Source organism: Pseudopipra pipra, chromosome 13 (assembly GCF_036250125.1).
Source record: "Pseudopipra pipra isolate bDixPip1 chromosome 13, bDixPip1.hap1, whole genome shotgun sequence".
Lineage (NCBI taxonomy): Eukaryota > Metazoa > Chordata > Aves > Passeriformes > Pipridae > Pseudopipra > Pseudopipra pipra.
In genome coordinates this window covers 14,971,332-15,115,510 of record NC_087561.1, presented here as the reverse complement: position 1 = coordinate 15,115,510, position 144,179 = coordinate 14,971,332, and the positions used below count along the sequence as shown (strand labels likewise).

Here is a 144,179-nt window from a genome sequence, read left to right as displayed (position 1 = left end):
TCGCAATCACTATTGTAGTAAAAACAAAAAGGGATCAATCCACACCACAAGGCAACACAGAGGGTTAAGCCTCTTTCAAAAATAAATGCACAACAAAGACTTTTCTATTTTTATTTCATATAGCATTCAGGAAGGCCAGATTCTGAGCTGGATTGTGTAAGGCAGGCAGTGCTCTACCCTTCTGTATGTGAGATAGAAGCAATTTCCATCCACTCTCTCCCTGAAAATAGGCAAAGATAGAGCAGCAAGAGCCAGAGAATGGCTGATATATTTGATATGTCTCAGTCAGTTAGGCTGGACCAACTCCCAAAGGTGACAACTGCATCTCTCAACAAAGTTTTAGCAGAAAGAAAAGACAAGACAGAAACTTTGACAGCTCCCACTTCAGTGAGAACTCCCAACAAACTTTAGCTCAGACAAAAAGGAAGCATACACTTGAATGTAGGTTTAGATGTGGCATCTGCTGGTTTTACAAGTTAAGCCTGTCCTGCAATTGTCCAACACATTAAACAACCAGACACTAGTTTGGGAAGCTCTTTTATTTCTGTTTTGTCTGAAGTATTCCACACCATCCTGATATGAATGACAGTCAGAAATATCCAGATGTATTTCCCTGTTTTTAAGGAGTCCCTACAAACCAGTGGATTCAGGCTCTAAATGTGGAATGTATTTACTCTTTTGCAGGTGAATGAAAATACAGCCAATAGGCTTTCCTTACTTTTCAGTAAAGAATGGAAATACACATTATTTTGGAGATGTTCATTAGGGAGCATTAAATTTAGATTTGGGCCATAATTTTATTAATCCTAAAAGATTTGGAAATATCTCTGATGTTCTGAGTGTGGATAGTTCAGCCATTGCACAATTACATACAGTTAGACAGCTTCTAAAACACATTCCTTAAACTCATTTGCAGCATATGTCTTATCAAAATAAAACTCCTTTTCACTACAAGTTCATAAAAGCACATAAAGACTTTCCCTATCACATAATAATACATCCATTCCAAATGGTAATTCTACAAAGACAAGAAAGTAAATTATAAAAATACTGCCCATCTATTGACTGGAAACGATGCAAAAAAATGTTGTTTAAATTAATGTGTCTAAAGAAACTGCATCCATGAATCAGTAACCATTTAACTCCCTATAAATTTTCCATTATAACATTTTGAAGAGCAGACAAACAAAGGAAGATTTAGACAAATGGTGTCCAAGTCACAATTTTTTAATAAAACAAAAGTGTTTTATTTTTAAGAATCATTGCAGAATATATGAATTGGCAGTCACATAGAGAGTTTTAGCTAAGATAATCATTCTCTTGACTGATTAAAATTTGATGCATTTCATATATTCTAACTCATATATATTCTAACTCATATAAGGATGTTATTTGCTGCTGATTTTCTAACCCTAAACAAGAAAAAGAGCCAAATCACGTGATCTCTGTTTCTAGCAAAATAGATTTGGGTCAATATCTATGACTTTCTAAAAATTTAGGACGTACAGATCTCAAAAAATCCTGCAGACAGGATGTAGAAAGAAATCTCTATTTCCATTAGACATTTAAGTTCACCTGACAAAAAGAGACAACAGAAGTAACACAACTGCAGCACTAATGGTCTTTACAATGGGAGGATCAAGAGGGAAATATTCCATATACATAAACTCTCTACAAAGCTTGAATTACTAAAAACTGCTTGTAAATGGTAACTAGAAATGTGAAATACAGATATTTCCTTACTGAACAACTTTTATGTGATGTAAAACTCAATTCCTGCTTTACCAATAGCAAAAAAAAATATTTTTCAGGGCTAGAAGAGAAACTGGAAAACTGTCACACATCAGGTCTGCCAGTAACAATGTTGATTCAATATTTCCCCAACACAGCTCTTTGTCTCTCACAAGGGACAGCAGAGCACTGTGCAACACTTTTATTCCTGACAGTTTTTCTTGCAGGTGCATATAGTCAATCTATTTGCCATTTCCTCTCTTGCAATCCCAAAAGAATCCACCTTTATTGGCTCTAAAAGCAAGTGACATATTTCCCCCTAACTGAACAGTCTTGGGTGCTTTCTTTATAAATAAGTTATTCTGGAAATGTTTCTGTATGTGATAAACTGGAAAAGGCTATCTAACCTGTGGCAAGCCAAGAACTATTGTCTCCAGCAATTTTCCTTGAGGAAGCACTTGGGACCTGTATATTTTCATATGAAATGAAAAGCTTTGTGTATGTTGTTACAGGAAGGAGCAGGATGCGTGAAGGCTTGTAAAAGTTACAGTAGAGGTGAGACGTTTCCAGAAATAATCCAAAAGAGTAAACACCAATGAAAACAGAAATGTCTTCCTGCCCACTGTTAGAAAACATATTGACTTTCTAACCGATTCCATATATGATCTAATTTTATGTAATTTAGAATAATAGATACTGTATTCCCTGAATCCAGTTTCTGGAATGTACTGAATGCAATAGGTACTGGTTCCAAATCTGAAGATAATGCCAAGTTTCTGCAAATGTTTCAAAACCTGACACAGGAAAAGCTATTCAAGTTGCTGCTGCTTCATCATAAGCTTTTTGAGTGTAAAGACAAAATTACAGCACCAGAGCCTCCATTGGTATAAACGAAGGACTAAACTGCACAACCATAATGTGGTAAAATAGAGCGAGCAAAAAAATAAAGACATCACCAGCTGGAATCAAAAGTAATATTACAACTGCTGCAACTAGATAAAAATTACAGATTATCAGTCCATGCTGTTAAAAAATCAAGTTAACACCCTTTACTACTGCTCCTCCCTAGAACAAGCTCCTAGTTGCCTTGTGACTGCATGAGCAAAACAAGATTTCCTATGAGTGTTTTACTGCTAATTCTTCATTCAACAGAAAACCAAGTCCTGAAACAAAGCCACCCACCACAAAATATTTTTTAGAGAATAAATATTGTGCTAAGAATTAACAATTAAACTTCTCACTTTATTTGCTAAACATTTGTACATGCAAAATGTGCTCTAAAATGCTGCTACTCCGGGTAAGATTAAATCAAACAAGGAAAAGATAACCTACCATTCTTTGATCTGAAACATGCAGAACCAGAAAATGTTTGGACATGATAAAAATTTGACATTGTGGATAAGCTTCACATCTTTTATTCTTTTTCATAAAGAAGTGTCATCACAACTACATAAAAATAATAGATCAAATAAACATAGACACTGTTGTACACAGAGCATAAAACCTTAAAAAACACTGAATTATTCAAGGAACTCCAGCAACACTTGTAATTTACAACACTTGCGATTTTTCATAAAGCAATACTTTTCTTAATTCTCATCTCTTTTCTCTAAGGTGCCTCAGGAAAGGGAAAGGCAAAAATGGAAACCATAACTACAAATATTAAAGTGTTTGCTTTTAGTATCAGTGTAGTAAATATGCCATTACTCTTAGATGGTAATGCAATATGCAAACACTATTTGTCCCAGATCGCTACAGTAAACAAAATTTTCTGAGACTGTAATATTTTTCTCTCCTGCTATTTGCAAGATTATGCTGCCAAAAAAGAATGGTAATTTTTGAATACCTTCCCAATACAAGGTACTTCTCCTTTCTGGAAAAACAGCATCACACACAGATTGAGGATTTTTTTCTGTTCTTGGGAAAGTAGTCAGATTTTCAGCAAAGTCTTTTGGTGAAGCTGGCTTCGTTAATTCTGCTGTCTGCACTAACTTGATTATCTCCTCATTGCACAGCATGACATTTATCACAAGAAAACCAAAGAACCAGTCCTAGTTTTACCTGTGATCTGCTCCTTGCCTCTGCTGTGCCACAATAAAATTAATAAAAAAATTTCTGTATCTTGCCCTCTAATTAATATTCCTGTGCCTGGGAGTTTGTGCACAAAGAACAGCTCACCAGGAAAATCACAAACACTCTAACAGTGGCTAAATTGGGAGTTATAACATATAACTTGATTTGGAGAAATTAACACCACATCTCCATTTCACTTTTATCTCCTCTATGTATGTTTTGTGTAATAATACTTGCACTTCTGTTTGTTCTTCAGATTTTTTTTCCAAATTTCTCAATTTGAGTAATAGCATCCAAAAGCGTTTTCCTCCCACGCAACCTTGAAAAGAATTTCCTTCTCTCTACACCTTCTAGACATGCTGCCACCATAACCAGACAGTCCTAACTAATCAAAGTGAATTTTCTTGGGCTTACACATTTCCAGTAGAGCTTTCCAGTTTGATACTCTGATACTCAACGCTTTAAAGTATTGAGACTCAATAGGAATTGAGTGGGTACACTCAATTTCCTATTATTATATTGTTATTTTCTGACCTGAGAGTACTGACACAATTTAAAGCACGTATTAGCTGCAGTGGTTTTGTCAGCTCATACTTAAAATATAATTAATTCCTTTAGTAACTGAACTCTCAACAAACTGAAAAGAGTGAATTAGATAGATAGATAGACAGATAGATAGATAATGCATTATGGTATATGAGTCACCTTGATCTCCTTTGGGATGGAACTCTAATTAACACTGGAACATATATTGCCTATAAAAACTCCTATAGATTGCCCAAGAGGTGACAGGAGCTCATTTTGCCAGATGATGTTAACTTTTTTGAGGAAGGTGATGAGTTATCAGGAGCTGCAGCTTTGTGGTTTATGCTCAGGGAACTTTTTAAGACACTCAGTATTTTAGGAATCATGACATTCACATCTAATGTAAGAGGAATTAACAAAAGGAAGAGAAATTATAAATCATTATGTATTAAAATATTAGAACTGAGAAAAGAACAAATAATACTCTGACATATCACTTATGCATGTCTTATATATAATAAGTTCAGATAATTAGAATTACTACAAAGAAATTAAGTTATTGACATGGGTTAAGTATTAAAGTGATGCCATGGCCTCTGCAATTGAGATTTTCTAACTTTTTTTTAACATGTTTCAACATGTTAAAAATATGCCATGAGTTAACAGAGCGATTACACCATTCTACACCAGCTTAACTACTCAGTCTGAAGTACAGAATACACAGAATAGTCATAATTTTTGGTTGGTAATAGTCGGTAAACTACCAAAAGACAAGACAAATAGTAGAACTGCAGATCTACAAAACAAACCACACTATTAGGTCAAAAAACTCAAATACATCCCATAAGTGAAAGACTCAACTGAAGCAGCTCTTTTTCTTTCCAATTTACCTCTTTTGTCAAAGGAAGCACCAAATTCTTTGACAGAATTTTAAAACCTTTGAAGCATTTCCAGCCATTTTCACACTACTATTTGTGTGGACAATATTAAATGTCAAGAAAATAAAAGTCAGGTTAATCTTTGCATGTTCAATAAATAATTTCTCTCAATAAAAGTGTGATTAATGACACCAGTTTCTCCAATGTGCACGTAGTTTTTCTGGAAGGGGTGTGTTTCATGTAACATACAACCTTAATTCTTATGAGAAATTCCTTAGAGAAATTAAAGTTGGGGGAATCTTTCAATAGCTGTTGACACTTCTGTTTGAATTGTGCCTGTTCCTAGAACTGAGATATACAGTTCAGTAAAACCTCTTCCCATTTCCTACATGTCACACCTGTGTTGCTTTCTTCTTATTAACTACTTCCCCTGGAATGATGAATTTTTGTATCAGTTGATATACATTGAGCTACTCAAGGTCTGCAGAACAAAGACAGATATTGAAGAGCTCTGAGCTACATATTAAAAAAACCTGATAAAAAACGCTCCCTGTCCTCTTAGTGAAACCAGCTTTCACATTAATAACCCATTTTACACATTCATTTCCCTGCAATCAGCCTGGAACATCCCTCTCAGCACGCAATTATCGTGTTTGTTGCATTTGCAGTGATTTTTCAGGAGTCTGCCAGAGGACTGTTAGTGTTTCACATGTCCGTGACACCTGGCACCCACTGTGACTCTGCAAAATTTAATGGCAGCAAGGGAATTGTTATTGTCTGTTGCTCCACTGGTCCATGAACCGAGGATTCCTGAGCAAGGCTTGGCACAGAGCAGCAAAGCAGCTGTTGGGCCCCATTGTTGTCGAGAATCCTCATTTTGACAACTACTAATCATGTATTTACTCTGAACAGTGAATAATCTCATACGTTTATTATTCTCAGAATATATTTACCCAACAAGTAATGGCAACTCTAAATGAGTTTCTTATGTCCTAGCAAGAGAACACAAACAGTAATTAATTGGTTTATTGTTATTTAGCTACAATTTATTTATTCATTTCCCCGAGCCATTCATTGGATACACCGAATGAATAATGGCAGGTAGCTTTTTGTGGCATTTATGGTTAGCAAGTTTCTGGCAAAATTCCTTATGAACTATTCTAGGGAACCTCAATTGTGTTTAAGATGAGATATCTAATTCTGTCCTGAATTGGGAACAATTAAAAGGCAAGAAAATGCTTCATATGTTGAACAGGTTCAAGTTGTCTATTCTGTGTTAAAATTCAAAGCAAAACAGCACAAAAAGGAAAGAAAACAGAACAAAGCAAAAAAAAGCCCCAAACCCTGAGACAGAGTTACTAAGCTGTTTAAATTGCACAACATTATTTAGGTTTGTCTGACAGGCAATAAATGTAATCCATTCCCCAGGAAGCTAAAAACCAAAATCCTCAGTGATGGTGTGAAGGCAAATGAAACTGAGCTCTGACCTCTACATGCAAAGACAGAAAGAGAGGAGTCACTTACCTTTTTCAGATTCTTAGGACAATGATTCAGGAAAATGGCAATGGATGTCATATAATTTCAGAAAGTTTAGGGTCAAGTGCACAAAAACTGAAGCAGGTTATAGGGAAGGTTATGCATGGGGAGTGCATGGCAATGATAACAACATGTTACTCAAACTCCTGATACTTGCATCACATTTTAGAATAATGTGGTTCTTTGTCCTTAACTCGAATTGTCAACCAGCTCATCTGACCAAGGATTTGTAAGCTCTCATTTCTAAAGTCGCAAAACACATAATTATTACTTTTCCAGAAGAGACACTCAGCATGGAAACTGGTAGTGGGTCAAAACTCAAGACAGGTTTAATCTACAACAGAAAGTATTACCAATTTTATACTTGGGAACTCTTATCTAGGATAAGTGTCTGACTAATAAGTTGGACCTATGTAGCTATATCAGTTTATACTCACAAATTACTCAACTCTCAGAAATATCTTTCCTATATGAACTGGGCAATGGGCAGACAAATGGTGATCAGTTTACTAAAAATATCACCTCTAGGGATGGCTAAATATTACACATTCAAAATGCACAAAAATATTACAAAGAATATCATGATTGAATAAGTCATCTGTATGTGTTTTTTGTTGCACTATGAAAATACTGCAATAATGCCTTAGTATGAGATTGCTGAATGCATTGCACCATTTTCTTCTGTTTGCTTCTCTCTGAAGTAAAATAAATCATAATTAATGATAAACACGTGAGAAAGGAGTGCTACAATTGCAGTTATTTGGAAGAGATGATAATTAAAAACTGGATTCACCTGCACCACATTAACTGTCTTGAAGCAAGTCCAGCAGCAAACAGAAGTACAACACATCACACAGTTTGGAGATCATGGCCACTGTCCTTCTGTCCTCAGAGCCCAGGTTTAGCAATTTTGAAATATTTTATAGCAATTAATTTGACTTTTAAAAATGAAAAACTACGAGAATGCCTTTAGATGGCAAGAACAGCAGGCTCTGTGGCTGCAGGGCTGCCTCCTTCCCCTGGGAGAGGAGCTCCCAGGCAGTGCTGCAGGATCCAGGACTGAGTCCCTGCCCCTGGGAAGTGCTCTCAGATCAGGTTCTTGCCCTTGGCACAGCCATGGACCCCATTAATCCATATCCCAACCAACGGGCTGGTGTCCCAGCCTGATCCCAGCCCTGTCCCACCCCTATGGATTTGGCTGGCAGGGATGGGGGCTGTTTTACTCTGGTCATGGTCACCAAGCTCCTGATCCTCTTTCCAGCCCTGTCCCTCCCTCACAGGTCTGATGACCGGGAGTGTCTGATAGCTGGGGGGTGCCCTTAAGTGGAAAATCCATTAAAATGGAAAATTTTTGTCCAACAGTGAGAAGATTCTTCCCTGGCTTGTGACTAGATCATTCCCAAACAGCACTAGTGCAGGTGATCAGGATATATCATTGGACAGACATTAATCTTAAACCTATTGCCTGAAAACCAATCATTCTTTTTGCTACAGAAACCTACTTTTGTACAAAGTACAAGGTTCAAGGATGGTTTCTATGAGAAGCACAAAAAACTGCAACTGCACTGATGATGGTAATACAGCATGGGTGATCATTAATTATGAAAGTAATTCATTAGAAGCACATGGGGTACAGTCCTGGTGTTCATTTAAACCCTGAATGGAGCATAAGGACATGCAGGCCATATTATCACCCCCACAGAGAACCACTGGTAAGTTCTTGGAGGGAAAGTGTGTAAATATTTAGTTGGGGCTACTGGTCTGACAGCAGGGCTGCTGATAGTGGCAGTGGGAAGTTATTTTAACAAGCTCTTAGTATGAATCATTCCATAGTCAAATGAGAGAAGCAGTGAGGTACAACACCTACCTGCCTTAGGATAAGCCTGGGGAGAAAGGAGTTAAAGGCAAGAGGGAGAGAATCTTTGAGCAGCTAAACACAGTTAAAATGAAAAGGTACATACAAACTACTGCAGTCCCAGACTGGTACTGGAACACAAGCAAATGTTATATTAAAACATAGGATGCAAGAATGCTGATGTTTATGAACTATTTAAAAATCTACTATTTTAAAATGTTGTGAAGTAGCATCAAAATAATTCATTTTGTTTGGGTTTTTTTTGCCCCAAATCCTTTCTGTTTTCAGTCACTGATCTCACCTTCTGTCTTTAGCTGGAATGCTGCCCTCCCCCGTAATCTAAACACTTAATCTTCTTTCGGAAATAAAAACATTCAAGGTCTGGTTTTCTTGAAAAGACTATAATGATTTGTGTTGAAATATGGGATTTAACTCATCATCAAAACACTCGGATTTGTGACTCCTACTGAATTTTATGTTTCCTTTTAATGCCCACCTCTCGGGAGCACACTAATATTGTGAGGGCAAGCTGTGTGAATTCAGAATACTTCTTATTTCTCTTATAATTTTCTATGATGTTTACTGTTATTTTTCCCCCTTCTCCTGCTTCTCCAGCCTCCAATTAAAGGCTGGAACAATTTATTGAATTGTAAGTTCACTAAATGAATAGATATATATAGACAGTTGAAAGCATCAGGATTCTCTACAGGGTTTGTTTATCATTGTCTAAATCTTGGTTAACAGCTTATTACCCTTCTAAATATACAACTATTTATTTCAGTATTTATGTACAATGTTTGTTTTCCATGGTAACTGCTAGATCAACTTGACATACACAGAAGTAATTCTATTCAGATGCATTTACCTCTTTGTTAGAATTCATCCATATTTTATGGTACTTAAAGAGAAATAACAAATTCTCAATATATGTTTCAACTTATTTCATGTATAAAAGGTACTTGACTGTTTTCTAGCATAATGCATATGACTAAAAGTGTCAAACAGCCAATTAAATCAGCTGGAGGGGAAATCACGGTAACTTTTCAATATTACTTGACTTGTGGGTATTTCATCAAGAGCTACTTTTTGAATTTATACCCTGATGCAGTTTTAAAAAAGGAAAACATATACATCTCAGCAAAAATACAGTTTCTCTAATTATCTTTTTCTACCATCTTTTCTTACACTTCAGACTCCATAATCAGTTGATTAGAGGGATGGAGCACCCCTCCTATGAGGAAAGGCTGAGAAAATTGGGATTGTTAGCCCTGGACAAGAGAAGGCTTTGGGGTGACCTAATTGCAGCCTTCCAGTACCTGAAGGGAGCCCACAGGAAAGATGGAGAGAAACTGTTTACAAGGCCCTGGAGTGACAGGACAAGGAGGAATAGGCTCTCACTGACAGACAGTAGGTTTAAATTGGATATTAGGAAAAATTTCTTCCCTGTGAGGGTGGTGAGGCCCTGGCACAGGTTGCCCAGAGAAGCTGTGGCTGCCCCATCCCTGGAAGTGTCCAAGGCCAGGTTGGATTGTGCTTGGAGCAACCTGGGATAGTGGAAAGTTTCCCTGCCCATGGCAGGGCGTGGAACTGGATGATCTTTGAGGTCCCTTCCAACCCAAACTGTTCTGTGATTCTGTGATTCTATATTCTAACATCCCTCAAAAAAGAACCCTGCTCAGTTCCAAACCTCCGGAAAAAACCAGTCCACATGTGAAGACAATTTGACAAGAGCAATATACTGCTAACAGCAGAGTTGCAGGGAACTGAATACACAAAATACCTCCTGATCTTTGTCTTAGGATCCATGGAAGAAAAGAGGTCAAACAACCGATTGGTTAAACTGTTGTACATTCAGAGGATGGTACCAGACTGAACCACATCCTTGGTTCACTGAAGAGACCAGACACACATTCTTCCTCATCTGCATCCATGGAATAGCCTGACTTGTTAATTCACATGCCATGTTTGGATTTATAGACCATGGGCAAAGCAAAGAGCAGAACTACATATGAATAGTTCAGAGAAATATAAACCCACTGCTCAGAAACACCAAGGGCAACTGGTGAGCTACCTCTGCTCGACCTGTTCCACTGAATGTCATTGATACCTGATTTATCAGTGAAATCAGAATATACAGCCCTAGAACTACCAAAATTAAGGCAGACCCCAAAGGGAGTGTAGGGGGTTAAAGAGAATAATAACTACAGCACAACTGGAAAGGAAACTGGATATAATAGGATCTGTAATTACACAAGGCAAGAAATAATTCAAGACTGCAACATAGGAGAGTACAGTACCAGGAGAGATTAGAGGGAGAAAGAAATCAGACTGGTCATGAAGTATTGTATACACTGTTGAGTTTCCAACAGGGAATAATTCACTTATGTGATTCAACTCTTTCTCCCTCTTCACAGCCAGAAACCGCCCTGAAGTTAAACAGAGGACACAATTAAGAGATTCTGTGAATTCTTCAATATCTTCTGTACCAGCAGCCATACTCCAGTCCCTCCTGCAGTAAATGAGTAATAATAATAGTCATAATTAATATTAAACTCTTAGTGAAGGCTTATTATCTTCGAGTTCCATTAAGTAATTAGCCCATTCATTAAGATTGCTTGTGTAAAAGCAAGCAAGTTACACAGAGACACACCCTGCAGGTCCAACATTTATTAATCTTTTTTAACAGTAAAAAATATTAACATTTATTTCTTACTATAGTAATGATCTAGTCCTAGAGTTATGCAAAACAAAACTGAAGAACACTTTTTTTGGAGTTCTTATCTTTTCAGAACTTTCTGCTGGTTGTACAATATCAGCTGGGAAAGACTGCACAGGAATATGTATGAGCTTGTTTGAGATAAAAGTCTACCCTGCAAAGCCTAAGAAAAAATGCTAAACCCACAAATTTTATAAGACAAAGCAGAGATGAACACAGATCTGTTTATTATACATAGCTCCAGAAATCCCAATCAACATTTTGAACTCAGTAGACCAAATCCTGCAACCACACAGATATAAATCCAGAGCAATTACACGGTTATTGAGAGATGTTGAGTAAGAAGGAAAGTCAGAAAATGAGTAGCACAGTATCCACACATCCCAACTGGAACTGAAACTGGTCTTCAGTGCCTAAAATTTCATGTCAACATTCTCCTGTGTTCTTAAATTCACTTTCCTTCTGCAAGGGGACCCAGATGGGTCACCTTTAGCCAGTAAAATAGCTGGATATATTATTGATTTTATTTTCATTTAGGCAGTTGGCCCAGTGGAAAATAAAATTATCTTTCTTTAAATGTATCTTTCTGGGAAAACTGAAATGTATGTGAAGTTCAGAGTTCATGGAGACTTTTTTTGCGTAACACTAAACTGTGATTATTCTAATGAGCCAGACTATAGTCTGCCTGAAAACACTGCTCATCATGAGCCAGACTATAGTCTGCCTGAAAACACTGCTCATCTTTTGATTGGCAAGAACAAATGCTTCAGATCAGATCTGAGAACTTTCACTTGCATTTTTTTACGTTCTGGTTTCAAATGCATCTGTTTCTTTCATTTTATACCTTGATTTCTGATGACAGTAAAAAACTAAGAGCTGTGCTTGCTCTTATTTTGCCTTTAATGTTGTTTGCAAGGTCACAAGTTTCTCTTCTTCACGCAAGTGAAATGCAAAACTATCTTAACTTACTTCTGAATAAAACAACTACTGAAAAAGAGAGAGAAGTAAAGGCATCTTCTTCTACAGCAAAACAAAATTTGGTGCGGTATTTTCTGAAAGTTACAATCTTATTTCCTGCTTTCACTTATTCAGTTTCCAAAACAAGATATAAAGAAAGTTTTGCCTTACTCACGTCTTGTTTCTTTGCCTGAGAACCCCATCTCTGGAGAGACACAGAGCTTGGAGCAGGCCGTGTTTTAAGAACGTGTTTCTAATTAAGTGAACAGGTGGCTCCAGCCAGCAGGAACTACTGAGCAAACAAACCCAGGGAGAGCTGGGACTGCTTGTAGCAGATGGTGTGGTCTTTGTACCACTTTAATGAAGACTGTGCCTGAGCTCTCTGTTGGGTTTAATAGAACACTTTCCTTATCATTTGTGCAACTACATTTGCACCAAAATAAAAAGAAATGATTTCTAGATTAGAAAAGCAATACATTCTCTGCACCCTTCAAACATGTTCAAGCACAGCCTTATCTGCTAAGTATGTATTATACATAACAAAATTCAGATAGAAAGTCAATTCACACCTAACACTGTTATCTATACCCATCCACCACAATATATACTGTTGTAATATTTGTATCATGCCAGAAATCCTCCTGTGAACCTTTGCACAGGCATTAAGTATTTAAAGAGCAGGTAGACATTTATAGATTTTTGGCATTCTCTTGCTAACCCCTGTTTCAAAATTAATCTAATAATTATTAAGAATAGATTTATTAAATTATAAGCTTCCCTTTATAGATTTACGTGACCATACTCCAAATCAGAGTTCATATTAGGAATGGGAAAATATGTTCAAATGTTCTTAATGAGGATCATGGTTCTATTTTGCATCCTTACATTTACTTAGGAGAGGGTGATCTAAAAGAAGAACAGTTTTACAAAGGGAATTCCTATAGAAAAATGACCATTCCAACATGAGTAAGGATTAAAAAGAAAAATAAGGACCAGAACAGGAGAAATTCCCCATAGAAATTCAGTAATCAAATCCAGAAATTCCAGTAAATTACCCTGTTGTACAGTCCAGTATTATCACAGAGGGCTCATGAATTTATATTCATACATACAGTCTTCCATTCAAACACTTCCTAAAATGCATCCATCTGGACGACAGCTCAAATACCTTCCAAGAGAGTCCTGCAAAGTGGTTGTCCCAAATTAGGAACAAATTCTTCATCCCTGAGGTTCACTGGAGGAAGGAAACCTTCCTTTTGCCACATGGCTGTTTCAGGGAAGCACTGTCAGGCATCCAGAGGAAATGTCTGGGGGGCTGCTGGGAAGTTACACAACAGGGATGCAGGAAAAGTAACTCAGTGAGCAGGAAGGGAAAGAGATGCACAGAAATGTTATAAGAACACATTTGAACCTGATCTATAAACCTCCACACTGTCAGAAAAGAGATGCTGCAGTGATTTCAAAGTAATGTAGCTGTCTGGTCATTTTTTATTGTCAAATTTCATTCTATCATTAGGGCAATTAATATCCATAGTGGCCAGCATATATGGCAACTGAAGGCCAGGACAGTTGTCATTTATCTCTAAATGCAGAAAAAAATGATTTTGGCTTTATCAAATAGAAAAGGTATTTAAAAGGATGAGAGATTAATATATAACAGCTAAGGGTGCCATATATTTTACTGAAATCTTTGTTTCTATTATTGTATTTCTTAACATGCTACAGTGTAGCCTGACTATATGTGTTAGATTTAAATTCACATGTTCAAAATGCATTTTAAAAATTAAGCAAAACATTTACAATAATTAAAGCATTCACAAAAAAGAATATATCTACTTCAAATTGTCACAAAATATATAATTTTTTTTTAGAAGAGAAGGGTTAGAAATGTTACTGATGTGGAAAAGATGGACACTCACAGAAGTAGATCAGACGGTTGGATCAGAAAATGAAAGCAGGAAAAGCATCCTTTTAACTCTAGCACTTTTATCAAGACTGCTGCACAATTGTTATAATATCACTTGTTAATTCATTGCAAACCATATTCTACCCTATCTTTGTGCCCAAATTCAACTGTTAAGGAAAAATAAAGATACAACATGACCCCTTCTGAAGATAAATATTCCAATATGTAATAATTTGGCTGGAATACTGCGAGAATCACAGCATACACAACTCATTATTCTTACTACTCATATCACTGAACTTGTCTTCCCAGTTCTATTTATTTTTCACTGGCGTAATTCTATGGAGAACTTCAAAGCAATTAGTTCAGGAGCACATGTTAAAGGGTGAAGGGTTTCAATGTTGCAGCAATGTAAGATAACTATAGATCACAAAATCTGTCATGGAATAATGCAAGAAAGAACAAAGCAAATTGAAGCTTTGTTTTCAAAAGATAAGAATGCAATGGAATGCATCACCAGCTCCCCTCACTTCTTGTGCTGTCTCCCTAAATGAGACTCCCTGCCTGCATAATTCAAAGTCATTGGTTAATTATCCTGTAGCAAAACCACATTTTGGGTGCTGTGATTTGAACATAATGATGTGACTATAATTTGAACAAATTAGAAATATGCAAAGTTGAATACTTGATTTCAGATATAATCCAGTAATTAAAGACATAACAAATCATTTAGCAGGAATGTTGCCATTGTTGCTGAGAGAAGCTGCTAATTGCAGTGCCCATATCTCCCCCTATATCTGCAGTGTTTAACTTCCACCACAAATCAAGATCCAATGGTAAAAATAATGAATTAAAAGGTATATTTCCCAGGTTTTTATACCATGCAGACAATACTGAATAAGAAAGGAACAAGATGGACTAAACAGACATCATTTGAAGTGTCAATTCAATGTTTACTATACACTCCCTGTACAACAGAAAATATTAATGTACCTGTGTGTGAAGTTACAGAGATAATATGCAATTATAGTAAATATAAGGAGATAACCAAACACAAAATGAATGCTAAGGAATATTTCTTTTAAAAATATGCTGGCAGTGTCACCCTGATAATTTTATATATATTTTTTTGCTATCCATTCACCCAATTCAGGTATATTTCTGATACTGCTTATGAATGATATTTTTCCTTAATAGAGTACCACGATTCTGGATGCGTTTTAGGCATCAGCATTTACAAACATTCCTAGGAGCTCTCCCTGTGGCAGCTGCTCTCAGGTACTCCAGGTTAATGTCACTGAGTGTTCTTTCACTGGGAGACCTGTGAAAAAAGCCTGCTCCAAACTCAGCAATACAAAGGGAAATAGCAAGAGCTATTCCACAGCCACCTGAATTTACAGGCAGACTTTTATTCCCTGTCATCAATGTGATTTCAAATCCTACAGAGACATTGGCTCTGCCATTCTGATGAAAAAGTATAAGCATGTTTCAAGTGGATTGAAAATGCACGTTCAGCAGTCCTGCTCAGCCAGGAATATTGTTCAACAGTGACCAAAAAGAGAGGATGAATGATACGAATGTTTTACAGGTCAAATCTGCGATGTGAGAACTCAAATGAAAACCTCCTTTCCTCATTCCTTGTTCCCTTAGCAGTCTGTTTGATCACAGAGGTAAACCTCTGCTTTCACACATGTCAATTTGCCTCCAGGAATTGTTCCAGTGTTGTCTATTTTTTCACCCCTCCTGCTATAGGGAAAGGATAAAATCCTTTGAAATGCAATCTTGTGCTTCTATAGGAAAAATATTTTTTTCTATTGACAGTGATCACCACATCTGTGAGTGTTTTTGTGTCTCAGCAGTCAATTCAAAATCTGCTCTGGTGAGATGAGACTTAACATTCAAATAACAAACACAGGCATCTGCTCAGGTTTTAAGCACAGACTTTAAGTTACTTTAGAGGGATGAGTTGTTTTTATGGATAATGATTCACAGACTTTGAGCAAACCTACTACTGGTGACTGACCTATGTCCATTTTCCTTCTTAAAAAATCTCGGTGTTTATTTCATGTACAGACCAAACATCTCCTTAAAGTCCCCAGGAATTCTGTTTAATTGGCAAGTTACATAAAAGCACTAAATAATATTATATTCTGCTTGTCATATTTGATGAGATAAATTCATCAGCCTCTGTCTTACTTTATTTCTGTTACTGTGACACAATTTTGCAAATCAGTGAAATGCCCATGATAATACCTTTCCTCAGGATAGTTAAACATGCCAATTGGTAATTAGCTATTAACATCTGTGTTTTGTTCAAACAATTGTCTCCTGTAAATACTCCTTAAGAACTAAACCTCTGACTCTGTTAGAGAAGAGAGCAGGAGAAGGGATTATGAACCAGAGAATCTTAGATTTGGCCGGGAATTGAATCCTGTATTGCCCATCAGTTCTCTTTTCTTTTCTTCAAACAAGAAAAGCAATGTTGTAACACAATAGTTCAGGGCTAAAGCATTCCTGAAAAGGCAGCACTTGAAAATGGCATAAATAATGCAAACAATATCAGTGCTAGGAAAAAAAAAAGTCTGAAGAAACCCAGATATATTATCAAGAGAAGAAATATTCTCAGTGACTTCATACGCTGTCAGTAAGTGCAGTAGTAAGTAATACCCATAACCTGGATGCCAGGATAATAACCAGGAAATTCAGAAGCCGTGTTCCACAGTCAGCCACTCTGAAATGATCTAAATTTGCTAATCTTCAGGGACATGGAAGAACTCAGTTCAGGGCCCAGGCTTGGAGAAGGAAGTATAAATGGAGGGCTGACACAGCTGATTGCACAGACAGCATTGGATTTACCTCTGTTATTCTACTTCACATTACTTGGATCTTCAGAATGATAGACTGAAGTGCTTGGAGAAAGTCTACATGCATCAGGAACTGAAGAAAATAATAGTTCTAGCACATGAATCTCTCAATTATTTAGTACCCTCAGGCATTAGTCATTTCATTTATTCCAGATTAAATACTGCTCATTTGACTTTACTACTGTTCATATAAAAAAAGTGAATTTCCACAGAGTGGTGAAGAATTTTTAAAAGGTCAATATCATGGCAAGATAAGCTAGAATAAGTACTGGACACAAAGAAATGGAAAACCCACCCAAGCGAGATATCTGAAAAGAATTATATCAATACGAATCAGTCACAAGAACACCAATCAAAAACAAAATCTGACATTAAATTATTGAATACATTTCATATAAAAAAAAGCTATTTGTGGCCAGGAACTGGCTCAAAAATAAGAATGCTGACTGTTCAAAAGAATTTTTTGATTTTCAGACTCTCTTATTTTTTTGAGAGAGGGGAAAAAAATGAAAGCATCTCGGCCTAAGGATTTATGATATTTTGTTTGAGAGGATTCAGGATAAATCTTTCTGAAATCTGTAGTAAGATTTTTTTCCTATTATATCACTTCAATTACAGGAGCACACAGAAGTTTGACAAGGATTGGTATGGAAGAGAACTTTCCTTGTGCAACAGCTACCTAGAACTTCTGGAACCAAGACAGACTAAAACTAGGACCAGCTTTCAGTGTCACTTGCAAGGGCTTTAACACATCTGTGTAGAAAAAATGACCTATAATGTAGTTTAATTGGATTTACATGGAATTCAATGCAATCACTCTGGCAACGTTCCTAAGATGTAGCTGCTCTTACCACTGTCCTTTTACCTCACTTCAGTGTTTCTTTTCACTTGAGCTGACTCAGAAGCTAAAATTGAAAGATGGTTACACAGGGGACTTTAGTAGCCTGTGAAGGCAGAGGTGACAACATCCAAGCACTGACAGCCCTCAAGTGCTGTCCTACACTACTTTCTTATATTTGGAGTGGACACAAAAAATCTCCCTCAGTTGCCTGGAAAGCACCAGTGGCGTATCCTGCTGAGGAACAAATAACCTTGTGGCACACCCACTGAAATTCCTACATCTTATGTACATCAGTGCCAGTCAAACCTGGCTTCAGTAACTCAAGAGTGGCTTTTCATGCAGCTGCAAATACACAACAGAGACAGAGTAATCAACAGTCAGATTTAAGCTACTCACTCAAATTACTACTTATTTTTTGGTTTTATTGTTAAGGTAGTTGTACTGAACTGCTAAACTCATATCCACTCTACTAAAAGGTCAGAATCCTGCTATTCTTAACACATCATGCAACCTAGTAGTTCATTTTCTTTCTCTTTCTTCAAGCTGCACTTCAGCATGATGCCACTCTGGAGGTTATTGAAATTATTGTTCATGTCCTGAATATCTGGTTAAACAGAAATGTGTGAATCAAATTATTAACTAAAACGAAAGGAGAAAAGATGACAACATAAAGGGTCTTATTTTTAATTCTTTTTGCAAATCTCAGCAGTTAACAGCCACATGAATAGAAATCAGTTAAGGTTCATTACTGTCACAATTCATCCAGAGAAAGAGAAAGATAGAAGTTCTGGTAAGTTAATTTTTACGCTTGTGACCCGGTAAATAATGTTCTAGTTAGAGCTATGACTTCTTGCAACCCAAAGCTCATATAATTTCTATAATAATATATTAATTTTTTTTGCATTGCTAAGTGCTGTTAAATGCAGATCTGAAGGTTATAAAATTGAGAACAAAAATGAGAGCATTTCTTTAAAAGTCACAGATGTATATTCAAAATTTTTAGCCACGATGAGACTATTTAAATAAATGAGAAACAAGGCCGTCTGTCAAACCTACAGCAATCCAAACGAAAAATCAAATTTATAATGAGCCTACCACAGATGACATGCTTCCATTTTCTCTTCACACATGGGAGAGGGTAGATTTTCAGTTAGCTTGGATCATTTAACCAATGCCCCTGTAATTCAGATGCAAGTGCTGAGCATGTTACCTGAACAGACAGCAGAGGCAGGTGGAGGGGGGCAATTTGACATTGGATTTGTCCCCACAAAAGGACTTTTATCATATCATAATTCTGTTTCACTTGCAAAGAAGAATGAAGAAATTAATTCAAATATATCTAGATCACATCTAGAAAATGGGGCCACATTATATTATTATATTTATTGAATAATATTCTAATGATTAAAAATTCATTCACTGTGGAAGTTGCATTAAGAGGATTCTCCTTTGACGAATGTGCAGGTTGGTTTAGGAGAGGTTTAAAGTGCTGAAACGAGGCAACTTGTTAAAAACACAGGGGGCCTATTAATCTTGTTTCACCAGTAGCATCTAAATTGCACAGTGGGCAAGCCAGTAACTGTGATCATGAATTAAAAAGGTGATTAATGAATTACAGATTAGCATTGTAACGTTGGATTCAGATGTTAAAAAAACACTGTACATCATCTCATCTGCTAAATGTAGGTCTCTGATGGGGACAAAAACTAATTTCCATTGATATCAATATCTGGCAAACTTCTCCATTGCAGGACTTTAGATATTTTCAGTACATACAGTCAAGAACAGAATGATGGGGTTTTGTCTCCAGTTCAACATACACTACTTCAAGTTCTGCAATGCTCTGTGATAAATTCAGGTTATAATTTATGCTCACTTTTTCACTACTCTACAGGTAGTTTCTAAAGAAGGCTTTCAGCAATGGCTAGCATCTGTATGAATTAATTTTTCAACTAATAATAGAGAATGAAAATTCATAATAAGCAGTACCTTCTTCAAGTTTATAGTAACACCATACGACAAAGAAATTACAACCTCGACAACTTAGGAAATATCTTACCACGTTCTTTTCCCACCCAAGATGAAAATAGAGATGAGAATGGAAGGAAGGAAGTAAACCTAGACACATGGTATCATCCCACTTGTAACATTTTTACTTTCTGATATTTTTTCTGTCTTACACCACCACCACTAAGAGGAGTCTTTGTCTACCACAACTTCTCTTGTGTAAAAATTAAACAATCGAGATAATACAATGAATATTAATAATGTGTTCTAGCTTTATCTTTTTCCTCTCATTTTAGAATTTTAACAATATGAGTTATAATTATGGAATCATAGAAACACTGGTTGGAAGGAACCTCCAGGTGAAGCAGTACTAGACCAGATCAGCCTTGTAAGGCTCAGCTTTTAAAACCTCTGGACTCTTCCAGGGACCCACTACGATGCTCTCCTTCTCTCCTACTGAGGGAGGTGTCTCCAGCATGCACTATGAATCTCTGATCCTGTAGCTCCTGGTCCTTATTTTACTCTCTGCCCCATCCCCTGTAAGTCTCATCTTTGCCAGACCAAACAAGCCCCAGGCCCTCAGCCTCCCCTCACAGGCCCTGTGCTCTGGGCTCCATATTTGTGGCCTCTTCAGTTTTTAATATCTTCACTATCTAAGGGGCCCAAATTTGAATGTAACATTCCAGATACAACAGCAACATATTGCCCAGTTGGGAATGATTATCAGGCCCAGCTGGTTTAATGCAGGGTATCAGATGACTTGATGATCACTGCAGGTCCCTTCCAACTCGACACGTTCAGTGATTCTGTGATAACTGATACCTTTACTGGAGTGTAAAGTCCTTGCTTACATACTTTATTCAGACCCAAAGTGTAACCCAGGTAAGCCTGCTCATGGATTTTGTGCTTTCATAGGAAAAACATGAGCCTTTCTGCATTCCTGAGGTGCTTTCTGTGCCTCCCTCTGAATCGTTGAGACCAAAGCCTGAGAAACTTCTTTCCCGTTACAAATGTCCAAAAGAGAAACATGTCAGAACAAAGACAGACTGCACCTAATCCTATTAATGCTGCGCAAAATCAATCTCCTAAAGCTTTCTAGTGCTTGCAAACATGCAGTCAAGATGCCTCTGGTGATGGACAGAAATTGCAGGTTTTCCTCCCCATTTTGTTGCTATTTCTTATTTTCATTCTCTTTGCTGTTGCTGCAAACTGATTGACTGTAAAAGATCTACTTCAATGTCAGTCTCCTGTTAACAGCTGGGAGGTCACTTTGTCTTACTTGCAGCCACAAAGAAACACAAGATAATCACACTGTGACAGCCATACCCAGCAAGACAGCAAGGGAAGCAAATCTCTTTGCCTTATTTTGCTCTGCCCATTTCAGCCCTTACTGAATTTCCAAACACTGAAAGGAGAACATTTCTTTTCAATTCCATTAATGTGGATAGCCAATAGGAAAGCTTATTTTCAGCTCATAAAGCATATTTTTAGGATAAAGGTAGAGTTTTTCCCTTCTCTGCTACTAAAAGTATAATCTACAGTTTTCATTAATCTATCCCATTTTAGGGAAAATAGCCTCTTAATTTTCTTAACTGTGTTTCTCAAAGTCCTGTTGAGCTAGACAACAATACTCCAGACAGAGGAATTCAACGGGAAAAACTATAGAAAGAGATAATCCTGTGACACAAAAACCTGGAGCTGAACAGCATTAATGTCATGTAATTTAGTTGCTAGTTTCTATAAGCACTTGAATATAAATCACAATTTCTACTGAAACTGAATTTAGTAATTAGAAACACAGGGAAGGAAGCATAAAGAAGACCATCTCTTTCTCTTCATTGCCTCTGAACTGTTCCTTGTTTCCATAGGTGCTGCTTCTCATTTAACAGAGACATTAGCATAGAAATAATCTGCACCAAGTCTGCTGCAAAGCTTGGCTCAGTCCCAGGAGTTTTGTCTGCCTAACTATATTAGGATCAAAAATAATTTGAGTCATTATATTTTACATCCAGATTAGCTATAGAAAAGACAACTTTATTTCTATTAACAGATAAACATTACAAAATTATTATTCCTCTTATATTCACATAACATTAGCGAGATTGTCACAGTAGTTCATTCAAAGAGCTAGAAAAAAAATTTAAAAAAAAAATCACCAACACCAGCAGTTTTCTAATAAAACCATCATGTTCAAGTCAGATCAACTACCTACACTTTCACATTCTACATGGCATGTTACCTGTAAAGAAACAGCTAAATTTTTTTTTATCATGTATGCCAATAAATCACAGGTAATTACTCCAAACTCTATTTATAAAACAAAAGAAAACAAAAGGCTCAGCACTAGAAGCACTGTGTTGCACCAGCCAACTCCCAGGGTCTCAGAATCTATCATTAGTAGTTTTATCTACTAAAAAATTAAGCTTGGCCGAGATCATCATGAAATTGGCAATAAATCTGAGGTTCTATATAAAGAAAGAGCAAGTTAAGGATACTTTGCTATTCACTTCTCTGTACTGGTAGCTATTTGTTGAAGCATTCAACGTTTATGAATTTCTGCAAACCTAAAAGTAATAACTCAGTCAGCCAGACACAGTGTCCCAGAGTCATGAGCCAGTCAGCAGGAAAAAATAAAATAACCAGTAATGAGTATGATGTATTGGTTAGAGCAGATACTCCTGGATTCTTTATTTAGCTCTGCCAGCAATTAGTATGTGACCTTGAGCAAATTACTTGGCTAAAAAAATAGTTTAAAGCACCAGGTTTATACTGGGCATAGATATGAATGTATTGTAAATCTCACAGATTTTTCAAGTGCAAATAGGAAATTCAGGTTCCCTTACACTTGTACATTACTTTTAAAGAGAGCTGCAAGAAAATAAGAACTGTAAGTTCTACACCTACTTCCACTGAATGTTGCCTCTAAATCCTTTGAAAAAATGTTAAACACAAACTTTTAATGCTACAGTATCTATTTATATTGTGTATACTATCACAGTGCTCTTACAGTGCTGTGTAATGACGAGGCTTTGTTATGTAGTGTTATTACAGAGCTGTTTAACAACGAGTGTAGGATAGAGATATGGAACCTGAGTACCTCAAACTTCTCCACCGTTGCCTAATGTCCTCTGTTTGGACAACTAATGGCAGGGAAATGAAGCCAGATTCATCCCACCCAACATCAGGCATGTCAGGGAGCAGCGAGGGGCAGTTGGTCCATGAAGGGAGCTGAGCCTGGAGCAGAGCGCAGGAATAAGGCAGAGAACTTACCAACATGTAGCCAGGATGCAGAGCTGCAGGTCCAGGTCGGGATCAGGGCCAGAGGCAATGGTCAGGACTGTACACAATCCAGTGATTACCCAGAAAGTCCACAGCAGCAGGGCAGGGTGAGGGCAAACAGGGAAACTGAGCCAGCAGGTTGGGGGCAGGGGCAGGATGAGACCAGGTACAGACCTACCTTCTGCACAGCTCCTGTCAGCAAAGGGGCTGCCCTTGGACTCCACCAGCTAAATTCTGATTTAGCCAGCTAAACTCCAAGAAGGAGGATGCCCTCAGGTCCTGCCCAGTGCACTGAGGGGCGGAAACAAGAGAGCTCGATGCTCCTCCATCAGAAGAGATGTTCATGCAGAGTGTTCCTACACCTGATATCTTACACACCTTCTGGAGCTGCTTCTCAGTCTTGTGAGTTCATCAACTTCTGTGCTGCCTCACATAAGTGCTGAAGTGGAATGATAGAACCTGGGTCAAGCATTCCTTCCTAAGACTGCAACCTGTGAAGAGCAGGAGACTGAACCCAAACCACCAGAATCCCGTGGCTATCAGCAAAGCCATTGGAATCTGCTCCTTCCTTTCTGATAGGATCTGAGCTCCATAGCTTTGGATTTCAGTTATATTTTATTCAGCTTTGGAAGGATTATAAATCCCAGTCATGCTGGGTAGATTCCTTAAGACATGTTCCCCATGACATTCAAAACTCTCGATGAAGAGCCCCATATAGGCACTGAGTAGCATGTCTAAACTAGTACTTTTAAGATGTATTTTTATATTTACACGTTTATCAGAGCTTCAGATATCTCCTTGTGGCATGCAACTAGAAGCCAGTAAGGTTGCCAAGTGCATATAAAATTAGTTAGCATCACTGGTATAATTAGTCCAGAGACAGCCCTCTCAGAGGGATAAAACAGTCTCTTTTCCAAGATCTGCTCCTGATTTTTCCTTAAGCCCTTTATGACAACAGGCACATCTATTAGGCTTTCTATGAGTACATTTTACCCTCTATTAAATAAATTAAGCAAAAAAAAAAAAAAAAAAAAAAAAGAGAGAGAACCACACCAGATTTCTCAAAACACCACCTCAATGAAGAGTTTTGGGATCATAATATACAGAGCATCAATAACTGATCCTGCCTGCAAACCACAGGGAGCCTGGAACAGCTGTAACTATTGGAACAGCTCTGCTCATTTCACAGGATTTTTGCCTGAGAACAGAGTGCACTGTTGGTTTACTGATTATCTCACATATTCCAAGGGTATCTCTGCCACTGGATGCAGCTGAGTCATGAGTTATGAAATAGTGATTTGCATGACCACAAATAAATACCTTGTAAACAGATCTAGTGGGGTGGAGTGTTATTGTGTCTGTGCTTGCATAACACTTTTTTTCAGCAAAGCTCTATGAGGTTGTATTAAACTGACATTGATTAAAAGTTACAGAATTCAGTTATATTTAGAACTTAATTTAAAATCTTAAAAACACCCCGAGGCCAGCTGTAGGAAGACAAAGCATCATTTTCTAATTAATTTTAATGGAAACACTTTCAAATTTTATTTTATTGAAGAGAAACTGAATTTGGAATATTTGCGCAGCCTTTTAGAATGAAAAATCACTTTGTCAGATACAGTTAATCTGAACAAGTTTCCTACAGCATCATCTTTTTTTATACTATCCTCTCTCATAATATTGGTAACTCCCTGGTAATCCTTAGGTAAAATACATTTCCTCAAGATTTTAGCTTAAAAAACATTTCAAATTCCGAGGAAAAAAAGATGTGAAATCAAAGATAAATATCAGATTTTTTTCTTTGCTTTAAAACAATTAGAGAAAACCCCAAATTTCTGTTAGAGAAACAGAGAAAATAGAATTTTTCTAACAGCCAATCCGCCCCATCAGTGAAAGGGACAAGAATGCTGAAAAGAAAAAAAAAACAGATTAAAGAGCTACTTGAGAGGTGGTGGTCACTGAAGAGATAAAACAGTTAAATTAAAATGACTAATATCCGTTTCAAGATGCTACTTTCTTTTCAAGCCATTTTAATCTATTTGTTGTGATATTCTTTTTGTCCAGACTTCACAAAAAAGACCATGTTTTGAGATGCACCCAGCGCCCAGTCTGTGTGTCAGTGAACTTGTACACAGTATGTCAAACAACTGGGTAAAACATTTGCTTATTACCTACATCATTTATTTACTTACTTTGTTTCTGAAATTAGATATCTAAATACTTAGATAATTTTAGAGATGAAAGGAATTTGCACAAGAATTAGGACTCACAGAGTTGAGGCCTTGGTGTATTTTTATGTTTTGTTTCCTACTATCCGAGGTCAACTTTGATTACTTATCAAAGACAAGAGAAAGAAGAAGAGAACCTCATTCATGTTCCTCCAGCCTTGACACTGTTGAAACAGCTACAGACTCTGCCTCAAGTTTTAATAACATTAGAACAAATCTAAATTACACCCTGCAATTCATGGTCAAATCAGCAGTTTCAGCTCCTGAGTTAACTCAAGTGCAGTTTACAATAACCATAACTCTTCCAAAGTGTATCAGCTCAGCTGCATGAGCAAAAAGAAAGTAAATTTAGAGGGCAGTATATGGGCTCTCTCTCAACTGAGGGCTCTGGAAGGGGACTTTTATATTTAGGGTAAGAATATTTCCCTTAACATCAGTGAGTCTGTTTGCTCATGTATTCCCCAAAGTGATTGTGGTTCAACCTGAAGCAAAAAAAAAAATTAAGTAGACTCTTGCAGAATCATAATGAGTTTCTCTACAAGCGACTGACTGGCCCTTTAAAGTTTGTTTTTATCATGAATGTCCATACAATTGCATGAATGATTTGCACCTTTAAAAACTACTCTCTTTCCATGCACAACAATTCTTCAGCTTTGCCCACGCTCATCCATCTGTGGATAGATGCAATACTGTGTGGCTTATTTGATCAAGCACACAAAATTGAAAGTATAAAATAAAAGCAGTGTTGATATATTCACTCATGCCTCTTCTGTGATGGGCATTTTGAAACAAATATTTAGAAAAAATTGTGATCTTTTTACTCATAATTTATTACACAAAGTACATTTAGGGCTATGCAAACCCCTTCCAAATCCCAGGACACCGCTGCAGCTTGGCCTCTGCTCCCCATGCACTCAGGCTTTCAGGTTCAAAACAAAATATTTACACTTGTTAACACAATATTTATGTGTAAAATGAGTGCCACATGTAAAAATAAGAAGGCAGTCAGGCAGTACCATCCTACTGGGGTTTTTTTACAGAAACATAAAATATTAAGTTCAAATAATTTACCCAAAAGATTAGAGGATTGCAGGTTGAACTCCCAGGCACTTCAGAAGTTTTTAAAGACCCATGTAGTAGCTCCAGTGATGCTAAAGCATATTTTTATAATTCGGTAACCAGCTTCTGCAAAAGTCATATACATGTACATCACCATTATTAAAGAGTTTTAAAAAATCTACATCTTTTATCCAACTAATTGACTGATACACTCACTGTATCAACAGTACACAGCCTATTTTCCTTATTAGTACTCCAACATTATTTTTCAAGATTTCAGACCTACATGCTTTATTACAGCAAATTAAAACATTTAAGCTATCTAAACCCAAAAATAATACAATAACTTATATATAATTTATTGCTTTCACATCCTCAGGCACAGTGGATGTTTTCCAAAACCCAGCTTTGAGAAGAAAGTATTTATAACATATATATCTATGCCTATATATATATGGCATATGTGTATAGACTTAAGTCTCATTTCAAATAATAAGGTTGACATGGAGTATCACTGGTGTTTGTTTCCTTAATTTCTAATTATATTTTCTCATCCTGAAGTTAAACAAACTTTCTGCAACCTATTTTGGTAGGATCTCCTCAAGGTTCCAGTTTGACATTGCCTTTCAGATCAAAAGGGAACAATTCAATCAAGTTCAGATACATTTCAGATATAGGATGTCAGCAATGTAAGTTAGAGGCATGGCTGTAATGAGCTGAAGGATAATCACTGCTCACTAGTTCACACTGGAAACATTTATCATAAAACTTTCTCTTAAATGAAACCTTGCAATCCAACAGCAATATCTGTCAGCTGAGGAGAGACATGACAGAATTGTTCAATAAAAGTCTTGTTCATTAGAACTTGGATTTTTTCTTTTCCTTTTTAAAGCAAGGATGTCTTATGATTAAAATATCATTATAAATGAGATGGTAGCCTGTCATGTGGAAAATTGAGATTCTCTGGTTCTAGTGAACTGCCTCCCAGCCTGAGGGTTTTTAGCTAACTTAAGTGACAGGCCTCCTTGTCTCACTAATTTACACATTTAATTTTTCATTATCTGTTTTCATGTAGACTTTTTATTGTTTAATGTGCTTCAAGATACAAAATATGCTGGTTGTCTTCTTGCTTTTATTAATATGCAGTCATATGTATCTGTGGTCATATACAGAGTTCTATATACTGAGAATTTTTTTGAAAGAAGACATTAAAATCCATAGACATAACCCCCACTAAAAGAAGAGTTTATTTTTCTTGAATGACTAAAATGCAAAGGAGCTGCACAAGCACTAGATTTTTATTTTTGGAGGGTCTCTTGTTCTTGAAAGTAAAGTTTTGACAGCCACACTGAACAGTTCCATTAGTGCACCATTTTTTCAGTTCTTTCATGATTTTAACATAGATTAGATTGACAGTAACCACATTTTTCCTTCAGGGCAAAAATATATGTTTTCCTATTAGATTTTGAAGGGATTAACATCAATGGTTGACCTCAATTTTTGCCGACTATTCTACTAACAGCACTCCTATTATATTTGCCAATCAGTTAAAGGACTTCTGTCAGACCCAAGTGCTTTACCTCCATCAGCTATGATCAAAGGAGGTCAGGGCCTCCAATTTTAGAGGATATTTTTTCCTTCTTCCTCTCCCAGGAAGATATCAAAAGACCATGTTTTAGTGACTGATAGTCACAGGACGAATTCATACTCCAAGTATGAGACCAAAAGGAGTTTCTCAGAGCAGGAGAGAAGGCAGAGCAGCAGCAACAGCCAATTATGGAATATTCACGCACCAGGAAAGAAGAAATTTCCTAAGTGTTTGTACCTTTTCCTAATTTCCCACATCATAATTGTTCACTGGCACAATGAGTCATGGAGTCTAAGCTGTGTGTCAGCAGGCAGATCTAAATCTCACTGAAGCCAAAGAGAATGTTACCTATTAATGCCAGGGTAAATCAGGCCCTTTTGTCTTCTCCTTTCCCAGACTTTACTAGGATGACAAATTCAGTGCATGTATGAGGGTATCTAACTTTGTTTCAGGGAAATATAGTTGCATGAAGGTGGTATTTCTCCATTTAGGGAACAGAGAAAAGAAGAGAGAGGGAATTAGATCCCCTAGAGATTTTAATAAGTTCTTTCCTGATGCAAGGACATTGTTCTTAGTTACTGGAAAGCTTCATTTCAGCCACGTACTGAGGACTATCACAAACCTGCCTATATTTAGCAAAATATTTAACTAATAAATAGGTAGGCATTAAAGACAATGAAGTAAACAATGCTATGAAAAAAATCATCTGAAGAAATGGAAATAGTCATCACAACTCACAAGACTGAGGAATCCACGTTTCACAGAGGTGTTTGCAAATGATCCATAATTTAAAATGGTGAGAAACAAAAAAAGTTGAATCCTGTTTGTATATTACTTAAGAGGATAAATTAATGGGATAAATTATTCATTCTGAAATATTCACTGTGCTTTACTAATTATGACAGCAAACACAATGCAGGAATTTGGTAACTTTCACTGTCACATACAAATGCAAAGACATGCCTGGAGATGCACTGCAGGCCAAAGGGAATGGAAGAGAGATAATTAAAGATGCTTTAATAGGTTTTCAAAGTTGCTAAGATACCGTCAGGTACCGTAGCGCATCTTGGACAGCCACAAACATCCAAGACTATGTTCTAAATATTCATTTCCTGTAGCTTTGCTTTCATTTTGCCTTTCCTTTCTTTTGCATTTCCTCCACTGCTTCTTTTTCAAACTTTCCTGTTAATTGCAAACGTCTTTAGATAAAACATCACCGTCTGACAGGAAGAAATATTTGTGTTCGGGATTCACTATATCCACACAGCAGTGAACAAGTCTTTAAAGCTTTTCTGAATAATAAAAAGCACCACAAATATAAAGATGAAGTTATCTGCAAAAGCATGACTTGTAGCAGAGCAGGCAGCTGAGGAGATATATGTTTACTGCTTCTGATACAGTCAGGAAAGTAACAGGAGATAGAGTTTTCTTTGACTGTCACACATGGATTTTTTCTAGTAGCATTACACCTTCCTGTGTAATTGAAAAAGAACATTGAGGGCATTTACATTAGACACAAATGTGAAGATGGAGTAATGTGAAAGAAAATAGCTTTACAGATGTGACATAAAAATAATAATCTCAAATAAATGGTTCTGATCTCACTACCTGCCTGAAGCTTATACAACAGAGCAGTATGAGTAAGTGTGCATCTGCTAATATAATAATATCATATATAAATATATATATTAATAATGGGTATTGAATAATTTAGGTGTCAGTTTAATCCTTGTAATAATGGTATTCAGACACACATACACAAAGGCTTCACCATTTTTAACTAACACTAACAGTGATTAAAGATCTTAGAGCAAACATTCCTCAAATTAAAATTAAAAGCTAAATTAACTATAAGTACCGAACAAAAATCACTTCAGTTCTGATTGCCTTGACACAAAGCTGGATGGAAAAATTCTCTTCAGCCTTGCTTTTGGTGTCCATTTTTGCCACGCAGGTTTTTGTACAGATGCATTCCAACCCAGACTTAGCAATGTTCTTTGAAAACAGAATGGCAAATGCCTACTGAACTTTTCTTTTAAAACTTAACACCTAAGATCAAAGACTAATTCAATTAATTTTAATCTCTAAAGTTATTAGATCTGGGGGCTTTATTATTAACATTTTTTAGGCTTTTAATCCTTTATACAATGACTTATGCAGGCACATAATATCCCAAATGATAATAACCACACTGCGAATTCTAATAAATTTTTATCTGGCACAAATCATATATAAAGCTGTCAGTTGAGCTCCTTCTCTGTAGAAAAGAAACAGAAAATCCTGCACATGATGGAAACAAGGGGTGATAAAGACTACAGATACCAGTGCACTATTTGCAACTAATCATTTATTCAGAGATCAGAAATTGTTTCCAGGCAGACACTGGGGCAGTTCTTGGCACTTAACATGATCCTCTTTCAAGCAACTTGGTGTTAAAAAGGGATATAAAGCATCCCAAGGACTGTGACATGCAGAAATAGCTTTCAGCTGCCTTTTCTCTCTGCATTGTCTGCAGTCATGAGAGGCAAGCCCTGACCCCACTGAAGTCAACACCATTTCTGTCATTGCTGGTAGCAGGACTGAGCTTTATCACTGTTTTTATTAATAATTTATTCTGTAAAATGACTTTATGTGTATTTTGGAAGTGGCTTTGCTTTTTCCATTGAAGTGAAAAATTGATGCAAACCCAAAACACATTTGGAGGATGTTACCAGCTCTGATATTAGGATAAAACCAGTTAAAAAAAAAATTAGATCGCGCTTATGTTGATTCTCTACTCTTGCTGCTTCCCTAAGCTCCAGTTCCATTTGAACTATTTGAATACTATTTACACTGTTATACACTTGCACTTTTTATTTCCTGATCAAAATTCTCTATCAAGATACTATGGTACTCACAAAATCTAGATTTGATGTAATGACACACTTAAGTTTATATTCTCTCCTGGAGAGAATATAAACTCAAGAATTTTAAAAGTCACTTGCTTCAGCAACCTGAGGCTGTTAAAAAAAAAACCACAAAACAAAAAACAAACAAACAAACAAAACAAAAACAAAAACAAAAAAACCAAACCAACCAACCAAAACAAACAGAAAACAAACAAACAAACCAACACCCAAACGGGTATATTTCATATCCTTAGAAATATGTGGGTAAGGATGTAGGGAGTCTCAGCCATACCAAATGACATCTAAGTGTAAGCTCAAGTTTAACAACCATTTTTCTATCATAAAGGAATTGCTTATGAAGAATTTCAACAGCTCATATAAGCTGAAAAGTGTAAGTTCTTTTGAAAACACAAGAGACTACACCAAATTCCTCTAAGTTTGCACATGCACTTAAGTTTCTACAAACCCAGTAAGCAAGAATTAAATCTTACCAATTTATCAGAGGTGTCTTTTCATTAAATATGGAGTACAGCTATGAATTGCTTTCTTACATACTTCTGACATGCATCCACCACCAAACTGGAGTGTGATACTGAGATATTATTCCTACTTCAAAGCTCTTAGAAAGTTAAATCTTAACATCCACAGCTTGAGCTGTTAAAACATCACAGTCTGTAAACTTATTTGGGACAGATTGTTAATTCTTTTTTAATTATGGAAGTATTATAGCACAGACAAAATTAGATGCATTTTATTTTGAATGTTAAATATTGTTAATGGTGGTGAATAGAGCAAAGGATTATTGATTAACTGTCAAGTGTACTTGGTAAATGGTCCATGTGTTTAATCAATGAATTAGTACCCTGAGGAGAGTGATCCTTAAAGTACTTAGCCAAGTTTAGAGATTGATAGGCTTCTGTTTTATTTCCAACTTACTAAGCATCTGCTGTGTGTACTGCAAAGTATCTTTGTCGTTGGCCTGAAAATAAAACATGTTTTTGTGGATATATTATGTACTTATAGCTGGCAACAACCATTTCACACTTGCAAATTAAACCAATCCCTGTCAAGTGACTGAGAGTCATGTTGATTTCAGTAAATCCAGAGAGATCTGGTAAACTGTCAGGATGAGTTTGGTTAAATGTTAACAGAGTTCAAAAGGAGAACAGAGAACATCAGTTCTAGTGAATTCCAAAAAGTAATTTGTGTCAAGTTCACTTGAAGGGAAAAAGAGTAACAGAAAAGGTATTAAAACCCTAGAGAACCATGTTCAAACCTTCTCTTACAGTTTTTGGCCTTTGTGTGCTTTGGCATTGAAATAATTGTATGCAAAGCTCTTTAAAGATCAATCACTGCCTACTTGTTAATTATATTTAATACAATAGGAAAATCATTCTACTCCATGGGTTCATACAGCAATTATTTTGGAAGAGTCCAAGACCTAAAAGGCTAACTTACTACTGGATGACAAATTAACAGAGACTGATTTTTCTTGTTTACTTCTATGGAAATATATGATCGAGAATACAGACAGAAAGAAAACATAAAGCTCTTTGAAAAGCAGCTGTAATTAATACAGAAGCTGACACCAAAGGCTGCCTTTTGCACCCTCAGAAATGACCTGGTGTTTCCAGTCAGCAGTCAGGATGGTTTATAACCAGCTTCTGACATTCAGAAAACTGATATGGAAAAAAGACAATGTCTTCAAGAGTGGCCACTGTGCTGAGCCAGCAGGAGCAATATTGTACATCAGTGATAGTGTGGAAAATTCAGTAAGAACACCTGGGCCGTGCTTGGCCAAAATTTCCATACAAAACCAGTTTAAAGTTCATTAGAACCGTATTGTACAGTCCTTGAACTCAAACAAGGTCAGTGTGAATTACTCTAGAGGAGTCCCCAGGATACCTCTGGAAGCACCTCAGATTATTCAGACTTAGTTTGAAATTGAATATATATGAATGCAAAACATTATTTTTGCTGAAGTCTTACATAAACATTCCTTCTGGATTTGTTCTTGAGGACTACTCCACTCAAAGCATTTAATGCAACACAGTACACCACTTGTAAGACAACAAATATTTCCTTTTTTAATTTTTCCCATAACTCCATCTCCTGCTATTGCTCTTATTAAGTGAAAAGAGGGGAAAAAACCCTTCAACATTTAATAAATCTGGCTTGTTTGAAAAATTTGATCCCCTATTCTTGTGACACTCTTTAAAATCCTACCATCAGAGCATATTTATTTAAAGCCATCCAGATATGTTGAAGCTACTGCAACAACCATGGCAGTTTGCAATAAGTAAATAAGATACTGTAAGAATACCCTTAGAAAGGTACTGAACTCCCATTTTTAACCATTTCCCTTCAATAAAGGTGTTTTTTTTCCCCTCATCCATCATCTCCACACAGAAGACTTGGACAGAAAAGACTTTGTCAGATTGGGAACTGAGTGGGCCTTATCAAGCACCAAATCATTGCCAAACTGTTCCAACCCAGCTGTGCATTGTTCCACTTCGTGCTTCTCCTTCATATTCACATCCATCTTGTCAGAGCCCCTCCATCAGAACATAAAAATATTCTAGACTTTTTCCAGAGTAAAATAATCTTTAAAAGGAAAGGAAAAGAGATTAATTTGAGCACAAAACCAGGAGAAATGCAACCTGACCTCTTCCTTACCTCTAAGCAAACACAACCAATGACCTTAGTTTTGCAAAACCATTTTTTCCAGTTCCATGCAGAGGTGATATCACTGCATCAATCATCATATCAAGGTGTAAGTTATTATTTAACTAAACCTTCCAGCAACTAATGGCTTTTTCAGAACTAAACATGCTATTTTATTACAATTTCCCTATAAATTTGAATAAAAAAAAAAAAAAAAACTGAAGGAAGTTATCATATTTGCTGCAAACATCAGAAAAAGCAGATGTTCCTCATAATCCAAATTATAATACAAGACACATAGCATTGTGACATTTCAGAAATTAAATTTTTCCTCCCCATGTGCAAATTTACAAGCTGAACAACTACAGCTCTTGGAAGGCTGAAGATTATGTGCTTCTAGTGAAGTTCTCCATCTCACAGTCCCACATTTGGCAAAACCTCAGCTCTGTCACAGGGGGTTTCCCCACAGGGAGTCCCACAACTTGCCTCCTCATCTGTTTCCCTATTTCATTAGTTAATATTTTGGAAATATTCCACTGCACAGACGTACTAAAACTTCAGTTCACTGGGCAGGAGTGTCAGCTGCAATAACAGAACTGCCATTTGCTACCTGGAGTTTCTCAGGGTTTCCCAGTATCTCATACAAGTTGGTGCCATTGTGCACAAAGTATTAAAAGACGAGGTAAATGTAAACTTGCCTGACTTCAATAACTCAGGGAGACCCACGAAGAAGATACAGAAATACATACAAAAAAGCCTTCCCAAGCTATTATATAACTGAAAGCAGAAATCCAAAGGCTTTCTTTCTTTCTTTCTTTTTGGACTAAGTATGGATTGACAACCAAGAATCACAAAGCACTGGCTTCACTCTCTTTTCCTGTGCAATAATGCTCAAGCATAATCTCTTCACAACCCCAGCACTGCCTAGCATGACTTTGCCTATTTTCAAAGCATGTTACATAAATCACAAGTTTTCTTCACTTTTCAACACCAGCTTTGTGCCTACCCCACACAGCTGTGAACTGAACCTTTGCACACAGCAGGAAATTTCTGACCACTGCAAGCAGTTTCACATCTATTTGATATGTGCATTGCTTTACTAAGCACAAACAACCACCAAAAAAGCCAGGGAAAGGTCTCCATAACTATTAGACTCTCAGTTTCCACATTACTTCATGCAAATCATTCTGAGGGCTCTTTAGTGCATTTACATAATGCATACCCTGCCTTCTTTTTCCTTTTTAAATGCATTATTTTTATATTCTGTTTGCACAGAGCTCAAGTGATATACTGATAACAGGGAGCCTGCAATGCCTCCAGCATGCATTTGTGGAGCTTACAAGTACAGAAAATTCCTTGTTCCCCTGGTTACTCTCCCTAGATCTGCATTCTAAGACAAGAAGAAAGAGTGACAGCTTCCTGGCTGTCACCAGTGAACCCAGCTATTAAGGGAAGATTTTGCAAATAGATATTGTTTAACATTTTAATTTCTCCTCTGAAAACAAGTAGGTAAGAAGAGAACGGCCATCAGTAAACAGGCAGTCTGAAAGAATTAAAGTCTCTGGAAAAGACATTAAGAACCTGGGATGTTACATGGCTGACAAAGCAACTGGGGAAAGATAATGTTTGTAAAATCATTTGCTTAAAGACACTTGGAGGAGTGAGTGGAACACAACAAACTGAGATTTTAAACTTAGGCCTTGACTGCTTTTGAGATTTTGACAGTGAGCAGATGCATTGACCTAATACTTCCTGGCAGTCAGAGTTCGGGATGTGAAATTCCAGTTTTCACCTAGCAAGAAACATTTGCACATAAAATGAACAGCATGACAGAGCTTGCTCTGAATTTTAAGGAAGGGCTGAGTATCAACAGGAGACAGCATAAATTCAATGTTTGGTGTATCTCAAGCAATCCTTGCAGGGAACACATTCAGCTTTCCTGGTAAAGCAGCTGCCTGCTCTCAGGTAGGTCTCATGCCAGAGAAATGCAAAGATTGAAGGTCTGATCCAAAGGTAATGAAGCAACTCATTACAGAGATTCCTGCACAGGACTTTCCCCATGATATTTTGGCTGTGTTTTCCATACCTGCACTTTTAGCTGCTCACCCCTCCAGATCAGTAATGTGGACATAGAGATAAAGAACATTCAGGAACATTAAACATGTTTCTGGCACACTGCACCAAGCATTATGCTACATCACTCACTATATCTCAGATCACATTACATCATGTCAAACATCCTGAAATTGAAATAATAGTACATGACACAAGACATTTGTTACATAATGTGATGTAACTGTTAAAATTTCACCAAAAATATTTTCCTGGTCCGGAGACCACTATCAAATCAGACTGTAGTTAATAAACCCAAATTGAATTTGGCACAGAGAGCATGAAAGTAAAACGAGAACAATTTTGTGCATGCATTATATACATAATCCTCTACTTAATATAATCATGTGGAGGTGGAGATGAGGATTTTCTTGTTTGAAACTGGCAGGCTTGTGTAGCTAAAAAAATGGGGGTTTATTTGCGTATAGATGCAATAACTGAAATCTACAGTGGATAAAAAAATGTTTTCATGCACAGCACTGAAAATAAAATTTGTCATCATTTTTAATCATCAGGTGGCCTTAAAAGAAAACATTGTAGATAAAGCAAGTCTAAGAAGATTTTAATAATATTTTTTAGAAAATTCATATAGTACCACTTGTCATTTGTGATGCTTCCCAGCTGTTTCCTGGTGTAATTCCTATATCCTGTCCTGCTACAAGCAAATCTATTACATCCAAACACAAATTCCAGTACAAATTTTAATGAGTGATGCAAAATTCTAATCAGCAAGCCCAGACAACTGATATTACTGGCATGGCATATAGCTGAGTTCAGCTAGATATTAAGAGAGAGTATTTTTGTGAAAATGCCCAAATATTCATAAGAAATGAAATCAAATAGCAGAGAGCATTATGTTAAATAATTTTTTTCTATTTATGCCACCAATAAAGTCCAGAAATCACAGATAAGCCCAAACACCAATAAGAGTGAACATTTTCAGAAGATGAATTTTTTTCTATTCCAACCATTTAAGACTAGTTCTGTCCTCAAAAAATACCCTTAGTTCTATTAACTCTACTGCCTGAAAACATTTGGAAAAATGATGCCATACTTTCAACCCTCAATGTTTTCTGGGTTGAAATATCAAATATGTGGTGACTGAGTAATCAAGGTAAAAATCAAGTTGAATTCAGACAAGCTGATGCAGACAGCAACACCTTTGAGACAGTGACAGTGATGCAAAATGCCTGTGCCAGAAGAGGGCATCATCCAAGAGTACAAATGGAATAATCATGTTCTAAACTAAAAGTTACTCAATCTGCCATGATTTCTCCTTAGGAGAGGCTCCTCCTTAATTAACAAAAATTACATGCAATTTCTCTCTTAAAACATTGTCTGAATGAACTATCTGTTCCAATAAATTTGTCAAAAGATTGCCATAAGCAAGTGATAGTGGTAAAAAGTAGTGACATTTTGAAGGCTCAGTATGGTCTGCTATTTTTAAAGGGGCATTCTTTTTACATGCTGCACTGGCATATGTTAGAGAATGCATGATTGCTACCTTGAGCTAGCATCAAATAATTAAAAAAAAAAAATCCACCTTATGACATTATATTTTATAAATTAAGTAACTCCAGATTGTAAAGTTTCATTTTTAACGTATTGTAAAGTTTCCTTTTTAATGCATTAGCCATTTATTCTGATGAACTCAGTACATTAAGTGTGAGGGTTTATTCTCCTTGGGTTATCAGAGCATTTATGTGCATGCACAGGCACAGAGTGTCAACCTTGTAGTTCAGCATCTTCAACAAATTTATTTCACTTGTGATTAAAACAGAAGGAAAAACATACAAAGATAATAAAGTGCTGTAATTTGTAGTCTGCAGCCAGGAACTAGATAGCAAAAGCAACATCTCTTTCTGCAATGAAAAACCTTTCTTAGACAGAGAACAACTCCTGGAAATAAAAAAAGATTAACCTGTCTCTGTTCTGTCTTCATCCTTGTAGTGGACAGGAGGGAGATATCACTTGACTGTTGTCCTAAAGCAACTGAGTTAAAAGCAAAATCCCATCTATTTCATGATTGGAATCAGCTTCCACACAGAACAGAAAGGTGGACCTGGAGAACTGAATTAATTCATCTTCAGAAGGCATCACAGGACCTCCTCTGCTTAAATTATCCCTGGAAAATGCTTGTTTAGTCTGCTTTTAAGAGCAGCAGTGACAGAGACTCTAGGATTGCACCAATCAATATATTCTACAGCACAACTATTTTTACAACTGGGATTTTTTTCCTGATGGCAGGCCTAAATCTGCGTTGCTGCCATTTAATTCCATTATTCTTTATCCTGTCCCCAGCAGCAAAGGAAAACAAATTATTCCCTTTCTCTTTGAAGCAATTTGGAGACACTTGGAGTTCCATCACGCTCCCCTGCTCCTTGCTTAGACTGAACAATTAAAACTTTGTCAGGCAGGATGGCTGAGCCTCTTGCCAGCTCTGCCCTCACCTATCTAGTTTCTCCAGCAGTTTAAAGTTTGCTGCACAACTGGAATTGGTGGAATTTAGGATTAAGCTGAAACAGGGAGCTGCTGAGAAGCCAAGACCATGGGCAGCCCACATCAGGTGGGACAGAAGGATGGGTTTAGGAAGAGAGAGGATGGGTGGTTGGGTTAAACTGAGCCTGAGAAAGGAGGAAGAAAGTTGCTTATTTAAACGTTTAGGATTTTTTTTTCCCTCTAATATCCAGATTACTGCCAAGAAGCTGGTATTAACTGCCAAAAAATTAAATTCACTAAAAATTCCCCAGGTCAAAGGTTATTTCACCTGTGGCACTACCCACAAAGAATCCTTTTAACTCTTCCCTCTGAGCTGCATCTTAGTCTTTTCCAAACAACCTCTGCAAATTCTGAAGCTCATTTTCTGCTTTTATCCTCTGTTAGAGGCCTAAAAACACAATATCAGTCTGGGGAACCAACCCCAAAATTATCTGTTTGTTTTTCAAATGAAAGAAATAATTGCAATAGACAACAAGAACAAAAGTGAGTGCCTTGTAAATTTACACTAGGACTTTGTGGTGTTCAAAATACTACACATGCTTGCACACACAAGAGTGCTGTACAGATTAGGTAAGGATCATATTGATTCTCTACTTATCCAGCACTGTAAAATTTTAAGTGTTTTTCTGAAATGTTCTAAGTGAGTCATTGTTGAAGGTTATTTTTCCACTTGATTTATCTCACCATAGATTATTCCACTCTTAGGAACTGGAGTGGCACAGTCTCAGCAGCATCCATCGTTCCACAACCCAGCCTGTTACACTTCATGAGCACCACATTCACTCTGAACTGCCCAAGAGGTCACTTGAGGTGAGAGATTAAAAATCTTACCTTGTTGTGTTTGTGAAACTGAATATGCAGAAATGAAGAAATCAGCAGGAAGTCAAGGTGTGTTCATTAATATCTGTGACAACACACAAGCTGGGTGCCCCTAAGCACTCCAGTTGTTCCAGGGTAGGGGAGGACCCAGGAGCAGCACCATGAGCACCACCTGCATCTCAGGGGAGCACGTGCAAATCAGTAGTGACACCTCGTGTGCAAGTAAGACATCAATCTGCATGATTGAGGAATTCAGGTTGAAGAAAGTCCTTCTTTCTGGTGTGCTGAAACAAAACAAATTAACAGTTTCCAGCACAGAGGAACCCACAAGGCTCATTTACTAAAAAGGGATGTGCACCACAACAGGTAAAACCCAACCACCCTATGGAGCTGTACAAAAGGTCTGTTTTGGTTTTCCCATGGTGCCCTTGCAGAAGGAATTGTGGTATATTTAAAGACACACTGCAGCAATAATGACCATGATTTGTAGCTCACTTATCTCACTGGCTTTCTCTGACAGCAGGCAAACTCCTCGTCTTCAGCACTCTTGGTTTCTCAATGTAAACCTGAAAAACCTCTCCCAAGCCATCTCAGTAAATGTTCTGAATAATACCAGACAATTTTCCATCAAACAATTATTTGGGGATACACATTTCATCAATTCTAATATTATTTACCTACCTTATAGGCATGCTGCATGTACCAGTCAGTTAATGTTTCAGTGATACCCTCAAAACACAAAAGCCTAGAATGATAACCAGCTAAAGTTAATAAATGATGCTATTGTTCCTTGGATTAATAGTGTCTTCATAAAGGATGCTCTCTGAAAAGTTCAAACTGCTTTTGTGCTGTATGTCAAACAGCAACAAAAACCATTATAATTAGACATTTTCCTGGATTTCAATGCTCCTTATAAACAGTGCTGAGTAGCACCTAAATTAATTTTCTTTCTTGTTTAAAAGCACTGAGAAGAATACTCAAGAGAGAAAGAAAGTGAGGGAGAAAGAGAACTGCTTGTCACATCATTTCTCAGAGCTCTGTAGTTCTGTACTGAAAACTCCCTTCAATGGTTCAGGAGCTGTGAAGACTCAGGCTGTGATCATACAGGCTGCACGGGGAGTGGGGGCTGAGTTAAGGAGGGAGGTGTTGCTTTTGCTACATATTTTATTTTAACATAATACACAGTTGCCAATATGAAAAAAAATAAATGCATATACTTCTCCTTCTGTGTCAGAATATGCCATGAAATATCAGCATGCCTCGCTACATAAAGTTGTAAGTGATGCACCACCCACAGCTTTTTTTTTGTTGTGGTTAACTTTTGTTTATGATTTAAACCAATAATCACACTAAACACTTGGAAATAAATTAAGCCTTTTCAGACTGATTAAATTGGCTGAATGCTTTAAACATGCGACTTTGGCAGATCTAATCATCCCAGGATAGTCAGGGAGTTAATCATGCAAATGTCTTCAGATATTTCAATTTGCAAGGCTGTGTTTTGTAGCCTGCAATCTTCCAAAGCATCTGTATTCTGTACTGTGAACTGCAATTGTTCAGTGACCAAGCAGCACAAAAACTTAATAACAAGCAAAATGCTAAGACAAAAAAGTAATACATTTAAAAAAAGTTTTAATAAGAAGAATATTAAATTTGTCAGGCACTTTACACCACTACAGGAGGTACAGACCCAGTGGCTCCAGCTGGGAGGGAGTAAGGAATTTAGAAGAGCTCCATTGCTTATGCAAACCTTCAAGCTTACACATGTGCTTTGTGGAATTAGATTTTTTTACAAATGAGGAGATTGGTGGTGTTCCTAAATGGTCCTTGTTTGTTCACTCTGTTTTGGAGACTGGCACTTCCACCAGTTTTGAGACTCCTTTACTCCTCATAGGAATCATTTCTTTCCACCTTCTTTTCAGTGTGATTGAAAATTTTAAGATGAGTGAGAGGAATCATGGATTCCACCTTTCAGTGAAAACCAGAAAGATTTGACCAGAATCTGAACCTTTCCTACCATATCCTCTTTCCTGTCTCTGAACTGACTGGAAAAGGTTGCATCTACAGCATATATTTGGATATTACAGCTAAACCTCTTTAAAGCTCTCATGTATTAGACCATTTGCAAAAGGACAGAGTATGGTAGAAGAAACACCATAGTCTCAAAAATTAATTAACCATTTAGATTTTTTATAAATTATCTGTTCTCTACTGAAGCAGATATTTTCATTTCCATTAAAATATGTTACTCTTATTAATAAGATTTAATATATATGTCTAACTTTATAGACCACCTACTGTCTGAGTTTATTCCTTAATTAACCCACCCAGACACTGTGAAAACAATTAAGGGTAATGAAAGACAGTAACTCAGTCCAGAAAATAAACTTTTGCAATAGTCTCCAAAAACCTTCGGAAAATGTTCCCTGAGTTTTAAATTCTGCCCTGTAATCAGTTGGCAAAAAGAGTTTTAGTTCAGCTTTTCAGAATGCAGCCAAGCAACCAGACCTAAAGCCAGGAAATTAGTGAAGAAGCTTAAAATCTGCCTTATGGACAAGACAAGGAAGGATCAAAAGGTAGCAGAAAGTTTGTCAACTCCTGCCTGCCACCAAAAGATGTCAGTGATATCTTGTGATTTTATAAATGGGTAACACTGATTTTGCTTGTCTAAGTAAGAAGAACAGGAGTTATGAAGAGCATTCTACAAAATAGCAAAACATAACTGGCTTATAAGACTTTTAAGGGTTGAAAACATAAACTCCCAAAACAATAAGCAATAGAATTGATTGGATTTATAACTGAGATACTACCCAGTACTTATTTGTAAAATTTAAACTATTTAGCTTGCTGTAACTGGGAAGAAATACAAGACAAATCTAGGTCTTGTAAATGAGAGTCCCAGAGCCAGTTTGTTTCTTCCCCTGCTTTCTCCCTACACTCAGGAAGAGCCTTCTTCAATGACATTAAGGTTATGATGGAAAAATGATTCCAATAGAAGTCTATAGAGATTTTGTTAATATGCCTTTATGATGTGATATTATGACGGCAATTCAATTTCATTGCAGGCCTAATGAGACCCTGTTACAATGTCAAAATGAAAGGAAACTATATTAATCAAGTTATAGTACCCTGAGAGAAAGAAAAACCTAAAGAAATTAACCCCATTAAAAACTATTTTAAAACAACATTAAGATTTAGTGAATTCAGAATTGCTTTGCTTTTGTTGGTTTAGTGCTTCAGGTAGAAGCTAAATTTTGCACTGATTTACAACTCATTAAGTGTATTGACATCAGGGGAATCAGGGGAAGTTTTAAGGAAACACAAACAGAACAAAATTCACACCAAGTATTGTGATTATGCAAGGCATTGGGCACAGCCTGCTTAGTCTTACGGCTAAAATATTTTTTCCTCTTCAGTAGAACCAGAATTTCTTCACTTCTCACTTAAAAAAGGCGACAAGCTGGCCAGTCTAAGAGTTTAAGTTCTTGTATCTCAGCTCTTTGATACCATATTTGAATTTGTACTAAACTAAACTGTAGAATTAAATACCTAAAATTGCAAAAGAGAAACAAATTGGAGCGGAAAATTCTTCCTGAACTTATTAGAAGCAAATATTCAACTGCCACCAATAAAGTAAGAGTGGACACATACCCTGAAGACAAGAGGGGTCTTGGGTACATGTCAGGTTGTTAAAATTGAGTGTAACGGGACAAGCCACAACTGGAAAACAGCCTTTGTATCAACACCTTTGGGATGACCTGCAAGGGAAATTAAGTCACAGTTATGAAAACTCATAAGTCTATTTTAAGATATTAAAATGCCTATATTAAAAAAAGTTTTAAAAGTCAAAAACCTCAGAATATTTCTTTGGGTTTTTTTTTTTTTTTTTTTTTTAATTTAACTTTTTGGCAACAGAGACCTTTTTTTGTGCATTCATTGAATTTTATGTCAATGACTTTTGTCCTTCCCAAGCTAATGTTTCTTACTGAGTGCAGAAGTCAGGGCTGCAATATTAATGAGAATTTGATAAAGGCTAGCACATGTATTCAATTTTAAATGTGCCACTGTCATTTTCCAAACCATGTGTAATATAAATATAAAGTGCTGTATATATGCAGTATATATATATAATATATGTGCAATATAAAGTTTTGGTCTCTTTTAAAACTGCCAGTTTTTAAACAGTGGTGCAGCAGACAGGGCAACACACTTTTTATATAATAGGTACATTCCAATTTTCAGCAAATACTTACAAGAATAGATTCAGCAAGACATTAACACCAAACAGTTTGGACATGCACCAAAATATTTCAAAAAGTAAAAGACCCTTCTTTATCTTTCAGCAAACTCAGACATTTACATGGCACTATGAAGATTTGCAAACTCACAAGAAATCCATTGATTTTTGCTTCTATTACTGTTGAACATGCAGAGATGGCACTTTGTCATCAGAGTACTAGGGAAAATTGAGGAAAGGAAAGTATGAACCCCTCCTAAACTCAAAATCCAGTTTCTATTTCTGCTTATCCTTGGTGGACATGCATAAACACACAGATCACACATACATAGGGTTCTTTGTGCAGACTTGATATTTACTCACATATCTCATTTACAGAGACAACTCATTTACATAGGATGGAAATTTACTGTACTTTTTGTCCATACAGTAAGTTTCTGTTGCTATTACTACCCTTAGCAGAAATAACCTTCAGTTACACCAGCATCATATAAATTGCATGTTATTGTTAAATTTTCCCAAACCTTTTTTTTGTTGGTGTTATCTGGAGTCTCACAATGCCTTAAGAATGGATTCACTGGAACCTTATCTACCTTGCAAACCAACATTCACTGTAGTGTTAAGTTCTACTGCAAAAATATCAGGACCACTTCTGTAAACACTGCGATGACAGCAGTAATGAGAAATGCAACAGTGAAATTGTAAATAAGATTATAAAGTAAAAGAAAAACCCTGATGTTCCTTTCAGGCCCTATATAATTTGACCTTTAATCAGCAAGGTGGTTTGTACAAATACACCCAGCTCAGGCTGCACATTCAGTGGAGAATGTACAAACCAACAAAACAGCAAAAGAATCTTCTGGGGGAAACATTTAGCAGGATTGTTCTGCTGACCAAACTCTTCATCACTCCCTATTCATTATGTAGGAGAAAATATTTTTCCAAGGATGTGCACTTTATTTTATCCACGAATTCCTGTGTGCTGAACTTCTCAAGAGTGTAAAAGGCAATCCATTAGAGAAAACTTTGTTCCTGTGACCTTGTCCATGATTACTTTAACTACATAACGACCGACTGGAACATTATAGAGGTATGAAGATATTTACATATCCATAGGAGAGTTAACTTTCATAAACATGTTTTTATTTTATTGCAGTCTAAATATTCACCATAGGGATTGCATCAATGTAACTATTTAAACAGTAAAAATCATTACTCTGATCAAAACACTTACCAGGAAACTTATTCACACTCAAGGTCCGCTATAAACCTCATTTCTTGCTGGCATCTTCCTTTAAATATTTGATGGGTTTGCTTTGTGGTCAGCACATTCAAATGCTTATAATCTGGGTGTAGGATAATGTATATAAATTACTAAAACTCTTTTCCTGTGTTGGTGTAATCTACTTTGCAGCTGTAAAACAAAACCATAAAGTTTTAAAACTTGGTATGGTCACACAGGTCTAAGTCACAGAAGCTAAAAGCATCTTCACCTAATACAGATTTCCTTGCTTTTCTCTCTGTATTTAAGTCCAGCAATTCAATTTAATTTTTATTATTCCTCCTCTGCCTAGTCCTTTATTTAAAGAATTCCTCCATTTTCTAATGAAGCTCATTCATTTTCCAGAGAGCATATTCATTTCCTCAGCTACATCTTCAAATGCTGCACCTCTATCTTTCTGTCTGGAAAACTTTCAAAGCACCAACTTCCTAACTGGGTGTTTACATTTTGACTCCAGAACCTCTTCTACTTTTCCTTGTGTCACTGGCACAACAAATATAAACACAGGTTGCTCACTTGCATATCTGTTCCAACAAGAATAGCCCAGAAATGTCTGCATGAGCTTCAGCAAGACATTTCTTTGATAACTAACCTGCCAAATAATTTCACTGCTTAACAGTGCGAATGCTGAGGTGTTTTTATTATTAGAGTAATTTTAATGATTGGCATGCATTGTGTGTTTATATGTTTGTCAAATATTGGGAAATCAATTAGAACAATATAATGCCACTGGGAAAAACATCATTTGCAAAATAATTATAAGCAATTGGCACCAGATGTTCTATTTCTTCAAAATTTGCATTTTCAGTTTTATAATATTTATACTCTTCTTTTGGCAAAATGCTTAAGTAATCATACCTCAAAAGGCTGGATTTTTTCCTTTTTCTGAGTTTGGTTTTGTGACAACAGAATTCAAAGGCAAAGCTCAGGTCATATGCCCTGAGTGGTTACGCTTAGTGGTTTCATCCCCTACCCCAGAAATACAATATCTTTTATTTTTATTATGCTTAGTCTTATCTACTGATCTTCTAGAAGCAGAGATGAACAGCATATTTTAACAATGCTGTTCTGCTAAATCTGAAGCCAAATGGAAACAAGGAACTGATAAGAAGCTTCTTCTTCATATGAGAAAACCTGACTATTGCTGCCATGGATGTTGGCTTTTTCTTGTTCATCCAGTTTCACCTAAAGAACTCAAGTTATTTCATCTAAAGAACTAAAGATTTTAAACTAAAATGGAAAATTTTGATAGTCCTAAACCAAAAGTCATCTAAGCAAAGGTTTATTTTGACTTGTTTGCAGATGTGCATGAGGGAGCTTGTTTTAAGTTTCAACAGCTTTCTTTAGAAAAGAAGAGGTTTCTGAGGTCACAAAATATTGAAAGATCATTAGAATCCCACAGTATGAGCTCTTTAATAAGAGAGTTTAATACTTTTTAATTCTTTGTGTGAGAAAGATGGATCATTTACAGAAATAGGAATAGTATTTTGTTTAAATTCAAGTGTTTGGATTCATGTTTATTCAGAAAGCCTTAGTAGACTGCGTAGTCCAATTTCTTGGGTTTTTTTTGTTTTTTTCCAAGATTACATTCGCTCTATTTTATTATTTATTTTAGGCTTTGAGTGAGCAATAAACTTAGCTGCAGGCAAAGAAACACAACACAGCATGAGTTGGCAAGGCCTTGACAAACACCATATCCCCGGTTCTGCCACCACAGTTAAAAAGAACTGGTCAATAAAAATGCTCTGCCATGAAATCTCAGAGGTCAGACATAATCTTTGTTCATCTCCAGACTTTTATCTCCCTCTAGAAAATAAAATTTCTTAGCATTTTACTTGTTCTTTAACAAGATTCCCTAAATGGTCTTGGTTTACTGTCTCAGGTAATATTACATTATTTAGACTGAGTCAATGCAGTAGTTTCTGAGATTGGAGCCTTGTACAAATTTTATTGACACCATCAAGTCACTGGGCTGATGGCACCTTCAGACATCAGTTGTTAATGACTCTGAATTCCTTGACAACAAATGAATAGGAAAATAAAGCTACACTTGGATAATCAGAAGAGAGTGTAGAATACTTGAAACACACAGAGTTTATTACTTTGTCTACTGGCTTTGTAATGTTGGGTCGTAAAAAAAGCGAAAACATTTATAACAGATTTAAAGCTTTTATTCACTCTGAATCCATTCCTCTGCTTAAACAGCAAAAGACTTTCATAAAAAGAGATTATTTTTTTTATCAAGATTATCACTGATGCAATGCATCTTTAATTTTGAGGGAGGAAGAAAGAACAAGCACCATTACTTATCATATTCAAAATATTAATTAATATTTTACTTGATTGAAGTAATAAAGAAATAGTGGTACTACTTTCACTTTTTGCTAACATCAAGCACACAAGTTTACCAAAAAAGCTTTATAAACTCCCTGGCAAGGTTTTATTGTACATATTGTTGTCACATCAGAGCAGGTGTGAGAACAATGACCGCTGTCAGTGAAAGAAAACGAAGCATATGATAGAGAAAAATACAAAAATAAAATGGGTTAAGTGCTTACCACACCTGTTCAAGATGGGTCTTCTCCTTTGGGATGTCAATGAAATGACTTTTCAATGGCTTTCTGGTTCCAATACATCTTTTACAGTTCACTAAGAAGAACTGAAAGAATTTTTGCTTTCATCAGTTCTGTGGTCTGCCTTTGCATCCTTTCCATGTTCTGTGTGATCCTGGCTGAGCTAAAAGCTCTCTTCTTGTTATATTTTCTTTGCAGACACTATTCCTGTCCCTCCCTTTTCTCCCACTAGTATTCCTTATTGAAAGCATCATTTCTCTCTCCCACCCCTGGGTTCCTCAGATCCACTGTGCTGCAGCCAGAATAATGCAAACAGCAAAACTTTCTCTTTGCTGCTGAGATTTATTGATTTTTTTTTGAAGTCTAGGTATCTATTAGCACATTGACACCTACCAACCACTAATAAGCAACACTGTGACATTCAAAAGCTAGTTTTCCTCAAAATATTATTTAATACAAGAAAGTCTCCAAGAGGGAGCTTTGGAAGTCAGAAATCAGTGTCCTTTTGATGGCAGGATTCAGAAGAGACTCCATTAGAGGTTGTCTTGTGATAGTGTCTTCCATTTCACAAGAAAGAAGGGAGAGGAATCCAGAAAGCTGTCCTATGGTGAAGGGAAATAAAGAGTCACAACAGGACACCACATTTTGAGGTGTTTTTTTTTTTGTTTTTCTTTTTTTACTAATGGCAACATGCCAAGGACTAGAATTAAATTCTTTCCCAGTTCACTCTTTCGTCACCTACCACCATATAAATCAAGTCTACATGAGATTAAGTAAGTACATTCAGCTTGGGCTCAGGTGTGAGTGCAGATGGGCTTTAAAACATTCTACAAATCCAGCCACAGCTATATTGGCTTAAAGGATGACTGGGGAGAGGAATTGCTGAAAGACTACATTTACTGATCATCTTCAGTTCCTTTAGCACAGTCCATATCATCTCCCTCCAATCTTCAGTTTGCATCAAACTAATCAAGATGCAATAGAAAGAAAAATAAGCATTTGAGACCTTCCTTTGAAACCTGCAGGCCCAGCTGAGACACAGAAATGTCTACACTCACTAAGCAAACTATTATTCATAACATCTGCCTATCCAGTGCAATGTGAGTTCCTGTCACTCATCATTGACATGTCTAGGACTGATTTCCTAACACTACATTATTATCTTTCATGAGAATATGCTAATTCCTTCTGTATCACTATGTATGCTTATATACAGTATCCTTTGACATTCACAACATGTTCTAGTGTGATAGATTAATTCAAGATGAAAAAAAAAAGGAATGTGCAAAGGCACTGGTAAAGGCACCATATATCTGGCAAAAACTGATTAAAAGTAGGAATTATTCTCCCAATAAAATTATTTTCCCAATATGACAACAGAATTTTTACCATCACTCTCAGTGGTGCCAAGATTCCACCTGATAACCAAATTTGGGGTTGTTAATTAATAGTAAGGTACAATATTAGCTGTGTTATTCTGTAAAATATTCAAGTAAAATTTTTAAAGGCTTTCTATTTCCCTTTAGTTTCTAAAGAATGTGTTGACTTATTAGCAAAATAAGTTCTCTCCAATTCAGTTATTGAGTGTGTATTACCAGATCACACAGATATTTCTGCCACTATTTTCAAGTAGTGAGTGACCATAATCTTATGTACTTGACACATATAATTCTAACATATTATTTCATGCTAAGAATGACTAGATGGGACTCTCACAGTCTCATCTTAGTATATTTTCTACAATAACTTACCTCTTTTTAATATTTTACTTCTCTGCCCTTCACTGATGTCCTCAATGATTTCCTCCACCAAGTGTTTTACTGCTTCACCCTACTCTAATTAATTCTCAACTTTAAATTCTCCACTGACCCCCATTTAACTCTCAGTAGATACAAAAGCTTTGAAAGAAAAATCCTCAGTGAGCAAGTGCTGGCCAGGCAGCTTTTCTTCAAGCTTTTGCAGCTTTAAATCTGATCACAGGAAAGACTGAACCAAATCCTGCCCTGAACAGCACAACACCCTGTTGTATTGCAATGGCAATGCCATTTCCCAAGTGCTGTTGGACTCCAACAAAATCACAAAATTAGAGTCTGAGTGAGGAGATGCACCTGCAGGTTCACTTTCAGCAAGACTTTGCAAGTAGCTCATCATCTGATGCACTGGGAGCACCGAGAGACTCCTGCAAATTCAGTTCTTTTTTCCCTCACTTGCCAAAAGAATCCTCCTCCTCCAGCATATGTGTAAGCAGAGAACACAGAATGAAAATTGTTTCATTCCAAAACTTCACTGAATGGATTTCTAGTTTTATTTAGTTATCTTTAAAAAAAAAGAAACATAAAATCCCTCAGTTTAAGAGGAAGTTGAGAACAGCTGAGATGATCCAGTATGGTAAAAATTATAGCATAGGCAAGAAAAAGACATCATTCTTTTTCACATTAAGATTTAGCTGGAAAAAAAAACAACTTTAACTTCAACATTATAAAGTAATTTTTACTTACTATTTTTTTAACCATTGTATTCAGTGCAAACAGATGAACTGTAAAAAGCTTGACCAGGGAGAACCAGTGCATTTATTTGCATTAATCTCTCAGCAGAGCCAGCTCCAACCTGCTGGACTGCTCACAGCTGTGGTCTTCTGTGTGCTGAATTCCAGCCTAAAATACACTTGAACACCAAATGCAAGAGTGTAAGTGAACAGAAGCAAATTCACAGACCTCAGGTAATATCAGCAACTTTAGAACTCTTTTGCAGTTAAATCAAAATCCCAGTAAAACTCAAGGAGAGAAGTTTTTGGCTTCAGTTCTGTGTACCTTCAACGACCCTCAGTTCCATGTACACTGAGCTGGGACTCAATACAATAATAGGAAGCCATTAATGACTGAAAATATTTGTACTGCATAAAGGATCCAATCTAGATGACTTCCACCACATTTTGCTTTCACTGAGTGTACAGCACCTGATATCCTTATTACAGTTGCAATATTATTACAATGATATCTTTTTATTACGACTTAACCATCCTTTATAAATTTTAACACAAACATGTGCTTAGGGGTTTTTTTTAATGTTAATTTACCATATGCCCACAAGAAATCGCTTTTCAGAATATCTTTCCTATCTTTCCTACTACATTATAAATTACACACATTTACGATAATTCTGCTTGATTTACAGTCTCTCTCATTCCTGACTTTAATCTGTTGTACAAAACCAGGCAATTGAAATTTGAGACACCTTTTGAATGGTATTTTAATGACCTTGAAATCAGTCAAAAGAAAAACCAAACAAACCAACACCAAAGCAAACAAAATGAACCAGCTATTAAGTCTATATAAGTTAACCTATATCCAAAGCAAGAGTTCATCCCATGCCTAAGGGAAAGATAGAAATGTTTTGCTCCCAATTTGGTTCTGGGCGCTGTCATATCTCGTAGAATATCCGATTCTTTCAGAAATGACATTTTCATGTCATAAAATCTAATTGATAGGCACTTTCAAGTGCTATTTTTAGAGATAACATCCAAGATTAATGAATGCAATACACTAAGAAGTTTATATGAAGTTAAATCAAGCTGTCTTGTCTCTGTTGAAGTCATTCTATTCTTGACAATAATACACAATAAGAGCACCATTCCTCAAATGGGAGTTTATAATCCTGATCTTTGCCTGAACTGTGTTTCAGTTGAAACAATATTTACCATTTGTTTAAACCCAAAGGTTTCTCCTGTGACAGGTAATGTGTGTTTTGTCTGGTTATCCTGAACCACCCAATCTGTGGATTATGCACCATTGTGCTGTTGATACAACAACATCAGATCAGTCACATTTGCTGTGACTTTAGAGTCAATCTTTCCATTCTTTTGGAGGAGAACACCAGGATGAATAAAGAAAAACACTATTCCAGGCTCATTTCAGTCTTTTACCTCTCACAGGTTTATTTTCACATTTTCTGTGAGATTTCACCTTTTCTCACATTTCACCGGGAACTCTTATTATGCAAATTTTTTTTTACTTTTTATCCTCAAATGACTTAAAAACCCCTGAATACAAGTAGTCTTTTACTACAAGCCCCATCTCTGAAATAAAAATCCAAAAGCGAAGCAGCTCTGCCTCATTTACCCCCACATGGCTCAGGTAATTCATGGGCTTCCTTCCTCATGAAAACTAAGCTCAAGGGTCTCTTGTGCTTTTTTTTTTACCCCTTTATCTTGCAAGTCCTGCTGAATGCATGTGTAAGGAATGTTAGTGGTTTTGTTCACCATCCTGTAAACTTTCCTTACCCAGATTGTAAAATATTTAGCAAACACTTTTAAGCTTTAGATGTGTCAGATTTTAAGGAAAAGCATCCGTGATATTTTGAAAAATTAAATGAATAACCAACAATACAATTCCCATGAAGTGTGTTCTACTCCACTATGGCTTAACAAGCCATCCCTCTTATTGCCTTAAACTTCCATGAAAGAATTACACATATAAGCAGATAAACTTTTCAACTAACTTAATCTGACTGAATTTAAGCACACTGACTTGTTGTTTAGTAAAAAATCAACATTATTATCCTATGGAGTCAGGAAATAATGAATAAACTGATCCTTGTGGAATTTTAGTTGCCCTAAATATTTCTAAGACATTTCAAGTCCATTAATATTCATAACAGCTTTGAAAGTGACCCTTGCATTCTGAAAGCACTGATCATCTCAGGAAGGTAAACAAAATGCAGGTTTTTTTTTCTTTTTTGGGTCCAATATTGGGAATCTACTCATCCATGATCATCACACAAAATAGGCATCCTAATTGTTTCCATTAACTGATTCGGTGAGGAAAAAAAGCAGACATTTATTTGCTCAATAGGCATGACACTTTTAAGGGTTAAAACATCTTTTTGGACGAGCCACAAATCATATTCTTTCACTTCCTTCATTGTCAAGTTTATTTTTTATAAAATATATAGAAATAGATATATCTACATCATCTTTTCTCCATTTCAGCTACCCAAAAATAACTGTTGAAACAAAAAGCAGGCTTTCACTTCACTTGAAAATGCACACAGAACTAGAAGGGGCATCCCAAAGGCTCAGCTGGAGTTCTGAAAAGCAATTTCCATATGGAAATTCAAGATAATGATGGTAGTGAAGTTCAAAATCCAAGTCTGTATTCTCACAGACTTCGTCAGAAACAGGACTGGAGGAGAAAAGGACTATTGAAATGTGACACACAAAACTGTTCTTACAAGTACTAATCACACATCCATAACAGGATACATGACAAATGATTCAGTAGAATGTCAGAAAAAAGTACATCACAGTGAACTTTCTATTGCCCTAGAATATGGTATTTTCCAACAGAAAATAGTATGAGCAGTAATTTTAAGTCAAATTGACAAAGTACAAATCATCAGAAATTTCAAAACCAAGTATTTAAGGGTATTAAATATCCTCAAGAGCTCTCATATACCTTCATCCCTTTTCTACTCAGCAAATACACTAAAGGACGATGCTCATAAAAACAAACAAACAAATGAAACAAACAAAAATTCAACCCCCCCCAACAAACAAACAAAAAAACCCAACAACCAAAATAAAACCTACCCACCACATTAAATCTGTGGATTATACTGGTTAAAAAAAAGACATAAGGATAAAAGTGACAAAAGCAGCCCGAGGTCTGGCAGCTGACAACAACAACCTGTAGAGGAGTCAGTTGGGAAGCTCTCCAAAATCATTCTGGGACAGTACACTGATTTAAAAATGGCAACTCACCCTAATTTTAGTATTTGGAAATATTTATTGCATACACACACCAAAAAAACCCAACCAAAACCAAAGCCCAAACCCCTAAACATTTTGCTCAAATTAACATAAAGCATTTAGAACAGTGAAGATACTCTTCATACATGTGATCTTGCTATCAGATATACAATTTTTCTCATGAAATGGGGTTTACCTTCTTAATGACTCATCAGGTGCTCTGCAGTTTTCGCTTATCTGAAATTCCACCCTTGGGACTGGCTGTGAAAACATCTAATAGATTCTAATAAAGTCAACCTTTTTGTGCTACTGCTCTTGCTTTCAAAAGGTCAGTGCCTTTGCAGCAGGCTTGTTATGTCATTAATTTGTTAGCATTGCTATTCATAAATAACCCAACCTCTCTCACACAGCTGCATCGACCCCCACAAACAAAACAATAAACAGATGGCAGTGCAGTGGCTAAAGGTGCTGCTTCAGCTGTTGGACGTGCAGCTCTCTCCATTCCACATCCCCAGCTTCAGATGTACCATAAAATTAAAAGGGGTTATTTCTGATTTGAAAAATATCATGACTGTAACTTCCTACAGTCTAGAAAGTTGAAGTGCAGTGCACTCCTGCTCCCTGCACAATTCCTTTCGTTGATAACCCCTGAAGAGGCAAGAAGAGGTAGTTTCCATTGACATTCTGCAAGATTTATCTTGTCTCTTTTTAATACCATGTTACTATCCTTGTAAGAGAAAAGCCCCCAAGCACTGAGAGAAAATATGGAGAATACAACTCCTATGCACTACTTGGCACAAAAGCCAAAATAAAGGAAAACAAACCCTTTTATATAGCTTTTATTTCATCTCTTAAGATAACATATAAGGATGTTGCCTTCTCTTCCTTGCTAATTCTCATGTCCATGGCAAAGCAATCAATTCAAATATGATTCAGATAAGTAGACTAGAGAAGCTGTACTCTGTCTCTCTTTTCCCCTTCCCAAACCTTCCTTTCACTTCCCTTCCCAGACCTTCCCAAACCTTCCCTTCCACCCTGTAAGCAGAATAACTAACCATGTGTTAACCACCTTCCATTACATTCCAAGCTGTTATAAATGTGATAAATGATTATGAACTCTAGAAAGACAGAGCTGTGCACAGCTGACATGGAACACGAACTGGTAGCCCTTCTGTATGTAAAAGAATCCAGAGGGAACTTAGTACCTTAGGAATAAAGTTCTGAAATGAGTGGGAGTTCTCTTAGGGTTCTCTAAGGAGCTCACCTTACTTCTTTACAACACACACTACTAAGTGAATGGCCATAAAACTCAAGATGCACTCAAGATCCAAAGTCTTCAGAGTCTTGCTATCTTGGTTCTCTGTATTCTTGTCATTATTTTTATTATTGGTTTTCTGAAAGAAGTAAAGATGCAAGTAGGGGTGGGAGGAGTCATTGCAATAAGAGCACGTTAGTTCAGATTACAAAGCTCACCCATGATGATGTAAGAGAAAACTCCATTCCAGCCAGATTTCTTTGTGCTAACACAAACCCCCTCAGATGAAGAGACTTAAATATACACAATTAAGGAAGAATACAATGCTATTATCCTAATTTGAAAATGAGGATTTCAATAAAAAGGGAAAACAAAGGGAATAAAAACAGCTCTCCATCTTTATTTTCACCTACTCTATGGTAAAAAGGGTGAGAGTTTCTTTTATTGCAGCTAGACAACTTTGATAAAAGTGTTAAATTTTCTCTCATTCTCCTCCTCTAAGTGAAATGTCCATTCTACTGCTGGAAATAACTCATTTTTCTCAGGTCTCCCCTTTTAAAAATTCTTCTACACTATGAGTTCCTAACAGCTACAGACACAAATGAACATACAGAACTTGGATATCAATAACCAAATCTTCACTGTGTTCTATGTCAACCTACTATTGACAGCTTTTAGTTATGCATTACTTTACATAAAGGGAATCTACAAAAAGGAGAACAGAGATAAGAAACACAAACCAGAAATGCAGCATTGGAGAATGTGAATTACTGATCTTTGTTCTCCTAGGAGCCACTTCATTGGCTTACTATTTTGTATTCAACAGCTTAGCCATTAACCCCCTGAAAATACTGTGTAATAAGGAATTAGCTTTGTGTTTGCCACCAATTACTGCAAGCTGGGAGCAGAAGCCTGTCAGCAAAATCTGTGGGTTTTTTTGAAAGGACAAAGCAAAATTCCGGTGATCTTCTGCCTCCCTGAGATTAGCTGAATGAATTCAGGTATTTAAGACCTTTTACCAAGGATGCCTTAAAAAAAAAAAAAAAAAAAAAACAAACCACAAACACAAAACCCAACAAAAATCCCAACAATGTGGCTTATGCAGGATGTACAGCATTTTGTCTGCACAACTGAAGTCAGGTTTACCTCAGGTTTCTGGGGGGACATATTGGGGATACCTATTGGTGCCTGCACCATGCAAACACATCAATATTGGGCAAGCTTGCCACAAGCAGACAATTAAAAACATAGTAAACTTGCAGGATCAGCTTACTGTCATCTTCCCATTTTAGAGAGATCTGGGTTTATGCCTGGTCAGCGCTTTGCTAATTAACTGTATTCTGACTATTCTGCAGAAATGATATTTTAGCTTGTAACGTATCAGATGAATATTATGTCAAATAAACTTACACTGCAAAATTGTGAAGTCACTGTCAGTCTGCTGCATCTTACCCTGAGAAAGCTTAGAAGGGGCCCAAGTTTTGATTATATCAATATTATGCACTTTCCAACTATGAAGCATTTGTACTTGTACTGGAGTTCAGTGTTTCAGTATTTGAAGACACAGTGTATCAGAAAAAGAGTATTAAAATACAGGTGCCTATAAAGATACCTTTAATAAATATCTAAGGACTAAGATGAATTAATTCAACTCTCATCAGATTGCTCTAAAAAACCTTCCTTTACTTGAAAAGGAAGTTGCCTTGTGCTTGTAACTCCATGGAATTCCACATTCAATGGACCGGGGCTTGAAGCAGCTCCTTCAGGACAGTTCTTACTAAAGCCTGATAGTTTTTGCTTCTTTCTCTAGTCTGTTGACTCAGAACAGAGGTAGTAGATGAGGTATGGCTATTTTTCTCCTTTATCCTATACAGTTTCTTGACATACTGTAGTCTGATTGTAAAATAATTCCTTGCCAAGCTGAGAGTGCTACTGGACTTGTCTATTAGGGTTTTGTGCTAAACACTTAGAATATAAAATATGAAAAGAAAATTTTCCTTGTTTTAAAGACAGCCAAAACAATATTTGTGGTAAGGTTGTGCATTCACTGAAAGCAAAAACAAAACCCTGACACAACACAGGGAATGGAAGCTGGAAGGTAAATTGTGCTTGCTGTGTTTTTCTGAATTGAATCCTGCCTGTATGATCAGCAGCATTCAGACTCCCAGCAGGGTAGTTTCCAAAAGAGAGGGAAAACTAGGCAGGTGGCTTTAAAGAAAGCACAGAGAAATGTACTGAAAAAAAAATCTGGTTGAGAAGTGAAATTGGTTAAATTGCCTACAGCATGTTTGGGGAGGAAAAGGGTCTACACTGAGTTCCCTGCTTTGAAGGGTGGAGAGAAAGCATTGCAGAGCATGAAAAGGAAAATCCTGCATGGAGGACTGGTTCATTATGGGACAATTTCTTTACAGATAATCTGTTTTGGAAATGGACAGAATGAGGGAGATACTAAAGAAACCATTGGGACAGGGTGAAGGAATCTATTGGAAGGAATCAGTCAGCAAAAGATTTAGCGGTGACTACAAGAACAAGCTGCAGGGGACAGAAGGTATCATGGGGACAGAAGCATCACCTGGGCCTGAAAGCAAGGATTAGGAAATAGTCCCCTGCCTTCTCTAGGTTGACAGAGCTGTAAGATGCTTCCATCAGAGAGTTTACCCACAAGACAGGAGTCATTTCTCCTTCATCATTACTGGTCAGCAGGAGCTTCAAAATATTCAAGATTGGAATTATTATACATTTTTAAAAGTCAGGTCATAATTTGGAGGTAGGAAGAGTGAGGAAAGCTAAGAGATAGCTACAGAAGTAAAACAAACAGCTATCCTTTACAATTACTCAAAAATAAAAAAAAAAGGGGGGATTGTATTCTGAAATGGTTTGTGTATTAAACTCAGCATACACTCAGAGACTTATTGTTAGTCCAAGCTTTAACGCTAATGTGAGAGCATTTTTTTCTATCAGATGGAACCAAGGAGCCCAGATTTCTTAAGCAGCTCAGAAGACCTCAGTTCAACCACTTTTTGAACAGGTAAACTATTTCTTCCTCAGTTGCATACTATGGCCTTCCTTTCACAGAACCATGGATTGTTCCCCTCCAATATCAGGACAATTTTTCAAACAGTAGAATTTTAAAACTCTGTCTTCTGGGCACCATAAAAATGTCAATCTTGGTGTAAGGCATAAACTGGCCAATTTGTCTCTAGGCAATTCAGCAGTATGGAAAGAGAACAAACCCAGTATGTGAGACAAAATATAGCTGAGAACAGACCACCAGGAACTCCCCAGATTTTCTTTCTCTTCTTGAAAATTTACTACAGATAATGCTCAAACATGTATTGGAAATCATAAACGAATTTAATCTATGACACTCACCAAGGGTTGTTTTCTTCAGAATGGAGACATGACTGTAGAGACAAGAAAAGCTTCAGGTTAGAGCTGCAATTCAGGTGTCACAAGGAGTATTCAGTTTAATTTTAAAAAAACCCTTCCTTGTGTAGTTCACAGACACACCTTTCCCTATTAGCCTGACTTCTGCACTTGTTCTGAACACTGCAGAACTAACTAAAATTCCACTGTGTATTTGGACAACTCTTAAAATGGAGGGAAAATGCTATTTTTCCAGGATTGGACACTACTCAGTGAATGTCATCAAACACTAAAGGTGACCTTTAAAGAATTATTTTTTTTTTCAATGTTACCACAATACTGAGAGCTACTTCTAACCTGCTTTTATGCCTCTCTGTTTTGATGAAGAAAAGCAAGAACAAAACCTGAAGAATGAATCACAACTAGATTTGAATGCAAAGTTGTCACCTTTCACAGAAAACATACTTACTTTTAAAATCAGTTTCTTTGAGACAAGATAATAGGTTTCTAATGACCTAATTAATTTTACACTAAATGTATTTTGCAAATGTACAAAGTTAGACAGCAAATTGCTGTCTGTGCTTTGGTAAGAAATGGTTGTCTCCAAACAAATCTCTAAACCCAATGTACAGTAATTCATGCAGATAGTTTATTCTAATTACAGCTGAATATAATGGTTCAGCTGAGATGTCAAATTTCAGTGCAAATAGCACTTTGCTAGACAGTAAATAAAAGAAAATTAAAACAAATTACAAATCCAAGTTATTTTAGCTGAAACCTTGTTTTTTCTAAGCACATAAAGCTACAGAAAGTTATAATGTAACAAGCAGCAGTATCTGGTGCTGATTCAGAAAATTAAAAGTATTTTTTTTTAAGTAAAACTAACAGATATATGTTTATATATTTAATTGAATATTAAATGGGGGTGGGTTTTTTTGTTTGTTTGGGTTTTTTTTAGGTTTTGGGGTTTTTTTGTTTTGTTTTGGTTTGGGTTTTTTTTTTTGTTATTGTTGTTGTTGTTGTTGTTGTTGCTGTTGTTGGTTGGTTGTTTTTTTTTAAATTTATTTATTTTTAAGTCTTGGTAAACTTCTAGATAACCAGAAAAACATTTTGGAAAACACTTAAGTGTAAAGTGAATGTATATAACAAAAATGTCATGTACAGTAACAAAGGCAAAAATAAGAGTTTACATGTTAAAAGCTTTTGTGAAAATAAACATATTTCATACAGGAACAGGTTCATGTATAAGGAAAAGCAAAGAGTCGAATTGATTTTTCTTTGTGTACTTTTAGGGAGGCTCAACATTCAACATCTGTATTTGAGATTTTTAAAGTTTTATAGGATTCAAAATACAAAGGTTTTGAAATCAACATTTAAATTGAGAGACAATCTGAAGTGTTATAAGTATTTGATTTTATGTAACTTTACATACTTCCTACTCTGAACCTGGAAAAATTTAAGGTATAATTGCACTATACCAGCCATAAACTCCAAATTCAGCCTCCTAACCAAACCTGAAAGCTCAGGAATGCAATTTGTCAGGATTGTCCAGTTGATAGCACAGATAAGAGACAGGTTTAAGAGGTCTGACAACCATAAACCAACAGTTTTGTCCAAACTGTGTGCAATAGCAAAAGCACAGTTTTCTGGATTCAATCCATGGGGCTGAGAAATGCAAGAAGCAGAATGGTCTGTTCTTGTCCTGCAAGCACAGCTATGTGGAACAGGAGGGATCCTTCAACAAAGGAACCTGGATACCTGAAGGTGAAAACTCTTAAATGACGTTAATAGGCAAATAAAGGGAGAATAAAACCCAATGATATGATAACAAATATAAAAATATAATTAAACAAAACCAAAAATATAATTAAACAAAACCAGAAAATGAAGGTGTAAGAATTAACATCCAAGTAGGTTGTTTCTGCAGAAAGAAGTATAGTAACAGCACCACCATATGTATTTTAAGTATTTTTTAAAAAGACTCCAAATTTACTTAGCAGCACAAAAGTACAAATTTTCTACATTCTCTTTTTTCATACTGGTATACTACAAAAAGATTATTCATTATAAAAAGGGCAGAAAAATTCTTTAGGATAATATGAATGAGGCATAGAGTTAATCCACTAAGATTTCATTAAGAAGTGAGCCGATGTTCAGCCAACTAATTACCCATTCATTAAAACAGAACCATAAATGACATTTCCAACATATTACAAAACCCCTCTGTAGTAATATTTTCCCATCTACATCTATTCTGGCATTTATATTCTATGTCTCTTTCATAATTATTTCAAATAATTCCTCTGACATATTGAGGGGAAAATAGCTTAAAAAGAGATTACTTACCACCTACTAGTTGCTCACAAAGAAAGGAGTAGGACAAAGTAATTATATTGGTGTATTAATATAGAATTGGTGTGCTTGCAGTCCCTAATAATCACTACAGTGATTTCATTTTTCCATGGTGAAAATTTTAAGGTGCTTAAAATTATTTGCCCACACCTATAACTCGGGTTTCATCCTCCCAAAAGGTGAGCACACATAAAACTAACTCATGTGATTCACAGAAAGAAATACAACAACCACAAGTTGGCATTAAAAACAAATAATTAAATCCAAAGCTGGATTTTTCATGTCCCACTTAGTTCTGCTTCTGCAAGAGCTGCTGCTGTATACAATAGAAACAGAAAGTGTGAAGAGGGTTGCACAGTCAACTCAAACTAAGAATAAACATGGTTTCAACCAACACAGAACTTGATACTCAGTACAAATTGTTATTTGTTGCATGTTCACTCAGGGATCCCCTGCACCTCTTTCACTGATAATTAATGAAGTCACAAAAGCTCAAGTTTGCAGGAGATAGTACAACCTCTGGGCTATTTAGACCAATAAAAATCTGCAATTTGCTACAAGTGGCTTCTTCCAGCACCTTTCATATCAGGATTTTTATATAAAGACTATTTTTTTCTTATAACACCACCACATTATTAATTTCCTCTTATAAAGGATAAAATAAAATTTCTCCTTCACACATTGTTTCATGCTTTGGCTTCCAAACTACACTCTTCCATCTTTGCATTCTTTTTCTTATAGTTCCTGTCTCTACTCCTCTCCCATTACACATTATTCTGACCTAACTTCTTCTAATGGTATTGATATTGAAAATCCAACAAACTTTTTGCTGAACCCAGATTTAGTTCCTATCAAGAAAACCTCATCAAAAAACCCCAACCTCAAGAAAACCTAGTCAAAGCCAGCTCTGCATTACATCATATATCTGATGAGATAACAACATCTGAAAGATAAAATAGATAAAATATCCTCAATGCAGATTTGAAGCCCTACAAATGTTTCAAGTCCATAAAAAAAAAAAAGGTGAGATGTCATGGTTTTATCATGTGCTGTTTAGGGATAAAAGAAGGTACATTTTTACTGAAGCTACATCTCATACTGCATCTACTAAAGGACTGACCTACATAATCAAGAGAAGAGCTATCCAGTCTTCAAAACTCATCTCTCCTAAAGATTTCTTTCCTTTTAATTTGTGCCATTACCACATTCATATAAGTCAGAAAACAGAGTGGTCGAGCAAATCTAACAGCTGACATGTCCCTAAATAGAAAAGTAATCTTCCTGACACCACTTCACCTGTGTTGGTCAATACCCAAATGATTTCTGGGTGCTTTGGCAGAGCTGAGGGGGGTAACAAACCATGATGTAGCTACCATATGCCAGGTATTGTCTGCAACCTTGAATAAGGTCAGCTCCCTATTTGAAGCACAAACAGTGTGTGATCAGAAGGCAGATGCTGGAATACAAAAAGCTCTGGCAAACATATGGAAAAGAAGGAAAAAAAAGAAAGCCAACAAGGTCTTCAGATGCAAAGGCTGCTCAAGGTTTCACTTACCAAAAGAACAGTGACATAAGAAGGTGGGATTTATGCAGAATGTAGAGTCTATAATGCAGCCACTGGGAGAGAAACACAGACCTGGATTAGAAAAACACAGCCACTGCACTCTTACCAATACTCAACAGCCAAATATTAAATCTTCCAGAACAAACACAAACCTCCAGAGTCTATAAATGGAATGAGTTCACTCACTGTCCACGCTCAAAGTTTATTTTTAAGGAAACATGTATGAGACGTGAGTTTTAAGAAATCCACAGTCCGAATAGAAGCGTGGACACAGATAGATATGAAAAACACAAAGAACATCTTTCTGAATTAAAGGAATCAGATTTGTCAAAAAGCAAACCTCAGAATTTGTAGTTTCCATCAAAAAAAGAAGAGACACAAAGACTTTAATATAAAAGAGGTTTATTTTTCTGGTTTCTATAGTACATCAAACTAGATGTTGGATTAGTTGTGGCCAAGGGCAGTATATTGGTGGCAAGAGAGAGCTTGTAATGTTCTTTGATTTCGTACTCTCTATAAAATAAGAAAAGCAAGGGACCAGCCAAAACCTATTCCATTTCCCTCATCCAGCCCATGGGTGGAGATCCAGCCCTGAAAAGAGGATTCTGGATTAACCTGCACAAATATGAGACAGACGATACAGCTCAGCACAATCCCTGAAAATTCTTCCCATTCAAAATCATACAAGAGATTCATGACTACAGACAGTTACAGATAATTTAACAGATAGAAAAAGAAAAATACAGTCAAGTCTCTCAAACAACTTCATGAAGAAATCACAGAGATTTAAGCAATGTCTCACAAATGTTTGTAATATGATTAGTCTCAAAACAGATTCTTTTTTCCCAATTATACATTGGCTTTAACATATTTATAAGTCACCACGTACACAAACAATTTATTGCAGCCTGTTAGGGGAGCTTTTCTGTGAAAATGGGGTGATTAAATGTTTATGACATGGGTCATGATTGTCCACTGCTGTACTTTTATTTCTTTGGTGGGAAGTTCTCACAGAGTAGGGATTTCAGAAAGAAACCATTCTGTGACAAAGTCACTGATATGAAAAATAGTCATCATATCCCCTAAAAGCATTTAATTACAGAAAATTCTGTTACATTCATTTAAAGGAAAGTATTAGTTTTTCACATTGTGCACAGTTTTTTTTTTTGTGAAATCCGCATTTTGACACAGTCTCGCTAAGAATTTGAGAACGGTTCACTATGAAATAAATTGGTACTAAACAAAATGTGTTTGCTACCTCTGTATGAAAGTTTATTGTGAAAAACAGAATGTGAGCAAGTGGGAACAAATTTGAGAGCAGATGCACTGGCTACTGCTATTAAATAGAGAGGCTTTTAAGAGTCTTCAAAGCAGCAGTCCGCAGGCAGTGGGAATGCAGCACTAAGATAAAATACCTCTCACTGGCACTACATTTTGCAGTAAAAATAATTGATGAGGAGTTGGGTAGAGTGGATTATAAATTGCAGGGTGCATGCAGTAATTTCTACTCTGGTCAATGTAGATATTAGATATATTAGTATAAAGACTGTCACTGATACAATAAAGGGCAGAATAACCCACTAACAAGGAGGATTATATTTTGTTGATTGATAAGAGATTAAACACCTATATTATCCAAAATTTGTTTCTATTGCTTTAAGAAAAAAAAATCTTTTTCTGTAAGCCCTGCATCAAATATTAATCAAGCCATAATTAAATAGGATAAAGAAAACTGTCTTGATATCTAACTTGCAATCATTTACTTGGTGTATAAAATAAGCCAAGCTTGACTGAATAAAACTGTAATACTCTAATACTGGATTTTTAAATTTTAATGTTCTGCTTTATTCCTAACTCCTTAATAGAAACACCATTTTTAACTGACTTTTGGTAATCTGTGGGATGATATTTTTGCTTATGAACAGTGCAGCGAGATGGCAAAGCAGGACCAATATAGCAAGACGAGGCCTCAGATTCTTCTTTTGTGTTACTTGAACTATTCCACTTTCACTGCAGGCTTTTTTTATTACATTTCTGTGACAGAGTACCAAGGTCAGAGAGACCAAGACAGAACAGCTCATCTACTCAGTGAGTGGTTACACACGTGCTTAAGGACTTCATAAAGCAAATAACTCCTTAACCAGATCTTAAAGGATCCTGGCTCACTGAGGGGTGCACAATCAAGCAGTCAAGATGAAATTATGAACTCAGGATCTACAGCTCCTGTACTGGACTTTGCCAATGACTATTTCATTAACTGCTGAGAAGTCATTGCAGGTATAATGTGCTGTTGGACTAATTGTGGTTAACGAGAAGTTCATGGTTGACATCACCACAAGGAGGGATCTTTAACATAGAGTAGATAAAATAATAAATATTAGAAAAGAATCCTTTAAGAAACTCTGTCTTAAATATCCCAGTACCTTTGATTAGAGTACACCTCTGACACTCAGCTAACTACTCCTTTTAACGATGCAGATCTTACACACCTAAAAACTGATTTTTTGCCCATTATATTATCAGAACAAAAGCAAACTATTAATAGTTCCAAAATGCAAAATTTTTGGAAACACCTCAAGACAGAGAAGCTAAAGCCTGTTACAGGCATGTTGACTGGGACTGGAGCACTCAGCCTAGTAAAGAAGTCATGGTCATCTTTACATCTCTTCCAAGCATCAGATTTTAAAACTGACTGTATGAACCACTACTTCTGTGTTTAATCCTGTGTAGAATCAGGATCTTAGTATGACAAATAGTTTTAAAACAATGCTTAAACTTATTGGTACTGAAGAAAAAAAAAAGAGCCATAAATTAGCCTGTTTGATAATTAGTTGAAAATTTATGTTGTTTTCAGAGAATAAAATTGAAAACAACATAAATTATATCCTGTCAAGGAGATTCTCTAAAGTTTATTTACAAATAATGAGTTTTAAATAATGTAGTGAAGCATTTAATGGGGAAAGTTTGTTGTTTTGGTTTTTTTTTTTTCCCTGCATGCTGGGAGCGCTTTCTTTTAACATAGATTACAGTAGAGATATAAAAAAAAATAAAGCATAACTGCCTCACATTCAACATTATTAAATCTATCAGGCCTCTACCTACTTCAGTGACAATATTACTCTCCTTGCCTTTTGAAAAATCCTGCAGATTATTTTTTTTTGTTCTTCCATAATATGCTTGAGATATTTGGAATTATTAAAATACATGAAAATCAAATAGACTTTTATGTATCTACTCTGGTTAGTTATGAATCCATAGGATTTTTAATTCCCTGTGGGGAAAAGAAAATAGACAGTATTTGAAAGGCCTCAATTGTTAAGAAGAGCAATGTATTATATCAAGGTGGGAAGAGAAGATAAATTCATGAATATACAGAAGAAAAGGAAAATGAAAGTCTGCACAGAAGTAAATAATGGTCCCATTTAACCAACTCTATAGTGAAATATATCCCAGGAAAAGACAAAAGCCGGCTATCTTTCCTTCCTTTCCATTGGTTCTTTTTGTTGAATTTCCATAAGGATTTGCATTTCCTGCAGTGGGACATATGGAAAATTTACAGCAGATTGTCCTTTGTTTAAGACGAGTGTATAGATGTGACAGAAATCAAGGCAGGGATTAAAACCCCAAATCTGAGTCTCCTGCTCTGTTAAGGGAGATCAAGATGAGGCTGGTGCAGCTCCTCAGGGATGATATAAAAGGAGACTTGGCTGATGTGAAGGCAGGTAATTAATTTGGTGGACCTGCACCAGTTTTTCTGGTTGATCAGAAAGAAGACTGAAACTAAAAAGTTATACATAAATTACTATGGAGTATTATGTTCTGATTGGAAAGATATAACAACTAGACTGTAAACTCTACTTTGAAAAGTATGTAAAAAAAATATATTTCTCAGAATTCATTTTCTGGAGGCTAATTATTTCTGGTTTGCTACCCCATAGAGAGCATAGTCAACAAGCATGTCTCATTCTCAAATAGTCAAAAACATGAAATACATCGGGTCTCTTCAGATTTTACAGCATTCCAGAATAAAATCAATTAAGGCCTGTAGTAGAAAAAATTGTGTACTCAATTAACACTACTCCAAAATAAGACATTTATGAAACTCTGTTAAATGTCCATCAGATTTTTAGTTAGCATGCTTACAATTTTGAAAATATCAAATCAGTCTAAAAATACCAAACTGATTCCACTCTTTTGGTCTCAGTGTCTTCTACAGAACAAGCTGAGGTTAATTGCTCTCTCTCTCTCTCTTCCCTTTATCTGAACTTTTGCAGCTCTGTACAAAATTCCCAATTAGAATACATGGTCTGTTTTCTACACTTCAATGGGCATCTGCACTAAATTTAACCAAAGGCTTTAAAGAAAAGAAGTAACTTATTTGAGATGACAAAAAAGAGCAATTTCACCAGAGATTGTTTTCTTAATGTTACCTGGAAATGAAAAAGGAATGTCAATAGAAAATTGTGACCTCTGCCTTCACTAACTTGTTCAACTATGCCCAAAAACACCTGGGACGAGGGCAAGGGTGGATTATCCCTTCAAGCACCAAGTAAATCTACATCTCAGGATTGGATTTAATCATCTGAAAAAGACATGAAAATGGATGGGTTTGTCTCTAATTCATCTCAAACCCCAAAAAATAACCAACCATTATTTCAAGTCATCTAAGAAACCATGCAGTACACAGTGCAGCATTTCTGCAGCTCATAAACTGGGATACAACTCTCAAAGCTACTTTTGCAAGTCAAAAAGCTGGAGATAAATGAACTCTTCAGGGTCTGCATTTGTGAAAAGCACTGCCCCAGACACCTTCCGAGCTGTAGGGAATAACTATAGCCTCAGATAACTTGGATAATTGTGAGAACTACTGAGAATTCTCTCTGAATTGAAATGACTTTAAACCCACAATACAATATGTTTTCTTTTGGTTCATCAAAGCAGGAGAAAGAAAGGAGCTCACCATTTCCAGGCTACACAGCCAGCTAATTGTTGTCTCCTTTGTAAAGCAGAATTCTCCTTATTTTTTCTGATCACAGTGAGAGAACTAAGGACTTTTCCATGTATTTTCCTGATGTTGATAAGGCTGATAAAGTGTTAATAAAGCAGTCAAGTGAAATATCAAATGCAGTTGTTGCAATGCCTCACTGAAAATGGCCCTGAAAGGATGTGAACTCTCACATCAGAACCAGATGAGAGCTGTACATCTTTGTGAACCCACCCAAACTGTGCTGACACAGTGACACAGGGTGACACCTGCACTGAAGAAGTTTCTGCCCATTCAACAGAAAAGCTCTGGCCATATGAAATCCCAAGTATTGTCTGGAAGATTGAAGGCATATTACAATATTGATGATAAATGTTTACATTATCATATTCATGGACAAAGACTGCAAATAAAATTTGAAGTGCTTTTTAAATTATTTATTATTTTATTTATTTTTTATTTAATTATTTGAAGTGCTTTCTTTAATCTACCTCTAATACTTGCTGAGGCACAAAAGTAGAGCCATAGAAGCTGGTGCAGATAGGACTGAGATAAGAGCCAAGTGGGTGCAGACCCAAAATTCCAAAGGGAAATACTGTGGGATTAAATGTGGATATAACATCTTTTATATATGTTGACAGCTATAGTGTTGTCAGATGTTTAATTAAATGAGATTAAGTAAAATAATTATTTGTAACATTGAGAAATATATAAATCTGCAACATCCAGACATTTAAATCTCAGTACTAGAAAGATGGCAAGGAGGAAGATTTTGTGCTTGTATGGGACCTGATTTATTTCAGAGACAGTTTGTACAGGTGACTATTCCAGTTTCCAAAAAGAAAAAGCAGAGGTGAAATCCTACTTCTACAGATGGCCATCACAATGTGTCCTGCCTAATCTGCACTTCAAAGGAGAGGTGGGTGTCCTTTATTTTGAAACTCTCCCTCTCACTGTACTAAATTTAAATACTACATAAAATGTTTAGCTCTGAGGAGCAGCAGGAATTTAGCAGCAGAACCTGTCATGAGTGGCAGAGGGATGCAGGCTCAAGGACTGTGGGACTCTGCTGGCTCAGAAGTTATTGAGACCTACATGAATCCCTGTGAGGTTACAAGCCTGGCTCATTTTAGCTGCCAAACTGGCAGCCTGACAAGATCCTGCATTTCCCAGGCCTGCAGTCCTCCAACAGCCAGTGGAGAAATTCTTGCTCAGGGAATTTCTGCAATTTGAGTTCCAACCAATCACTCTCACTGTGAAACACCAAAATCCTTTGAAACACAGAAGCTGTTTTTCTACGTACTGTTACAGCTCTAAATCTTTCCTTGCATTTCACTTCATTTCCATCCCTGAGATTAGAAAATATTGTATTTTGGAAAGATTTTTTACAAAATAACACTGTGGCTACAAAGTGAAGCTGAACAAAGCTGCACCTGCTAAAGAGACACACCTGCACTACAAAGGGATTTGGCTTGGGGATCCAGTCAAACCAGGACAACTCTATCATTTCACCCTCTGGTCAGCAGAAGGCAAGCTGCCCAAAACAGAGAAGTTCTTTCAAAAAGAGTAGGAAAAGAAGCAGATGGCCTTGGATGAGGATATCATACTTCAAGAAAATGAAAGTTATTAAAAATGAAAACCATAAAGTTAAATCTGAGGAAATAAAATACTTTAACTTTGCACAGATGTAATTTAAAGGCTCCATAAAAGATCTGAAAAAAAACTCGGAGGAGATAGAAAAATAGGCTCTAACCCAGTGACCAGAAACATTTCCTACCTACTTTCAGAACACTCAGCTCATAGCACATAAAATATTGAACTGGAAGAGAACTATCGATGTAGATGTAATGGATTTGTAAGTAAACTTGCTTTTTGTGTACATTTTAATAGTAATTTAAAGCCTCATATGTTTGGAATTGCTGAGCCTAATTTTTAGCCCTGAGCAAATTTTTATAGCTAAACAGCAAACTCTAATGATAAGGGTTTCTAATGGTCAGACTTAACTACTCCTCTGCTGCCAGGTATTGCAAATGGCACAGCTTACCTTTGCCAGAGCTGGTTCCACAAAAAGGGCCATTCACCTTTTTGCATAAACTCTGCAACTTGAAATTAGACATTATCTGGAGACGTTTAAACCTCATCTGTTTTAATGGAGAGAGTGTGTTCATTTTCTTTCAAACTACCTTTGAAAGGATCCTGAGCAAGTAATTAAAACTATTAGTTGACATTTCAGTTCTCAACAGCTCTATCTAGCCTCAAATTGTTCTCTTTAGAAATGGCAAACATATTCAAAACAAATAATTGGGAGTTATTAAGAAAATCAAAACCCTGAGTGCTTTTCAATTCATTTACATCAAACTAATTTCTCTTGACCTCTAAATTTAAAACAACACTTTTTTTTTTTGCAGTTGATATAAAATGAAGAATAAAAGTTCCTGTTCTTTTAACCTAATGAAGGCAGAAGTCCAAACACAATTTCCTGTGCCAAACAGACTCCAGCATTCACATTTTCTGATGACCAACTGAGAAGGAAATTGGTACTATTCCATCCTGTCATTCATTCAAGGAAAGGAGTAGTTCAGAAACGTCTCTATGAAAATGTTATTAAAAACTTGTTGCTATTCCACATACAGCTGTGTTCTTTTAATTTTGGACAGGTCAAGAGGATTGGCAGTAAATCAGGGACAATCCAGCAGCAGGGTTCTGTTGTCTGCAGGGATAAAAAAAAAATGAAAAAAAAAAAAAAAAAGCCAGAAAAAGGGGACACACATATTGCAGGATCCAAGGTTTTCATGGACAGTGAATCAAGGCTTTTCCTCATCTCTAACTTGGCTACCATCTCAGATCAGGGGCAGAACAGGAAATAAATTTAAGATTTCCTAATTTTCAATTGTTTCACACACACATAGAGCATTCAAAGTGTTGCCAGCTGATTATGAAACTTTTCCCTAAACACCCATAAATTGATGAAAAGCACCACAGCACTCAAAAGAATCAGCTGGCATAAATTGGAACAGAAGCCTTGGACTTGCATTTTTAATATCTTTTAATCCAATCCAATACATTGAACACACAGAAAATATTTGTGCCTCAAATTTTCCCAATAACTGCCATTGACTCATTGCACTGCTATGGTTTCTAATCAGCAGAAGATACCCAGTTTTAACAACAGTATGACTGAGTACAGCACTACACCTCCTTAACTCTTGAAAAGGAAGGAAAAATAACAAACCTAATGTTCCTATAAATTGTAAAAGGACTGAAATTATTACATATTTTTAATTAAATGGTTAAGATGATAGAGAGCTTAAATCCAGTATTAACTAAAAAAATGGAATTATTTCAGTGAATTAAGTTTGATCATTGCAGAATTAATTGTATTTGCATAGTAATGTTTAAGTACTAGAAACTGCAAAAGGAAAAATTCTGAATATCAATTATGTTAATTATGTTGCAGACTATTGGGAGAAAGGAAAAGATAGGTCTTCTTCCCTTTATTTTCTTTAGTATGTGCTTTTCTGTGCACAGTGGAAAGATGAGAGCTCCAGTTGCTATAACAACTTAACTCTATTATAATCAACAATCATCTAAGTTTAATTGCCATCCTGTCCTTCTAAGCCAATATATTCAACAGCAGTTGTATGAATTTCATAAATTTTGCTACTAAAACCTGTTCAACATCTGAAAACAAGCTGAAGAATACTTACCCACCAGAGTCAAACTGAAGTTGTCCTTTCGTTCCTTACTGTAGCAATATACCATTTAAAATACTCTGCTGTATCCATGAGAATGTTTGTCTTGGGACAGTTATCTTCTTACTAAATCCAAAACTAAATAAAAACCAGAACTGAAACTCAATGTATGAAAGTAAATAAATTAAAAGAGCAATTGTAAACTTAAAATATATTAAATATTGCAATATTTTTTCTGATACTATAAGCGTCCTTACCTTCTTCAAAAGAAACTCCGGTTAGCCTACCAACAAGAGTTAAGTTAGACATAAAATATAAAGTAATCAGAAGAAGAGCACTCAATGAACTTCAAAATCTAGTGTTGCAGACGAACTACAAAGATTATTACAAACTATACAATGAACTATAATAATTTCTATTGTTGGCCTCCCTAATGTTTCCTTTCATTATTCAACAAAATGACATTTGAAAAATGGGAAATTTGTCAGCATTCTTCAAATATTCTCTAATTCAGGCCCTGTGGGCTCAGAATAAAATTAAGCCTTATCATTTACCCACTAATTATGGTGTTTATCTGTAATAACATGCCTTGTAAGTAACATTGGAAAGAATCAGAATAGAAGAAAAAAGTGGAATCAGCATCAAATGATGAAACGGAAGCTAAAAGAGGTCTTTTACATAAGGTACAAAAGATAAACAAGTGATGCAGTATTAACTGAGATTGATTGTTTCTTTCTGAACAAAAAGAATGGAGGCTCAAAACGTATTTAAACTTATGTACTTTTGCAACCAGTGGTTCCTGCCTCATGCCCTACATATCTTTTATATTCCAGTAACTTGCAAATAATGCAACGACAGCTCATAGGAACACTCAGAACAGCAGGTGCAGGGCTCACTTTCATTTATAGTACAAGGCAGAGATCCCAGAAAACTATTTAAATGCAATACTGGGAGCTAAACCCACAAGCGGGAAAGACAAAGCTTAAAACTGGATGATACAAATCTTTCAGCCACAGCCAAATCTTTTGGCCAAGTATTAACTCATTAACTACACCTCTATCAGTGTTTGACAGTAAAGATACAGTTGATGCACAAGAAAAATCAGAAAGGTGGAATTAGCCTGAAAACATGGTTGAAATTGCAGCTGAGCCCTCAAGCAGAAATGTGAAAGTACTGGAACCATCTTGGTTATACACTAGTCATCACTATCCTGGTGGAATGATATTCTTTCTTATCAGTTAACCATTATGAAAAGAACTATTTCAACAACACTGAAAATAAATCACATTCATTAAACCTAAAACAATAACTATTAAACCCACTGAGTCAAGTTGTTTCCTTTTTGAATATACCTGTTTTAAGATTTAACACACTAATTCATTTTAAGTTACTTGCACATCTTTTATTTACTGATTAATGAATACAGTACATAAAAAAGAAGCAAACAAAAGAACCCCATAAGAAATTAAAAAAAGCAGCTCAGGAAAACTATTAGCTCAGTAAAGGGAAAAAATGTCACAATAAAAACTCCACCCTGCAGTCCTATCAGGATGTAAAACAACCAAAAAGGTACTGGAATTTAAGCCTTTTTATCTATTTATTTGTCTATTTTGTTCAATTACAATGAATATTTACATTATATATATATAAAACATGAGGACTTTGTCAGGAAGTCAGAGCACTCTAAAAACAAATTGTACTGAATTTTTTGACAGCAAGTGAACAGTTCTTTTATCAGAAATCAATAATTCTAAAACACAATCATGAAATAAGAACAACTGATAATCTTTGCTAAAGGGCCAGTTTGGAGAATTGCAGCACTGAAGAGACAGAATAAGCTTTGACTCCTGTTCCAAAAGTAGCATTTCATAAACTAGCAAAAAATGACTTTCTTTTGATCTTAGTTTATTAGATCCAGATCAGAGAACAGAATGAACTATTTATCTTTAAAAAGTAATATCTTTTTGATTATATGTCATAGCAGAAGTCTTATCTTTGTCTTGGAAGTTTGAGACTAATGACACCAACACTGGGAGTCGTGTGAACCCTGACAGTGGCTCAGCCAATTACGTGATGAACGATGGAGATGGAAAGTTCTTTACTCCCCTGCGACATTTCTAGAAACCATAATTCTGAAAATCTAAATGGAGTCATTGCTTTTCACCCCCGTGGGCAGAGCCATAATTCCTCACATATACATCCTAACTGGGTTTTTCTAATAGCTCCATTCGTTTCTCAATCTCTCTAATAAGATTGCCAGAGAGGACAGCTTGTCTCTGGCCCATTTCTCTTCCAGAAAGGACAAAAATCAGCTGGGCTATTATTCAGCATCACATTTTGGTCATTAGAACTTGTCAAATTAAACAAACTAATATTGCAAATGAAAAAGAAAAATGGAAGGGACAGAAGAAGGCTCTGTGGTTCCTGTGGCTTCCACAGCATGCTTTGAGAAGTCAAAAGTGTTTGAAAAGTAGCTCCTCACTTCTGAAACACAGAGGGATATTTACTAAGCTGAGGCTGATATCTGGCATTCCCTATGTGGTGTGAAAATTCTCACAACGATTTAGAACTTAAAATTAAAATCATAACCAAATAATGAAGTGCCACTGCACATAGTAAAATTGAAATGTAAAAAACATCATTTTAAATTAGAAAAAACAATTTTTGAACAATTTTTAATGCAAAATGTAAGCTAAGAAAACCTCGCAGTTAAAAACAAAAAAAAAATAAAAAGAAGCTTTTAATATCTTTTAATATTTTCAAAAAGACTACAGGGAAAAGAAAAGCAGTGTGGAAATCAAATTACTTTGCAATAAAGTTAAGGAAAAACTCTTCTCGATCACACCAATGATATATCATTACAATACATGAAACTGTAGCTCAGAGTAGCAGCAAGAAATTGCTACAAAATTTTATTTTAAAAAACGCAGCAAGTGAGAAGCTTACCTTAATCTGTATAATGGGAAATATCTATGTCATGTCAAATGTGTATATGAGAGCTCTCATGTGATGGGGGAAATTATAGGTTTACTCTTAACATAGCTTAGGTTACACAGTAACCAGTGAATTGCAAAACGGCTCCCCAGGAAAAGGAGGAGTTGGTTTAAGAAGTACAAAGGAAGCCTGGTGATTTGTAAGGGACAAATTCCTTGGAATAAAAGAACATCGTTAAAACCTGGTCTGGCACTTCCAGAAGTTACCCTGTCAGCAACTACAGCAACTTGTTAAACTTTGTGAGCAACATGATAACAAGTTTTCTGATGAAAAGATGGAGGTTTGTGCTAAAATGGTTTCATTTATACCGAAAAACAGAGACTATCTTGTCCTACACCTCACAGAACTCTAAGTTCAACCTGAGTGCCGGTGTAGGATTCACATTTCACTGAATTATTCTGCATTAACACATACGAACCATCCAAAAGCATTGGTTTAAAAAATGCATCTCTTCAGAGGACTAAAAAAAGCTATTAGAAATCTAAAGCCCTACAAGTGCATTAATTCAACAGACCTTAAGTAGAGAGGATCTGTATGTAATTTTTCTGCTACTCAGTCAATATATACATTTCCATCTCTGAATTAAGATATTCCTAGTCATTTTATTTTATATTAATTCCAAGAAATGTGAAAGTTATTAAAGTAAAAGTAAAATACTATTTGCTGTAGTGGTTTCTTCTGTAAGTTCTCATTTCTCACCATGTCCAAAATGCTTCTGTTTCAGCCAACTCTTGAGGAAACAAAACACCATTATATGTATAATCTCCTACCTGCGCCTTTGCTTCATAGTTCAAAGACTGAGAAGAAAAGAAATTTTCATTGTTCATTTGAAAAAGAGCAAATGGAAACAGAAACTGAAGAGGACTTGGATTTTGATAGAGTTGACTTTCTTTGAAAGAGAGAAAATATGAGAGAGTGCAAATATTGTAGTGAGTGAAAATAGGGTCGACATCACAAAGAATGTTTGTTGTCTGATAGAAAATGTGCCTTTGAAAACTTAGCAAACAATATCAAAAGCTTAGGTTTTGTCTACAGATATGACTGGTAAAATCCAAACCATCCAGTTCTTTTAATACAATAAACTCCATTTAATTGGACTCGGATGCAGTTCACTGCAGTTCATTTGTGTTAACTTTCTGACAAGTTTTAAAATGAGAACAAATCCCATTTACCCACACCCAATAGTATCCACAATCTAACTGAACAATAGCATCTGAGAGTATGGCTATAAAATGGCTGAATGCCAGATACTGCCTTGATTTCAATGGAATGTTTTGTCTTAATGTGGTTTTCTTATTTAGGCAAATACTGATTGCAAAAATTCCAGAACGCTGGCCAATTACCTACTGAGGAAGAAATATGTATTCCTCAAAAATGGCTAAAAAAAAATTACCCAGAAATTCCCGAATAAATCTTTGTGATTGTATCTTTTTCTTTCATGTGCTATTTGCACAATTCTGTACGTGACACGTGTATTTTTGGACAGATGGACAAGAGGCAGGAGGGGGCCCAGCCAGGACAGCTGACCCAGGAGGGCCAGAGGGGAAGTCCCTGCCATGGACTGTCATGCTCAGCAGTCACACCAGGGTGGTTGGGGGTCTTTCCAAAATCACCACAGCTCAGAGATTGGCTGGACATCAACCTGCTTGTGGGAGGTGGAAGTTACCTGTGTTTTCATTTTGCTTTTTAATTCCCCTTTCCTTATTAAACTCTCTTTGCCCTGACACGTGAGTTTTCTTGCTTTGCTTTTCTCTTCTCTTCTCTTCTTCCGCCACCCAGCTGGGAACGGGGGGTGAAGGAATGGTTGTGTCATCCTTGGCTGCTGACAGGGGACAACCAAACCCCTTTGAGCTCAGAACTCATGCTGAGTAGCACATGCCACTGTTTATGTTCTTTGGTTGGACACCCCTCAAAACTGGCCCGTCCAGACTAACTCTCTTGGCCATCCTTGTCCTGATTCGAGGTTCAATGCTCATGTTACAAAATTCAGCCTAGTAAGGCTGAACCCAGGATTAAGTGGTGAAAGTCAGTATATGCAGAATCATAAGAGCCAGATCAAATTTTTCTTTTATGTTCAAATGCTTATTTTTATGGCAAAAAGCACTGATTAAATCTGGAGCTCTGAAATAACACCTTTTTGTTTGTTTCACTATAAGCATTTCAGTGCATTTGTGTAGCTACTTCACAACTTGACAGCTACCTTCATGATATTTTTAATTAAAAGACATTAAACACTTCAAAGAACAGCTAGCCACAGTGCCACTTGGCAGCTTCCTTTGTTCTGCTCAAGTAATGCCAGAAACAGAACACCACTGACAACACCTTCCTGGGATTCAAACGAGTGGTTTTCTGAAAGCTTCCACCATCTACAGCCTTTTCCTCAAATGATTAAATTTAAGCTTTTGGTAATTTTTGGTTCTTCTATTTTCTCATGTTGTCACCAAAAGGGACCCTGTTCAGAAAGAACTGTTGGGACAACAAACAGAACTGCATCAGCACAGGTTTTGCACATTGTAACTTTCTTTTCAGTTTTAGTATTCAAAGGAAAAGGTTTATTCTCTCACACTGAAAACATCTCTTTGTATAAACCAGATTCTGTCTCAAAATAAAAATAACATTCGATACATTTATCTTAAAACTATCTTAATTTTTGAAACTTTTTTGCAATGTACCACGGTCATCCTGAGTTTACATAGAGCAAATTCCATAAATCATATAGACTCAAAGCCCCAAATGCCCAGATATTTGATCTCCTCTTCCCATTCAGCTAACAGGATAAAAAGGCATTTCTAGAATATTCACCATGACCATGGGAATAATGATAACGCCCCAATACCCTTTGCCCAAAGGTGAAGCAGACAGTATAAACCCAGGTGAACTGCTTTGATCTGTGCCCTTGGAGTTTTGTGCCACATTTGGCAAGAAAGGCATGGTCTGTATTTCACACACTGCACCACTCTTTTTATGTGGTGTATATTTTCACCAATAATAGTTAATTGGAGTACAGGAATCAATTACTGCCTTCCCATTCTATCTGCAAAAATCTCATAATTCGTAAACTACATTGTTTTGCCCCATGCATACTAAAACCAGGTTAAGCGAGATTAGTACTGAAAACAGGTTAAAAATAGCTTTATTCACCAGAGAGAGATGAATTTAAATGTTATATATTCTGAAGGAGGAGCAGAGGGAGAGGGGACTAAGAGGTCTCACAAGGGGGATTAGACTTTGCTACTTAATAAAATATTAAGTGACAATCAATCAAACTGGAATGTGTGGGAAGCACAGTTTTGCAGAACTGCTCTTTTAGGATTTGTTTTCTTTCAAATTTGCATTCCTTTCTGCATGCTTTGGAGATATACGTATGTTGGTTGTTTAATGATTAGAAATGGCTTTGATCTTGACTACTTGAAGGAACATAAAGATATAAATAGTATGAGTGGATATGATTAATCCTAGTAATGACAAACATAACAAAAACCCAAGATAAGCTTTTCTGAATTTTTTCAACCATACCTTAGGAAGTTCAGTCTTAATCTCCTGCCATTCCTACAGGAATGATCTACAGGAAAGGTCAGAAACACACCGGTGTTCAAGGTCCCCAGACACCTCTAGTGCCAGTTTATCAAAGATAAGAAGCTGGGAAATCAGAAACATCAGCTTTCTGCTTGAGTAACTGCCACTTTGCTTTGAGATGGACTAGAGAGCAAGAAAACATCCTTCCTGCTACAGCATCACTGCCAAAATAATGAAATAATGTGCAGTAACCAGGTATGACACTGAAAATAGCCCACTGATATAAGAAAATGTCACCAGTAGATAATAAGTGCCTAAAGGCCAGGGTTTGATAGCTATTTATAAGGTATGAAGCTAGAACTCTTATCAGCTTAAAAAATAGAACTCTCTACAGCTTAAAAAAATGGCCCCAAGTTGTTATTAAGATGACAAAATTTTCTGCATCAGTGTGAGAGGGCAGTAAAGTGAGATGAGAGGAAGAGCTTTTACAATTAAAAGAGGAAATTTTTAAGGGCAAAATACAAAAAAAACCCCAAGAAAGGTCTACAAGACATCATCTCTATTGTGTCTTCAGATCTCATCTCCTCAGAGTATTCTGGAACCCAGCAGTTCCAGAATACACCTGTCTTACAAAGTGGTGACTTTCAAAGTCTGTAGTATCTTGAGACAGCATTGCTGAAACCTGAGCTCTCGTTTCCTCATGGGCATAAAATACATCAAATAGGTATATATATAATCTGAACTAAATCCTTAATCTACTTCTTCTCAACAGCAGCTTTAATAGAAGTTGATTACTTCTAGTGAAACTACAGAAAATTAAATGGAATATCAGAATTAAAAGGAAAAACAATGGACCAATTGCTCCACCAAATAAAGTAAAATTTTAGAGAATTCTGTTGCATTTTTCAGCATTCAGTTGACTGGAAGACAAATTCTGTTTCCTTCCATTACCAGCCACCCAGTTCTTTTTCATGGATTCTTTGCATTCAGGGGCTACTCAACTAAAAGAAAATTAACTTACAGACTAAGAAGTACAGTACAACAACAGAAAATTAATGAATCAGGGAAAATTTTTCAAAATTCATATTTGAATAAAAATGGCAAAGTCATGAAAGAAAGACCATATAATGCCATAGTGAACATTTTTTTTTTCAAAACTAGTTTAGTAGTTTCACAGCAAAACACATAAACACAAAGCAATTAATTACTTTAGTTTCCCTTCTTTCCACTTGTTTCTTTCTGTGTATTCCCCCACAAATGGCTTGAATTCTTTACAGAAGCATGAAACCTACACCCCACTCCTCATAAGCTAATGAGTGTATAGACTGAAACAATCTCATCTCTTAAAAAAAAAAAAGTTTCTTATTTGGACCAGCCCTATTCAAGCTATTTGTGAGAAAAGTACCACCAGTAATTGCATTTTGAAAGGAATATTACCCAAAATAACTGTACTAAGACTGTACCCAGTGAAGCCTGGATTTCAGTGATAATCTTTCAACACTAAAGATGTTTGTACTCAATGGAGGAGCAAAACAACTTCATTAAGTTATCTGTGTAATTCTTAGGTATTTCCAAGAAATTATTAAGCTCTGATCTTTTGAAAAGCACAACAGAGAGACAAATAAGATCCTAATATTATATGATTGCTATTTTCAAACCATTTGAGAAAACTTACACCCACCCAGAGTGCAGACATATTAGAAAATGATTTATATACAAAATTACATAGTTCAGCATCCCATTGTGATTGAGAAGATGCTACAAAATTGGTACCTATGTTTCACTCCTGGATTACTCTAAAGCAAGGCTAAGTAGTACTTTTAAGTTTTGCTGTAGCAGTTGCTTTTATTTGGGAAAATAGGAGGAAGATTTGTATTTAGTATAATGTATCATTAACTTTCTCTCTGTTATAGTGTAATAGTTTTTGCAAGTATCACCCTGACTATATTTGGAACAGAAGAGACATTTGATAATAAAACTTAGGAAAACAAAACTCAAATCAACCTCTAAGGTCTTAATCAAACAAGTATTATAAAGTAAAAAACTGAAGAGCCAGCAAAACAAAGAAACATAGAAACAATTCTAACAGTTTTATTGGAGCAGCTTTTTACTTGGATCAACACCTGGAAACCCTCTGGAATCTCCAGCCAGCAGGTTACAGAGGCAGTAATTGGCCCAGCAGTCTCTGACACTGTAAGAAACCTCTCTGTCCTTCCCTCTGTTCACATCATCAGGATTTCTAACTCTCACCTCAGCTCTCAAGGTGATCAGTCTTCCTGGCTTCTGGATAATATTCCTTCTCTAGCTGTAATTGGCTCTACAAAGCCCAAAGGAAGTTTTGCAACATCATAAAGAGTAATTAAAAATGTTCTTCTAAACAGCAATACCTTCAGGGTCCAGGAGGAAGGAGAAGCTTTCCTGTAAGATGTGTTTGTAGGAACAACCATCACCAGCACTGAGCTCTCCAAGCTTCAACCAGCAGAGGCACTGACAGAGCCTAATAATATTAATAAAAAGCCCTTCTAAATGAAACATAAACATTTAAATGCTTGCTGACCCTCAGATGAGCTGATTAATTCTGTAGACCTATCTAAGTGAGTAAATAGGGGTGTAGGTGAATGGTGTTTGAACATATTGTGACAGTGTGATAAAAACAGACAAATCAAAAAAAAACCAAACACTGCATTTAAATAAGATGATGACATATACATGCAATTTCTCTGCTGGAAAATCTGAGTAAATGTGAAAAGATTACTGAAATAAATGTATTTATAAAGCAAGCCTAACAAAGGACAAAAAAGCTACCAGCACCCCCAAAAAAACCCCAAACCGACAGATGATATAAACTCTTTTTTTTTTTCTCTGAAGAAATATGCTCTAACCCTGTTCAGGATGTAGCAGAGTGATTTTAACTTGACAGCTGACAACACATGGTACTTACATGGACTGCTCTCAGCCTGGCAGACAAACAGCCCTCCATGGTTCCTGCAGTAACAGGGCTGGTCTGAGGCTGATGAATTCCCCCACTCATATTCTTTTAATGTGTGCATTTTACAGCTGCCGAGACACAAAAATACAGGCTTTGAAAATTAGAGATTAACTCAGTTGCTTGTGGAAGGAGGGGTCAGGGCATGAATGATACAAACAAGGCACATATTATGCACATGGTGGCTCTCTAACATTAAAAGAAAGCTTCACTCTATATATCCTTGTTTGTACTCATTGGGCTCAGGACTTCAACTATCTTTTGCAATTAAATCTATCAAACTTCAAGCTCCCAATTAAAAATTTTCAAATGCATCATGCTCCAGGGTGTCTGAAATTAAAAACCACTTTACATGTTTGTCAAGTCCTCTTTTGTAATTTTTACAGTGTTGCTCTTTCTGCTGCGATAAGTGCTGCCAAACCCCTTTCCATTTATGTGCCACCACAGAAGAGAAAATAAACAAAACTCCTTCAGACATTCAGTTCATTCCAAACTGCAGAGTTTTGTTTCAACAGTGGCTGCTCCTACCTTTCCCAGACATCGATTCTCAAGAGGAGGACAAGGGGGAATGAGAGGTTGTCTTCATGTTGCCATTCCTACAGCTCCAGAGAGGTAAACTGGAAGCAGCACAGCACTGAGCTGTGCAATTGCTCCTTCCAACACTGCCTCCAACAGGCATCAGCTAATCACAAAACCTGGAAAGATCCTTGTAAGTTCATGTCACCTTTTGGTAAAATGGAAGAGGGAATGACTGTTTTCACTGAGTATGAGGGTACAGCCAGTTCCTAATTTTTCCTAAGCCCCCAGGAAAGAAAAAAAAAAAAACACAAAACAAAAAACCAAAAACAACCAACTACTAATTCTAAAACTCTTGAGAAGTCAGTAAACCTTTACATTTTTTTCCTCGACAAACTCTTCTTCTAGACCTGAATGCCTCCTATATGATGGTCCAAGTAAATATATCTATAGATAAAAGAGGTTTATTCATTATATGCTTCTTAAGTATTCCTAAAATAAACTGTTTCATGCCTGTAGTGATGTTGTGGTGAGTGTCCTACCATGGAAATGGAAGCCTGTTTTTGGCCTTCTCTCAGAATTGATTCACCAGGAGAGAGCACCTAAAACCAGTGTTGTGTCTTAAAGCAGATTATGAAAGGACAGATAAACACAAAGACACTGTTCTCAATTCATATGAATATATATTAAAAAATGTGATGTGACCAATATTGTTTATCCACCAATGGACACTGAATGAAAAACTTACAGTGGGAGATACTGAACAGCTGGATTGGAACTGCAGGAGCCTCAATACCCTTTTTCTCTCCAATGGCTTCTCTCATCTATAGAGAAAATGAAAATACTTCAAATCCAAAATGACTGAGCATGAGAGAGAGACAAAATGCTGCAGCTTAAATCTTCCTTTGCCATTTGGTAACACTGTAGGCAACAATCTTAATTAGCTGTTTCCATTTCTGTTAACTTCAATTCCTATTTTATCTTTAAAAGGAAAAGACAGAGACTATGGAGGACCCAAACTAGCATTTCCCTGTAAATACAAAATATTATGTATTTAGGAGACAAACAGCAGTTAAAACAGAAGTATGAATGCAGTTTAGAAGAAAACAGTACAAGTAGAAGTCACACAGTGGGCATAAAAGGAATATGTAGAGCCTTAATTATGAATTACACTTGAGTTGTATAATGCCAGGGGCAGACTAAAATTATTTATTTTTCCCTTTCCATCAATTATATAAGGGACAATTTTTCTCCATGTTACACTTTGCAAGCAATGTTTATGATGTGCCTAGTATTTTGTTTACTTAGTTTTGCAAAACATCCTGGTTTGATATTGCACTCTTACCACAGGCCCTTGAAAATTAAAACATGTTCAGAGAGAATTCTTGACATTGATCTTTTCCCATTGTAAGTGTTCCCTCTTTTTTCTCAACCCTGCATGTACATTAATACTTGTATTTCATAAATGTGTGTCTATTGTTTTACCTTCTATACCTTGTAAAACAAAATCAATGTTCTCTGATGAGACAAAGGTAAGGTTTCCAAGTAAACTCTGAATTTCTTCTCCTTGAGCAGCAAAAATCAAGATATCTGGAAGACAAATAGGAATCTACTCTAAACAAACACTGACACAACCAACCAGGGAGATATTTCTTATGCTTCCCTTGAAGATGCAAAAACATCTCTGAGCAAGTAATTACTTGAAGGGAATATCTGAACCAGCACATCTCCACTTCCCAAGGAAAGCCAGAGAGAAAACACAGCAACACATATTTGGGGACCTACACATGGAGCAAACACTTCCCTCACCCTCTCTCTCTCTTTAAAAGGATCCAAACAATTTCTTTTTATTCTAGGTAGCTGAGGAGTGTTAGAACTAAAACAACAGCTTTTTAAAGCTCTAAACATACTAGAGAACACTGGGGAACTGAAAAGCACCATATCCTTGAAGAAGGAAAATACAATATAAATCCAAAGCTTAGGAGGAGAGGAACATCATCAAAAGGATGTTATCTATTTTAACCTAGGTACATGAAGCTTCTCTTATTTCTAACACAGAAACACTGAAATTCAGTTTTAGAAATGTGGATTTAATTCAAACTGTATCCACAGTTTTAGGATCTCACCTCTTCTGCTGCTGATTTGGGATTTCAGCACTGCAGAGCAGCCAAGTTTAGATGAACAAGAGAACAAATGCTTTCAAGACTTCCTGTTCTGCTTGACTTGCTCACTTGGAGAAAATTCAAACCAATAAAAGAGAACAAAGGGGTACTTTTTTTCCCAGGCTATAGTTTCTTTGTTTGACTGATTTCTGACCATCCTATTAAGAAATCTTCCAAGCTTACCAGTAAATGCAATAAACACCACAACTTCAGGAATTTGTTCTACAAACCTCTTGCCTTAAGAGCTTGTCCATAGGCTCTGGGTTGGTGAAATAGTTTCAGTTTTCTTTTATTCTACATTCTTTGGTGGAGAATTGCTTAAAAATGGTGCTTGGCCTTCAATGGTTGCTCATTACAGTTTTGTCTGCTTGTATTTGTGGTTTCCTTGAAGGTCAAGCTCACTCCTTAGCTGGCTTTTTTCAATCATCTCTGTCAAAACTTCTGCTGAGGGTATTAAGTTTAGTTCAAAACCCAGAATCACAGCTATTTGAGCCAGGTTTTCAGAGTGGATCATACTTTAAGGAGCAAAATACGCTGTTCCAGTCAGACACACTGATTTATCACATACAAAAATATGAATGAAACGTATTTCACAAGATCCTTCTCCAATAATTCTAGAAAGATTTCTCTGCAGGAGCACATTCTTCTCTCAGCCTCCTGAAACTTAGGAACAGTAACAACAGCTATCAGTGGCTGACCTGTAAACAGAGGCATTTTCCATATATTGCTTGATATGCACAGAGTTTTGAGGATATATTGCTAGGAATGAGGTGTTAATGGTCCTCCTCAATGGGAGTTGGAAGCAAACATGTTAACTGACCTCATTTAAATAAATCAATACTAAGCACTCAAATGGAATACCTCTGTATAGTTAAATCAGGAAAGAGGATGCCTGGTGCTACCATCTGAGGCAAAGAGGTCAGGGAGAATCATGGAACTAACAGGTGTAATTCCTACTTTATTCCTAAGGTGCTGGAGGAGGCTGAAGCAGAGAACTGAGGGCAGCTCTGCACCTCCTACAGCAGCACAGACCTCAGGTCTTCCCCTTCCAGGAAAGCTGGAGGAGGAAAGCTGCTTGCTTATTGTGTTCCTGACCCTTCACGGAAAGAGAAAACACTCAATCTCTTTAGAAATAAATGAATTGCAATAAGAAAATCCCTGAACATGCTGTCACAATTTATCAGCCAAAGAACAACCACCTTACTCAAGCAGACAGGAATATCCCTAAATGAGGACTGACTGGAGCCCTAAGGACCTTCTAGGACCCAGTAACCATGTGGTGGTGACTTTCAGCAGGTTTTCTTATTGAAGGAAACAAATCCCCTTGCAGCAGCTCCCCATCCTAAAGAGCTTTCAGGAGTTCTGGTTTCCAGGCTAAAAAAGTGGCATTTGACAAGTTGCTCCTCAGCGAAGCAGAACTGGCAGGGTTAGTGGGTCACTGGTGAGCTTGTTCCCTAATTGCACAGGGGACAAGGTTTGTGCTTCTTGAATGACAAACTTGCCAGTTTGTTCAGTATGATCCTTTTCTTTAAGATGTAGTTCTACCCTAAAGAAAGTACCAGTAAAATACAGTACCTAATACACAGAAATCCTGAGACACCAGGTAAATTAAGCTGACCTAGAACCTACATGCTTTTGGAAACCTGTGTAATTAATTCTTCAACACTCTCAGTGAAACATGTGAAAGCTAAAATCCTCCCTTGTAAAATTATTTCATTTGTTTTCTGATAGAAATAAATTCTTTCAGCATAACAGAGTTTTACTAAATAAGTTCAAAGGACTAATAAGGTTTTTGCAGAGGTTTGAGGTTTCATTTTTTTTCTTGTACAGAAAATATCATAAGCTCTCCTCACCATATTTTGTAATATTTTTTCTCATTTTCAATGGAATCCCAGCACAGATACAGTCCTTCACAGGGATGCAGTATATACTGCCAGCCCTGAGGAATGACACAACAAGCACAATGAATATTGCAACATCAAATGGAAATTAATAGAAAGGCAGATATAACTAAGGTAATGATACCCTGTTGTAGTAGATTAAACCAGCAAATGAAATTAGTAGGTAAATAACATTTACTTGTACTGTTTTATCTGTTCCTGATTATCATTATCCTGAAAAATAAGACATCTGTTATTGCTTTAAAAGCCATCATTAAATATCTGCTTGCTTCTTTCAAACTGACAATGTCATATTAAACAAACAGGTTTTCCAAGCTTTAAAACAAATGTAACATTTAAACTTCACAAGGACATAAAATGCATTCCATTCTTACTTTACATTCAAATGTCTCCCTGCATAATATTCATTAGATTGAATTAAAATGGCCATTCTGGATGCCAGGTCAGCTGTGTCTGCCTTTGAAGTTCTTCACGAAGAATAACAATTTCAGCTTTTGTCTGACTACCAGGCAGACTTTCCACAGCAGCTGTGCCAAGAAACAGACCTCACAGTGTATCAGGGCTCCTGAGTGTGACCAGCATGAATTCAAGAGCAGGCATAGAATAGATTAGTCTCGTAGAGTAATTCAGAGATGCTGTTTCGTGGTTTGCCCACAGATCTGCCAGAACGCTGCAGATTTATCAGGAACATTTTAAGGTGGCTCCAAATGTCCCCCACCTCCCGGACCAGGTTGGCAGGGTGTGAACCTGCACTGGAGCTAAACCTCCACAGCTGATCAAGGTGGGTCTGCTGAGAATAACGTGGTGAGCTGAAATTAGATTGTTATTCCTCCCTCCAGCTCACACCTACAGCACTGGCTGAGCCGGGAAGCTGGGGACAAGGATGTGTGATCCAAGCACTTGGCCTAATTCAGCTGATAACTCTCTTTCCTGAAGCTCCTCCCTGCTCTTTATGAGCCTGAGGAGCATTAGTATTCTTAAGGAAGTGAAAAAGTGTCATGATTCACAAGAGGAAAACGAAAATAATCCATCTACAAAGCTGAAACTGCTGCCATTAGAAAGCATCAAACATGACTAAGTTTGCATGATTTACAGGGTGATTTACAGGCTGTTCCAAAAAGAGGGGTTATCTGAAATCTTTCATGTTCTTCCTTTCTTACAACAAACAAATGCCTAAATCTGAACAAATGGGAGAAAAGAAAGTCTTGACTGATATTTTAATTAAAATTAAGGCAAAAACCATTCAATATGAGGCAACCTTTTATTTTAACACTGTGACAAAAAAACTTCCCAATCTATTTGGATCATGAGAAGAAGCAATGCCCTCAGCACTGAGTCAGCAGATACTGACAAACCCAGAAAGGCTGCACTCCAAGAAAAAGTTCTCTCCCCCATAAATGTCTTTTATCCAAGCAACACTTCTGTCATCTGCCACTGGGGAAAAAAATTCTCACGAGCTTCAGAATGCTGCAATTTTCTGGAAAGCTTGTTGCCTAAAGAAAGAAAACATTTGTATGCTTGGTCTGTATTTATTCTCTTGTATACTCTGGTGTTGAGAGAAGGGATATGTAGGAGTGATCCCCTTCATTGTGGATATAAGGTTTGCTTGTGGCTGATGAAGAGTTATTAAATGAAGTATTATGTGACACTGCACAGACTTACAATAGCAGAAACAAGAACCACACTACAAAAGTTTTTTAAAAAAGGAAGAAGACCTCACTCATTTTCTATCTTTAATAAGGTTATATGGCAGCTAAACTGTGGATAGGTCAGGAGAGTTCTTTGTGTTATCAAAAAAATAGCAATATAGAGGAAATGGGGTCTCTGTTAAGAAGGCGAGAAAGGAACAGCTACTATGCAGTCCTCAGATAAACAAAGGCACAATAAGAGAACGAGGCATTTGTTTCCTCCTATCCACACAATCATGCAAAAGCCATTTTGCATTCTTCTTTATCCACCTGTGGTACCACAGAGCTATCTCAGATTTGAACTGCACAGTTCTTGACTAAATTCTGTGATCTAGCAGGAGAAGATCATATCCTTTCATTAATATATATCAAAATGACACTTCATTCCTAATTCACGGAAAGGAAGGATGTAACAGAGAAAATACCACTTGCTCTTTGTGTACCTTGTGGTGACCTCACCTGGTCCCTTCATTTTCACTAAGCATAACAAGTGCATGAAAGTACACACTAAGAAAATAACCTTCAGAACTGAAAAAAACCACTCATTTTCATAATAAACCACATTCAATTTTCCTAATTACATTCTTTGTTAATCTGGTCTTTCTGTTACATGTAATTTTTCAAAGGTCCTTGAATGACAATCAAAGTCAAAACTTTTAAAGAGAAAAAAAATATCTGTGTGTTTCTGTCCAGGATCAGAAAGGAAGGGATACAAAATAAAAACTTTCTTTGTGGTTTTCAGAAAAGTTTATTCTAAATGTACCAAGGCAACTTAAATGTCACACCTGTCACAAACTGTTCAGGGTTTATAATACTCCTAAATTTCACAAGTAAGCTGGATTACAAGAGCAGTAACCCCTTTTTTAACTCTGGACTTCTTGCAATAAGAGTATTATCTTCAATCTACTTTTGACTGGATTCCAAGTTTTCTGTTATATGAGCCTTACATAGCTGAGTCGTGTATTATCAGCATTCTTCTGACCCTTATCACCCTTTTATTCTCCAGAACATTCACCAGAAATTCACAAATAATTTTATGACATTTAGCAAGTCATCTCAGCACCTAAGTGAAAGCTTTTTTAAGAGAGTATTTGAAAGAAAATGATAATGAAAGGGTTATCAGAAGAGAAAGAAAAGTGCTCTCAATATCCAAGAGTACACAAACAATTTAGTCCCAACATCCTAAAAGACTGAGATGTAAGACAGCAGGTTTCACGCTAGAGGAAATTGGACAAAAATATTTGGGTGGAATGGATAAAGAAATTCTAAGAAATAAGGTATTTTTGGGGAAACTGGGGGTGGAAGGAGGAAAACAGAATACTATTTATGCTAAGAAATAAGCTGCTTTTTGTGAGGGACTTTCCCAGTGGAGTTTGTGAAATTACACTGTTGCAAGTCTGAGGAAGGCATCACCTGCAAAACGTGTTTCTCCTGCACTCACATCCCTTTGAGGATGTTAAGTCTGGGTCTGCAACCTCTGCTGACACCCCCACAACCCTAAAACCCCCTCCTTTTTTCCTGGACCTCTGCCCCACCTGGCTGACAAGGGAGAAATATAGTTTATACATAAACAGTAGATAATTCCTAGTTTGTGAGAGTGAGTGGAGATTAGTCTAAAATATTGGGTTTCCTGGGTTATGGAGGTGTAAGTGGGCCACCTGAATCTCTGGTTTTGTATCCCTTCAAATAATGCTGCCCCATGCTCTCTGCTTCAACACAGGACTAAAAATCTATTTTAAATGGTTGAGATAAAGAGAATGGTTCCTGCCTTCTCTTTCATGTTGATCTTTATTAACTCCTTATTCATTTATTCCCCTTTCTCTCCTTCAGTCTGAAATAAAAACAATTCTGAGAGGAAAAGTGTTTGCTCAGAGTAAACCTTGTATCAGAAACTTGGGATGTTCAAGAGCTGAAAAAAAACCAGGGCTCATAGGAAGTGAAAACAGTACTAATTCATTTAATATGTTCTCCAGATCTTCTGCACAGTGCATTAATATGAGCCTTTTAAAATTCAAGCAATAATTTTGTATGTCTTTCCCTTTCTAGCATGTGTGAATCATCACCCCTTGGACTAAGAAAAGAAGGCAATATTATCCACACTTCATGGATGAAGTATAGAAGATTAGGTGTCATGCCTCGAATCAAACAAAAGTCTTCAGAGGAGCTCCTGAACCAAAGTCTGGTACTTTAACCACATGATAATTTTGCTCTCCAGGGCATTTGAATTTTACCCCACTAGTTCAGGAGTTGCCATTAGCAGAGAATTCATTCCAGCACCTGTCACCAATGAAAGTGGAGGAGATTAGAGTTCATGAAGGGGATCCCATCTGCTCCTCATTACCATGTTTTTCCCTTACTGAAGATGGGACCTGTCTGCAGAGCACTGCTGAAGGAACTGAGAGAGCAAGAGGAAGGGAAAGAGCAAACAACACATTGCAGAGGCCACGGCAATTTTCAGCACACAATAGAGGAAATCTTTGTAGTTTTGCTTGGCTCTGCCTGACATGGAGACCAGTCTGGACCTTGGAGATAATGAATGTGAAAGACTTGAGGATGAGGACACCACAGGATGGGTTTCTGGAGAATTGTCACTTCATATTGTCATACATTCATTAGATTTTAAGCCAAGGTGACAGAAATCATTAGTCTCTATTTCTAATATTTTTGTAAATAATGCTATATTACTATTCTCAGGCCTTGAGTTCTGAACCGTACAGCTGATTTTCAGCTACTGGTTTTGTTTTCCATCCTTGCATTGAGATTGCAGATCTCTAACTAAACACTGGCCCTCTCCTTAACCCTTAGAGGGACATGGGCTGATTTTACCCAGATAACAATCCCTCACATATCAAGTAGCAACATAAAATGCAATATTTGAAAAGAATCCTCATAAAGCAACGCAGGGGAACCACAGGTCCCAGATTATGTTGCTTACATTGCTCGGGGGCTTTTCTCTATAAAGGTGTAATAATACCACAACACTGAGGATTCTATAGGCTGTTTGTAAAATTTCCTTGATACTGTAAAGGCTGTCAAGGTACGAAAGATGAATCCTAAGATACCCAGTCACTGGTGATTTGGAGATTGTCTTAAAATATTACTTTTTTTGCCTACTACTCAAATAATGCATAACATGTGGATGGAGACAGTGCTTCTGCATTTTCCACAACACTGTACCTGTATGGCTGTGCACAGATATTTTACACACCTTTCTACACACAGTACAGAACTACTACAACTGCATAGTTTGTCCTTTGCCTTCTTCCAGGTCCTGTTTCTAATTTTAGCCTGTGGATACTGACCATATGTGCCCAGAAAATCCTATTAAAAATCAAAATAACTCCTTGATTACAGGTAGGGTTCATACTGTACTAACAGAGAGCTTCTGTTTCTGCCAGAAAGGGCTGTTCCTTCCATTAAGCCCAGTTTTCACAAACGTGTTTTAATATTTAAAAATGCATTTAACAATTCTCACCTCATTTAAAACGATAAAAAAGTAATGTCCTGATTATGTAGGTGGTCACTCCAATGATTACTTCCATGATGAAGAAATAACCTCAGTGTCCATAAACAATCAGCCATGGGAGTTAATTTTGCATTCTAAGTAAAAACTATTTATAAGTGTTGATTTGTAGACTTTATATAAAAAGGTGACCAACTACTCAGAACTTGAAAACTGTGGTATAAGCCATGCAACTGAGGTCTAGAATCCAGAAATGTTGTCTTCATAACCTTTAAGACTGTACTACAATCCTTTGCATATTAAAAATTATCATAGTAAACTTTTAAAACTTAACAGCAGTGCAGCAAGTGACAGGCCAAGTAAATTTTAGTATTTTGTAATATTCAGGCTTGAAACTTCGAGGTATTTTGACCAACTGTTGTTATTTTTATTGCAATATTTTAAGGTCAGAAAAGACTATTATCTCACCTGATTTACCTTCCTGCCTATCACTGGTGATCAGCTCTCACATCTCAGCCAGATCTCTCTATGAAGAGCTCCAAGAGGGAGTATTAGAGTTCTCACGAAAATGTCAGTGACTGAGCTGGCAGATACACCAGGAGCTCCTGCAGTGGAAGGAGCCTGATCAAGTGATATGCCTGCAGATGAACTCACAAATGCCAAATATGCCTTGTCATTCCAGGAAGGGACTGCAGTTCCAATTTGCTATTAATCTTGAAAAAATGCTTCACTAGCCTCACCTTTCTTTTTTTGACTTTTGTGTATGTTCAGAAACATTCCAAGTACAAAGGTTTATACCGAGAGCTATGAAAGCTGTCTGCTTAAAGAGCACACACATGTTTTAGCAGAGACACACACCAATCCATTAAAATCTAACATTATCTCAGGAATTTAGCAGAGTAGCACCTTATTCCAAGCACACCATTCTGATAGACAAGTAAGTGAAGTTTCTTTGGCGACAGGGAGCCCAGGAAAAAGTCAAATAGAAATCTCAAGTCTGCTTCCAGGGAAGTCCTGAGGTTGCAGCATGTTGGGGGACTGACAGCTCTGACTCTACTCCCCAGACAAACAGCTGTGGCAATGTAAAGCTGTTCCCTTCCCCCAGCTGTTCAGTATCCCTTGGCCAGATGTTGCATCCTTGTGACGGAAAATGGAACACGTGGCATCACCTTCTCTCTTTCAGCACCGTCTGGTGCTTCAGCACAAAGTTACTCTGACTGTCAGCTTGCATGAGGGATGAATGAAACACAGACCTTAAGGTCCTGTGTTAATTCACCTTTCCAGAACTAGACTGGCCAGAGCTGCACTGTCAGATCACTGCTGCATTCACAGCAGCAGAGTCTCTCTGTTCCCAGTTCAGCCACACAGAGGGAGCTGAGCAGCGTTTCCTGCCTGTATGAGAGGTAACTGCTAATTGTATTAAAGCCAGAGCTTACAAGTGTAATTTTGGTAGACATCTCTGAAAATCCCTGGCTGTACTTAAGTGGGTGTGCTTTGTGTGTCTTCCCTGTATAGAGACAGCACTTGCTGCTGGGTGAATGTATCAATGCATTTTTGTGTCTATGCTGGGGTTTAGGTGAGATAAGCAGACAACTAAAGCCTTCCTGTAGCATAACCCTGCTTTACTACTTGTCATGACCTCTGAGGCTCTGAATTACAACCCCATTTCTCTCCACTCCAACTAATGGAAGGGCCTATGTAAAGACAAGACAAGACTGGTGTTTTGTGAACTTTTACAGAAGTTAGTTGTTCTAATACCAGACTCCATGGACAGCAGGTGTTAGATATTTTAAGATCAAAGAGTTATTTTTAAACTAGCAACTAATCATCTTCTCAGCATATTCACCAATAACAAGTATAGTTAAAATCCTAATGCCAAGGCATTACAAAATAGGCCTGCACATATCCCTCACTGCTCTCACAACACAGTCTCAGTCTTTGATATGCTTGATCCAGAGACTTAGTGATACTGATACAGGTATTACTGGGATACATCCTCCAGCCTAATTAGTGCAGATTACTGGGCCACAATATTCTACCTTTTTCTTGACTATTCAGCACTCAATAGCAGCAGCAAAATCAGAAGCTTATCATGCTATTAGCTGTAAGCAGACAAGTAGACAGATCTTACTTATTCCACTGCTTATGGTGATGAAGCCTTTCTCCTCTTAAGGGGTTTGCTGTAACCTCAATACAAGTTTAGATGACCTCTGAAACAATTCAACAGAGAACTAAATGCCAGAGCCAAGCATTAGGGTACAATATGTCAAGAACCATCCATAGCTGAGAGGAAATTTGGTCTTTTACTCCTGGTCATGCACAGTAAGAAGTACTCCCAGTTTGGAGTGTGCCACAGAACAGGCTGCAGGACAGATTAGCATTGGCAGTTCATACATGACCATGTGGATGAGTGCTGTTAGAAGGGGACTTGGCAAAAGTAACACCATGAAGTGCAACCACAGATGTAGGAAGAAAAAATGTACATGTAAACAGAACACCAAACAAACAGTATTAAAAGTGCAGGTTGGTAGATGGGACTGAGGCAGTCAGTAATGGGCTATGTTCCAAGAGAATACATTTCAGATTTATTCATACTTAGAAAGGGTTCCATGCCCTAAATGTTTGCAACTTAGCCTGCATTTACCAGCTTGCTTTACCAAATATAAATGAAGACTCTCCTCCCTCCAAAGGCACAAAGCTTTTCATGGACAGGATGGTAGAATAAAAGAATAAACATTATACATTATCTAAACAATCACAGCTGGAGCTGTTACAAATTCAGAATAAAAATAATTGCTTTTAGTCATAAATGACCAAGATGCCTCCATTCTAACTGTTCAGTGAATACATACACATACAACATGCAGAGCACACTCATCAGCAGGAAAAAGGAACGTACTATCTGCCAGGCATATTAAAAGATGAAACCAGAAGAGGACTGTAAGAAATATATTGTTATAAAAACCCAAAGGCAATTGTTCCAGTATCCCTTTAACAGAGAAAATATCAGCAACATCTAAAGTTTTCCAGATCACCACAGAAAGTTGCTTAAAAGATATCCTGATTTATTGTAATGAAGAATGACAACATGTTCATTGCTGCTAGAAGCAGTGCTGAATATTTGTTATGTAGTTTTGAGTGCAAATATTAGAATCCCATTTTTCACTTGATCACAATTTCTGCTACTGAGATTTTTTAAAATACAAATAAAGACATAAGAAAATTTCCAGTCACTTAACATTATTTTAGTTCCCTTTGCTACGTACAACTTTGCCCAGTGCATTTTACTGTGAGGATTGAAGATTCTGAGACAAGGGGTTATCAAGTAAGACAAAGAACATAATTTTCTGAGAGAATAACTAGACTATACTCTCAGTAAAGCTGAGTTTCCTGCCATGGCAAACAAGCTTGCTGTAACTGAACACAAACCAGTTCCTCAGGGATTCTCTAAATATGTCCATAATTCTATTAATTTATAATTGTAGGATTCACTAAAGTATTTTAAACTTTCTTAGTCCTCACAACAAGATTTTCAGGACCTATAAGGGTTAAGTTTTTGTAGCCTTTCAGTCATTTTTATCCCATTTTTATCCGTGCAGCCACTGTGCTGTTGGACACACATACAGAAACACTGCACTCTGGGGAATGGCTGCTGCAGAAAAGGTTCCACTACACAGACCCAGAGGATACACATATAGTATTAAATTTAACAGCACAAAGGAATAAACAATTACTGGAACCAAAAATCAATTGCCTATACCATAAAATTGCTAAAGTAGTTCTGCAGGAATTACAAATAAATCCTATATCAGAATTTAGCTTGGTCTGTGGACTATTCCCAGTGAATATTCTTTTTTTGAATCTGTTCTGGAAGCTCAGTGAACTCAATACTATGGACACAATCTGCTCCATGCCTCTGTTTTATTAGTATAGATACAGCCTATCAGTCTATAAATTAGGGTAGCAGGGGTGTGGTAATCAATCACAGCAAGTGTCCATTCACAATGCTCTATGTGCATGTACACATTTTACTTTACCATGCACAGACTTGCTGAGTGGGACATGTCACATTCAAAGGTACCATGTACCCACTCTAACTTGTCCCAGAATAAAGAGCTGTTGGATAGTTACAAGAAGCAGAAAAGTTGATTTAATGGAGCAAGGAAATGTCAGGCTATCACAGAGGAAGAGTGTTTGGCAACATCAAGAGAGCTGGAAAAACTGCACCCAGCCTTGGACGCATTGAAATGGTCAGCAGAGACAGGTCTGGTTAAAGCAAATTAATTAAAAAAATGTAATAATATTCCATCTTCCACTACTTTCTGCTTTTTAAGGGGAAGAAAGAAACCAAACTTTCAACTCTGGGATCATCATAGAAGCATAGAATGGCCTGAGTTGAAAGGGACCCAAAAGATCATCTAATTCCAACTGCCCTGCTGTGGGCAGGGACACCTTCCACTAGACCAGGTTGCTCCAAGCCCTGTCCAACCTGGCCTTGGACACTTCTGGGGATGGGGCAGCCACAGCTTCTCTGGGCAACCTGTGCCAGGGCCTCCCCACCCTCACAGGGAAGAGTTTCTTTCTAATAGCCAATCTAAACCTACTCTCTGTCGGTGTGAAGCCATTCCCCCCTGTCCTGTCACTCCAGGCACTGGTAAGAGTCTCTGTCAGCTCCTTCAGATACTGGAAGGCCATACTTAGGTCACCCCAAAGCCTTCTCCTTTCCAGGCTGAACAATCCCAGTTGTCTCAGCCTGTGTTCAGAGCAGAGGTGCTCCATCCCTCTGATCAACTCAGTGGCTTCCTCTGGACTCGCTCCAACACAAAGTGTTAAATTCCTGAGTAGAAGTTTTAAAGAGTGCAAAGCTCACTCTTGCTGAGCCAAGGAGTCTCTTAACAAAAAGAACCAGACTTGAACATCCTGCAGGACCTCTGCAGCATATCCTTGTAATCCACCTCTCATTACGCACACTCATCTTTTCTCAACCCTACATACAGAGGAATAACTGCTGTGTACACATTGGCTCAAATTGCTTTTTCTTTCCACCTTCACCATTGTTTGCCAGGGTCAAGCATAATTGGGTGAGGAAGAAGTCCTTGCAACCACAAATGAAATTAGAAGACAGTAAATAGCATTATTCCTATACATACAGCATCTCTTATACTCCGGGGAAAAAAAATAAATCAGGAAACAATCTACACATCATATTTTTAGTTCAAAATATGTGTGAGGTAGGGGCATATGCTTGGAAGCCTTTTGAAAAACTTAATTAAAACTGTTATATAAAAATATACTTGACAACTAAATCAGCATTAAAATAGTTTCTAGGAGATAAATAATTTACAGATTTTCACAGTTAACAATCTGCTTTCTGGAAATAAACTTCACAGTTTACTATAAAATGATCAAAGAGGGATTAGGTAGCTATTCAATTTACTGGAAAAATGTTACACCATATCAATGAGATTGGGAAAATGACTAAAGAGCTGAATATGTTAGAGAAAATGTAATGAATCTAAACAGTAATAGAAATTCACTGGGTATGGAGTCATTAATGTTAATTTTATGAATATTTAAATCACCAAGGGGAACAAATTTGCTGGCACTAAAGCTGATAATGTCTAAACAGTCCAAAAGACTTAATTTCTAAAAGGTTTAACAGATACATTTTGAACCCTGAATTTGGAGATTCTTAGTGGTGGAACAGAAGTTACCCAGAATAACAACGTTCAGGTTTACGTTGTTGTGGTTTACTAAGAAAAATTCTGTGTTGTCTCTGATGTTGCCTCAGGACATGAATTTATTACTCACCTTATTTGATCCCTCCTGGCCATTCCAGGGAGAAGTTAAGCAGCGAAATGGAGTGTGTGAATATGCTCCACGTAGAGAAACACAAAATGAGATTTGAGATAACACCACTAACTCCAGCCTGAAACAGCTGAGTGGATTCACACTGGAAAGAATTAACAATCTCCCTCTTTTTGATTCCAGAAAACTTAATGTTATTCTCTGAAGCAACGAATAATGACTAGAAAATAGGAACCCTCTTAGTCTTCAGCCTAATTTATTCTTCTCCATTTTCTGCATCTTGAAACACAGTAACAGCAGGAGATTTGATGTGCATACAATTCCTAATAAGTCTTTTACATCTTAGGCTTCAATACTGTTTAGGAAGCTCTTTTTAGTATGAGTTTTCTTTTCTTTTTGAATGTGAATCTTGACAGTAATTTTATCAGTTATAACATTACATTTGGAAAAGTATGGTTTTATCTCCAGTTATCTCTAGTTACTTCAGGAAGGATGTAATTTCTACATGATCATCAAAATCTTGCTTGTCATGGTAAGGGAAATTTGCTTCTTGATTATGAAAGTGGAAAGGAATTTGTATCAAATTTATTAATATACATTCAGGGTGTACTTGGCAATTCACCTTACCCTGAGAAAAATGATTACTTTAGAATCTCAGAAGTCATAAAAAAAACAAATTTCCAAGTCTACTCTGCAAGGTGAAAATTAAACAAGCACAACCTGAAAACACAGACCTAGGAAATATTATATATTCACACCAATGCATATTTAAGAATGTGTGAATTGTGAATCTTTTATGTCCAACTTTGAGTAGAAACAGTATGATTAGGACCAATCTCAGCAACAGCAAATTTATACCTACTAATGAAAATGGACATTTCAAAAGATGCCACTCACCTACTCTGCTATTTCCTGCTGGACACCACAGTGACATTTCCAGGTGATTTCCTTATTCATTTTCTGTTGCAAGAGCTACCATCATCCATGACCTGGAAATACCACAGGATTGAAGAATCTGATGTCTCATCACAAGTCAAAACTTTGTAATACAGTTTGCAAATGAATGGTTGTGAACCAGTTCCCTAATATTTGCCTGCCATTGCTATTTATGAACCTGGTTCTCCGGAGAAATGTATTTCCAGTTTCCCTACCAATTTCTCCCTATTAACTCTAATCACCCTTTTTCTCTCTTCCCAAAGAATTCTTTGATATCTCCATTTATTATCATTAGCCAGTAAGCAAGAAAATTATTACTATTATTACTTCCTTAATAGAGATTTTTGGAAATTGCTTTTAAAGTCCTATTTCTTGATTTTAAAACTTATGATAACAGAAACAGCAAGAAACATACTGGAATTAAAATAATGCCCATTTCCAATAGGCTGGAAGTTTCTTGTTAAATCTTAAATATTCTAAATTTATGCCTCTAAAGTGTCTGCCTGCTTTCATTTCCCCACATCTTCTGCTTGAAGACAAATGTGGGAACAGAATAATTAGTTTCTATTGTAATGAACTGTAAAATTTATAGGAGATTATTAAATTGAGAAGCATAGAACAATATTATCATTAAGGATTTATAGGTTATAAAATTCAAATTATATATATTTCATAAATTTTCCCTGATCTTCATCGTTATTATGACTTTCCCAAATGTCCTTCCTGTTTCTTATTTCCATCTGGCTCACACTCACAGGTTAAGGAAATCTTTAAAATGAAGGAAATGGAGGAGTTTTTACCCAGCTCAGCAGTAACAATTTGCTCTTTGTGGTTAATCAGGATGTTCCATGTGGTTGCAGGTGAGATCTACAACTCAGAAACAAACACCTGTCTTGGCTACATCCTGTGTTTAGAACACCCTACTCAGAATATGTAATTTACAGTCATCAAAACAACATTAACCTTTTAGCACAGTATATATTATTTTATCCCGGAGAGAACCGAGCACATTTTTAGAGCACTATTAGTTCATACTTTCCTGCATCAGCCTGCTGACAGGTACGTTCCAGAAGTGGAATTTACCTTAGCCCCCTTTTCAACCCTAACCCTTCCCCATTTTTTGTCCTCTTGTAACATAAACAGCTTAATGGCTCCTCCCCAACAGCTTTGCAGCTGGCAATGCCGGCACCTTGCTGGGAGCAGGCAGCCACTGTCATTATCCAGTGATCTCCTAAACTGCCATTTTTCTTTTTCAACTATCTCTGCTATATATCTTCTTGATAGAAAACTACCATATGAAGTGCTTCTGAAGTAAAGAAATTCACTTCAGAGAGTCTGGAGATGTTTTTTCCTCCAATTTTTTTCTTAAATTCATGGCTCTAAAAAAAAAAAAAATCACTGACAGTTTTGATGGAAGAGGTTGCTGCCAGCAAGAAAACAGATGCAAAATTGAGGAAAACGTGTGAAATGTTGAGAAGAGTAAATCAGTGCTTCGATGTCAGAGTCACTATTTCATTATTCAGATGCAGTAGGCTGAGCAAAAAAGATGAAACACGTCAAAAGAACGAGGTTAGTATTGAAGTTCACTGAGAAACCTCCGCATCCAAGGCTTCTGCTTTGTAATGTTTATAATTACTCTCCAAAATCCTTGTGCTCCTCTGCCTCATATCAGTTTTGATCAACATACCAAAGCAGATTACCGCAGTATTTGTTTCACTTCACTCTAATTTCACCGAACTCAGCTGAATTTCACCACTGGGAAGCTAAAGCTGTGTTGCAATGAATCAAGCCCAACAAAATTGCTTCCTTAAAAGTAAAGAAAAGATAATACTCAGAGAATGTAACATGTTTGGAAGAGTTAGAGGAAATTAAATTCCTTTTAGAAAAACATCCAAAATACACTGGCTGTGGCAGGACTGGGTTTGCTGCCTGCAAATTAGACCCCATAGGGCTGAACGTGGATACAGATAGCTGATTATCAGATTTGTTGCAGAGGACATGTATTCCTACATTTATTCCTGTTTTTTTTTTCTTTAAATTAACAGTATTATCATTATTTTCTGTCTCAGGACAGAAATACCCTGCAGAAGATCAAATAAAGGCTAATTTAAGGACCAAACCACCACAATCCTTCACTAGACCACAAATTGAGGCCAGGCTGAACTCAGCTCTACCACAGTCAGGCTGTATCAGAGCAAGGTTCATTTTCAACTAATTCACTTTAATCTGATATTCTTCACTTTACTGTTTCCAGCAAAGAATTCTTCAGAGGGGAAAAAAAACCAAACCAAACAAACTAGAGCAAATTATAATGTACCTGATCAGTTGTAAGGTCTGTTCATACCCTAAAACGTCACTTTAGTTGGGTTTTGTAGTGTTTTGTGCAACTCAGCCTTAACGAGGATAAACCTCCATCTCTGTAACCCTTTAAGGAAGGAGTTAATTTTGTTTTGAGAGGGTGGCAACGTTGTTAGCTCAAAAGCTTTGGCAAATTCACCTCATGTTTTTGAAGTGTACACACCAGAATGTTAACACAAATTCTTCTATAAAAATGACAATATGTTTAATTTTAAATTTTAATCTTTTCAAATTAATTTTTTACTGCAACTTACCCAAATCAACTTTTCATGTCCAACTTGGCTGTTGTTTTTTTTTAAAAAAAATCCCAATAATGAAAATATTTTAAAAGTAAAATTAGTTTGGCAGAAAACATCAAGTTTTTTTATAACTTGCCAGAATACAGAAAAAAGTACTATTTTAGTTATTTACCTGTTCAATAGCCTTAACCTTTATTAAACATCATAGACAACTTGCAGAAACACCTGGAACTACTGAATATGTCCTGCATTTTCAGGAAAAGCCTCAGATTCAGCAATTTGCTTTTACAGATCTGCTTGGGATTCTCAGAAATATTCATCTATATCCAATTGAAGACACAAAGCACGACACAAAAAGGTGATATTCCCTGTGCCTTGCTGCTTCAGTTTGTTTGAGGCAGAGGAACAACAGGATTATGAAGAGCTGGCCCAGAGATGATCTTGCTACTTACCAATTATAATGGCTGCTAATGGCTGATTTCTACTCACACTTTTTTTTTAAATAAAGCTTCTCATTAGTGTTAAGTACCGTCATTTGTAATTATCATAGCATTTTTCTATGTTTTGCCTGTTATCCAGCCAAGCCACTGGAGGGGAAAGCCTGTAGCACTGTTTTTGAGTGACATCTTCTCAAGTGGCAAGTCTGCACTAATCAATACACTTTATCTATAAAGCTAAATGCACTTCCAAGGATCTGCCACGTGAAGATGTGAGACAGCAACTAGAATGCACTGTCTGAAAGTCCTTCTAATTGCTTTTCCTTCCCAAACAATCCTTGGTTATCCTGCAAGATTTCCAGCCTGATAGTAATCTCTTAATCTCACAGGGGAACTGTTTATTTCTCATGAATTAATATTTTAGAGCTTATACTGTTCATTACAATTTCCTGTCCTCAGTCTAGACAAAAGTGATGATTTGTCATTTCCAAAAACAATATTTTTTATTCAGATTTTTATTCAGATTGTGCAGGAAAGGATCAGAGCCATCCTAAAATGAGTAAACAACCACTGCACAGACGAAGGGAAGATGAAGGCAGGCTCACAAGAAACACAAAAAAGACACTTTTAAAACTTTCTCTTTCCTCTTGATCAATTTCTCTTCTCAAGGTGCTTTTTAAAAACGAGGCAAGGCAGTGTACTTGGCTCTGTCAAACCCAACATTCCCTCAACGTCATTTGAAGAAATAATGATTTTCTACAGGAGAAAATCCTGTAGAAAGGACTCGACTGATAGCCCAGCAGATACATTTTTCAAGGGGGACAGACAAGCCTGCAGTTTTATACCAATTTTAGGAAGGCAGTTTTATACCATGAAAACCAGAGATAGTACAGTTCAGCTTAAAGTTCAACCTCTTGTCCCGATGCAGATGAAAGCAGCAGGATTTTGGAAAGAAAAACAAAAAAAAAAAGAGAAAAAAAATTAGTAATGAGCAAAATCCAGGGTAGAAGGCTTTAACAGAAATAATAACAACTGAAAAGCTGTTAGAAAACCTTCTATACAGAGTATTTCCTACTCTGTTCAAAGCCTTTCTGCTGCCCCGGAGTCCCAGGCGATGCCCCTCAGTTCACCCGAAGCCCTTGGCAGCACGGTGGAAGGAGGCAAGTCCTTTAACAGCAGTACCTGCCTCCCCAGAGCTCCCTCCAGGAGGGAAAACACCTCCCTTCCTCCTGACCCTGTGTGCTGCTCTCCTCCCATTGCCTTTTTTCCAAGGCAGAATCACAAGGGAAGGCAGACTGTTCCCCTTCCATCCCTCCTTGGCAGCTCTGGGGGATCATGGGTGAACGTACCGAGGAGGAGATTCAAAGACTGTGTCAGTGCTACCAAACCCAGGAGTGCTTAAGCAGCTTTAAACAATAACAGTCCCTTCTACTACAAGCAATACTACAAATGAATTACACAGAATTTCTCACTCGAGCAAGGCAGGCTGTCAAAGCTGGGCTTCATACCTCTTTTAAATCCAGTGAAGGTGTTTCACACTCTTGTGACACCTCTGGCCGTACCTGTGTGTGGAGCAAAGCCGGTCCCCAAAGGCGAGGAGAAGCTGTGCAGCAACAAAGATCAGGCAAGTTTTTAACTGCCCACAAAGGGACAACTGTTCCCTGCCTGTAGGCAGAGCTCAGGCCGAGGGAGGAGAGAAACGAGGGCAAACAACAAGCACCACTTTTCAGGAAGGCTCCGGTTGCTCTCTTCTCTCTGTTGTCCTCGCTCAGCTCGTTATGTACTTCTCACCAAAAAGAGCAGCTTGAAGTCAAACTGTGGCCAGACATTTCCATGGCTTTGGGGATAACTCTGTGTAAGGTGTGTGCACAAAAACACTTATAGTGGATTTCTTAGCAGTAAATAGCAAAAAACGTGATCTCAACGGGGTTTTTTATGTCAAATTTAAATATGCAAAACTTCAGGGGTAAATAGCACTGGCATAAAGCTATAGTAGCACACATACATGCAGAAAACACATAAGGGTTAAGGAACTTTTTTCCCCCAGACCAAGCAGTTCCTAAAGCTCTTGTAGAGTTTGGGTGTCCCTAAGTTTGCACAAAGATGTTGACAAACCTATTCTATATTTTAGGTTATTCTTGGAGTGCTTTTTCTTTATTATATGACCACAATAAACATTGGGTGGGAAGATGGAATGTGTTTTGATTGCCTATACAGGCTGCAAATAATTTAACAAGCACCCTCATGATTCTTGCTGTAGGCAAAACATTCATTTTCTTCTGCTTAAAAGTAATGATTTTTTTATTATTTCCTTTTTACAATGATTCAGAAAAATACTAAAAAGAATGGTTCTACTATAATCTTTTATGAAAAAGACAATGCCACAAAACTCACTCAAGAGCTCATTCCATTAAAATCAAGCTATGCCAGACACTTGGCCACCATGGATTGCAAGTTCTAATAAAAGCTAAAAAAATCTATTGAGATTTTGATTATTATAAAACTGTTCAATGTGCAAAATTCCCTACACAGAAATATGTAAAAGATTCCAATTTACACTATGCTATCTTAACACTTAATTAATATTTTTGCTCTAATTAACAGTTACTGAGTACCCTTTTTATGATTCTTTTTTTATCTGATATTCCCTTTCCCTCCCCGTCCTTGCACTATCAAACACCACTTTGGAATATCAGCTTTCTGAACACTTTGATAAGAAAATATTATAAATTACATTTTGACCAACATAACCCCCCCAAAAGTCACAGTTTCATAGTGAATTACCCATCTATATTTTCAATTCAAAGAGCTTCGGAAGCTTTAAAGGATTATCAACCCAAAGAAGGTTAAAAGAGCAGCTTGTCTATTCAAGCTGGAATACACAGGACCCTGTTAAGGAACAACCCACAGTATACCCAAGAGTTGTTTATTTTCTTGGACACAACAAAATTAAAAGTATAGTTTGGCAACATTGCTTTCCACATACTCCTGTCCTTATTAAAACAAACAAATATTCACAGTATTGGGAACGCTGTAATTGAAAGTCATGGTCTGACTGCTCCAGAGGTGTAAATCAATAAACCCATTGATCTGGTAAGAATGATTCAATATTAAGTAAAATCCTGGTGGCAAATGTAAATCTGTGATAGAGATAAAATGTAAAATGTAAATTTGTAATAAATATGTAAACCTGTGATATTAACAGTAATTTCTCTCTTGTATTTTTTATTACTTTCACTTTAAAAATATCTTTTGTTTTCACTGACATCTGTTTATATCTGTTTACATACTTTTAATTGACAATCAATAGCAAAGTTTCAGAATCATATAAAAGGGGGGAAATATTGATTATACAGAGGAATTGGACTTTGTGTTCTGCTCCAGATCCCACATTTCTCCACAGCCTGTGCCTTGATGTCCATGCACAGTGTTTGTGAGGTCATTTTCCTTCACTGGGGACAGAGTGTTTTCTAGAGCAAGGAAATAGTAGTTTGGTCCAAGAGAAGTAGTTCCCAGTGACCCCTACCAGTACAGAACAAGCTTGTTAAAGGAACAACACTTCAAGAGAATGAATTCAGTTGGACCGGTGCCATCTTTGTGGAAGGACTGCAAGAACATTGCAGCCCAAGTAAATGACCAATAATTTTGTTGTTAGTAGAAGAATAAAAGACAAACAAGGAGTTTTACTATAGTTCCCAAGTTATTTGTGGCTAAGCTGCACCTGAAAAGTTGGTAATTAGTAAAAGACTGTGTTCTTTATAGGGCTCTTGAAAGTCCCATTAAGTCTGTATTTACTTAGCATTTTCTCTAACTCCCTTATTGGAAAACCAGGCAGAAAAAGTTTTTAAAAGGAATAAATATTTTCCAGTCTAGTTCAGCAAAAAGAAGGGGTTGAATTCCAGAGTGCCCAAATTAAAACTGGACAAACCTAATGATGTTCATTCCAGGTTCAACCACACAATACAGCTCCAGAATTAATTCATTAGCACATTCATTCCAAACAGAGTTATTAACTGCAGACAGCACGATCTAGGAACACTTGAATTCCTTCAGAAGTCTGAAACTATGAAAGGACTGATGGATTTCAATGCCCTCTCTGTGGTGCAATAAGAAGCAATAGATTAAAGCCTGTACAATTTTAAAAAAGCATGCACAGATTCAGCCACCCAGCTCTCCTTGATGTAAAATCATAAAGTCACCGAGAAGTATTCAAAAAATGCAGGACTGTAACTTCAGACCAAAGCAGAGTAATCCAGTTTTCAAAGTTCCCTGATAAGAGCTGCAGTCTTTTGAATTTGCCTTGAGTTTCAGTTTGAAGATCTACAAAAAGATACCTATCTCTAAAGGACTCTGCTCAAGAAATGTCAAATGTAAACAGACTTTGAAGGACTTAAACAACTGTTTCCAGAGCAGCAATGATCAATTTTTAAGCTTATTTGTTGTTTTAGTCTGATTTAACAACACTGAGAGGAGACCTCAGCACAAAGCAATAACACGTGGTGATGTGGTGGGTTGCCTGATTTGATATTGCTGGGTACCCATATTAATTCTGGGGTTATGTATGTACATACAGCCCTTTGCAGCTGGCTTGATTTTAATATGTATAGAGTGGATGCTCTGACAGCTGTGTGCCATGACAGGATCCCATCTCTGTCTGACAGGAGTGATGTGCAGCCCTGGTGACAGCTATCTTTCTCCACAAACAGGTATTATACAAGTAGGCCATGTGAAAGAGGCACCTTCTGTGAGAGGGGACCAAAGAGAAAAGGAAAAAAAAAACAACAATAAATTGAAAAGGGTTGCTTTTATTCAAAAAGCAGCAGGACAGGGAAAAGTAGGCCTTTAAAGAAGAACCTTTCATCTCACAGTGCAGCCTTAGAAGATAAAAATGCTTCTCAATTTTCATATATGAATATCTAAATTCAATCTACAGACAGAAATTGAAACAAGAGTGGCCTGGTTTCCCAATATACCAAACACTTTCAATTCTTATGCTCTGTCTCATTTTTTGTATCATGCTGGTTTTTAAGGTATCTCTGTAGTGCATATTGCCAGCTCCTGCAAGTTTGTTGTGTGCAATGTCCAAACCCACCATAAGCAAGGCAGTTGGGGCAGGGTATTGGCTAAACCATGGCTGCTGCACCCAAAATTCTAACCAGGACATGGTGTTGTACTAACTGAACTGAAATGTCTCTGGCAGGCCAGCTAAGTCATAAAATTCAGATGCTGCTTTACATACACCTGTACATCACACGTGCCTCACTGATCAAAGATGAGATATAGCATTTTATTTAAATAATGGATTTAGATGAAAAATCAGGAATCAATAATATTGTTATCCTTAAATGCAACCTAATATGAACTGATGGCTACCTGATAGCAAAGGGAATATTTTATTTTGATTTTGATTTTTATTTTGACAAGACAAAATATATTCTATTCCCCCACCACATGCAAACATGCACACACTCAGATTTAGGTGTCTGAAGCATAAATTTATGGGAATTTTAACCTCTTCACCCAAACTCTGTGAAAGTCCCAAATCTTTGAACACAGGTAAATCAACTGGGAGTTTTCTGAAATTGTGCACGTTCTGATTACAATGACCTGTAACATGTTGATAAGAAGACTCCACATGCACTACAGGAGGAAAACACAAGAAAGTTTGTACCACTCCTTCCTCTATCTCTCCCTTTAAACTGTTCATTTTGCTGAAAGGAGGAGGAAGAAGGAGGGAGGCCAGACAGAAGGTGATTTTGTAGATATTCACGTAGGACCAGGAGTCACAGGTCTGTGTGTTCAGCACAGAAAGACTTGAATAAAAAGTACCACCAATGAGGGATCCAGGACTAGAGATCAAGACAACCTCTACCCATCAATCACTAAACACAACACTAAAAAAATCCAATTTCTGTACCTGGCAAACGCTTTGGGCACGTGGCTATCAGAGATCCTTCTAGAAGATGGCCAGCCTCTGCTTTTGGTCATCAAAAAGGATGTCAGGAAATTCTGTAGCCTAAGTGGCATCACTATTGTTCCCAATTCACTTTGGTCCAAAGGCCAACTGTCTATACAAGAGGAAGGAATCAGGGTGAAACCCTTGTCTGGTGTGGAGCAGGTATTATCCTACAGGGAAAGGAAATGTGAAACACCTTTATCTTTTGCCTAAAAGAAGGTGAAACTATCTTGGTGAAACTTCCAAATTACAAAGGTGTTGCAACTGAAGTGCAAGGGTAACAGGAAACACCAGGGGACACATTTTATGTACACTTAAATTCAGTTCAGAGGAAATAATGAACATTTACTTCATGAATCCCATTAACACTTAAGTGTGAGATATGCTAAGAGACTTAGCACTGTCAGAGCTGAGATACTGTCGACACTGTCCTGAAGCCAAGCTTTTAACACTGGGATGCATTAATTTAGAGAAGTGATTTATTAACACACAGATTCTAACCATCCAGTGGATTAGGCTGAGGGCAAACAGACTCAGAATGAGCAATTGCTGGGAAGTACAGACCTTTTCCTTATTTTCCCATTTGAAGCAACCATATGGCATCCTAAATGTTACCCAAGTGTCCTGAAACCATTACATTCTGCTAACAGGTTGACACCCATGAGCACTGCCAGAATTGCTCTCCTCCATCCCTCATTATTCCCACTTATAACCTACCAACCAAAAGTACTTGTTCTCTAGGATAATTGCTTCACCATAATTCACTGTTAACTGTGGCCACACCGCAATGAATGGATCTAATACTAAGAGAGATTAGAAAATAAAAACCCCAGAGTGGGTATGGAGGATCACTTATGCTTCAAAATCAAGTTAAGGGATCATGATTGAGCTACTATTGCTCATATCCCTGCAGAATACAAAAATTTAAAACCTGTCTGAACCTCTATTTTTCAATTTCTATTTGGCACTGGCATCACTACCGACTTAAGAAATGGAAATATCCATTTCCAGCTGTTAATGGCTTTTTCTTCTGCCAAAAAAAAATATATCTGTGCTGAAACAGAGCCTCAGATAATCAAGACAATTAAGTTTGGTATTGATTGACAAGGTAAAAATATTTTTATATTGTTAAGATTCCTCAAAATTAAGAATTAAGAAAACACATATTTTTGTGCTGGATAAAAGAAGCTTAAAATGCACCATATAATGACTGCTATAAAAATAAAAAGAGGTTCATATTTGAAAAGATTATTCTCTTTTCAAAAAATGTATTTTATTGTGCATGTATTATTTTAATCATGACATATATCAATTCCCAATTCCTTCTCTTTCATTATAGTGTGTCAAAGGGCTCTTCATCTGGATTAATCCAATTTACAGAATCACAGAGTATATCAAGTTGGAAGGTAACCACAGGGATCATGCAGTCCAACTCCTGGCCCTCCTCTGTCATCCCCATTCCTTTCCATCCCTACACACCACATGTCCTATTATCAATTAATTACAGTCCATATTAACACCAAAATCTTTACCCAGCAGAGGGCCAGCAATAGGACACCCAACACAGACTCCATGTCAGTAAAATTTACTAATATCTATCTCTCCGATGTCATAAAATCTATCAAATTCACAGTATATTAAAAAAATCAGCCATGGTTATTATGGCATTGCAGCATTCCACACACAGAATGAAGAACATCAAGTACAATTAAATCAAGTACAATTAAAGGCTCACACCCAAGACTACTGCCAAAGCAAGAAGCAGGTTTGCTTTTCAGCAGACAAATGACTGATTATTATTAGACATTTTCCACTAGAGCTGTAACATCAAACCTTTCCTTTGAGAAATTTCAGAGATTGTTCCCAATGTTTCTGAGACACATTTATGGATAGTATATGACTTTCAAAGAAATTGCACCTTAGGATTTTGTTTCTATGACAAGAAATAATATTTCAACTGTTTCTTTAGTTTCAACAGACATATTGAAGGTCTGCATATTTAGACCTCCAGAGAAGGCAAAAAGTGAAAAGGCAAGTAAATCATCTTAAAAATACAGGAGCCCAACCATAAAAACCTATTGTTTATCTTTTGCAGGGATGGTATTTTACCATCCAAATAAAATTCCCAGTCCACCAATGAACAGAATTATTGAAGTAACACTGTACTACACTGTTTTAATTTCAGGTATTTGAAATGATGATACCATAAAATGGTCTGAAGGATTGCTGTAGCATAAATCTCCAAGCACTTTCTGTGTCCTTAATGTTCAGGCTTAAAATTGTTCCATTCTTTAGCTGACAGTGCACATTGTAAAAGTTGCAGTTTATCACTTTTCTTCCCTTTTTCTCCAGCAGTTACATTACCACATTCTTTTTTATTACTATCGCAGGATGTCACCGTGTAAGTGACATCATGAGGGGAGAACAAGGATTTGCCAGGAATAATAGGAATTGCTCTGCTGTGCCACAGAGCTCTGCTTTTCAGAGACGAGGGGACAGTCGTGCATTTTAGCATGCTGAACATGTGCACTATCAAATCTATTGCCTGCCACTACAGTCCCTTGGACTGGATAAATTATATGCCACAGTTGGGCAGTACAAAGGTAATTCTGTTGCCATATGTTGTGCCAAAGAGCTCATGCCGTGACAGGGTGCATTACAGATTATGCTTTCCCATGTGATGCCAATTTTCTCCTTCATCTGTGAGGGATAAACCTTGCCTCTACTAAGGTTTTAAAGTGTCCAGAATAAAACAGTACCTTCGACAGAGGGGAGACGCAAATTCTGTTTAAAAAAAAAAAATAAAAAGAAAAAGGCAGAAGCCTTTTCAATTTCAATTTCGGAAATTAATTTTTTTGTCCCTGTATGCACACTATGCATCAATCCCATGGGATTTCCATCCCAGCTCAGAAAAAATTGAGTCAAGAACACTTTGATCAGCTTCACATATTTTCTTTATCAGACACTGCAGTATTTTTGAGTTCCTCTGGCTGGTTGATTTGGAATGCTGGCATGGGCAGCAGCTCACACAAAAAGAAAAAAAACACCATGAGTGTAGAAAGAAAATAGGTAGAGCCTCCCAGAGCGTGTTTAAGAGATTTGGCTTGTCTGTTCAGTCTATTACTGGATTTTACTACTCAGCAGAATTAAAGTGGTTGATAACATGCCACAAATGATTTCACCCATCAGCATCCAGTTCAGCTCAAGAATAATCAAAAGCCATAGCTACATGACTAGATTTGGGCAGTAGAGGGAAAGCAGCTCTGCCTGGAGGCTTCATCCTGGTGAGGACACGACCACAGCACATGAGTGAACTCAGTGAACATGAGGCCTTCACCTCACAGAGCAGAAATGAAGATAACTACATTTTAGGCATAACTCCAAAATATAATATGTCAGAGGGAAGAATGGACAGTAAGTACCTAACATCTCGCAGGAGAAAAACTGCTCTTCAAGGTAAAAGGCTGAGGCTGGAATTGCACATAAAAACACTTCTCACTTTCCTCAAGGATCAAGGAAGATACACTCCCCAATACACAGTCAGATGTGCTCACAGCTCATTGCTTCAGTCACTTTGTTTTTAGAACTCTTGGAACAGAAACAGACATTCAGAAAGGGTTTTGCATAACAACAGCCTTTGGAATTCAATGGTTTGGTGAAAAAAAATCTTTGCTGTAAATTTGTCCTGGTAAAAAGTCACAGTCACATCAGTGTGTCATCCCCCGTACAGCAAGGAAGTGACTGAGCTATGACTTCAAGGATCACGCACAAGGGCTGAAACCCAGCTCACTCTGCAATCACCAGGAATGCTGCTTGCAAACCCAGAACTTGAGGAATACACTTCTTGCCCACCAAAAGCAAGCCTAGTCCTGATAAAATGCCCACTCTAATGGGAATTTCCTTCTTTCACTGTTTTAAACTATGAGTTTAGATATTTGTTAGGCCAGTAGGCAGCCTGTAATCCTCACCTCAATTTCAGGGTTACTAGAACAAACTCCTTTTGATTTAAGGCCTTTTGCCTTCAGCTAAAATAGAGCTTATTCTAATTATCTTCATTATAACACACATAATTCAAGGCTCCCATGGGCACGGAGGGTGTAACGAGGATGGCATACCACATCCACTGACCTCTAAATTACTGCAAGTTTATTTCACTGGAAGATGGTACAAAGGAAAATAAATTCTTTGTTTTTACAAATTAAATGTTGGGGTTTGTTATGTGAGATCATGTGTCAGCTGCATTCCTGTTTCTCAGTGCTACATACAACTCATGGTCCAGATGCTGCAGACATTCAAGGCTGTTTTATGTGCTACTTTCATGGCCAAATTTCTGTAAAGCCCAGGAAGGTTTATGGTCACGTTAAAGAACATTCTCACATCAAGTTGTCCAGCTTTGCCACTGGGACACCACCTCCCTCTGTAAACGTTAGAGGAGATCCTCATATACAACCAGAGGAACCAAAAGCATCAAGTGGTCTTTCACCATAAGGAGATATTGTGGGTTTGTGGGTCTCCTTCTGCCCTGGGGCTCCCAAGACAAAAGAATAACGTGAGAATGGAAAGAGTATTCAAGGTGGGGCGAATAGAGGAAAATCATTGTTTCTCTTCAGCTGTCAGAATTAAGAAAATAAACCAAAACAAAACACTGTTCCTAGATGTGAGATTTGTTCTCACAAAGACACCCCAAGTTGTCTGAATTCAGTTACCATAGTGAATAGCATGGAAATGACAGAATGGAGAATACCTTGAGATGAAAAACAAGAATAAATTCCATTATGTTCAGTAAACACTAAATCTATGATAAATCAACATATATAAATCAGCTAATCTCCTGTTCAGTTATTTAATAGGAATATTTACTATCTACAACCTGGACAGAGGTTATTACTTTTATTTCACATATTCCATCAAGCCTTGTCAGACCACCTGTTGTTAAGAAAATGCTGTAAGTGAAATCTGATCGGATTTATTGTTTCAAGATTTCTCTTTTTCACTTCTGCATGCCCCACTAGTTGGCAATTACTGCCTACTGTACAATCTCCTAAATATTCATGTCAGATATTATTTGCATAAAGCAGCTTTTCTCTGATAAAAAATATGTTATTCATTCACTGCTTAGAAGATTGACCTCAGGTCCCTACTTTAAACACACAGTTATATTGATTGTGAAAATACTCTAGGAAAATTATGTAGTTTATATGCATGCATTATTTCTACTGAGTCATCCTCAAGCTTATAATTTAAGCCTCAGTGTTTCAGGTAAAATGAAATTGCTTCACTAAGTAAGGCTGGTTTGATTTCAGCTTTGCTCTGAGCTTTGCCAGGCAAGCAGAAAATCTTCATAGTATGAAAGGTCTTGTTCATAGAGAATGTATAGTCATGCCTTGATAGAATCATATGCCTTCAAAACACATCATGCCTTTGTCCAAAGATTGTTTTACAAAACCTGCTTTTTGTTCCTTATGTAAATAATCCCATGTCCTATATTAATGGAGGATCATCATAAATGAACAATGAATTTAGATTTCCAAAGCACTGCTGTGACTATTGCATTATACATAGCACACAGGGGACAGAGGAAAATAAGGAGCTTCCTTCAAATAGGAATAAAATCCCCAAACTGAACCAAAGCAACCCCAAGCAGCAACAGAAAGATAAGGTAACTGGATTTCAACTAAAAACAAATGTACTCATTGTGAGTGAGTCCCCTTGAGGAAAAAACTGAAATACACCACTTTTGAAAACCTTATCTGCATTTTACTTTTCTGCCCCTCTCACCAGACAGGAACAGTTTAAGAGTGTAAACAGGGCAGGAAAAAAAGGAAAATAAACAGTGAGAGAGAAAAAGAGTGGGCAGATTCTTTGCCTTCCTTCCTCTTTTGACATTGTGCTATTTTCTTACATCCAGCCACCCGCTCTCTTTCCCAGGTCCTCTCCACACTTTATAACCCTTGCCTCCTTGCCTCTCACTTTTGTGTCTTCTATTTGCTCCCCATTTCAGTCTTTCAAGAGAACATCACCTCCAGTATGGTTACTCATCACAAAGAAAACCAAACCAAAACAAAGAAAAAAGACTGAAACAATGAGGAAAATTACAGTTCAACACTTAGAAGAATGACATTACCCTGGCTCTGTTGCTTTGCTCTGACAGCAGAGCCATGTCCCAGTGAAGCCTGTTCACCTTCCAGGTCCCACAGCTCAAAGCAGACTTCAGATGGTGTACGAGCCTTTCTCTCTGGTGATGTGCAGCTAAACTGCAACCCCTCTGCAAGGCCATTTCATTTCAGAACCCACAGGTCACACTGCTGCAGATGCCATTAAAATGCTGAGCTAAACAATGTGTTTGAAGAATGCAATCCCTTCTAAAACTTTGGAATAGGCCCAATAGGGTTCATGCTTGTCCAGAATAAGAAGTCCAGGATGTGGTTTTCTCCTGAATGATAAAACCAAGAAAAAAGTTCTTTAAAGACAGCTGAAATTGGTATCCTGGGGTATACAATATTCTGCAAGTTAGCCCAATGTGTACCCTTCTGTATTTCACCCAAAGTCTTCATTTAGTTCTGTTCAGAAAGTGTAAACTTCAGCCTCAGTGGAAACACTGGCAAATTCCCGCTGAGTTCTATTACCTGGGAAAGTCACCCCAGCACTGCAGGGTTAGGGAGGCTACCTGGATTTGCTTTCCTTTATCAACAGCAAAGGGGTTTTTTAGCCAACAATAATGTTCAGATGCAGGTATTAGGTAGGTTATTTTCTTCTCCAAATCCAACTCTTTTTAATTCTAACATTGAGTTCCCATACATGCACACACTTCGTTTTCCTTAACCCCTTGTGATTATTGCATTTCACTAAAAAGCTGAATAATCCAGGGAATGCAGAACCAAATTTCAATCTACCTTTAGAAATGCAAGCAATACAGTAAAGATCTGCCATAACTTGTACTCACTGTGACATGATAGAAAGCCAAGCACAAGGCTGGAAAACAGATGCAGAGGGTGTTAAAGGTCTGCATAAGGTGCAAGGTGGAAGAATAACAGGTAACAAGATCCTTTATCTATTGACATATTACAGCATGTGTGTTAAAAGTCTATCACATTGGCTTTTAAATTTTGTTTCAAGACTTTCTTTAAAAAAAAAAAAAAGAGAGAGAATTAAACCAGCATTTAGTTTCAGTTTGCAGAATGATGAAAATTATTTAAAAATTATTGTAAAATTAAGGAGACCATATCCAGACACATGGTGACTTTAACAAATTTGTGCTGTAGACAACTGTAAATCCAGCAAACAGAAGGATGCTGTGGGATCACTCTGAAGACCTAAACTACACGCTCTGCATGCTAGTATTTTTATATAATTTCCTCCTATTTAAACAGGAAAATAGTGTCTCCAAGCTGAAGAGTCTCCCTAGTTTTACTAAATTTTTAGCAATAGGCAAGACACAAGTCCTTTATGTGGTACCTTACTTATGAGTGTGGAAAAGGTCTGTCCCATAACATGGGTATTGTATTTTCAGGGCATGAAGTAGTCTATACAAACAAATAAATTATTTTAATATCTTTGTATTTTTTCTACAGTGCCTAGAAATAATCAGAAGGTAAATTAATCTTTTGTTAATTTGTTTATAGGTTTTTATTCCTTTATGCCAGTAAAGGCTTTTTTCCTTTATGAAATTGTTTATTAAAATGATTCACTAGAAATATTTCCTGAACGTGGTCACTCCACAAAACATTATATTACTACAACTACAACACTCTTTCTAAAATGTTTCTCCTAAATGGATCTGAGGCTTTTCCCCTCACATTTTTATTCAGGCATATTTTATAGCGAGAATGGATGTTTTCACAATATAGAAAAGCAACCCAAGAATGTATCTCTAGAAATAAATCTGTAACAATTCACATCTCGTACCAGTGAAAACCTGGAACATTTCCAATGGTGTTTCTGAAATCATCCTAATGTACAGAAGAAATAAGTAAAACAAATACAGAGTCTTTTGTCTCCAAGGTCCATTGCTATACAAATAATTAATTAGTGTATCTTATGTGCTGTGGGCCTGCCTGTCTGACCACTGAACAATTAAATAAAGTGATTCTAGGAGCTATAAGTGGTTGCTTCTGGAAAACATAGCATCCTCCAAAACAAGAGAAAAAGCATTCTTTACTAATTCAATTTTTGCATAATTATAACCTAATCAATCTTATATAGACTTTTTGGCATCACTATTCCCTTATTGTTGTAGCATTTCATAATTTATCCTTGCAGTAACAATCTTAACAAGAAAGTTTGGACACGTTCCAGTCACAAGGGCAAGGGACAATTTCTACCAAATACATTATACATACATTTTACCATTACTTAATATTGCATGTAAGAGATACACTTAGAGAGAGATTTAGAATTTCCTTGGAGAAAACTCGTAGGCACTATAATCATTAGCTAAATATCCACCAACTGCATTAGGGAATACATCAACGTTTTGATTTCCCCAGAAAAAGCCTAAAATTCACAAAAATAGGAATAAAGGATCCTGCTTTATGAGAAGAAATTGGGATTGTAATACAACAGTTATCAGCACACAAATAGAAATACAGTATGTCATCAGCTATTTAGGGACTTACCTAAAAAATCTTCTTAAGGATTAAATGGAAAAACTGAATCATAATAGGTGATGAGAGGTTACAGAAAACTGAACATAATTCAGGCACCTGGAGGCCTCTCCAGCCTTCTCTGGGGATTCACCAGGGCAGAGGGTACTCAAAGTGATCATTAGCACATTCCAGATTAGCACGCCTTACCCTGTATCCTTGTGTCAAGCACACAAACGCAGTAGTAGAGAACAAGTCTCACAGAGGGAACAGAAATGATTATTTCAACAGAGTTTATGGGAGTAATTTAAAAAATAATGCTAAAATCTCAACAGTGGGGCAGACTGTATATTTGCTTGAAGGTGATATCCAATAGGCTTTTTTTCCTACTTCAACTGAAAAATCATGTTTAAGATTAAATGTGCTTATGGCAAATCCTATGATACCATAGAAATCAGGGGCTTTTGTAAATTCTCCATAAACAGTGACATTACTGACTAATTCTGATATCAGAAAAGTTATGTTATAAAGTTGCATATAGCACTTAATTCCATTTGGTCTTTTAGCCACAATCCCCTGCCACCATTTCCACAGCACAAACATGTAGATAGTAGGAGATAGAATTTTTCCCAAGAAGCATCATCCGGACTGCACCTTTTGTCCAGTCTTTATCTGCAAACATGTGAGGGGGGCTGATGTGAAGACTGGAGTACCTTCAGGGTGTACACATGATGTCACTTCTTGCCTATATCCACCAAAAGTGCCTTTCCAGAGAGTATCTGGAAATATTATTATTAGTTCCAGGAAACATTACCACCTCTAGCAGCTGAAGTACTCACATACTGGCCTTGCAATGCCAGGGAAAAGATGTGTCTTTCCGTGAGGAGCTTTGGGGCTGGTCTGAGGCACAAACCAGAGGTGATTGTTAATCACTGTGAAGGGTTTGTTTTGCAAGCACTGTTCAAGCAGGGGTTCATCAATTCTGTGCATATTAGGTTCAGAAACACCCCTCCTCGCTGGGGAGTACTTAGTGCAACTAGACAAACACAGATGCTTCCCAGAAATCCCTAAGCACTCTCGTGTTCAAAGATTCTCATTTTCCAAATCGACTATGGTAATCTCCCCTGTCCAAGGGGTTAGAGTTTGTCTTCAGCAGGATCAGTTCTGTCTAGATGTAATTGAAAGTTATGGTCATCTCTGCTATTTATCTCTACCACTGAACTGGGCAAGTCACTGCTTCGAGGTAAAAGGTTGGAAAGATTTAAAGGAACAGTGTGATTGTTATTCCCTGTCTTCACTATGGTATTTTGATTAAAACTTACATTCTATTCTTCTCCCTATATGTGGCTAAATTCTGTTTTTCTTCCAATTTGTGACCTGGGGATTTTCAAAGGTACTTGAGACGCCAAGGAAATAAAAACTTGTCCGTTTTTAATTCTGACCAGCCAAGGTTCAAAAGAAACCATATGAGGAGTTGCCATTCCTTGCCTACGCAGCCTCAAAAGACTCTGCTGAGAGTTATTTTCTAGGTCAGAATTTTCTCATGAAAGTGTAACCATCTGAACTTAAGTATAAACAGATGAAATGATTCTTAGGTCAGGTTCTAAAAAAAAAACCATCTCTTTATTGATCAAAGTGTTATAATAGTTATTACCTGTGCACTGAAATATATGTGGAGATTGGAAACTTCAGAGTTCATTCACAGTCATGCACTCCCTGCTGTCATGTGGATGCATGAGTGTGTAACCTATTTACCCCATTCTGTTAGAAGATATGAATTGAGTCTGTACTGATCTTTCTTCCCTTTTAATAGCTTTGTCTTTTATTTCCTTACTCTTGGATTGAATAAAACAGTTTAATCAAGCTGTTTGGAGCATGCCTGTAGGAGCCTGGTCAGTAAAGATTTAATGTGTCCCAAGTCAAGTAGGCAAGAAAGAAGTGGATGTGACTGGGAAAGGGGGCAGTACAAAGGTAGGGCAGCACCTTTCTGGAGCCAATTTACCTGCTCTGGTTCATGGTGACTGCACAACACAAAGGACAGCACAGGCACAGAAGTGGGGTCAAAGAGTGGGTAAGACCAATACAGCGGGAGTTTAGACCACCAGAGACCCTTAAAGCCCCCAAGCCCATTTCCAGAAAGGTCCAGAAGAACAGACAGCACATGCTAACTCATTTGACATGAAGAATGGGAAACCTAATCCCAGGGGGGGAAACTTACCTATGAAAAGGTATCCCCACAAAGCTCGGGTGGTGCCTTCAGGACCGTGGACACCCTGTCTGCTGGATCAACGCTGGACCCAGGACTGGTGATCTTCCCTCTCCTCTGATCTCTTTTCACGCTCTCCTTCCCTCTTTTAACTATTCTTTCATTTGTCTTACTATTAGGAGATAGGGGCAAAACATATACATTTTTCCATTCCCCGTGTGCTTTTTGCTAATACAACTTGGTGAGCTTTATTTTTTTAGATACTTTTGACATTTGCCATTCCTTTTCAGACACTGGCATCTACACATCTTGGAGAGGAAGATTCTGTAGGAATGGAACGCAGCACATCCCACAGCCATTGCACTGAATAGCACATCCCAGCTCACCCATGAGCAAAAGAAGAGCAAGGACAAATAATAAGTGTTACATACTGAGGACAAGATGTGCAGGTATCACTGGAGGAGAGAGAATGATCTGATAAGAAAACTGTCTCCTGGAAGTATCCCAAAAGAGGAAATGGTGATGGCAGTTTGTACATGGTGGAGATTCCCTCGAGGAGCCAGGGCAGCAGAGCCCATGAGGAGACACAAAGCTGGCCCTGCTATAACTGGGTCAGCTGCAATTCACAGCACGAGAGGAGCGTTACTAATAGCTAGGTTGTGTTGTAACATGAGTGAATTAAATCATTAGAGGAAGCTCAGCAGGTTTATGTCCAGTCCAACACTTGGTCTGTTTAATGATGGAGAAACAGTGAGAATTAACAGTAACCTGTGATGGGCCACGCTGGACCTGGGTGGGAGTGGATACTGAGGTGGTACTACTTCAGGTAGTACTGAATACTAAAAGAGGTGTAGAAATTCTTGATTTATTGAATATCAGGCACTTTGAACCCCAAAAGCATAGTGCACTGTGAAAAAAAATTTGAAATAGGTTCGAAAAGGTGCTTGTAATTTAGAAAAAAACAGCAGAAGACTCATTTCTTACTGGTTGCTCCATAATAATGTCTCGTATAAACAAAGGAATGGCCCAGTATTACTTGTAAGGATAACAGAATGCACCGTGATATGTTTTGGCTTGAGGCATGTGTTTGTGGTTTCCAGCTAATCCCTTAATCACTGATGTGAAAATTCCTCGGGATATATCCAGCCAGGATAGCTCCCATCCCCAGCACAGCCTCAGCACCTTTTATCTCAAAGAACGAGCACAGCTTGGAGAATAAACAATTAACACTTGATGTTATATACTTAATTTAATTTGGGATAATAGAGTGATATCTCTATAAGATACTTAATGAAAATATAAAAATAAAAAAAAAATAAAATAATGAGAAACAGAAGAGGATTTGTTCCACTTAGCACAGAAAACATAGTCACTACACAGAGGCCAAAAAGAGGATTTTTAAAAAGAAGCTGTAGAATGAGCAGCTGAAGAGCCACTAACAGAAGGCCCATAGCAACTAGAGATCAATCTGCTCTCCTGGATGGCAGTGTAAATTAGGAGTATTTGCACAGAAATTAACAGTTTGGGCTGTGTAATACTAACAGCAGAATGAATGAAATTAAAAATCAGGCTAAAATCAGAGAAAACAGCATGTGCCTATAAGAGACATGCATGAAAGATTAAAATATCTTAACCTGGCAACAGAGAAGAACTTTATAATGTAAAACAGGAAAAAAGAGAACGTAATGTAAAAGATGATGAAAAAGCACAGTCTCATGGCAGCAATGGAACATTGCCCAAATTCCACAAATACTGGAATGAAGATAATTTAAAATGAAACTTGATAAAGATAAGTTTCATAAATCTGCCATCCAGCCAAATAAAACTGCTTTGACTCTGTAGGGATTTGTTTTATAGAATATATACAATGTATGATCTGTGTTTCTTCCTGGGCACCTGTGGGACATTTTCACAAGTGTAGAGGAAAAATTTTCATAATAAAATCTCCATGTTCACAAGACAAAAAGAAAGTGAAAAGCAATATGTGTACCTGCAATTCTCTGGGAAGAAAGTGTGCTCCCCATCCACAGCAGGTAGAGCAGATGGCCCAGGACCATGCCTGGGCAGGCCTGGAATGTATTGAAAGGACAGAGACTCTGCAGCTTCTTTGGGAAACTTATTCTGGTGTCTGATCACATCCAAAATACAATTTTTGCTTATGTTTAAGTAAGAACAGCTTCAGGAACCACGACAGCACCTGGTGATTAAATGCAGCTCACTTCTTAAGCTTAGCTTCTCTCTCTGAATTCTCTCTTGCCTCCTATACACCCAGTAAACGTGGAAAGCATTTCAAAGCACCATATGCTGGTGTTTTCTAAACTATCATTTTCTGCAAATTGCCATTTCATAGAAGTTTAGGTGAAAATGCTTTTGTTCTTATTTGGATGAAAACTCATTTTGAAAGATGAAGAAATTCCCTGAACATGCAATTCCTGACATTGGGTTGTCTCTAGCATAAGATAAAGCTGGGAAGTCAGCTCATGATTCTCTACTAATTTACCTCATGTATGGCATATTTTTAAACATCTATGTTTAAAAAAGTAATGTACCTTTGAGAATCATCATTATTGTTATACCATAAACTAGGTCTTTTGTTGGAAATGGTAATCTTCAGAATAACTCTCCTAAGAAAATTAACTGTGAAGCCAAACATCCTGGAAACAAATATGGTTCACTTTTAAAACAAGCAACCTCAGACTAATTAAACCAGTTCCTAATTGCTGGTACTCTGATTTCTTCATTGTGGATGAATTAATTTACTTAATCAGAGTCTTCCAAGCAAGTTTAAATTTTACAGTAACGTGTGAGAAGTAATCAGAACCTGGAAAATGCCCCAATTACAACTGAGAACAGATTTTTAAAGTAACTTGGTTTGTGCTCAGTTTGTTACTGTTTAAACCTTTATTACTGACTACCTAAGCTGTTTGAAGATAAACCTTATGATGGAAGAGAATTAATGATTTAAGATAAAAAAATCAATGATTCTGTGTGGCTGCCATAGCTGAGACAATGAACCTCAGATACACAACATCTAGTTGTGAAACAACAACGTCTAGTACTGTCTTTTGCCGTATATTCTGATATTCCATAAATTTTGAATGAGGCTCCATAATGTGTGTGTGTATATATATATATATATATACATGTATATCTATCTATGTATATTTCTGACTCTCAGACTCTGGCTCTGAAACTTGTTCCTTGAAAGCTACCCTGAAGTATTTCCACTTTACAGATAAAATGAAGAACCACTAAAATAACCGTCCTTTTAATTTTTCAGGAAGTGACACCATATAGAAAAATCTACCACAAAATTCAACAGGAGATACATTTAATTCAGAAAGACTGAACGACATGTTAAAACAAGGCTTGATACCTTGAAAGAAGCCACTGATTTTCAGTTCTGTATTCTTAGCACATATACTTAAAATTTGAGAATGGCTTCAGCTGAGAGGAGTCTTCAAAGACTGATTTAAATGTTTGGTGGGATGGTGATGTAATTTGATAACACAAGTTTTTGTTTGCTTTCTTAATCACTTTTTAATTACACTGCATTCTTCTCTTTGATAGATAAATTTGCATTATGGAGCACAGTAAATCAAGAAAGCTGAATGTTATTAGTTTTCTATGAATTAACATACTCCTAATTTTACTCAACTGCTCTGTTTCTCAAAAATCACAGTCATTGCTGCTGACTCACCCTACTCCTAGAATTAGACCCAGTGAGGTAAGCAAGATGAACAGGATTCACACCTTAACCTAAAATATATGTTTATTAGTTTTACTATTTAAAGAGTTTGACGTAAGAGAAAGCATCCTTCATTGCTCTCAACTAATAAGAAAATAGGACTAGACACTTATGTGTGTACTCTACCAGAGTATCAAGTAGATGTTAATTTCAATATTTGTTAGCTCTGGATTATTCCAGATTTTCTTCTTTAGTTGTTGGTCATTTACCAAACCCATAAAATCAACAGTGATTTTGGGTGGCAAGTATGGAATATTCAACATTTCAGGTTTTCCTCACTGAGTCAGTTGCCTGAAGGCAAACATTTCTTAATGAATAAACCATTTTTTTTTTTCAAACTGTACCTCAAATGCCTTGATGTTTTCCATGTAACATGATTTCTTCAGTCCAAAGGAAAAGCACCTGTGCAAGAAGTGCAATGCCACTGAGAGGTGGAGTCATTAAAACTAATGAGTGCATTAGACATTCAAATCTCTACAGATCCATCACTGGAACCACAACTTCCTCCATTTACTATAAAGAGATAGATCTTGCCACTGTTAAGAAGTTCCCTCTACCCCCTTAGAGGAGCTAATACCATCAGATAACAAGGTAAATCAGCCTCTGTGTCTTTTTTCTCAGCAGCCTCCACGGCTGTGTTAAGGGCCATGGTGATGCCATTGAATTTCAGTGCTTCAGGTTATGGATATTCACCTTATGGAGAAATCCCTGGGACAGCAGATGCAGTGTCTGAGAGCATTCAGGGGCAGTCTCCTACAGAGTATTCTGTACAGACTGGTCAAATCCACTCTACACAGCTTTGGTCCAGCATTCCTTGTGCACTTCATCACCCCTGAGCCTCTAAGACACATAATTTTTTGTGATTTGTTCTTTTTTTTCCCACTTCCAAATAAGGGCTGGGTCTTAATCTGCCCTGATGGCATTTCACTGTACAATGCTGAGAGGAGAGGCTCGTCACAGATGAGCGGGTTGCAGGTGCACAGCTTGCTGGGCTAACACTGAAGGATCCCGCAGGACAGAGGCAGCCAAATAAGGCTCAGATAAACTATTCTCTAAAATTCATCTGAGGTTTGTATCTGAGGGAAGGCATCTTGTTCCAAGAGGAGCTCAGCAACACACTAATAAACAGGAGGTGTAGCCAAGCAGAAGAAGGGAATAGGGAAAAAAGCAGGTAGAGAAGGTAGATATGAACTAAAGATTGACAGGTCTGTTCAGTTCTTACCCGAGAAGAGTTATCCACAAAAGTGCTTTTGGTGGGTTTTTTTGCTAAATTCCATTAAACTGGTAAACACTTTGCCTCTATTTCAGTGGGGAAAAAGCTATTTCCATTGCAAATGTGAACTCTGTTCCATTGACTGTGCTCTTACAGAACACTTTTTGTACCTGAGAATTCCTCCTGCTAGAAGACTACAAAGTGCCACCTATTATGATTTCATGAATAATGGCAACATATATTATAAACTTTTGCTGCAATATTTGCATTCACACCATTCTTTGGTCTGGGCTCATGCCTTGTGATACTGTAAAAAGCCTTATTTTAACTTACCTGAATGTCTTTCAAAGTATAGATGAAGGTCAGTACTTTTATAAGCTTTCTTCCTCTGTAAGCCCATAATACTCTTATGACATTAAGGTATGTACTTAAAGACTTGATTGCTGGCTTTCATTTACTTAATATCTTGGCAGGTTTGCAGTACTGCCACGAAATCTGTTTAGTAGCAAAGCACACAACTGTTCTGCTTTTTAAGCTAGGCTTATTTATATAAATTTATTCCATAGCCTGCTCATCTTATTTTAATGGCCAGATGTTCTTTTCTCTTCACTTCTTAATAAACAAATACCCTTAACTAACCAGAGATTCTCAAAGTTCTTCATCCTAATGGCTTTGGTATTTCCAACTTTTTTTTTTTCCCTTTGGGCCACCTTCTTCTATGAACAGTTAAGGGCACTAAAGGCATTTCCACCATAAAAATATTAATTTGTAAGAGAAAGACAGACGTATATCAAACTCCTGCTCTCAGAAGCAGTTTACTTCAATATCTAACTGCAAGCTCACCACTTTTTCTAAAGTGAGCTTGACATCTGTTTTTGTTTACCATTTGGTAATGACATGAATTCATACTAAGAAGATGAAACAAAATTTAAATATAAGTACTCCCTCAGATACACTGGATGGAGAATATAGCATTTTCAAGACTCTATTCATCTCCTTACAGTGTACATGGAGGTTCTGTGATGGCTTAGTTGTGTTAAAAACAACAGTCGGATTTGCTGCTTGGTTTACAAGAACAATGCTGTGGAAAATATTTCATCCAAAAATACCCCACAAACAAATATAAAACCCCAAAGCATAACAAACACAAAGCAAAGCATTTGCAGTTCTAATGTAGCATTTTTGATCAGTTTTAGTTCTAAATGTAGGCATTCTTTTAAAGATAAGCAACTGGCCTTGTTCATTACCAAGGTTAGGCTAAACCCTGCTGTAAAACAGGAAAAGATATATATATAAAAGACATTGAAAAGAGCACAGACTTATGGCAGCAATCAAACTTCATGAACTTGTTAACACAAAAATAGATTTGTACAAATCCCAAATAAAACATATTAGAAATATTTCAGGACTGTATTAGATCCCACATTATGTGTTTGTATAACTCAGGATGTGTTCACCCTTCCTCTGAATTATTTGGTAGAGACACAATGATGGAGCAGGCAGGTGACTGAGGCTGATGTGATTTTGCAAAGGCCACCTTCTCAGCCTAGTCATTCTTCCTCTGAAAAGCCTACAACCACTAATACTGACAATGAGAGTTAAAAATATCTGTAAGATTTAGATGAATGTACTACAGTACTAAAGTGCTACTGTTCTGTCTAAATGACAGGGTCAGAAGCAGTTTGTACTTAGCAAAGTGTTTTGCTGAATTACAGAAAATTACCATTGACACTGGTAAAGTTCATTAAGATGGCTCTATTGCATTCCATTTTGTATGGAATTAAAATGGAAATTGAACAAGAATACAAACTCATATTATTTAGCATGGTTCCTCTTCCCTATTTTACTTGTGCATATACAGTAGATATTTTTAAGAACTGTACACAATAACACCTAGACAGAGCTGCATTCCTCTGTTCTAACCTCGCAGGACTACAACTAGTTTCAAGTTTATAAAGTGTGGTTTATACAAACCACTCGTGCAGGGCTGGCCCAGAGGCAGCAGCAGCACCAAATGCCAAGTGAAAGTCCCAGATTTAACAGCTCAGGCAAAAGCCCAGACAATGGGACATGAGGCTGCTCTGCCTATTATAGCGAATTGTTCAGTCTTTGAGGGGGGATGCTGCCAGCTGTTAGGGCACTAACATTCCCAGTGCCTGAGTCATTCATGTGGTAAAGCTGAGCACCACGAGATGCCACTCACCATTCGTTTCATCCCTTTGGAACTGCGATGAGAAATAAAAGGGAGGGAAGCACGGAAATAATGAACCATATGCAAAAACAGCAAGAGCAATTTACTCCCATTCTAACACTTTTTACATCAGAAATAGTAGGCATTGTGCACTGTTCAAAGGTGCTGATCACACAGCCCTGGGAATCAAACTCACTGATGTGCTTTAAAGGTGTTAAACACCCATCTAAAATAGAATATCCAAGTATCTTTTGGTGTTTGAGCATCAGATAGTGTGGACTAAAGCATGGGGTGGTACCCCTTAAATTAATAACATTCCCTAACCATAAAATCTCAGCAATGTAGATCCTGATTAATGACTTTGGAACTGACAATTCAGTAATTTTTTCAGTGCAAAACCAGCTCAGATCAGTTTAACTCAGGCTGAGGGAGTGTTTATTGCCTATTAATAAAGGGGCTGACTTAAAACTGAGGGCAGAACACCCAACCTGGGGCTCTGTGTAGTAAGTTACATCCCTGTAACCTCTGCAGGGTGATATGCAACCCACTCAGTTTGACATAGAATATACTGTTGTTTTTGAGCATATCACAGAATCATAGAATGGTTGGGGTTGGAAGAGACCTTAAAGCTCATTTTGTTCCACCCCCTACCATGGGCAGGGACACCTTCAACTAGACCAAGTTGCTCAGGGTCCCATCCAGCCTGGCTTTGAACACTTCCATAATCATAAGGTAATCCTGGGAGCCCACAATTACAGGGGCCTGCTGGAGTGTGCTTTCATTAAAAACTGCCACCACAGTAAATCTGAAGGTTGAGACATGGAGAACATTATGGTCAAAGTCAGCAATAACCCAGAAAGCACTAAGCCACTTCCTACCTCTTGTTCCATATTCTTCCAGTTGGGTTTCTAACTAGCATATTCTCTATATAAACTAGATTTTTTTAAAATATTAAACAGATGATACATGAACTCTTACCATTTTGCTTACTTGAAGCTTATAATCAGTCTTTAAACTTTCCAAACAGAGAAAAGACAATTACCATGGCCCCTAATTTTACAGAAATATGAAGAGGGAAATAGCAGGGAAGAAAGAAAGAATATTAGTTATTTTCTTTCTTTTAAACAGACATATTTAAGGAAAGAAAAGACTAATTTGAATATTATGCAAAACCTAAGAGAAGGATATTGCGATCATAGAGAACCTCGAGCACTGATTTAATCCTCAACTTTCTCATTACAGACTTTATAAACTAATTTTGATTCTTCCTGAAAAGTTCTTCATGAACTGTGTTCTAAAGTAATAATATCTGATGTAATTTATAGTGTTAGGAAAATTCTTTTACAACTCTCATATGATTGCCTTCAGTGAGTGTAATTATTCCCTTCTTAAATTTTGATCTACAGGTCTCATTTCAAATGAAGGCTTAAAGGTTAAAACCAGGCTAAGATGGTTCTGTCTGTCTTGGACACAAGGGAAGTGCTCCTTTAGCCCTATCAAAGCAACTTTGAATTCTCACAGGGAAGAAAACCATTTCTTACTTAGCTTTTAGAATTTCCTGGCTTTGATTCAGGAGAAAAAGCTTTTCACAATTTGTAGATTCTCTCAAACCTTGAATTGCTAAAACAAATAGATTGTGATTGTAAAAAGGGGAGGACAAAAATCATAAAACTCCTAGAATGGTTTGGTTTGGAAGGGACCTTAAAGACCATCCAGTTCCAACCCCCTGCCATGGGCAGGGACACCTTTCACTATCCCAGGTTGCTCAGAGCCACATCCAACCTGGTCTTGGACACATCCAGGGACAGGGCAGGCACAGCTTCTCTGGGCAACCTGTGCCAGGGCCTCACCACCCTCACAGGGAATAATATTCTTCCTAATATCTAATGTAAACCTGCCCTCTGTCACTTTAAAGTCATTACCCCTTGTCCTGTCACTACATGCCTTGGTAAAAAGTCCCTCTCTAGATTTCTTGTAGGTCCTTTAGATACTGGAAGGTGCCATAAGATGTTTCATGCTTGAGCCTGAAGGAAGTATTCAGGAGTTCCTGCTAAGATGACCACATTATTAGGATCACTAAAGACCTTTCCTCCCCGAACACTGGTAGATACTCTATAGCTTGGTTACGTCTGAGTCCTCCTCCTGGATCTTTGCTGTGCCTGCCACATTCCATATGCTATTTCTGAAAAGTGAGAGTTCAGTAGTCTGGACTTATTTGCTCCTTTATCTTCAAACTGCTGATGTTACTCAGAAAATACCAAGGCTAATTCTCTGCTTACACAAATTGTCCTTTTCATTCCTCTGCATCTGACTGATATGAATGTAATTAACTCCATTAACTTGCACAGTCATATCCTCTCCCTTCCCCCTCTTTTATTAATATTAATGAAAAAGAATTTGGACCTCTATTTTCTGAAGTCAGTGTTGCAGAGATTGGTGCTAGGAAAGCAAGCTACTCTAGAAATACACCTTATTATTTATGATATTATCCATACCATGAGAGTTTGACACACTCACATTAGACAATACACAGTGCATTTTAATTTAGATGAACCATTGGTTTTGGAAGGATTTAGACTATCTCAGTGACTGCTGATTGACATAAAATTAAAAGGGAGAAAGAGTGGCTTTGAAAGTGGTTGTGCATATATTTAACTTGGTGGTGTACTGAGGGAATGAAGGGACTGCCTCTCATGACCTGTGTGGAAAGGCAGTAGAATAAAAATGTGGTTCTGCACTTAGCCTTTCCTTTCTAATACCTGTCACGTCTCAGATTTGCCACCTTCAGATGAATTGCTGCTCCTCCCATGCATAGTGTGAATTGTTTGATGTATCTTTCGAGCAGCTGTTAAATCTGGGATACAGGAAACTCCTGTAATTTATCCTGAGTCAGGGGTGGCATTCCTCTCTGCTGCAGCCAGCAGCAGGACAGAAAAGCTTAGGATTCTCAGTTTTGTTTTATGTTAGGAAGAAGCAACTAGTTTCATCAGTTTAATTAGAATAAATTATTTCCTATCATATGCCCAACTTTCTATTGTAGCCAGCGAAAAACATGAGGTGAGTTCACATCTAACAACTTACTGGCTCTTAAGGGAAAATAGTTTCTTCCCATATTTAGATAGATTCAGCGTCCACCCAGAGACACAGAAGAATGCACTAAAATGCAGCTGTCCATGAAAAAGGCTTTTCTATAGGGCAGTAATCTTACTACCTTTAGAACAAATTCAGTTTTTGCATTGGCAGGAAATCCAAAGAGAAAAGACACCAGAACACCTGGGACGGTGACATTCTACTGCACAAGGAGAAATGTATGTTCCAATCAAAACAGTCCTTTCCATAGCAATTTTTTTTATCTGCATTTCAGAAACTGTGCCTCTTGAAATGACAGTCCTTGTACAAATGTTTGAGAACAGAATCTAGAACACTGTGCTGATTTATCCATTTTTTTTTTGACGTTTGTTAATATTTGTACCCGACAAGGGAAAACATTTCTGATATTAGAAGTAGATTGGATATTGCATATATCCAGACTTATTTTTAGTGGTGAAACATATACCTTGGTATGTTATAAGTCAAAATAAAATAAAGCTAGAAAACTCAAAACAGTCCATAGAAAATATATAAAGATTATAAACAGATGAAGCTGACTGACACCTGGTTGAATTCTTCTTACCTGACTCATCTATTTTTCTTTATATAAAAACAGCCAAAGCAAAACAGAAGAGGGTTTCTGTCAGATGCAAAGCATTCATATATGTCACAGAGAGGTGCTATATGATACTTTCTTTGACTTTTATCAAATCTTGCAGAAAAGGCAAAAAATTCAGTGAGAGAAGGTTATCCAGCCATTTCATGGGAACACGGAGGGATCGTACCAGTTCATGTTTAAAGAAATGTTGTTCAGTCATCTCCCAATTCTATCTCCTGAGGGATGGGACATGACATTTATAGATAGAAAAGGCAGAAATGGCCATCCTCAGGATCAGAGGAAGCTGCCCAGCACACCCAGCTGTACCAGCACTAGGTGTGAAGTGCATTGGAAGGGTTTTGCACAGCACATATTTAAACCCTGACTAATTGCTTAAACAATACTGTCACTTTCTCAGTGTCACTTGCTAGATATGTCCTCTGACACAGTTAGTCTTTCTAAAAACCTCAAAGTAAAAAATGCAGGATGTAGCAATCCCTTCAATGTTAAAAGCTGGAGTTCTGAGCCTTTCATTAGTATACAGAAGGTGAGCCTTTAATTACTAATCTTTCACAGTCTGTAGCACCCTAGGGCTTCCAAACATCCTGGTGAAGGCAGGAAGGATATTTCAGACTTCATTTCAATTCCCTTAAACTTTTGTCAACAGCCTCATTTCAAATGGAAACTGCTCAGTGCTGCTCAGCTGTGCTGTCTCAGCTGCTAAACCAGCCCAGCCCTGGAAAAAACTGCCCTCATTAAAAGAGACGGGCATGAAATAAGACTCAGCTTCAAAAACCTCTAAACTACTGCAACACTGAAAGAGATGAATATAAACTTTTGGGGCTTTTCTATATCATAAAGACATTTGGCCATAAAAATATTTTATATCCCCTGTAGATGGTAAGCAGGAGGGAAGCAGTGATGTGGTGGATATGTATGAGGCTTGTCCCACGACTGCCTTGAGTCCTTTGCAGTGCTGTGAGACACACACATGCCCCAGGCACACACTCTGGGGCTTGCTAAGACCTGCAGGGAGCCTTTCTGAAGGCTTCTGGCAGATTTCTGTCACCAGAAGGAAATGCTGCTCAAAATTCAACAAATCACAACACAATGGCCTATTTTGCAGACTGGCAGAAAGTACTTTCCAGTTCTTTACCCCTGTTATGGGGGTATTTTCACCTACTTCTTTTCACATTCTTTACAAGTTGGATTTTGGACACAAATGCCCTGATATTTCAGAGTGGGCTCAGGCAAACTCAAAGACAGATCTCCATAAACCAGGGCAAGTGTCACTGGCCAAGTGATATATGAACCACGTAAGTATAATTGATAGCTATTCCTAGGAAAGACACCTTGGATGATTAAATGATATTTCTACTTCATTCTTAATTCAAAACTGATTATTACATGTACAGTTACTCGTGTTATACTTCCCAATTTGAAAAATGAAGGCAAGGAGGTTGAAAACCTCTTTAACAATGCCAAGAAAGAGACACAGATATTGCACTGAAACCATGAAAAAGGCATCTATTCTGAGCTTCATGTTTTAAACTGAACATTCAAAACACCTTTTGCTGTTCCTGTCGACTTCCAGTGATAATTCTCAAAATCTAATTGTGTTGCAACCACTCAGGAGAAACAAATCTCTGTCTTGTAAAAGTCATGATATATAGTGTGGCTTATTGAGTTACATCAGAAATAGTTTCTATGGTTTGTATAATGTTTTATGACATTTTATGAAGTTTGTTAATTAATGCTGCACAGTATTCTAAAATTGGCAACCAGAATTATTTTGAACTTTTCGATTTTTTTCCTTTCAAATCCAGTTAAATATTCCCCAGGTGCATACAATGGTATTTGGTAAAACAACCAACCAACCAACCAAAACAACAAAACTTCTTTTAAATTTAATAGGAAAAAAATTTACAGTAGATTGGACAGTCTCTAATGTCAATGATCTGGCTGTTAAAGCACCATTGACACTGGTAACACCAGCAAACCATAGTGTACTATGCCTCATACTTAGTGTTCAGGGAAAACATGATCTGTAGCTGCTCTAAAGAGTAATTCTGATCTCTAGAGAGGAGTCTCAATGATCCCATTAACATTGATCCTGTTTAAGAAGTCTCAGGCATAATACATTATTAATATGACCCCCTTTCTGTTTCTTTTTTTTTAATGGTTTGAAAAGAAACAAAGGAAATTAGATAGAAATGTCTCCATTAAAATAACATAAGTGGTCAGACTAAAACTCTTCAATGACAGGAAATCCAGAATTCAAAGTTGCTGCTCCCACTGTCTCCAGACATCAGCTGAACTCATGTGCAATACTTTGCAATATTGAAGCCTGGAGGGAGTTCAAAACAAGGTGACTAAAGGATGAGTCACCTCCTTCCTGCAAGTTTATGTCCAAACCTTAATGCATTTTTTGTGTATCATACCAGTAACTGTCTTCTAGTTCTCACTCCTTTAACACGTGATTTTTCACAAGAATTTCATCTTCCATGAAAAACAAAATCATGCTAAGAGTAAAAAAATATAAGTTCTTGAGGGATTTGATGGAAAGACATTGCATAGAATGCTCATGTCCCAGGCTAGATATAATGTTAACAAGAAATATCAAAAATCAAAAAACCAGAATATATTACCTGACCAGACTTTTTTTCAGTAGTGGAATATAACTGTAAATTAACATGTCTACCATCCCTATGTTTAAAGCTAGCTTTAGCTTAAAGCTGGAAATCAGAATCAATATTCAACTCAAATTATGCCAGTTCCATATTTTCCAACAAAATACTTCCTAAGTATTTGAAAAGAAGATGGAATTACCCATTTTACAACATACAGAAAGAGGAGTTTGAAGTGGATCCCTGATATAGAGGTCAGATCATCAGTGAGCATTGATTTATACTGATCTGTCAGAAGCGGTCATTCCCTAGTCCCCCATGCCTTGGAAACCTGTCTAACCTGGACCAGAGGGGCAGGGGCCTGGATTGCTGGAAGTGTACAGTGTGTGAGTAAAATAGAATAGAAACATTAAACAGAAGAAAATAGAACTTGCTATCTACCCACTCAACCCACCCCACTTCACAAATACATGTTAGATTTCATGCCATTCATACATGGTTTCCTTCTTGCTCATTCCACCCCACGTTCCCTCATGGCACCACTTACTGATCCACAGACTAACATGAAGAAGTACCTTGTCACCCTGTAAACATTGTTATGTGCTTTGGCCACTAAGAACAATGCATGTCATCTAGTGTGTGTTTTAAAAAGAAAATTGCATATGTCTGTCACACAGAAACTCAAGAATGAATCAGCAGAAAGCCCAAGAGCACATAATTAGTCTTATCTGACAAATAATTAGTCATAAATTCCTATTCTAAGTATACAACAAAAGAATTTCATAAATCATGAAGATATTTGCAAAGAACTCCACATCCCTTCTCCATGTGTGTGCACAGTGGACTCCTGTCAGGGCAGCTCTCAAGGCACTATATAAGAATTCAAGTGCCAGCACACAGGAGCATTGGGAATCCTGCACTGAAGCTGGATGCAACTGCACAGAATAAGACTGCTTTTACAATCACCCACCTCCAAAAGCTGCTTTTGAAACAGATACATATTGGTTTCTTTCAGAACAAAGATGCCTGATGTGCTATTAGTGAACTGATCAGTATTATTCAAGAGATAACGTTCACATAGAAGGGCATAAAAACTCCTTGTGGAAAGGAAAAGGCTAAAGGAATCCTCTCTGAGTTATATTTTTCTCTCCAAAATTTAAAATATCTAGGGAGTTGCAGCCAATGGACAAACTTGTTTATTCTATTTTTATGACCTAGAAAGGACAGAGCCCACAACACCACAACAAAGATTTGCAGGCTCGAATCACACACTGGAACTGCCAAACTGACTGCAAATTTTTGCAAGTACTCCAAAATAAAAGATTACTCTGGCATTGCTAATAGGTTTACTACAGGAGTTTACTTTGCTGCCAAATCAACACAAAATAACAGTAAAAACACCTTTTGCTCTTCCTTTACCACCAACAAAATTTCCTACTGGGAGTGCCACCAGTCACAGAATTATATCTGTGCAGGTTTTTTTGAGCACAGTAAAGTCTTCAGTTCTCTTAAAAAATGATACCATAAGGAAAAGCATCCCTGCTTTGTTGTGAAAGAATTCCTGTTTTTAAGGTGAACCTTCAAAATATTTCCACCTAGCACTTTTGTACTAATGCATGCAGGCTAATCTAGTTGCTTTAAGGTTCCTTGTTACATAAAGCACAAAATCTTATTTAATTTCCAGTCAAACACCAGTGATTTGGCATTCATTTTTCACAATATCCTTTGTTGAATGCAAAGAATCTTATATATGGAATTATTTATGTCTGTACTAGTTTCATATATGTATACACAGGCACAAGTGTACCTCCATACATGTGCATATATAAATCTATGTCTAAAATCAAGGAAATGTGGTTGCTAACGTTTTCTTTCAGAGAACAACAGCAAAAACAGCAGGGGGCAAGCAGCAGCAGGGAAAAGGGAAGAGCTTTAGAGTGAAGAGCATGACAAGATCCCAAACACATTAGAAACAGATTTGTGTAATAGTATTTCAGCATTAGGGAAATATCTGGTTATGTTGCCTTTTTAAAGTGCATCCCTGAGCAGTTAATATCAATTACCATAAGCAGGTAAAATTCCAGTTCTGTCTCTGTGCAAAAACACAGATTTCAGTCTTTAGGGAAAATGTTGGCTACTTTCACCCACAAAAACTGTAAGAAAAAGGAAATTAATATCCTTTTTGAAGATGTAATCCAAAATCAAATGCTTTTTTTGATGAGCAATTTTTTATTTCTGTGCATATTAAGCTAAATATCTACTAAATAGTAGATATTTCCTTTAAGAAAAACAAAACCTAGTAGGCAGCTGGATCCCACCAGTCATTAGAAATGTATACACTGAAAAAAAAATGAAAGCCAGATGCCAGAGTAAATGGCAAAGAGATTTGCACTGGTGTTCACCTCAATTTACTTAAAAAAAAATAAAAAAAAGTTTAGTTGTCTCCTATTAAATCTTAAATCTTTTTATTGGGATTTCCTCTGTAAACCCTGTTGGCAGCTGTGGATGCAGCTTGGGAAAAGTACCCTTACATCCCTCATGAGAAGAGCAAGGGATAAATAAGGGGGATAGGTGGCACAGACTCGAGGTGCCAAAATGTTCTGGAAAGATCAATTCAAAGAAAAGTAACTGTTTCTGTGCTGCCCAGGGCAGCTGGGCCAGCAGTTCACATATTAAAATAGAAGGTTATTACCCTTCTCTCAGCCCACCACAGAATCTTGGGTAGTCATTTCTGTCCATATTAGAGCTGAGGGACAGCTCTGCTAATAAGTTGTAAACCCCTTTCTGTTTAAAGGTAGACTAATTTAAGTGCTCAAAGTCCACACATCTATTTGGAATTTCCTGACATTTGATATTTGCTCTGGAGTTCAGCAAGATTAACATTTCGAGGTCAAAGTCATTCAAGTCCTCAGAAAGTGATGCTTGTAATAAAATCCATGCCTGCCTTTGTGCTGGCAGATGTTAATTATGTCTCTTCTACAGCCTCAGATATCAGGACAGAACTACAGCCTTTTGTAAAACCATCTTGATCATTCAATGCCTACTCAGTTAATTTTAAATATTGAAAATAACTCTTTAAAAGGAATCCAGTTCCCTAGATAGCTTCTATAGTCTAGGTAACACTGCTTCCCCATCTTCCTACTGCCAAAGTGGTTCTTGTTTGCTGATTAGGAAGAAAATAGTCTGAGTATTGAAGAAGAAGTCTTACTTACTTTCATTCCTTTTACTTCAGAGCAGACTGGGTGGGATACCTGTTCCCTCTCTGATGAATTTGCCTAAGGAGATAACAGTAGGGAAATCTGAGGAAATAGAAGATAGGAAAACATCATCATCCAGATTTTTTATAAACTCTTAATTCTACTTGCACATGTATAAGTAGAGGTTGGAAAGATGCTGCTCTACAGAAGCTTAAGATAATCAGAGATTGGGTTTTTTTTCCTTATCCTTCACCCCTATTCATAAAACATCATCCCTGTGCCAATCCTGCCATCAAAATATATATGGATGGTCCAGTAACTAGTTCAGAGAGCTGAATAGCCAAATATCTCCCAAAAAAATGATGGGAGGAAGCAGTTGCTTGCCTGAGCCAGTTCAAGGTTAACAGAGGAAAAGGAACAGGACAGCAGCATCTCTAAAAGCCTTGAATTGAGCTGGGTTTCAGTCTTTTTTTAGAGCCTCCTTCCAGTCCTAACAACAATTACAGGAGCGCTGAAGTCTGGAACGGATTGTTGACCTTTGCCTAGACATTTGGTGGATACATAGCTTGTGCTACTTTAATTAAATATAGGGCTGATAGCCTGGACCAGTGGTCAGAAACTCATTAAAGTAATGAGAATGCCTTTGCAACTACCTTCCAGGCTATCTTTGTAAACTCTTCAGGCAATATTAGAGATTGCAGAGTTGAGAACAGGTCCAAAAATCTACTAGAGGAATAAATGATGATGGGAACTCATTATCAGATGAGAGAAATTAATCCAGATGGCTGGGAATGGGAATAGGGCGAGTTCAACCTAGTTCTGTTTATTTCAACTAAAATTTTTCCATTCCCAGCACATCAGTGAATGGAGAAAATGATTGCATAAAATTCTTATTTATAGTATGGTCCTGAAATGTCCAGGGAAAGCATCTGATTCACAGATATTAAGATTTAATTACATTTTAAATTCATTTAATAAGATAAAAAAGTTTGAAAGATTAGATATGAATCTACATCTGAACTTTTCCCAAATCTCTCTTCCTAAAGTGCCTGTAACTGGAGGTTCCCCCAGGATTAACATCTTGAGTATCCTTTCCCTAACATTCTCTGTCAAATCTCTGTTCAAAACCTCCAAAAGCCAAGCAAACCCACAGAGCCACAGCTATGAGATTGCTGCCATCAGAAACCTAAGAAGGTGTCTCTACAGTATTGCTACATAACACACAGCACAAGCACTTATTAAACTCACACTGGAACTGGTTTTATTAGAGTAAATTGTGAGCAATCTCACAAAAGCCTTTGCATTATCATTTAAAACTATATTGGCAAAAAGGCTTTTGAGCTTGTAGTGCCTTAAATTTTCCAAACAAGGGCATAGAGCTCATCAGTCCGAATGTAAAATTTTGCCTGGTTGATTTTATTTCCCTTGGCATTTTTCCTTTCTCTCTTGACAAAAGACATCTCCATTGCTGTGCTGATAAAAGAGCAGCAAAGCTATATGATACTGCCACCTCCATCAAAAATCACTTCCTTGTCAAAAACCTATATATTATTGTTATAGCTGAGAGTGGCTTTGGTGTGGATTCAAGGGAATGCTGCTGTGACACACTGCCTGTGTTTGCACTGGGCCTTTGCTCTGCTCTGCCTGGTAACTGTTTCAGGCACAGAACCTTTTTTTTGTCTGTGCTATACTTGTCAACTGCTTCATGGGCTGACCACTGGGAGGACTGAAGCTTTGAGAAGCCTGTTTTCAAGGTAATTAAAAGTAAAGATTTTTCTTCTCGTTGTTTTGGGTTTTTTTCCTGCCCCAGGATTTTTACTCTTGAGCAGAAACTCGCCATTGAAGTGAATAGAGCTTTCAAGAATAACATCTATGGTCAGTTCAGCTGCACTTGTACAGCAATGATTTTATTATACAGGGCTGTGTTTGGCCAGCTGAGGATGAGACAACAATTAAAATAAAGCTCTTGTAAAGAACCTGAATTTGGGCAGATGTATTATGTGCTTTTAAGAGATAATATGCCTCAGAGAATGAGATGGCAAAATTCAGCTGAGATGTAAGCTCTTTTGAAAAATCCCCTTCACCAGTTAAACTGTGCCTGTGTGTACCCGAGCTGTTGTCATCTGAATAATCCCACAGCGAGCCATGACAATAAAGCAGAATTCCTAAGGCAGAAGAACAGAGAAGGAAGAGGATTTCACGATGCTTTCTTTGGCAAGAGCATTTTAAATTGGCCCATTTCAGATCGAGGGCAGCCCTGCCCAGAAGGACCTGGGGGTGCTGGTGGGTGAGAGGTTGGACATGCCCCAGCCCTGAAACCCCCTGTCTGGGCTGATCCCACAACCTGGGCTTCAGGGGACAGGGGAACTCTGCCCCTCTGCTCCCCTCAGGTGAGACCCCACTGCAGAGCTGCCTCCAGCCCTGGGGAACAGCACAGGAAGGACATGGAGCTGTTGGAGTGAGGCCAGAGGAGGGACACCAAGGTGATCAAGGGATGGAGCACCTCTGCTATGAAGAAAGGCTGAAAGAATTGGGATTGTTTTGGAGTAACATAATTATAGTCTTCCAGTACCTGAAGGGAGCTGAGAACAAAGATGGGGAGGGACTATTTACATAGGCATGTAGTGACAAGATAAGGGGGAATAGCTTCAAACTGACAGAGAGTAGGTTTAGATTAGATGTTAGGAATAAATTCTTCCTGTGAGGGTGATGAGGCCCTGGCACAGGTTGCCCTGGTTGTGGCTGTCTCATCCCTGGAAGTGTCCAAGGCCAGGTTAGAGGGAGCTTGGAGCGACCTGGGCTAGTGGAAGGTGTCCCTGCCCATGGCAGGGAGTGGAACTAGATGACCTTTAAGGTCCCTTTCAACCCATTCAAATCCCTTTCAAACCCATTCTATGATTCTATGGTGCTACTATTCCTAGCTGATTCTATGATGCTACTATTCCTAGCTGGATATACAAGTTATTACCAAGATGTCCTTTGCTGAGACAGTAGGACCTGAATTTAAAATGTTAATAAAGGAGTAAAAAAGAAGTTCTTATCTTTATCCTGCACAGCTCTTTCCAAGTTTTCCTTGGATCTATACTTTTCCTTTTTTTTCCTATCCTTTCCATTTTATATTATTCAGTGAAAAAATGGGGGGAGTGGGAAGGAAGGAAGTAGGTGAAAAAAAATTACATTAGGCAAATCAGTGTGTTTCTGTCCATATGGTCTCTCCAGAAAACAGAAGATATGGTGAAAATCACTCATATCAGACAAGTAAAAGAAAGGCTGCAGCAAAGACTGTAACAGGATAAAATATCTAGCAGCATAATCCATCTCTGCTCAGGGCCTGACTATACACTGGTGTAAAAAAGGAAAAACCTGTTTCAGAGGGAGCCAATTCAGCTCCATGAAATATGACTGCAAATCTTCTCACGCCCTGGCCTTCCACCCTTCCATCAGAACACGCTGAGGGGACAGTGACAATCTAGTGGTTAAGGCAATTAATAGCTCCAAAATGTCTTCATTGCTAACTTTGGGAAATGAGGTCAAGAACAAGTTTTTCAAATTCAGAAATAATTTTTCAAACTTTGCTCTCAAAACTGTCGTGAGGTCCAAGTGTGACACTTAGAGGTCAGTCAACAGGCTTAATAAGCACTGATCAGACACTGACATGCCAGACTGAAACCCATCTTTGGTTTCATTTGGGATCTGTCTGAAATTAAGAATTTAAGGATAACGGGAAACATTGAAATATTCATATTTCCTTTGAAAAAGAGGAAAAGTACATTTAGTATTTTCAACTATACTTGCAACACATAAAATAGCTGCAGAAAAGTTTTACTTTTAAATTTTATGCCTTAATTTCATCTTCCTTTTTTTTTTTTAAGTATCAAGTCATTTCATACCAAGACAAGTAGGAACACTCTGAATTAAAGGTCAAAGTATTTCATTACAGCCACCCATTCAGAGCAGCAAGAAGGGAATATCTTTCAAGCATCTTTCAAACTATCTTTCAAGTATTCTGTATTGCAGCTGCCCTTTATTGAACCTGCTCACGTTTTGTTGGGCTTAGAGCAGTAGCAGATAATTTTTGGAGTTGTTCTGACGTAAATGTTTGTATGTAGATCTACAGAAATTATTACTTAGAAAAATGGAGCTGTACTGTTTAGTGCTTAGAGAAAATCACAAACTGATAATATTTGTAAAATTTAACATTTGCCTGATAAATTTCCTTTTGGTCAATAGGCCATCTATTATGCAAAGAAAAATAGTAAAACATACAAATGGTGATACAATATAAAGTTCCAATGTAATTTTGATGTGTATGTATAATTTGTATGAAATATATGCACGTTGAATTAGGCATATTCGTGTTAACAACCAAATAGCAAACGCTTAGAAAATGAATGTATAAAGTAAATAATATACGAAAGACTACTTATGGAGGTGATTTCTTGAATTTCTTTCCTCAGGAATCATACTGACAACAGGCCTTCTGACAGAGCCTGGTTAATGCAGGGTGTGTGGAGGTATATGAGTGTATATATGTAGTTACACGAGTAAAAATATAATGTTACCATTCTTCCTGAAATAAAGCTGGTTTTTTCTAGTATATTCAGAGTGGCTAGACAGACACAAACCTAACCAAAATAAAAGCATTAGCACACCACATTTAATTTCAAACTAATCTTATGAAATGTCACAATGACTTCTAAGATACAAGTTAAATGGAACGTTAAATACTGAAATATGTATATTACTGTGCTATGGCATATTATGGGTATATTTCCTATGATGAATTTTTACACAAGAGCTCATTAAATATCTCAGAAATTTTTTAAAATATTTTAAAACATGTATAAATCAGTGTACAAACACCTATAAAACATAGTAGCAAATCTAAAAAGTTCCAGATATTGCTTAAAGAATTCTCACTGAACTTCAAACATTTTTTAAACCTTTTTGACAATTTTTCTTCATTATAAGATGGACATACCTTTGTAACCAATTCAAATGCTGTCTAAAATGTCAGCTTTCACCTCTTAATCATTCCACTCTCATAAAGCTTCTGATTCACAGGAATATATAATAAATGCTTGGAAAACATCCAGAAACTGGAGTGATGATGTCAGTACAAGTGGAGAACCAGATAAATGACATCCAGTGTTTCAGCACCACTGTAAAAGAAAATGTATGCTTTCAGCAAGAGACTCATTTAACAGTTGGGTTGATCTTAGTTAATGCTTTAAGAACAGAAGTGTATAACTTAATTACTGTCAATAATAATAGTAAGGGATTTAATGCTCAAATCACCTTTCAGTTACTTTAGTGTTTGTCATCTTGATTGCATGTTGTATTTGTAGTAATTTAGTCCTCAGGCACTCTAAATTCTTGTAATTCATATAAATATCCTTACACCAAGTTTTCCTTATAGATGATCCTCAAATTTCAGTGTGTACATTTCCAAGTACATTTCCAGGGCTCGAAGCAGGTGGAGGCTGGAGCACACAATTTAGGATTTAGTGGCCACATACTATGAAGTACGCAGAGAGCATCTAATAATGAACATTTCCAAAAGTCTAAAAATATCAAGAGTTTAAGGAAATAAGGAAAAGGGACAAATAAATGTCTTTGCCAAATATCACCTCCCCATTGTAAAAGTTAGCAGTGCCAAGTCTTCTCAAAAAGAGAAATCCCATGGGTTCTTTCTGGTTTTACCACAGCAAAGAATACTTTATGTCCTTCCCTTGTTCTTGTATATGTCCAGAGCACTTTAGATGCTGTTCCGTAAACGAAATAAAGAGGAAATATTTTCTTGACCTTGATGATTTGTACAGAGAATTGCAATCCAAATTTTCAGGTTTCTGTAAAGCCAGGATACATGTAAGTTGACATTAATAATGAATGGGCAATTGCCAGTTCTCGTAGTAACATGGTTAGTACAGTTCAGTGTAAACATTTCACACTCTGGTAAGCAAGATCAGGTTTGGATGTTTAAATCAATATTAATTTTGGTTTTCAATTCATCATTTTTAGTTTTGCAAGTGCCTAAATATAAGTGGGATCTGCAGACAAAAGCAGCTGTACATCAAGAGGCATGTGGTGCAACCTAGGCAGAAATACATGTAGAGTTCTGAGCTTCATCCTAAACTTCCTATTGAAGCAGTATTCTTAATGCCATCTGTTGTTGCATTTGAATGTTGTTAGTCTTCTAACATTAGCTGATTAGTCTTTCCTTGTGCATCAAAATAAATGAAAATGTCTCAAAATACATTTTCACAGTAGAGACCGTACTAAATGAGGAAAAGAATGGCACAGAATCACTTCACTCTAATGAATGGTAAAGGAGAGGGAAAAGCCCTTTTGGATTTTTTAATTATTTAAATGTTATTAATTATTTGTATTCAAAATTATTAATATATCACTTTAATCTTTACAGTGTAATCTTATAAGTACATATCCATCATATTTTACTATATATGTTTTATAGGTATACACACAGATACACACTTTGGGGGAAAAATCAGGTACTTCTAAGTAGAGACAAATACAGGATGTCTCAGTGTCTAGAAATACTCTAACAAAGAGAATGTAGTAGTAACTGCTCCAAGACAGCTACATTTAGCTTTGCCTGATCCCATAGTCCAGCAGGACTCTCCTGGCAGGGAATCAGGCCCTTCTCCAGCCCCAGAGCCCTGTGGATACAGCTCTGCGGGTACATTACATGGCACGATGCTCTGCCTGGGCTTGCTGTAATTATCCCTCCTGAGGAACAGGATATATTAGCCTGAGAAAAGTACAGTATTAATGCTCCTGGCTGCCCTACTACTGCTCTCCTTCGAGAAAGGCTAAAGGGCTTCAGAAGCTGAGGGTGGGGGACTTGTGTCCCCGTTCTGCTGACAGTCACGTTGTCTGTCAGGGCAACTCGCCAGATTGATTCCTTCCAGAAGCTGGGCTATGCCTGGAGCTCCCCACTGGAAGTGACAGAAGTACTGAGAAGCTGGTTATGTGCCCAGGAGCTAGGAGTGGGCCCAGAGGAAAAAAAAATATATGTATGTCCTTATGCCCTGAGAGAAGCAGTAAGGAAAACACAGACATAATATTGGCCTGAGTTTCCTTAACAAGGAGGGTAGGAAGCAACATTTGGGAGTTGTGACTCTGGCACAAAGAGAATGGAAATGGAGCAGGAAAGACTTGATGAAAACAAAACAAAAAAGCAAACCAAACAAACAAACAAACTGAAGCACAAGAAAAAGGTCCCCCACAAAGCCAAAATCCTACAGGAAAACCAAAAAGACACAGACAGAAGTTATTAATTCTAGCAAGGTCAGTATCTCAGTGCCTTTTACCCAGCTTTACCCTGAACACCCATTTGGATGTTATGACCTGGTGTTTTGATCCAGTTCTATGTAGCTTAAAGCCTTCCTTCTACACCAGAAGAAATAACCAAGCAAATAAAAAATTAAAACCTTTCTGCTGGGTATAGGAAGTAGAATTGGCTAAAAAAATGGTCCAACAAGTCCCAAAGCCAGCACTAAGGAAGGGGTGGGAAGAGGTGGATTTCCCCTTTCAGCAGGTTCAGCTGAAATGTGCAGCTTTGCTCACACAGTACCAAGATTTTTCCCTAAAAATTTGTTCAGGGACAGGTTCCTGAGAACCAGTCACCAGAGCAGCATGTTCAGTAGCGCTAGGCAAAAGCTGATAATGAGAATAACTATCCAGCAATCAAAATTGGAAGGAAAGAACAGTTGTTAAAGGAATTTGGCGAGAACATCAAGCTTAATACACCGATTTTATAGAAACACTGGGTAACAGGGAATCAGCCCAAGTGCTGTTCTGTCTCATCTGGAATGTAGAAAGCAGAGACAGTGTCCTTTAGTCCTGTGCTATCTATAACAATGAAAGACAAAGCTGCCCTGGTAGCAGTCCCATCCAAGTCCTGGTGCTATTCCAGTCCTGGCACTGAGGGTGCTCTGAATTTTTCTAACATTGGCCACCTGCAGCTTTATACACTCCTGACCTTCCATTAAACTGTAGATTAAAGTGTCAGCTCTTCCTCTGGAATTCCTGCTTCTTGTGGCTGATAACTACAAGCAAATGGGAAGCTCTGGAAGATTTTTCTTTCCCCACAATGTTTTGAAAGGTAGAATTTGATGTTAGCATCTCTCTGCTGCAGAAAATTCAACTTTTGACTATCTCTAATTATGGATGGTTGATGTTATACCTACACTGAATGCCTTGGTAAGAGCATTTGATTCCAGTGTTAGGCATATCCACCTCTAGATCAATTCTAATAAACATAAATATCCTTAAACAACCTTATAATCAAAAGGTTAATTAGACAGGAAGAGACAAAGTTGGATGACCAAACACTGCACTTTTGCCAGCTGTCCATAACTTACAGTAGTATATGGGAGAGTGTGAAATACATACAGTTTTTTTAAATGTCTGTCCAAGATTTAAAGAAAGTATAAATAAGCTGTTATTAATAATTAGTTTTAATAGAACATTACATTATCAGCAAGATTATCCTTATTTTCTTTCAATCTATGTCAGATGTGGAATTCCTTTAAATACACCTGTCCTGTATTTGTCTTCCTACTTCTAAAGAATCTTAAGTGTATTCACATGGGAAAGCTTATTCAGGAATAATGCAAAATAAATACATATCCCTAAAAGATCCATTTCAGTCTACTGCATACAGGTGTACTGAAGACAGGCTGTGCATATTAAACCTCCATGTAAAAAAACAGCTGAAAAAATATTGCTACCCAAGCACTTTCTCCCATTTCCAAAACTAACTGAATGTGCAGATGCACAGGATACTTCACCAGAAGCAGGGATAATGTATGCATTATTCCTTTTACCCACTGCTTCCTCCCATAGCTCTCAGCATACAGGTCTGATAATACACCTAAGGACGAGAGAGAAGAAAGAACTTTACAAATTGTGCCAAATAACATTAATCCATTGAAAAGGCCATAAATTAATCCTCTCTTTTCGGGGGTTGAAAGCTTGATATCTGTGAGCAAGTATTCTAGAAACTCTTATTTCATTCCTGAATTGAGAAACCTTCATTAATTTGGTCCATTAATTGTGGAGATTCATTACTGGTATATTTTCATCACTTTAGTTTCCTTTTAATGTACTCTTAATGAAATGCTTCTATTTTCACACAGGCCTTCTATAGCAGAATTAACTTGGGCAGCTTTGCAAAAGCTGCACTATAAAAAAGGCAGATGAATGAGCCATGAGCTTATCATAAAACACTATGATTTACTAATAATGCTGAGCACCCTTTGGTATTAGGCACTGCATAAGAAAGGCTCTGTATATTAATTGTTTTCTATACAGTGACAAGTCTGCCCTTTAAAATACATGCATCTGTGAAATGCTGTCTTAGAAGGAGGTCAATTTGTCTTTTTAGGGGTAAATGTTAGTTTCAGGTACTCTTCCTCCAGCTCTATTTTCCTTCCAAACTCCCACAAACTCCCAGTGGCATTAATGGGACATGAAACGTGTGCAATAAAAGAGAGGGACAAAGACTCCTGCAGTGTTCAGGTGAGATACCCAGGAAAACATGGGTCAGCAATATGTTAACCACCTGCATATTACCAACATTCATAAAATATGAAATAAATAATGGGAAAATAATGTTGGCAAACAGACAAACATATAGCCAAATATACATTTGGGTACAATACACCCGCACTCAGAATTTGCTTGGCTTCTTTAGGGTCCTGAGACATAAACCTAATGAAGTCAATTGGACTGAAAACCCTGGGGCCAAATTGTCTACAGCAAATTCTTTCCTATTCTCTGGACCTTTCCCTGAATGCCTTTATTATGGTAGTAAGAAAAAAGCATTCAGACTTTACTGAGAGACACTTCCTATAAAATTCACGATTGCAGGTGTTTAACGTTACTCGCCTGCTGTTGCAATGTATTCACTTTGAGTGATATCTCTTGATTTCCCTTTCACAATCTTAATGACAAATCCAGTTTGCAATTAACAGAAAATACTTTTAAAATTAACTTTTTTCAATTTATGTAACATCCATCAATTTAATTTCAAGTTTAATTTCGAATTCTTAGCTTTATATTTAGAGAAAGAAATCTATAGATCCTCACTGAAAATACCTTTGACACTTCACTGTGATATATTTTACAGATATTTGTTTCTTTTGATAGGTACGTTTTTAGGCATCAGTTTATTAATTGGATAAAGTTAAATATGTTTTCAGAACCCAATTCTCTGCAGACTTACTCAATTAGCACTGGTGAAAGTCCACTGAAACCAGCTGCAGCTACACAAATGCTTTACTGGTTGATATTTGGAGTTGCATTCAGCAGACCATTTCTAATCAGTAAATTTTTTAAGCAAGTTGCTTGTATCAATGACTTAATCACAAGCTTAACATTAATTATACCTTAAATAGTTAGTTGAGCAGCCTGCACTTCAGCTTTGATTAGTTTTTTCCCCACAGTAGGGGAAGGACAGACAGAAGAGGGAAGCTGCTTGCCTTCAGCCAATTTTTAATTTCATTTCCCAGCCAGAAATATGCATTTTGCTCTTACTGTAACCCAGACTGCAAGCAAAAATTTGTCTTGCAACAAACAAGACTGGCAAAAAAACATCACAGTGTCAAAAGCAATTTTTTTCTTTAAAGAAAAGTATTTTATGAGTTTTGTTGTGTTTCTTGTTCATGACATAACATTTCATAATGCTGTGTTCCTTTTAGCATAAATGTCCTTAAATGTCACTGGCTCATTAGTGCAAACATACTTGTTACTGCTTATAATTACAGGTTACTTCTGATTAAAGTGCATTTTTTAGATGTTACCTGCTCACTAAGGATTAATTAGAAGCACCTCCTTGAGGAGTTAATTTCTAAAACTTAACCTACATCAGTATTTGCACATAACAATCACAGAGTTTAAATTCAGAATGCAACCTAAGATAAATCTAGGTAAGGAAACTGCTACAGGACATTCCTGTGGTCTCTCTTCAGTGGGATGTATTTTATGTCCTTACACAGAAAAGACAACATGGGATGGAAAGCTTGTATTGCAATGGAAAAGAGAAGACCACAACCTTCCCAAGACAGAAGATAATGTGTGTGACTTTTTCTACAACCTCTGCCACTTTGTGCTACTTTAGAGAAACTACAGAATTTAAGATTACTTACTGTGCAAAAGGCCATTTCCAAAGATTTCACCCAAAACCTGGATGAGACCCATCAAGAATGATCCAAAGTTCTTGTTTTCTGAAGCTCTTATTTAACCTGTTTTTTTGGTACCTGCAACTAGCATTAACTGATAGAATTCCTTACAGCTCCTGAAACTCCTGGCACCTTCCCAGATCACTGGGCTACATTTATGACATTTTAATTCTGCTGGCACATTCTTTCCACTCCCAGTATGATTTCAGTGATCTATATTTTTCCCTGTATTGACAGAGTTGTTTATGGCACTCCTCAGGTATAGGCCTTGGGTCCCATTCTACATTTATCTGCTCCCATTAAGTGGTGTCATTAAAGACTTTTTGGCAGCTCTCAGCACTCTATGAATGTTTGTGACATTAAGGTTTGAATGTCTTCAAATTTCCTGGAGCTAAATGTTGACAAGCTTGAATTCTTATTTATTGGTTCCCTGCAGTAACAAACTGCATGTTCCTCTTTGACAGTTGCTTTCATGATGAGCTCT

At 37.1% G+C, this 144,179-nt stretch overlaps 1 long non-coding RNA gene across 1 annotated transcript; it reads right to left on the bottom strand.

The window, feature by feature from the left end:
* Positions 1-34,266: 34,266 nt before the first annotated feature.
* On the bottom strand, positions 34,267-97,289 carry LOC135421533 (uncharacterized). Its single transcript, XR_010434057.1, has 11 exons — positions 96,012-97,289; positions 80,837-80,912; positions 79,528-79,643; positions 78,974-79,083; positions 70,092-70,214; positions 57,491-57,522; positions 49,616-49,781; positions 47,108-47,719; positions 44,497-44,676; positions 42,677-42,783; positions 34,267-39,309 (listed from the first exon to the last, which is right to left on the bottom strand). It is a non-coding gene; the product is annotated as an uncharacterized LOC135421533 (long non-coding RNA).
* Between the last annotated feature and the right edge of the window lie 46,890 nt (positions 97,290-144,179).